Genomic DNA, 129,682 nt, shown 5'->3' with positions numbered 1-129,682 from the left:
ATGACAGGTTTCAGAGTAGCAGCCGTGTTAGTCTGTATCCGCAAAAAGAACAGGAGTACTTGTGGCACCTTAGAGACTAACAAATTTATTAGAGCATAAGCTTTCGTGGACTACAGCCCACTTCTTCGGATGCATCCGAAGAAGTGGGCTGTAGTCCACGAAAGCTTATGCTCTAATAAATTTGTTAGTCTCTAAGGTGCCACAAGTACTCCTGTTCTTTTTGCGGATACAGACTAACACGGCTGCTACTCTGAAACCTGTCATATTTGCTAGGCATCTTCTAAGTGATGATTCCCAGCTTTTCAGAAAACTATGCCACTTTTTCACCAGAAAAAGCCCACAGCTGAACTGGTCTGCTGTCTCCTTATCCTTCCCCATCCCTGCATCTAGAGACTTCCTCACACCCTTCCCCAGTAGCTAGTAACCAATTTGTCTCCCTTCTGTTTACCATTGACTCCTGCTGTCCCTTTTCATGTCGCTTCCCACCCCCCCTTGATGAATTTGAAGTCCAGCTGCTTCTCTGGGCCCCAGAGATACATCTACCTGCCTTCTCATACAAAGCCTTTGCAGTTCTCCATGTGCACACACATAATGTAGCGTGACTTGCTCCCCACCAGGAGTCATCAAATGGCAGACTGTTCAGAGGAAGTAGCGCTGCCAATGGAAAGGGTGGGGCTCAGAGCAGCAGTGAGGAGACGCAAAACTATTTACGTGAAGGTGTTTGACTTCACACTACTGTGAGTTCTCTTCTGTGTGGACATTCAGGACCTTTGAGGCTGGATGGCCTTTCCCCGTCCACTCTGTTACCAGCAAATACCAGCTTTGAGGCCAAGGGCTGAAAAACTCCATGAGGCAGGAATAACAAACAAATCGCTTACTGGAAAGTCAATAGCTAAGTTGAAAGAAGCAAATCTACTTCTGTATATTAAAAGGTGCAGAATATGGGTTGACTAAAGCTAGGCAGGAAACTGTTTTCCCAGCCTGTGAGCATCTTTGAGATTTCAAAAATATTTCCCATCCCAAATCAGGACAAAAAGGCAAAAATCTCAAAAATGTGTATGAACCGAAAAAGATCTGAAAAAATTAAGATTGGGTCAATCAAGACTTTGATTTTTGAGACTTTCAAAATGTTTTGTATTGATTTTGATCTTTTATTTTTATTTACTTTTTTATACATTAACTTAAAGTTCTAAACAAAAAATCATTTGAACCAAAAAAAATGGAAGTTTTATTTAGAAAATGTTGAAGTGGGACATTTACACACTTCCAACCCACTTTCAAAAATATTGGAAATGTGAAAATCATTGAAATGCCCCTTTCCCACAAACAGTTTAAATTTTAACAAATCAGCATTTTCCAAGAAAAAAGTGTCACAGAAAAATTCTCAGCTAGCACTAGTGTTACCAAAGTTCTGTTATTAATGGGTCAGGTCCTTCCCCTACATTTTCATAACCACCGAGGGGGCAGGGACTGTCCTGATGGTGCCATTCACTCTATAAGGTTTTTCTTGCACAGTTTGTTCTGTAACCTTCCATTAAAGGAGAAGGTTTGGCTTCCCATAGAAGAAAGCAAGGGTCTGACCCACACATCTTTGACATGCTCATAGTTACTGCAAACTGCATGGAACATAAGGCCATGTACAAGAACAGTTGCAAGTTGGTGATGTCCATTAGCTTCAATTAACTGCTGAGATTCCCTTAAAACAAAGGTGCTTCACTGCATCAATTGCAATTCTTTGTTCTTTTCAGTAAGACTTAAAATATCATTTCAGGAGGTGCATGACTGTGGAATCACTGTGGATTCTTACTATGAAAAACTAACAGGATTATGAGACTGAAATTTCATGCGACCGGATGTCACGCTTCATCGAGAAGGTAATCTCTAATTCTAAACCTGCAGAGCCCAACAGGCAGGAAAAGCTCTAGGAAAAGTAATATGTGCTACTGAGTTTAACTTTGGCGAAAGTATTTTAAAAAAATAATGCCCTATTGTTTCATTTTATAATGGGAAATTCATACAAAGCTACGGAGAGACAATTTATTATGTGGGCTTATGCAAGAACGGCAACATTACCTTTTAGAGAACAGGACTGATTTGGGGCATGCTTTCAGAAAGACATGAACTTTAATAAGGCCCCAGCTCAATGAGGTCATATGCACTCCCTAACTTTAGTATGTGTGACTAGTCACGTTGAAGCCAATGAGTTTAAAGTTAGGCATGTGCTGAATTGGAGCCTAAGGAAGGAGCAAGGCCCTTTGCTATTCTATTGTTCACGTGAACATTCTCCAAGTATTGTATATTTTATTTTCCAGTTCTTTTTAATGTCACTCAGTGACATTCTGTTTGTTCTAAGTATAGTAATGCTTGAAATGAAAGTCTATATTTAGGATGTGAATAACACTGTGTGTGAACACTAAAGGCTGGTAGGTGCCCATGCTACAACAATGCATTAATAATGAACAGTATGTGGAAACTGGAGTTTCTGTGGAACATGATGCAAAGCAGAATCTTTATAGGAAACAGGAAATGCCACTGAAAGGAGATAATACTTTATCATTGTACTAGTTGACCTAGAATTTCATAGCCATTTGGGGTGGGAATAATAAAAGACTCATCATGGGGCTACCTCCCTTAGTTTTAACTTTACCAGGCTATAACACTGTTTGATGCAGGTGTAAACATCACACTAGAACTTAGGAAAGTGACCTGTTGCTCAGGAATTTGGCCTGATACTATTAACAACATGTTACACCTCTGTAGTCCGTTCCACCCTTCTCAAATCACTTTGCAAACAGTCAGTTAAATCTCACAACAGACACTTTTTGCAAAAATATTCAGTTAGTCAAAACCCCAATTTTCTGTTAGAAAAACTTGATGGAATATTTTGCACCACCCCTGATGTCCAACCGATTGCTATAATTGATTTTAATGAATTAGATAAAGTAGCAAATACCAACCTCACGTGGTCTGTGGGTAGGATTTCTTTTCTAGACACAACAAATAGAGCTTTAACAGTTATGAAAGCTGAGATTTTTGGTAGAGAGGAGTGCACTGCACTATTTTCTGCTTTTCTGTCTGCTTGAACAATATGGGGCACGTTATGTGGTTTATAGCAGCATCCATTTTAAGCAGCTACAAGGATTCAACAACAGACGACACTCACCCTCACAAGTGCAAGGATATTTTTAAAGGCAAACCCCTAGAAATACATGATTTAGAGATAAAATTGCCCACTCAGAATGGGAAATTCAACCCAGTCCAGAGGACCTGAACAAAACCCAGAGGGCCAACTTCTCTGCTGATGTAAATCAGTATAGCTCCAAGTGTGCATGCTAAAAACTTTGCAGCCCTAGCTGAGACTGAACAGAAGCTTTTGGATGATGTTGTAATACACAGATCTCTCTTTAAAATTCATAGTTTTAATCTAACTCATTCACCAGTGAATTCTGTACTACCACTTAGGGGTTTAAGAAACGATTAATACAATATGGGAAAGGACTCAGTCAAGACATTGATGGTGGAATTATTGTATCTCACTGTTCCATTTAATGATTTTTGTAATGCTAATAGGACCAGTGAATTGTGGGATGACAGGCTTCCCTCTGTTGTGCTGTATGAAGAAATGTGTTACAAACTAAGTTAGTCCCCTGTGCTGGGTGTAAGGGGGAGAGGGAAATGTCTGGTGGTAGGATGCTATAAGCCTCAAATCCCCCAGAAGCAGCAGGCTCACAACACATACAAGGTGTGCTACACCCTATGCATGGATCAGAAACAAGGTGAGAGGTGTCATCCACGAAGAACTGTGATGTTGCAGAACACAGGAAAGGGGCATCTAAAGTTATGGCAGCCATAGCTTGTCATGCAATGTGACTCGACTACTGAGCATTCTCTAGAGAGAGGAAAGAAACATCAGGGAACCACACACAGAACAGACATGGCAAAGGTGCAGAGGGGGACATGCAATGATGGTCCACAGCTATAACTCTTTGCATGCACATGAAATTGTGACGTCCACGCATGTACTTTCAGGGGCTGCACTAAAGGTAGGCATTGGTTTGTGGAATATTCACTGGTTCTTCTAGTTTACGTGTCTTCTTGTAACCCGACTTTCTGCACAGCTGTGGACGTGTCGCAACGTGATTGTCCTTTGTACATTTTGGCATCTCTAGCCACCTACCGCACTGTTTTGTGTGGGAGGGCACCAAGCAGCTCTGAATACAAAAAAATCACACAAGAAAAATGACTTGGCTCAACATTGTTATGAGTTGTCCAAATCATAGTCCCCTGGGGTAAGTTTTTGTTTTTAATACTCTGTTATTTGCATATAGCCACAAAATAATTTCTACTAAGTTTTCACAGTTTGAACTTTAGCTCTATTTAAATAGAGCTTTATTTACATTCTGCACTATCCATCTTATAATGCAAATCGCTTTATCCTAATTAAAATCGGATTCATTTCTACTTTCTGTGAGTTAGGCAAAGTTTGCAAAAGAGCAGAGTTAAATAAACCAGCTTATTCAAGCTACCTTCACCAGTTTTATTTAGAATGACTGTTGTATTTCTGTGGGGTGGGGGGGTTAAGACTTGGGGCATGGTAAATTTGATGTACCCCTAGAGATCTACACCAGCTGGAGGAGTGCTGTTGTCCTACCAGTATTCAAAAAGGTTGATTGAGGGAACTATAGGCTGATTAGCCTGACATCAGTCCCAACAAAATAACGGAAAAACTGATATGGGATTAAGTTACTAAATAATTAAAGGCTAGTGATATAACTAATACCAGTCAACGTGATTTTGCGGACAACAGATCTTGTCAAACCAACTGGATTTCATTCTTTGATGAAATTACAAGTTTGGTTGCTAAGGATACCGTGTAGATATAATATACTTAGCCCTGGTCTACCCTACGGGGTTAGGATGAATTTAGGCGCGTTAGGTCGATTTAAAAATGACCGTGTCCACACAACCAACCCCGTTCTGTCGGCCTAAAGGGCTCTTAAAATTGACTTCTGTACTCCTCCCCAGCGAGGGGAGTAGCGTTAAAATCGACCTTGCTGGGTCGAATTTGGGGTAGTGCGGACGCAAATCTACGGTATTGGCCTCCAGGAACTATCCCAGAGTGCTCCATTGTGACTGCTGTGGACAGCACTTTGAACTCAGATGCACTAGCCAGGTATACAGGAAAAGCCCCAGGAACTTTTGAATTTCATTTCATGTTTGGGCAACGTGGCGAGCTCAGCAGCACGGGTGACCATGCAGTCCCAGAATCGCAAACGAGCTCCAGCATGGAGTGAAAGGGAGACACTGGATCTGATTGCTGTATGGTGAGAAGAATCTGTGCAGGCAGAACTCCGATCCAAAAGAAGAAATGCAAATATATTTGCCAAAATCTCACAGGGCATGTTGGACAGAGGCTACACCAGGGATACACAGCAGTGCCACGTGAAAGTTAAGGAGCTCAGGCAAGCCTACCAAAAGACAGGAGGCAAACGGTCGCTCCGGGTCATTGCCCCACACATGCCGCTTCTATGAACAGCTGCATGGCATTCTAGGTGGGGACCCTACCACTATCCCAGGACACTTGCAAGGGAGGAGTCTCATGGAGGAGGATTTTGCGGATGAGGAAGAGGAGGAGGAGGAGAATGTGCAGCAGCCAAGAGGTGAATCCGTTCTCCCAAGCAGCCAGGAACTTTTCATCAACCTGGAGCCAATACCCTCCCAAGGCGGGATTTCCCGACCCTGAAGCTGGAGAAGGCACCTCTGGTGAGATCACATTTATAACTATAGTACAGGGTTTAAAAGCAATAGTGTTCATGATCACCTGGTTGAAATAGGGGAATTTTTATAAGGGAACAGTAAAAGGACCCCGTTCATGCTGGGCTGTTTGCGCTTGGCTAAAAGGGATCATCCCAGAGAATAGCCACTCGGTGGGGTGGGGGTAGCTGTGTGCTGCAAATCTACCTGAATACTGCGGTCCCTCCTTTTAAATGTGAAACCCAACCCATTGCTTGTTCTGGGAAAGGGCGGGGGGCTGCAGTTTGAAAACATTCCCACATATTATGAAGGCGTAAGAAGCCAACCCAATTTTACTCTCTCTTTTTATCTCCCCCCAGGTGCAAATGTTTCTACACTCTCCTATTATCCCCGGTTCTGCAGTTATCGCAGATTAGAAGGCAAAAAAACCACACTCACGATGACATGTTTTCCGAGCTGATGCAGTCCAGGATAGGGCACAGCTCAATGCATGGAGGCATTCAGTGCCAGAGATCAGGAAAGAATTGAGTGAGCATGAAGAGCGGAGGCAGGACACGATGCTGAGGCTAATGGGGGAGCAAACGGACATGATGAAGCGCGTGTTGGAGCTGCAGGAAAGCTAACAAGAGCACAGACCCCTGCTACATCCACTGTATAACCACCGACCCTCCTCCCCATGTTACATAGCCTCCTCACCCAGACACCCAAGAACGCAGGTGGGGCGACTCCGAGCGCCCAGCCACTCCACTCCAGAGGATGGCCCAAACAATAGAAGGCTGTCATTCAAGCAGTTTGATTTGTAGTGTGGCTACAATAAACAATGTGGGCTTGTCCTTCCCTCCTCCCCCACCCCACCCGGGCTACCTTGTCTGTTATCTAATTTTTTTTTTAATTATTAAAGAAAGAATGCATGGTTTCAAAACAATAGCTACTTTATTTTGAAGGGGGGAGAGTGGTTGGCTTACAGGGAATTAAAATCAACAAAGGGGGCAGGTTTGCATCAAGGAGAAACACACACAACTGTCACACCGAAGCCTGGCCAGTCGTGAAACTGGTTTTCAAAGCCTCTCTGATGCGCAGTGCTCCTAGCTGTGCTCTTTTAATCGCCCTGGTGTCTGGCTGCTCATAATCGGATGCCAGGCAATTTGCCTCAAACTCCCCGCCATAAACGTCTCCCCCTTACTCTCACAGATATTATGGAGCACACAGCAAGCAGCAATAACAATGGGAATGTTGGTTGCACTGAGGTCTGACCTAGTCAGCAAACAGTACCAGCGAGCTTTTAAACGTCCAAAGGGGAATTCCACCATCATTCTGTACTTGCTCAGTCTATAGTTGAACTGCTCCTTACTACTGTCCAGGCTGCCTGTGTAAGGCTTCATGAGCCATGGGCGCAAGGGGTAGGCTGGGTCCCCAAGGATAACTATTGGCATTTCAACATCCCCAATGGTAATTTTCTGGTCTGGGAAGTAAGTCACTTCTTGCAGCTGCTCAAACAGCCCGGAGTTCCTAAAGATGCGAGCATCGTGCACCTTTCCCGGCCATCTCACGTTGATGTCGGTGAAATGTCCCTTGTGATCCACCAGTGCTTGCAGCACCATTGAGAAGTACCCTTGCGGTTTATGTACTGGTTGGCAAGGTGGTCCATTGCCAAGATGGGGATATGTGTTCCGTCTATCGCCCCACCACAGTTAGGGAACCCTATTGCAGCAAAGCCATCCACTATGACCTGCACATTTCCCAGAGTCTCTACCCTTGATAACAGAACGTCAATGATTGTATTGGCTACTTGGATCACATCAGCCCCCACAGTAGACTTGCCCACTCCAAATTGATTCCTGACTAACCGGTAGCAGTCAGGCATTGCAAGCTTCCACAGGGCTATCGCCACTCGCTTCTCAACTGTCAGGGCAGCTCTCATCTTGGTATTCCTGCACGTCAGGGTAGGGGAAAGCAACTCACAGAGTTCCAGGAAAGTAGCCTTACACATGTGAAAGTTTCACAGCCACTGTGAATTATCCCATACCTGCAACACTATGCGGTCCCACCAGTCTGTGCTTGTTTGCCCAGAATCGGCATTCCACTGTATCAACCAGCCCCAGTGCTGCCATGATGTCCCAATTGCCACAACCCATGCTTTCAGGAACGTCTGTGTCCATGTCCTCATCAAAATCCTGCTCATGCTGGCGTCTCTTAGTCTGGTTCTGCATATATTCAAGGATAAGGCGTGAGGTGTTTACAATGCTCACAACAGCAGCGGTGACGGTGAGCTGAGCAGGCTCCATGCTTGCTGTGGTATTGCGTCTGCAGGAGAGCAGAGTTGCAGCGGAAGCGGTGGATGACGATGGTTAGCACCACGCAGATTTCTGACAACTTGGAAAAAGTTGCTATTGAGACTGAACACATTTACAAGAGCAGGAGAGCAGAGTTGCAGCGGAAGCAGTGGATGATGATGGTTAGCCAGTCCTACTGCACTCTCTGCTGACAGCAGCATCCAGGACACAACAGCAGCGGTGACAGTGAGCTGAGCTGAGCAGGCTCCATGCTTGCCGTAGTATGGTGTCTGCATGGGAAAAAGGCACGAAACGACTGTTTGACGTTGCTTTCACAGAGGGAGGGGCGACTGATGATATGTACCCAAAACCACCCGCAACAATGTTTTTGCCCCATCAGGCATTGGGAGCTTAATCCAGAATTCCAATGGGCGGCGGAGACTGCGGGAACTGTGGAATAGCTACCTACAGTGCACCGCTCCATAAGTCGATGGTAGCCACAGTAGTGAGGACGCACTCTGCCGACTTAATGCGCTTAGTGTGGACATACGCAATTGACTGTATAAAATCGATTTCTAAAAATTGATTTCTATAATATTGACCTAATTTCGTAGTGTAGACATACCCTGTAAGGCATTTTACTTAATACTCCAAGATATTCTGATTAAAACATTAGCACTATACAATACCAATAAAGCACATGTTAAATGGATTTAGACCTGATCTCAAATGGATTAAGAACTGATCTCAAAAAGTAGTTGTCAATGGAGAATTGTCATTGAATAGGTGTGTTCCTAGTCGGGCTCTGCAGCGATTGGTACAAGGCCAGATGCTATTTAACATTTTCATCAGGAATCTGGAAGTAAATGTAAAATCACTGCTGATATAATTTGTGGCTGATACAAAGATGGCAGGCAGAGTGGTAAATGATGATGACAGGGAAGGCATACAAAACAATCTGACTTGCTTGGTATACTGGGCCCAGGCAAACAAAGTTTGTTTTAATACAGTCAGATGCATACATATATGTGCATCCAGGAAAAAAGGAATGCAGGCCATACCCACAGAATGGGGGGTTGTATCCTGGAAAGCAATGCCTGAAAAGGATTTAGGGAGTCATAGGGGACAAGCAACTGAACATGACCTCCCAGTGCAAGATGTAGCAAAAAAGGGCTAATGTTTTCCTTGCATGTATAAACAGGGGAGTAAAAAGTAGTAAAAGAGAGGTGAGTTTACCTCTGTCTACTGCACCAGTGAGATTGATACTGGAATTCTGCATACGATTGTGGTTTCCACATTTTTAAAGGGAGGTGGAAAACTTGGAGAGGGTCCAAAGAAGAGCCACAAAAATGATTTGAGAGCTGAAGAAAATGATTTACAGTGAGAGACTTAGAGCTCAAGATGTTTATCTTATCAAAAGGAAGATTGAGTGGTGATTTAATTACAGTGTACAAGTGCAGGGTTCTATAATCTAGCGGCAAAAGGAATAACTACCACCAATGGCTGGAAGCTGAATCTAGACAATTCAAATTAAAAATAAATGAGTAACCATTGGAACAAGCTGCCAAGGGAAGTGGTGTCTTCAAATCAAAGTTGGATGCCTACATGGAAGATAAGCTTTAACCAAACACAAGTTATTTGGCTCAATACGGGATAACTGTTTGAAATTGAATGGTCTGTGGTATATAGGAGGTCAGACTAAATGATATAATGATCCCTTTTGGCCTTAAATTCTATGACTCTATGGGTACATCCAGACTACCTGCCCTATCGGTGGGTAGTGATCGATTTATCAGGGATCGATATATCGCGTCTTGTTAAGACGCGATATATCAATCCCCGAACGTGCTCCCCGTCGACTACGGAACTCTGAGGCACAACACTGAACTCACAGTCCAGGGGAGAGGGAATCTATGATGGCTTTCCACCATCTTTGGACTTGGCCATCCTGGGCTATTTTGGGGGCTGGAGAAGACCTTGGGTCCTGTCTAGTTTATAGCAGACTCTGTGGGCTCCCCTATGGGGGCCTAAAATTTCTGGGAATCACCTCAGCTTGGTATTACCATCAACGCACACTTCCAGCCCATCCCCACCCCAACCAAGGATTGCAAAGAGGCCTCTGGAGGTAGCCTTACCGCTTCCCTATATAGTGCCTATACATCAAGGGCATCCACCAGGACTGTTCAGGCTCCTTTATGTCATGCCAACCATTTAGGCCAGGCCTGTTCATTTTCTTTCCAAATGTTTCATAAAAAATACTTTCCATTATTTTTTTCAAACAGCACTAGTAAAAACTAGTCACATGAGCAAGCATTCCTGGCACAACCCCTCTGAAATGAGGAAATCAAGGATGTTGCTCTTTGGGACATGAAATGCTTCTTTTCTACTCCTACCGCCTTTTCAGGGTTTCCCATAGCAGCTGTTGTTGAGCTAGCATTAAAAACCATAATAAAATAAATTTCCCAAGAAAATACATTTCCTCACTCTTAGAAGTCCACTTCTGATTACATTTATGAAACCCAACTGACTTGCTGAGAAATAGCGTTCCTTGCGTCAGTGTAAATACTGTAATTATTGGGATTACACTATACCCCAAGTCTTTAGGATGCCAATAGCATGCTCAGTGTCACTTGTCTTGGAAACATTGTAGCTGCTTCAGCAGTGAGGTCTTGTAGGTGCTAGCCCTTGTGGGGCCAATAACGACTCAGACACATGGCTAAGGGAAAGGATTTTGCTAGGGCTGGTAGGAAAGGGGAAAGGTTTCAAATACCCTAAGTAGCAAGGTTTAAACAATTACGGTTCAAAGCGCACAATAGCAGTTCTTGTTGTGGGGCCTTGGTGCAGCACAATCACGAGTCAGGGCTCGTCAGGCCAGTGGCCTGGGGTGCTCTCGCCAGTCTAGTCTCTATTCAAGCAAATAAACATTTATGAGTTTCCAGGTCAGGCTCAGTTAGTGTCATTCATTGAGGCCCACTTGGACTAGTTTCCTGCCCAGCCACTGCTGCTCCCATAAGTCTCACACAGACCTGCACCTATCTGTGATATCTGTCAGTCAGAGCCTGTTCCACCTGCAGCTTTGGCCACAGACTAAGGGCTGGGCGACACTGAACTTTACATGAACATAGCTACGTTTCTCAGCGATGTGTAAAGTTATGTGGCTATGCCAACCTACCGCCTGGGATAGCTAGTGCGATGGACAAATTCTTTCATCCACCTTGCTACTGCATAGCAATTAACTACAGCAACAAGACATATCCACCCACACACCGCGTTGCTGTAGTAAGTGTCTAACACACACAAACTGCTGCAACTGTAGCATTTTAAGTGTAGCTAGACCCTCAGGTCCTGGGGCTTCTCTTCAGCTCCCTGCTGCTATGAGGTTCCCACTCCCGCACAAACAGAGCCAGCTACTTCCTGGTTCAGGACCTCTCGCTCGTCTCTCCTCTTATCTGGCCAGAGGAAGGGGAGTGCAGTGGGGAGGGGACTGATGGCAAACACAGTCACTGCCTAACCATCAGGAAGGGAAGGTACAGTCAGGAGGGAGCTGATGGGCATTACAGTCCCTATTGTGCAGATCCATCACACTACGGAGTAAGATCAAAAGCAGGCCTTATGTATTTAGGTTCACTGATTCTGAGCTTTAATTTAAGGTTGGTTTGTTTCTTCCTGTAGTTGTTAACCGAGCTCATATTGCCCCACAGCCTCATTTCCAGCCGACTTGGGCTTGGCACAAAGCCTGAGGGTGGGGAGGGTCAAAAGTGGTTTAAAAAGCTGGTGCACTAAAAATAGCAGTGTGAACATAACATAGGGTGGCCACTCATGCCTTCCTGGAATACCAGACATTCTAGCACATCCAGGAATGGCGTGGGCCTGCCCCTGCTAGTATGATCCCCACCCATGCTGGTCTGACCGCAGATGCATGCAGTGGACAGGGATGCTCAGGGGCCGCCCCAAGCATGGCAGTCAGGCGGCTTACGGCGGCATGCCTGTGGGAGGTCCACCGGTCCCGCAGCTTCGGCGTACCTGCCGCCGAATTGCTGCTGAAGCCGCGGGACCGGTGGACTTCCCACAGGCATGCTGCCGAAGGCTCCCTGACTGCCGCCCCTATAGCGACCGGCAGGCCGCCCCCCGCGGCTTGCCACCCCAGGCACGCGCTTGGTGCCCTGGTGCCTGCAGCCGCCCCTGGGGATGCTGGGGGTGCGGAGAGTCACTGAACCAAACTGTAAACCATGTATATAGTGGAAACCACTTCAAGCCAGGGGGTGTGGTAGCACCTCCAGCACTTCTAGTTCCAGCCCCTATGACAGTGGGCACCATCTTTAAGACAGCACTGAGCCTCCCCCTCACTCCCCTCCCTGGCATGATTTTTGTGTGTGCGGTCACACTGGTAGGGGATGGGGCATCCGCCTGGTGCACTCTTCAAAAGGGCTCTCCCATGCAATACCGTACAAAACCACATCTGGTTTTGTCTGAGTACTAGACAGGGGAGAAACCCTAAAATGGGCAGCAGCTGGGACTCCCCAAGTCCAAGCCTGCCCAACCCTCTCCCCCAGCTCACCTTTTAAGAAGCAAGCTCAGGCAGCTAGCCTGAGCCACCCATCTACACTGCTACTTTTAGTGCACTACCTTGAGCAGAGCTAGCTTGAGGGGGACTCTTACCTTGCAGCTGCACGGACATATCTCTAGTGAGCCTTTACACAGGCAGGGATCAATGGAGCATCTGGCCCCAAAGTTAGCTGTAGCTTATGAAGTCTTTGCCCAGCGTTACACCATTAGAACATGCGACAGGAAAGCAATCCACTGTGTCACATGTTTAAATGCAATAGATCATATAGTCAGCTTGTACAAAATAGAAGTTCTTCAACTTTCTTTGCTGGTGATCTCACCTGTCAAGGCCAAATAGCCTGAATCAAACCAAGCCCTCCTCATCCCAAGAAATTTCCAATGAAAATTACCATTGACTCCATTTACTGATCAGAATTCTCTCCCCCGGCCCGCCAACAGCAAGCATGCAGGGAAACGTGTAGGGCAATAACAAAAACATGCTGAGGCAAAAGTTTGCAGCTGTTTGGTCTCGTCTATCGCTGCACCTGAATTTCTGGCACCCGCAGACTACGCCCCCACCAATGTTTCAGATGAGTATAACATAATTCCCACGTCGACATCCACGTGAGAGATTTGTAGGCAACACATTATTGTCCGGTAGGTGGGATTCATGACACTGCTAGGAGCTTTCACTATTTTCCCCCCTCTCTCCCTGGAGCAGAGACTTTGCAGCCAGTTGATTAGAGTTCTGTGAATTTTCTTATTTGGGACAAGGAGTTTTCTAAGGTTAGAAGATAAAACCGAGGCCCAGAAAAATCTGAAAAAGGTTGCAAAAGGACTCAGACCCAGAGCCACAAAGGGACTTAGGCACTTTGAAAATCATAGGAACAGCATTGCAATTTACAAAACCTGAGTTAGGCTCCCTGGACGATGAATGGGGAGAGATAGGTGCCTAAGCATGTGATCCACATCCTACTATGCTAGGCGGGGAGCTACTGAGACAATCCATTGTGGATTTGGTAGTCCTGGTACTGTAGTTAATAGGGTGCATGGTGTTAGGCGAGCCCTCATTTAAATAAGGTCTCATGGGCCACTTGATATCCTTAAAAAAGAAACCCTTGGCCTTTAGATTAAGGTCAAAGGTGGTGGTGGTGATTTTAAAGACAAAAAACATGAGCTAGATCATAAATTATATAGCTTGACTGGTCTGGCTGTCAGTGAATTTAAACATCTTGCAGATTCAGAAGTAAAACATTTGTGAATGTTAACATGTGCTCACAGACACTCTCCTGTAGTAGAGTATCGCTGCTTTAGGAGGTGGGCTAAAATAAATTCTGTAAGCCTGGGATGGGCTGTAATTAATCTGTCCTTGAGTGTTGGCTGGATGCACCTGTTGAACTATGAATGAGTCTTTGACCATGAGGCATGATTATAAACAGGAATGCGTACAGAAGCTCTGAGGGTTCAGAGCAGCACATATTTTATGATTAAGGTGGGAGTGAGGAAATGCAGGTTAATGTGCTAGAAGGCAGGGACTGATATACAGAATAGGAATGTGTGGGATGCTTGGGGCAATAATTGGAGAGAGACTGGTGGGGGTTAGCTTCAGGGGCTGGAATGTGTTTTCCCTTGTGTTGGGACAGTGCCTAGCACATTATAGACACGACTAGCATACAAATACATAATAATTAAAGAGCTGAGCATTGGTATAAATTGCATCATCTCTGCTGATCTTCTAACTTGTACATTTTGAAACTCTGCAGGGGATAAGCCCGTATGTAACTGCTCAACACCGTATTCCTTGTAGGTAAATATTTCACTGTTGATAGTGAATCTTATTCTTTCTTGCTATGCCCCATGACTTTGCAAACAGCCAAAGAACTGTTTTGTGTCTTCATTGTAAATTGCTGCTAAATCCTTGACCAATGCCATTATTCTTTCTCCCAAGCAAACAGCAACCTAATGAATGGTTCTGTAAAATTGCTTTATAAATTGTTAATGAACTCCAAAGTCAAGCTATTATCACATTTCTACTCCACAGAGAGACTACTATCAATGCGAACACTCTTCCTGATGCTTTAAGCGTTTAGCATTAATTACACTTTACAATGAGATCTATTTTCATTTTTGCTCTCTGAGCATTTGTTATATCCTTCCTCTGTAAAGTTTGTTTAGTCTTTTTTTCTTTTGCCCCAGCATCACCTTCTGCTGCCAGAAGACCCTCAGATCAGCCTTTCCCACTGCTAAAGTGGTCAGTGATCTGTAATGACCTTTATTATAACTTTCTACAACAGACTTATGCAAGCTTCTTTCCCATTTCTGACAAGTTCACTAACTGCCCTTCAGTCCAGTAGGGATAATGAATGCATGGAGAAGCACAGAGACACACATAGCATTTGGAAACCATGCCAACAGCAACCTTGAACTGCTAGAGTCCTATTATTGTTGTAAAATATACCAGAAAAGAAGGGGAACCTCCTCCTACCCCCCATTAAAACCCATTTATAGGAAACATATACAAAAAGCTTGGTATTTTTCATAAGATCACTCTCTGGAGGGGATTTCTGGAAACTCTCCATTATATAACAGTGATTCCCTGTTGACTCTCACCACTCTCTTTCTTCAGGGATTTCACGTTTAAGCAGACTCACTGTATTGCAAACAGGACGTTTATTTGTTTGGGGTTGATAGTGAGCTTTGGGTAGTCTTAGCATTTCTCTCTCCAGGCCCTAAATAGTTATTACAGACTGGAGACAACATGTTTAAATGGGTAAAAGAGACCTATAAAAAACTGTTTCATTAACAATCTTTATTTTTTTTTCTATCTTGGATTGCTTTCAGCTATATAAACTAGGTAGTTTATTAAGAAGCCTATACATCTCCATGGGACATCTAAGGAATACCATTGCTGATAAGAACCCTCATAAATGTCTGGGGGGGGTTGTTTATATTTCATGTCCATATGAGAGTCGTCCTTTCTCAAAGCAATTTCAGGATGCTATCAAGATAGTATTCAGAGTTACTGGCTCCCTGGTCACAGCACAGCCTTAACAAAAGTCTATTGAAAAATCTTGTATTTCCAGTTTACAACAAAATGTTTCTTTTATGGTACAAAAATGAATCTAGGAAAACCAGCTAAAATTACTTCTGTAAATTGAAACCTTTCTGAGAAAGCACAGAACATACGTCTTCTGAGCAAAGAGATGTAAACTGTGTGCATCAGCTTCACATGAAGTTTAAGTCTGAATTAGTTCTTTAGTTGTCTGAAGTTTTTGCAATTGCATCAGAGCTCATAATGATATAAATCGGGAGTAACTACATGAAAGCAACAGAAAGGTATACTGTGGTTAAACTGGTGAGAGAGAAGAATTAGGCCCTTTGTTAAGAAAATTACAATTTATCAAGAAAGCAGGAAATAGCTACACAACAATTACAAATTAGACTAATTTTAGGCTTGGCAGAATTCAATTTTCTTTATAATTTCAATGGATAAGATCAATGTTTATTTTAAAGCATTTTTCCCCATTTTTACAAATTTAAATTTTCACGGTTGTGGGAAATTGAAGCAGGTTCAGGTATTGAAGGATCTGACAACAATTATTTGATGACAGTAGATGTTGAGATTCAAAAAGTTAAAACTTTATAAACACTAAAACACAACTTGTCACCGTTGCATGTCAAAATATACCAAGTAAATATCCTTAAAAAAACCTCTAAGTTCTCAAGCAGCATTTTTCTTACTGTGCTATCTGTAAATTTCTGTTATCGATGGAACAATTTTTTTCATTGGTTTGTGTGTGTGCAGAGAAATTGATGTTTACTGACATTTACTATTAAAAATCTAATCCTTCCAAGCCTATTTTAAACGATCTCATATTCACTTTTTATTATATGCTGAATTTTAATGAACATCAACAGCAGTAAGAACACAAGCTACTCACTGCTTAATATGGGATTGTTGGAAACCTGGCATGATTGCAGTTCCTCCTAAATCTACAAGTAACAAAATCAGTTACTTGCAGTCTACATCCTTCTACTATTTTCATGAGAAGGAAGATTACTGAATTTAATGGAATATAAGCATATCCTGGAACACTTACGTCCCAATCCTGCTGGTACTCTGTGCATGGAACTACCATGGACTTCTCTTGGCGAGTGCCAGAGGATAAATATATAGGATCCAATCCAGAGCTCCCACTGAAATCAATGAAAAGATTCACATTAGGTTTAGTGGGAAATGGATCAGACCCATGGGCACTTCTTTCTGTAGGAGCAATGAATTTAGTTCTTGTCTTCAAAGGTTCTTCTTTTGCTAATGTGACCTAAAAGAAGCTAACGAAGGACAAAAGAAAGTTTGCAATTATTTTCTAAGAGGAGGAGGAGGGGTAGAAAATCTAGTGGAAGAGCTGGAATTATCAAAACAATTTAAAATACATACTGATTATCAGACAAATAGGTCAACTTTTATATTTAAAACCTCATTTATTTACACAATGTACAATATTTACAACATTTAAAAATCAGATATTTAAAAAGAAGATATATTGTTCAGAACCTAAAAATAAATATGTAGCATCTCAACATTTATATGCTATTAAAATATCATACTACATCCACAGACTGGCTGGTGCACTAAGAGTTTGGGGCAAAGAGGAGAATTATGCACAGATTCTCCGTAAACATTGTTTTCAGAGAATTTATTTAAAAAAAAAACTATTATAAATACAGCTATTTCCCACACTGTACATTCCCAGTAACTTTAACTTATTTGTTGACCAAACCCCATGTATCTGTATATAACAGAACTGGTAGCAACTTCGTTCCAACTTCTCCTTTTACGGACAAGACTGGGTTCTTGCACACCTGCAATGCACTGATGGGGATGAGGTTAGAGGAGATGGAGCTGCAAAGTAGAAGAAGCCTGAATCATTCTATCTATGCAATGATGAAACCATCAGAATAGCTTGGGTTGCTGCTGGAGAACATGATTAGCAGTGGCTGTACCTGTTGCTTTGGAAAGATGAGTATGTGCCTTGACACAGCTTTGTACTTGCTATGGCTGGAGAGCATTACTGAGTTCACAAGCCATGTCTCAGTCTAGCACTCCCTTGATATGAGGTCTGCATAGTGGCTCCCAGGGCTTTCTTGCCTGCGAGTGCATCTGCACAGACACACCCAGAATTTAGCCATATGTCATTTAACTGTACAAACGGTAGGTACAAAACCTTTTTTTCAATGCTATTACTATTAATAAAATATAATCCCTCCCTAGTAAAAAGGATAGCCACAGCATAGTCAAGATGGTTCGACTCATCTAGCTCATCAAAATGTTACGTTTGGTGAGGCTTCAGCAGTAACTTAAAAATATCACCCAGTTAACCAAGAATCAAAAATGTAAATTCTACAGGAAAAGTATTAAATACACCTCTACCCCGATATAACGCAACTTGATATAACACGAATTCAGATATAACGTAGTAAAGCAGCGCTACAGGGGGGCGGGGCTGCGCACTCCAGCAGATCAAAGCAAGTTCAATATAGCGCGGTTTCACCTATAACGCAGTAAGATTTTTTGGCTCCCGAGGACATCGGGGTAGAGGTGTATAGAGATACGGCTTACATATAGAGAGACTACTCTTGCAATCTCAGTGGCTGACCTATGCAGCTCTAATGCCAATGGGAGTTGAGGGTGCAGAGCAGCTCACAGGATTGGGCTTTAATAACCTAAGAAAGTCACCTCAAGAGGGGACCAAACTTTGTGCAATTGAGGGCCACACCATTAACTCGCCAGGAGCCCAAAGGGCAGGCCTCCCTTGCATAAAACTAGCAGATTGAAACCACCCTTGTAATTAATAACAGGGATGGTTGAGCTGGTCACTCAAATTAGAGATCCACATATTTTACTGCAATGCCATAAACATGATGCAACTGGATGAAAACACCGAAATTCAATGGCTTTTGACCAAGAACATGACCATTTGTGAATGAAAATGGGCCAACTTTCACTCAGTTTTATTTGGAAGTAAAATTCAACTTTTTAAAAAAAAAAGGGTAAAGCTCAATTTTCACACTGAAATGTGTAAAAATACCTGAATTTTCACACAAGCGAAAATTCTCCAATCCCTCAAAAATGTGTGGGGCATGGGTGGGAGGGTTCAGATGAATTGTGTGGTTTTGCAATTTTCCCATAAGAAAATCTTTCACACAATCCTAAATAGTACAGCTGTGTAGCCCAAAAGAAGCCATTGACCATTACAACTAAGACAAGAGCATTGCTTACCGGCATCAACAGTGTCTAGAGATTATTGATATTTTGAAGAAACTCTACAGGATTAGTGTTTGTGGATAATTTTTATGCCATTCAGAAGGCAATTTCTTATCGAAGATTTTTTACAGAGCACTTGGATTCCAGCAATATTTCCTCCCTCTTTATAATACATTTCATCACATAAGCCTCAGAGCATAAACCTGTATTGTAATTTGATAAAGTGCAAGTTATCAGTTGATTCTTGCTAACCAAAAATAGCTCAAAAACACTTAAATGTATAGTTACACATTGTATAGTCTATCAAAGTTCCACCTACTTTTTTGTTTAGTTTTAAGTTAAACCAGTGAGGGAAACTTTAATTTACTACTGGCCTTGTAAAGCAAGTTAATCTTTTTTCAACACTGGTGCAAAATATTATAAATTATCATAGTATATATTACAGTTTTACCCAATCTTAAACCAACTATCCTATTAGGGTAAATTGTTCTTAAGAATGTTTTTTTAAAAAAACAACAACAATACATTAGATTCTAATCATACCATACAAAAATAAATATTGTATAAATGATTTACAAGTGACATACACAACAGTTGGTGCCAAAAATACAGCCAAGACTAGTAAAAGTTTCACCCTATATGCCGGGAGTGAACATTAGAAATAAATGATGTTTTTCTTAGTCTTTCTTTGTCAGAGTATAATCATGCACTACAGTGTGTTTCTTGCCATGTGGCTATTCAAATAGCAGTTTTATACATTTTGAGATATACTTTTAAATGCAAAACCTCAGGCATAGTCCTGCGGTTGTTTGGTATGTATAATTCTCACTGAAGTGAACAGGAATTTGGAGAGTGGGAACATTGCTGGATCAGTTCTTAATTTAATAGTAATTTAGTTCCAAGTTATAAAAGAAAAAACGGTCTACAATGGTAGTTAAAAATATTGTCATAAAAGTTGATTTTAGTCAAGCTATATCTTACTCTCACTCTTAAAGTCCATACCCCAGTGACATCACTGGGACTTGCATGCATGGACTCAAGCCAGAATATGTCTATGTGGTTGTTCCAAAACACAGTGAGTTCAATGGGACTTCTTATGTGCTTAAAGGTAAGCATGCGCTTAAGTGCTTTGTTAAATTAGAGCTAGTGTTAAGCACCTTGAAGGACTGGGCACCTAGCTGTAAAAAGAAATAAAATTGTGAAGCACTATTTGCTGTGCTGCCTTGTCATGCACCATCATATTCCACAGGAGGCTTTTAAATAGCTTTTAATATACATTTTCCTCTCTTAGACTAAAACTGGTTGGTTGTATTTTAGCCCATGCTTCAATCAATAGAGCTTAAAAAACTAAGGTCTTTAAAATATCTCAGGCTTGACTTACAAAATGGAGGTGTGATGTCATTCTTTACAGAATGGATGAGTATTTACAGCAGGTAACAACACCATGCTCAGCACCACATCCAAGCATTTTAAAAGTCAGATGTGAAAGTTTCTTTTTCCTCTCTGGGTTCTCATGAAGAAAAAAAAAACATCTTCACTGTTGATGGATTACTTTAGAGAAGGCATCTGTGAACAGCTGAAGCTTGTTCACAATCTCCCATTGGACCCAGTTCTCCTCTAATGTTACTTTTATACTGGTGTAACTCCATTGACCTCAATGGAGTTACTCCTGATTTACATCACTGAGAGAGAAGCAGCAGATCCATTGAACTTTGTGGTGTGCAAAAAAAATGACAAGGCAGGCGTATAGAGTTGAGGTTAGCTACTGTGGGGTTTCCAAACAAATCAGGAAGGTGCCAAAGATTGATATGATAATCAAATTATTCTGTTGGAATCAGTAAATAAATACTCCTTCATGAGAGAGCTTCAAATAATCAAATTATATGATTCTATAGCTGCATAATATATTTTTAACAAATATTACCACTTCACAGAGAGAAGACAAATTTCAAGAATATTCTATGTACCCGTGTATATGGGTGACCCACTAGCATTGAAAATATTTCAAATGTGTTTCTACTCAAAATATTAAGTGAAAACAATTGGATTATTCTCCCCTTCAGGAGAATACACTTCAGGAACATTTAGGTGCAATACTAACCAAAATTAACAAACAAACAAAAATCAAGAAGAAATCAAAAATTTTGGGAATGTTGTTGAAATACTAAGATTGTGAACATATATTAAGATAAGGTCATACATTGATACTAAGGTTTTCATCCAGTTAAGCTTTTCCAACTATACAAATGGCACCTTATGACATCGCTATGAAGTAAATACCAACAGGAGACATGACGTTATTATTGATATATGTTGGGAAAGTCTTTTTGTCTGATTTATAGGGGATGTCGTTGCAAATATTGCATCAGTTGCGTTTCTGGGTAATGGCAAGTTGCAGATATTTCCTTCACAGCAGGAAGTGCAGATCTGAAAGAAATAAAACTGTTCAGTAACCAGAGTTATTCCACTTCTGAAGATACCTCAGTACCTCAGACTAATGAGTGGATTTATCATGATGTTTGCAAACTATCACATTGGTCATTCTGCTTATATGTTATATCCCTGCCCCCAACTCTTTGTCTGTCTGTCTATTTCCATTGTAAGCTCTTAGGTGTGGGGACTGTCTCTTATTCTATAATTGTACACTGTCTGGCACAATGGTGTCCCAATCGCTGTGGGGTTTCCTAGGGACTACTACAATACAAATAACAACAGTATGGTTACAGTCACCCCTCCTTATTCTAGAGAGGCCTGGAGACACTGAATTTGTCTTGGATAGTATTAAGGTTTTCAGAATAGCAATTTGGGGCTTTGGCACAGGGTCAGGTGGTCATGAGAATTGTCTAGGACAGATGCGTGGCCTGGACAAGTGAGGTCTGCCATAGGGAGGGCTGTAGCATTCAGTTTAAAACAAATATATTTTTTTTCAGAGCAAGCCATTTAAAAAATAATACCCCTGTTCTGGCTGTATGTCTACAGCAGAGTCCAGGCAATATGTAGCATAACTTTCAGAAATTAATCACGTATTTATCTAGGCTTTTCTAGGTGCCCATCACCTGATATCTAGGCTAATATAATACTGGAGAATTAAATACACCAAGATACATGTTCTATGTATACAGTCTATTGTGAATAAATACTATTCAAAGGCCTGAATTCTCAGTTACATTGAGACCCCTTTACACCATTCTGGCAGCGTAAAGAAGACTTATAAGGTGTGTAAAGTAAATTCAGCTTCAATGGGACTGCTCCCAATCCCATTTATAAAGTTTATCTTGCGCTTTTGTCTTGCAGGATCAGAGCCATAGTCTGTCTTGGAGTTTAATTACCCGGGCAATTTACTTCAGTTATTAAGAGTTCAATGGCCGAGAGAATTAAGTTCAGTTCCACAACAGTTAGTGATAAAAGATTTTAAATGTTACCAACCGGTCACATTTAAGAACAACATTCAGAAATATTTACGAAGCACGTTGGACACCACGCATCTTAACTGGCCTGAATGCTGGAAGCGTAGATGGGAAAGGATACATTTTAAGGCATATCACTCAGTCATGTCCTAGAATTACTGAATGCTAGCATAGGATAAAAGATAGAAATGAGTATATGGGATTTTTAACTATCCTGCAAGACCCACATGATGAGTGTGTCCTAGTGGAAACACCACAACATTTCAAGGGGTGTTGATTCCTGTCCAGTATCCCTTGTTAAAAAAATGGAGCATAAAGTTGGTGCCAGTGACTGACACATAGCCAAATATAGCAGACAACACTGCAAATGAACATTTCAGGCAAGATTGTGCTGTGGTCCCATATGACTATGCAGGGACATGTAGGATTTGTCAGGAACTTGGGTCTTGGCTCAGGGGACAGAGGAGTTGCATGCCACCAAGAGCAAGTGAGTCGGGTTTGGGGGAGGCGGACGGAGTGGCTTCACCTCACTTTCAGGCATCAACCACTGACCTGGGCAGGCACCAGGTAAAAGTAAGTTGCACCCTTTTCAAGGCTACAGTAAGTTACTTCTCCTCGCAGAGGGAGCAGAGAATTCCTTCCTGGGGCTACTGCATGATGTATCGATATTTAATGTCATTTGGGAAAACTTATCCAGTCAACATTAACATTCTCATTTCCCCCCCTCTTTGGGGGCTGGAGGGGTGGTTTCTTGGTCACCAGCTCATGTCAGCATGGTTCCTGCAGAAATTGTAGTGACATGGGCTAAAAGAGAGGTGGGAGGCCAGGAACAGGTCAGGAAGAACATGGCCTCCACACAGATGACACAGGCCCCTGCGAATAGTGGGGGAGCCACTGGTTTGCCCCTGCTTCTTTTGTCCCTCACCCTCAAGTGATAATGTGTAGGAGAACTTCACAGAGTTTCATGTGGCCAGGAAGGAGGGAATGCTATGGCCCGAAATTGCTAGAATACCACAGGGAACAGAGCCTGGTTACTCATAGGAATATCCTACTGGACCCTACTTTTGAAATGTGTCCGTAGTTTGAAATCTTGACTTATTTTTCAGTAAAACAGCTTTTTTAAAACAACCCATTCCTGATAAAATTAGAAGATCCAGCGCAGGTATGGAATGTCTACTCCGAGTATTTTATCCAGCGTAGGATAAATAAGTCACCGCATGACTACTGACTGGTGGGTGCCCTTATTTACTATGCCCTACATTGGTGGGGCTACAAAAACACTTCGCAGGACAATGTCCCCACTCATTAAAAAGAACTGGGCTGAGAAAAGCAGGAAGTATAATAGTATAAGCAAAATTGTATTCAATTTCATTAAAATGGTTCTCTTTCCTACGGTACCAGTGGATCTTTAACATACCATCAAAAATGTCTAGCCATGTCCCTGTCTTTCGTCTTGTAGACCCATTATTTTAATTCCTCAAGGAGGGTGGATGTTGTGACTCTTTCCTGTGTTTATGTTTTTGCACCTTTCAATCTGTGTATATACATACTGGCCCAAATCCTTCCTTAGTTATTACCAATTTTTATTCAGGCAAAGTTTCCTTTGCCTGAGAAAAGGAAGTTTTGTCACTGGGAAAAACTTGAGTAAGGACTTCAGGATTTGCTCCTGTATTTGTAAGGGCAATGTTTATAGATTTTACTTAGATCTGCAGAGTTCATGCAAATTATATGCTCCCATTATTTAACACGGACCAAATTCACTTAAATCACTAACACCAGTGGGAGCAGGAGTTAGCCCATAATCTTCTTTACCTCATGCTTAAAAGGCTCACTTCCCTTTTTTTTATGAAACAAAGCAACATGAATGTAGCAAAGGACTGATCAAAAATAGAGACATTACAATTTTGGTGATATTGTTCCACCTGTTGTATGTGTCAGACTTCTGGCTAAGAGCAGAAGATTTCTGCAGTTTGTACCAAAGCAGATAGTTTTTGCCCCTAACCTTGTGGCCTTCGTGTTTTGAATCTATGCATCCAGTAGACAAACAGTCCTCCAGTGTCACACAGCGCTTAGTGACAGATATACTTTCTCCACTGGCTTCCAATGTGTGTTGAGTGTAACAGTATCTTGTCCCTAAGAAGAGAAAGAAAAGCATTTTTGGTTCTGGACAAATTCTATTTATAATTCATACTTCACAGAGCTGCTGTGCTCACATTTTGGAAATATGGATGCAATCACTAAGTGAAGAAAGTCATGGCAAACACAAAAAATGGAAGAAATATACCGAATTCCTATCCTAGATCAAACTGTAAATATGTCCACACTAGTGTTGTAAACTCTTATACAGTGCCTCAGATCTCAAACATCTCTGAAGATTAGCTTTGGAAGAGACCTCAGGAGGTCACCTAGTCATTCTAGATATGGATCCAAATATCATGGGTGAACTAAAGAGACCTCCAAACTCTGAACATCCCAATATGGATCCAGGTCTAAAAATCAATACCTCAGGACCATCCCTAGTTTATAGCACTGCTAGCTTAAAAACAACTGTTAAATTCACACCAGTTGCAGGAATTCGCCATACACGTTTTGTCCCTAAATCTGACCTTTCATGCCCCTTAACATCAATTTATGTGGGTTTGAAGATTCTCTTCCACTAACTTCATGTACATGCTTTCCTTCCTCATGATTGAGATCACTGCAAATGTGAGCCATCCTTCCCATAGTCTAGACAGTGGACTGAATAGGTGGTCAGGAATACCAGTCTTCTAATCCTGGCTCTGCCACTGGCTAGCTGTGTACTCCAGGGCAAGTCACTTAGCATCTTTATACTTCAGTTTCTGCAGCTATAAAATGGTGATTAATGCACTTCCCTACCATGCAGGGCACTTATGAGGATTAACTAGCTCTATGTTTCCCAAACTGTAATGAAGCCAATGACACCCTCCACTATTCCCACCGGGAATGCGCTGAAAATGTAAACCATTGTGTGAGTGATTAAAACAAAAATCAAAATTGTCTTCATCTACAAAGGGAACAGAAAGGCATTGGACTCTGATTTCCTATTTCTGTAAGATGATATAAACATAGGAAACATTTTTTCTCATTTTTATGTCCTGCTTGGTAGGTAGTGATGAACATCCTGCCTGCTTTCATGGGAAAAAAATGTGTAATTAAATTAAAGTGGATGTTCTTGTGCAGCTGTTATCTTTAACTGGAAGAGAGTCTCACAAATTCTTCACTTTTTAGGCATTCATCAACTACAAAGAGAAGGATTATTGAACTAATGTGTTATTAGTTAGCATGGGCAATAAAAATACCAGATGTTTATCATAAGTTTGGCCAGCTCTGAACTTCAGTGGTGATACCCATGACAAACAGACTGGAGCATTTCAGATCTCTGAGGATGATCTAACAGGCTGCCTTTGCTTAAATCTACAGTCACTACAAACACAAGACTTTTAATATATTTTAATATATATTCTACTCAGAGGTCAGAGCCTAATTTTATCAGATGCTGAGTGCTCTCTACTCCCACTGATGGGAGTGATGGGACTTGAAAATACTCAGGCCCAGATCCTCAAAGATATTTAGGCACCTAAATCTTATTGAAATCAATGGGAGTTAGGTGCCATTTAATACCTTTAAGGATCTGGGACTCAGCACCTCACAGGATTGGGCCTCTAGAGTAAAATCCATTCCCAGTAAAGCAACAGAACAAGGCCTATGCATGTACCACTTAAGTCTCACATAAACCTTATCTGTGGCATAGAGCCTGTGCTGCCTCTCTGCACAGGGGTGAAGTTTAGCCTTTATACATATCAGCTGAAACCCATTTACAATTCCATGTTTCTAGAAGACACCACAGTATAATGCACCCAATGGCTCTCTTTAATGGGGGTTTTGTTGTGATTAACAGACTTACTTTGGGCTGAAAAAGTTCAAGAACGGACAATATTTTAAATCTTTTGTTGGAAAATATTCTAGGCAATAACCAGTGAGATATGTGCATTTTTGTGTCATGTGAGACCTACTCTTCCTCTCTTTCATAAGTACTTCTTAGGTCATGAGCACCTCCTGCAAGGTGAGGATCACCCTGAAATCCTGTTGAAGTCCATTGGAATTCAGGGGCTCTGCAGCCTACAGAATCGACTCCTTAGGGAGCAACAAACTGTGTTTAAGTATTACTGAGGGCCAAATCCTCTGAGGTATATAGGCACCTAACACCTACTAAAATCAAAGGCAATTAGGTACTACATTCCTTTGAGGATCTGGACCAGAGTGCCTGGGTGACAACTGAGAACACTTGGCACTTCACAAGACATGCTCAGTACCTTGCAAGATTGAGCTCTTACAGAGAACCATTGCAATGCTTGCATTTACCAGCTTCCATCTACATGCATCAGTGAAGATGCTCTTAACATCCCAAATAAAAGTCTTTTTTCCCTGGATTCAAGATACATGCATATAAAACCCTCTCAAGGGACTGAAGTAAAGTAATGTTCTTTGTGCATTCTAGCCTTTTGTTATATATTGCCTGTTTTCCCAGTGCAGGGTAAGTGCAGTGATCACAGCTGATAAGATGAAGGCATATCTTGGGTTTATATAGAGGACAAGAGGCAGCCCAGAGCAAAGATGAGTGTAAAAGTGAAATAGATAAATCTACATTACAGTTAATACCTTGGGGAGGTGAGAGCTTTGGTATGCTGACGCTGATGGGGTCACAGGTAAGCAAATGGGCTGATGGGCCTGCCCACTACATAAAGTTAAGCCAAAGAATTGAAGAATACATAATGGAATCAATGTCCTTTATCTGTGCATCATCTCTTGGGCACTAAGGTGTCCAAGGCCATGCAGGAACTGTGACACAATCAAGAACAGAACACAGTTCTCCTGTTTCCCAGATACTTGTCTTAATTATAAGATCATCTCGTATCAGGTTAAATGTAACCCAAATTTTAAGTTGTGCAAAAAAATGAATTAATAAAAAAAATGATATATGATTTATCATTTGAAAATGTCTCTTTAAATGCAGCTTCAGTTATTAAAGGTGGAGCTCGTAGTGCTACTTATAGTTAAGGTTGCCCAACACTTTCCATTATAAGACCCCGTTTTCAGTTACTTATAATTTTGGCTACTTAAACAGTTCAGGCTAAAATTTCCCAGGCTGGATGTCTGCCTCAGAAAGAATTTTTTTTTTTTTTTTTTTTTTTTAAGTGTCAACAAAAATGGTTCAGCCATTTCAGATCATTAAGAATAGGGAAAAATCTGTTGTTTTGTTCATGTTAAGAGAAATTCTTTCAACCATTCTGTCGACAAGCTCTGGCACCTCCATGCTGTGCCGTTTGCCATCACCATGAAAATTCACCTAAATTTGATCAAGTTATAGCCTCTGCAAAATCTCAGTTTGCTCATGCTCAGTAGACACTTGTTAGAATTTGGTAGCAAGTTCTCCAAAGACTCCATCTCCACTGCGCATGCTCAAACCCCTCACAGCTCCTAGGAGCAACTGGACTGCACATGTCTATCCCCACAGAGTGACTGAGCATCCTGGAGCCTCAAGTGCTGAACAAGCATTTCCTTCCAATTGCTCCTCCCAGCTGCTGAGAGCAGCTGTGGTATTGGACACAGGGAAGCTGGCTTGGGAGAGAGGGACCGGACCTAAGTGGAGATGGGCTAGGAGATGAGGGGGCAGAGGCTGGAATGTGGTGGGGGAGGGGGACAAGAGCCAGAGTGCATGAGAGTTGAACAAGCATAGAAGTGAAGGGGGCAGGAGGTGGGGCACTGGAGGGATGGTGTTGGATGGGAGCAGAAGAGGGAGCAGGAGCTGGGGCTTGGGTCTGTTAGATAGTAGCAGAAGGGAAGGGAAGCAGGAGCCTTAGGAGTTTGGATAGGAGCAGAGAGGGCTTGACTTTCAATTTTACCATGCCTTTAACATAGGCTTTTTAGATGTAATATGTATACAGGATCTGACAGTCATAACTTTGATGCTGCTTTAGGTGGCACCTATCCACTTAACAGTTTGCCTCAGTTGTCAGACTCTGCTCAGTAGCCATTCAGGAACTGAATATCAGGAATACTCCAAGTGCAGGGTCATAACAGAACTGGATAACACACTGTGCTTGAGATGGACCTACCCAGAAGAGAGGGCAGGTTAATGTACAATGGCAAGAAATGAGCCTGCACCCTTCTGCATTCTAGCAAATGCTGTCAGTCATTCATGTTCAATCCAGGGTTCATTCATGTTTTAATAATACACTGCACTAAATTTTAGTTATGCAGAAGTGTGCTTTCCATGTAACTCTTGCATTTATGCTCCTGTGAAAGTGACTTAATTTTTTAAGTATCAGAGGGGTAGCCATGTTAGTCTGTATCCACAAAAACAACAAGGAGTCCGGTGGCACCTTAAAGACTAAGGAATTTATTTGGGCATCTGAAGAAGTGGCATTTTTACCCACCGGACTCCTTGTTGTTTTAATTTTTTAAAATATCTATTTAACTAAAACAAATGCTCTGCTATTTAAAAAAAAATGCAATACCGAGAATTTTCTTATCTTTCAATATCACTTAACACAAGCAGTCCAGAAAAGGTTCAGATAACTGCAGAGCAGGAGGTGATACAACTTTACTCCTCTAGCTGCCCCCCGAGATAAAATCACCAACCTATGGAATGAGTAAATAACGTCAGGTCTTCACAATTACCCTGGGGGTCAATTTTCAGTTATAAGGTAAATTTTGAGGCCTGTTTACTAGAACTGTGACATGAAATTATTTTTTCTTCTTTCAGTTTGTTTAAAAAAAACTGATAAGTTAGTTTATTTTGAAATGTATTTGCTTGGAAAGTTGGAGATAAAAAACAAGCGAACACAGACACTGATTTTGCATCCAGAAGAAACAAATACAGATCACATCTGACTTTCCTTACAATATGAACTGAAAGTTTTCAGCCTGATTCTGACTCATGTAAGCCAATAGCGCTGATTCCTTCAGTTACACCAGTGTAACTCGACTGACTCCAGTGGAATCATTCCTGAATTACAATAGTGTGAGAAGAGAATCAGGACCAACAGATTTACACCAGTTTAAAATCAGTAGTAAGTGATAGCAGAATTAATGCTTCTCTCTCTCAAAAAGAAACAGAAAACAAAACAAGACAAGCTACACTTGTTTTTTATTTGTCAGCTGTGAATTGTTCTGCTTTGTTCCATCTCTTAGACTTTCCTTTGCGTCTGTTCCAAAATCCATGGTCATAGATAAAAAGTGCCAGTGCAAGTTATACTTGTCATTTCTGCAAGCAGCAGCTCATGAATACTACTCTTTCCTTCTTCCAAAGAAAGAGCAACTCTGGTCCTGGCCCTTTAAAATTCTACTTGTTCTGCAGAAAAGGAGAGCTGTTTCTTACAAGAATGCGTGGAAATCACCTGCAGGACAGGAACATTTTAAAGAGCCAGAGCTGTAAGACGGAGTGTGTTGCATGCATTGCTGCCCAACACTAAAGTAACACAGTGCTGTCTAGGTTATTATTTTCCATTCATTCTAAAGAATGCCACTATAGGGAGGTGGCACACAAGGACTTTGTCTCAGCCTCTGAAGATAAATAAAGTAGGGCATACAGTGAATCTGAGCTTGGTTCAGGCTAAAGTCCAGCTACAGAGTACACTGTTCCCAATGTACCTTGATAGTTTTAGGACTAAATGCTCCATGCTATGTGAGCAAAATGCTATCTGATAACTGCATTCTAAGGAGATTTGGGGTTCTTTGTTCTAAAGATAAAAAAGATGGATTCGAATTTCCACCTGGTCGATTCCGGGCTCCAAAAGCCCATATTTTGTAAATATGTCATGATCCTGCTGTGGTGAAATGTAAGAGAAACCAAGCATTTTTACAAGCAGATAAAACAAACAAGCTTTAATACAAGATAGAGTGGCAATAGTAGTTCACAGACATACCATCAAGAGCTGGTCTGCATAAGCCTGATTAACGAAATAAAGAGAGTCACTGGAAACATGATTTCCAAAAAGACAAAAAGAAAGCAATTGGCATTGCCTAGCTATTGGCTTCCCTTTAATGTCTAAATCAGTGATTCTTTGAAGCTGGGAAACATTTTTATTAAAAGCAAGCCTTGCAGTCATTCTTTTGTGTGTGATAGACTAGTCTGCAGACTGTTTTCAGTCACTATCATCATTGTCAATTATTTAAAATAATGTGTATTCTTGCCAAAACGGGGGGGAACTGCTACTATTGCCATGATTTGACACAAGCTGTTCTGATCTTTCATTGTTATTGAAGTTACATTAATTTAAACTCTTAAGAAAACAAATTAAATTCAAGAGGATTTCTTGCAGCTCTTTAGTTTAGTCTAGAGACACAGGATGGCTGGTCTTTGCTATTGGGACTATTGTCTTTTGGTTTTGAGATGCATGAAAAGCACTGACTACGGAAGGCATTTGCAATGGGCCAATCACCACCAAATCTAGGTATACAATTCAGAGAGATCCTGGATGAGAATGCTAAAGGACATTATTCAATATATATTAAGTTCCTATTGAAAAGAACTGGCTAGATGAAGGCTGCTTTCCCAAAACGTCAGCTGCTTACATCTTGAATTCTGTAGATTCAGTTGCAAAGGGTCAGTCAGCAATATTTCTCGACCATTGTAAACTTCTCTTTGCTGCTCCTTTATTTTGAACAAGTTCATGAGTAACTCTGATAGGGCCAAATTTGGATCCCCTATGAATGGCTCAAGAAAATGGACTTAGTCAAGGGGACTTGTACAGATTTTAGACAAAGGCGTACACCCGTGTGTGTATCCAGCAAAAAAGTGGAGGATACTCACACACCTGTTCTGCAGTGGCTGGACTATGATAGTTTATACCCTTGGGCTTCCCCTATCTATGGAAAGGATATGCTTGGCCAGTGGATCTATGTAGTGTTGATCAACTGGCCATGCCTGTCCGCCTCTCAATAGCACTGGGGAGAGAGACACCATGAATAAGGCTCCGTGTTTGTCACGGAGGTCACAGATTCCGTGACTTTCCATGACCTCAGTGACTTCTGCAGAGGCCTGTGCAGCTGGCCTGCGAGCCACCTGAGCAGCTCGGGCTGCCCCTGGGCCAGTCGCACCGGTTGCTGCTTGGGCAGTCTTGGGCCCGCCCCCAGCAGCAGGAGTTGCGGTGGGGGGGGACACTCAGGGCTGGGGATTGGGCTGCAGGGCGGTGCTTACTTGCAGGGGGCTCTCCAGAAGGGCTACAGGAATTCCCCTTCCTCCGCTTCTAGCTCCACATGCTGCCTCCGCCTGCAGGCACTGCCCCCGCAATTCCTGTTGGCCACTGGAGCTGCAGAACCGGGTCTTGGGGCGGAGCGGAACGGAGGCAGCACGTGGAGCTAGGAGCTGGAGGTTGCCGCTTCCCAGGAGCTGGGCAGGGAACCTGCCTCAGCCCAGCCACCCGAGCACCTACCGCACCTCCCGGGCTGCGGAGCCCCTCCTCCCCCAGCACCTGCGGCGCCCCCAGGGCTGCCCCTCCAAGCCACCCCTCCTGTCCCCAAGTTTTAGTCAGGGGTATATAGTACAAGTCATGGACAGATCACAGGCCGTGAATTTTTGTTTACTGCCTGTGCCCTGTCCATGACTTTTACTAAAAATACCTGTGACTAAAACATAGCCTTAACCATGAAGCACTGCTTGTAGTACACAGGTAGTACACAGTCCTTTGTATCTCTTCACAGCCCACTCTCTGCTCCCCATTCTAGGCAGGCTAACTATGGGACTACATGGCCCCACCAAGGTTGGAGGATTTCTCCCAACACAAAGAAACACAAGACAAAATGAAGAAGAGCAACAATGAGAGACAAATGGAGCGTGAAGGCGACACTATATAAAGGATGTCAGTGTGGGCAAGAAATGAAAGATGAAAGCAGGAAGCAATTAATTGAGAGAATTAGGAGAGACATTCAGAGCATGGAAAAGAAAATGAATGAAGAGAAGGTAAAAAGCAGAGAAGGGCATCCACAGAATTTGGATCCCTGTCAGGATTTCAACCACTTCAAAATTTCAGAGGTATTCAGATCTGGGATTCTGCGCTGTGCTCAATGCTAGGCCAACGGGAACAATTAGAAATGAGGCAAGATTTTAAAAAAATAAATAAATAGTTTTCCAAAAGGTGGAATATACCTTTGATTCCCACCACTTGTTGGGCGTGGTTTAATTATGCCGGCAGGAGAAAACACTTCTGCCAGCATAGACTGGCTACAGGAGACCTTACAGCGGCGCAGCTGCCGCGGTACAGCTGTGCCGCTGTAAGGTCCGTAGCGTAGACATAGCCTTGGTTTCCTCCTCCCCTCCCCCCAAGCCCGGAGAGTGACTGACAACTTCCACACTGCAGCCCCTTTCTGCTAGGAACTTCCTGGTTTTATACCTTAGCCAGCTTCTCTCCCAACTGGGCTTTATTAGCCATTAGTCATTTCCAGTCATGCCAGACTCTCCACCAGGTGTGGCCTATAAGGTTAATTGGCTCCAACTGCACCACCATAATCCCTTCAGGGCTGGTGTGGGGTGAACATCTCATCACAGTTCCATTTCTAAAAGTGACTTACATACTTGGGAGACTAAGTCCCACTGAACTTAATTTCTGTTTCAGCTATGGGAGAATGTGGGGATAGATTAAAGCTCTAAACGTATCTACTGCAAAGGGAAGTGTGAGGGTTGGATGGATCATTTGTATCATCCACCAATCTTACTCACAGTAATTGAGGCGTACAGGTGTGAATAACCATCATCTGAATTCAAATACTCTTAGAGAACAATGAAAATCATAGGATCATTGAAATGTAGGGCTGGAAGGGACCTCAAGAGGTCAGCTAGTCCATCACCCTGTGCTGAGGCAGGATTAAGTATACCTAGATCATCCCTGACAGGTGTTTGTCCAACCTGTTCTTAAAAACCTCCAGTAATGGCGCATATTGGATACCTGTGCATGTTATCACTTAAATGGGAATACTGAGGCATTTCCTTAACATAGATTTAATCTAAACAGATAGCATGGAGCTAATTTACCTTTTGGACAATAGATATCTGGAGCCCATCGGTTGCATTCATAATTGTCTGCTGCCTTTTCACAGGTGAAACATTTAAATCCACCAGGATATGGTGTGGCTGAAAAATGTAAACAAAATTCATGTAAACTGATTATCATGTAGCCAGTCTGTACCATGCTTTTTAAAGGCACCATGGTAATATTCTTTTTAAAAAATGTATTTGCTGCTTGATATGTGCACCCGAACCCCATCATAAATTGTCCTGAATTTTAAAATTCTCTAATCCAGGAAGAGCATTTATATATAAGTAAAAGGGCCCAGTAAAACAGTCATTACTCAGGAAAACTGCCCATAGCTGACCTCAAGGGGAGTTTCATCTGAATAAGAGGTATGGGATTGAGTCCCATAACCGCACTTGCTCATTCTCTGTAGCACATATTATTATTTCACAGCAGTATTCAATACTGTTACTCCATCCCCGTTGTTAACAAAATGTCAGCTGGACTAAATACTTCTGAAATCTGCCTCACAGAGGAAATACACTCACACTTTTGAATGCTGATTGATCTTCCAAATGAAAAAAATATATCAATTTGCTGAACCTCCAGCTATCAATAATCTGCTTGAGTACAAGTTATTTAGCCAAATGTGAAACAAAGATTTAAAGTGCTCTCTTGGCAAGATTTCTGCAATACATCCTAAATTAATCCAAGTAAATGGATTTTTCCAGATGTTGCCATCTCTCAGTACAATGCCCAGAAACAAACCAGCGAACAAGAGATGAAATTTACATACAAAGCCAAGGCATTGTACGGGGCAATAAAATGTGGATAGCAGAAATTAATTTCACTCCATCTCATTTCAAGCAACCAATGCAAGATTCAGTACAACACCTCTACAGCCACTGTTCCAGTCCAAAGACTAGAGTAGTAACCATTGCACACCCTATATAGAGATGTTTGGGGCCCTTGAATCAACAACCTGTGGCCAGTCCCTGGATCTCAAATGTCCTTTGAATACCAGCCTATATGGAGTTGGTGTGCATCTCTGAATGGTTGGTCTGTCCCAAAGCCCAAAGAGCTTATATGGTTTAGAGAGCCTTGCACTAGACCCTTTGCAACATGGGTGAATTTCACCAGTTATGCCAACCTTGCAAAATTCGACTTGCCTGCTCCAGAGGGCAAGTAGCTCTTTTTAGTGGGTGAATAAAACATTATTCACTTCTTCCTTAACTCCATAATCATACGAAGAGCAGCTGAATAGATTTTGTGCATGGACTGAAAAATGTTCATGATAGTTCTGTAAGGCTGAGCTATGCATATGTTGAAAGTAGAGTGTTTAAGAAGCAGGTTTAAGACAATCTGTATCTCACTGATTTGCAAAGGTCTAGGTAAGTGCTGTGTTAAACTTTGTTTTTGTTGGACACAAAGCATTACATTGCACCTGACCAGACGTAATCTTCTGAAATTAAAAGATAAGCCAATTTGTATTAGCAGAGACTGTCACAAAATATAGATTTTCTCCTCTATAGGGAAAATACAAATCTGCCTATCAAATGATTATTAATTCAATTTTGGCAAACAACCCAAATGAGAGCACAAAAATACTCCAAACTCTTCTTTATGGCTGTCTTCAGGCCAGCATCCCAAAACATATTCATCTCATAACAAGTGTCCAGGGATTGGAGGTTTTATTTTAAACAGTAAAAAGGAAATGGCTCCTCTGGATATCAAAAGGCAGGAAGGGGTCTCTGGAAATAGCTTCTAGACAACAGAGGCATGTATGGCTAGACGCATGTGTGTGAACATTGCTTCTTGTAGTAGACCATTAACTAATACTATATCTGATAAAACAGAACAAAAAGGTGAACAAAAAGGAGAGGCTGTGGAAGTTCCTGAGATGCATGGTATTTTCTTTATCTTCAAAGCGCTACTGGAGTAAAATAAAGTTTCAAACAGTTGTTGCCACAGCTGTGAGTGAATCTCATTTGGCTCTTGATCACAGAAGTGAATAAGCTCAGTAGACTGTGTTTCGGGACATAAGGCCTCAGTCCCTCAGGAAAGGGTGATTCTAAAGAAAAAACCAACCTCACAGTGCCCCGTAACTGCCTGTAACATTATCCATCCATTAACTCCCTTGGTCAGCAATGGTTCACTTTGTACCAGCTTTCTTTGGAAGACTACTGCGGAGATTTAGTCTTTGTTCAGCATACACTAAAAAAAAAAAACAAAGGCTACATTTCTCCAACAATGATGTTGGTTTTAGGGGTGTGCAAACACATTTTTGCCTAATTTCAAACCCACTAGAACATATGTGGGTTCAAAAGTTTGACTCACAAAGTTGAACATCATCAGATTCCATTTAGCAGAGGGAGGGATGGGGGGAAGGTGCAGAGAAGAAGAAAGTCGGGTGAAAAAGGAACACAGAGCAGGCAGAATGAAAAAAAATACAATGAGACTGAGAAACTAATGAAAAAAATACATGCAGCATCTTATATTGGTATCTAAATGAAATGCCTTAAGGACTTGGTTGGGCAGCCTTTGCTCATGTCAGTTAGTACTTAAATGAATAATCACAATGATTAAATAATTGCTTACCACAATAAGTAAGATCTGCACAACTGAGTCTTAAATTGGGCAGCCTCTACTGCCAGTCTAGCTCCCTTCTCCCCCTAAACAGAGCTGGTTGAAATTTTTATTTAAATTGTCAATAATAGTTTTTGTTCAAAATTCAACTTTTGATCAAAAGAAACCTGAAAATGTTTGGGATTTTCAGTCACCTCTAGCTCCTAATACATAGGCTTCCCTTTAGCTAGACAGATATTGGAACAGACCTTTAGCTGGTGTAAATTGGCATAGCTCCACTGACTTCACTGCGTCTATGCCCACTGACACCACCCGAGGATCTGGCTTATTATTTTGAATGACTCATCCTTAGGGAAAATGGATTTAAGTGATGTGGGCAGAAGGACTGCAGTCCAGACTAGTGCCAGAACCCAGGAAAGAAGTTCACAAAATCTCAAGCTCTATGAGCTTCACCCCATTTCATCAATCAAAAAAAAAAAACCAGAGGCTCAGAAATTTAACAACTTAGTGGCTGAGGAGAGTGCAGAGATAACAGCCTTTCAGCTCTAGCTGAGTGCTTCCAGTGGGGCTTGGGCACTGGTAACAGTCATTGCCACCTGACAGCTGTTCCCTGGCCTCTGTGAAATAAATTAGTGATCTAAAACCATTTCCTAGTGGACATGTGTCCATGCCACCAAAAATGAATAAAATCCATCACAGCCAGCACTATTGTTGGCAGAGAGCTCTTAGTAGAGAACTCAAAGACTGGGGGCCTAATCCAAAGCCACTGACTCTTTCCATTGACATAATAGGTTTTAACCCAGGCCTTGATGAAGGACGGAGCCTTCACAAGGTTGAGGTCTATAGGAAGGGCAACATTAACAGGCATCTACTGCTGCTGCCTGGGTTGTACCTGTTCTGTGATCAACAGTCAACTTCAATCCCCAGGGCTGTCAATGTGGCACCTTTCCTGAGCACTGTAAGTTGTGTTTTTATTTCCGCGAGTCTATCACAAAGGACAAAAGTTGCCTATAAAAATGAATTGCGCTTACCTCAGCTGTCTGCCGTTTACACACATTAGTAAAAGGAAATAATTGTCCTAACAATCTGTAGAATTGAAACATAGGTGCAATGCTAGAGTGGGGAATGAGATACTCGGTAAGCATTGAGGACCGCTTCACATGATAAGCAAGTTTCCCCTTTGCCAAACCCTGGGTACTTATGGCCCAGACCTTGCAGCCTGTTGAGCACTGCTGAAATAAATCTAGAGAACCAAGAACTAGCACCTGGCACTCACATTTATTCCACACCTAGGTAGGGAGGCTTCCACATAGTACTCATTATAATACAGAGAGATGTTCAGCAATGTAAGCAAACCTCCACTGCCATACTGAATGGAGACATGGGTGTGTCAGGGCCAGCGAGAGTGGGAACACAACATGAGCAGTGAATGCCAATGATGTGTGTAGCAGCGGTTTTTACTACCAAGAGTAGTGAGTTATTTGAGTGTGCGAAAGAGCTGCACTTAGAGAAACTGAGAGCAGAGACAGCCAGGATGATCAGATGCTGCTAGAAAAATGTGTCCTAAGTTTACTGGAGAACAGTATCTCAAGGCCAACTGCTCAGTGCTTCATGACTTGTACTAGCCAAAGTGTTTTTGCCATCCCATTAGTCTGTAATGCCAATGCTGGTAGTTTACTTCACTTTATTAGACTGTCAGTAACAAAATACCAGGTTCATCCATCCTGCCGGTTGTTCAGTGCTGCTGTCGCAGAGCTTTCATCTGAACCCCAGATGGATCAAGCCCTAAAAATACATTGAGCTAGGTGACCTAGAAGATCCCTGAAGATCCCTGTCTGATCAGCTTTATTACATCATTTCAATAGCACAGGTAGTTTGGCTTTTAATTGTTTGTCGTCATGTAAACTGACCAAGAAATATCCTTCTGACACAAAGTATATTGTGTGTACGCACATATAAAACATACTTCCTTTCTATTTTAATAACTTACTTTCTGTAGTGCAGAGGCTAACTTTAGAAAAAGCTACATATCCCTTAGACTACCCAGTGTTTCTGCTGTCTGAATTCAGGGTTTTTTCTCTAAGCCTTGGCACAGTGACATCCTATTTTAAGCATGTGAAATGAATCTTACTTGAAGGATGAAGGTAGATAATATCTTTCACTGTAAAGTCTCGAGGTTGAACTGCTTTCAGACAGTCAGCGATCAGGCTAAGTAGCAGAACCCAGGCCAGGGTAGGCCAGGATTCCATTGCAGAGTGAGGCCTCACTCATACGGGTTTCTTGGGAGCAAGTCCTCTTTATAATTGGAAGAAAAATGCACCTATAAAACAAAGAAGAAAAAGAAAGAAAAGTGAGACTATTACAGCTACTGTCCATCCAAGGGCCAATCCTCATCTAAGCACACAGCCCAAGTAACCAAGCTTGGCACTTGGGAGTTGTGCAGGGGCCAGGAAAGAATTCTACTTACACCCCAAGGCTAGAGCTGCAGTAGCCCTCTCCTCCCCTCTAGTTGTGGATCTACGACCTCTGCCCTGTCCTTCCATCCATCCCAGCCCTCTAAGCCCTTCTCTCAGCTGAGGCACAGGGACCTCCTCAGAGCTGTGCTCTGCTAGAAGCAGCTGTGGAGTTGAGTCCTGACTGCAGTGGACTGCACAACGTTTTTGCACTGCACAAAGTTTTGAACCAGGATCTGAGAATTTCAACTGCATAGATTCTAGTGGGGTCAGCAAGCGCCAAAGCAGAGATGGAGAGAGTTTTGCCCCTGAGTGAGCAGCAGGACAGCTATCAAAGTCTCTGGCTTCTGTAACACAACAACAAGGTGAGTTTAGATTGCTTAGTAAAATTCCATGTGACCTTTATTTTTTTAAAGAGGGGCACTATCATCCCATTAGAAACAGTCCCCTGAAAAATCCCAGTGTGATTTATCACATCTGAGTTATAATGAGATCTAACTAGTTCTATCTTACAGACCACTGGAAAAGTGCCAGACTCAGACAATAAGAAATCCAGTGAGGAAATTCAATACAAGATTCTTGTTAGCAGTGTGTGGTCTAAGGCACATTGGAGCAGCTTCTCTTCATACACCTGTTCTTGGGAACCAGAAAGGCTTTAGGGCTCAGTGTAAAGAGACTGACATTAAGTTGCTGTAGTCACCAGTAATACACCATCATGTACAACACAGCTCTTCCCCAAATCCTACCCTCTCACTAAAAACACAGACACAAGTCCTTGCTTCTTCTCTCCCTATGGAGTCCTGTTAAGAACTAAGCATCTTTGTCACAAAAGTGGCTTCTCAGTGATTCAGAGAATTCTGCAAGACAGAATACACCATTTCTGAGGAATGCTCCCCTCAAGCGAGGGATGTTTGAGGCCTCAGGGAGGTGCAGAAGGCCTGGCCTGGAAATCTCACAGATATACTGGCGCTGTAGCAAATGCAGGGCTTAAACCCATGGATCTTACGGCATCTGCTAGGAGAGTAGGATGTTCCACATTGCTCTCTGGATCTCTCTGGCAATACAGCTATGTTAAAATCTAGGATACCATTAGATCCCTCTCCCAGGCCTGCACTTTCCTCAGCCATGCCCCTAGAGTGGGAAGAAGTTATGGAGGAACTGTTGATCTAAATATGCTGGGTAGACTGGCTGCTCCCCAGCTGTACCCCACCCCCCGCCCCGCTCCTACATGCTTCACCACAGATCCCAGCTGAGCAGTGCCCATGTGGAAGTATTCTGTGAGCTTCTAAGGGGGAGCAGATGGTGGGGTCACCATTCAGTACCCTTCCACTCTTTAGTTCTCATCTGGGCAGACCTTTTGCTCCCCTCCACGATGCAGAAGGAAGGGGAGTATGGAACCCATAGGAGTAACTACATAACAGTATAACACAAAGCCTGTATCTAACATAAACTACAGCAATGCTAATCAGAGAGGCTGAGGGCAGCATTCAAAATAGAATCTGGATTGAGTTTGGGCTAAGGTTCAGGCTTTGGATTTGAAGCCAAATGCAAGACAGGGTTTGGATTTACTGTCACAAAGCAAGTCAGTCGTAAAGGCAATACTAGAGCTCAGAGTCTCTGGCTTTTGGTCACTCAATTATAGCATACTGGCACAACACAGAGGGAATTTAGGTGGACAGAATATTAACCAACTGAGGGTTTTTTGTTTTAGGACATCAGATTTTAACACTACCACCCTAGTGAAAAGAGCCATGGATCGTCTATTCACATGCATCCACAAGTGTCAGGATTTTGGTTTTAGGTCTAAGTTATACACACCACGTTTAGAGTGAATTGTCATGGCATTCTACTAAACACAACTCAAATACCTTTAATTTCATTTGAATGACAAAACAGTTTTAGTTGAATAGTGTCTTTGACCATTATGCCATGTGATAAGCAGTATCTCTGATAGAACACTGTACAAACAAGGCCTGGTTCTCGTCACACCCCCGTTTTACTCCAGCTTTATGCTAGGGTGAGTGAGAGGTTCACCAGGTTTATTTTCATGTCAAAAATTCTGCATAAAATGGACAGTGGAAGAGATTTGTCTCACCTTTTAACTCGACTGAGTTTTCCATTGCCCTATCTCCCCTAGCTACCTTTTTATGGAGGAAACAGGATGGGTGAAGCTGTGTGTTTATTCAGACTGCTGTGCACTTCACAGCATAATGAAATAATTTGGTATTTTGATCTAATGGCATATTATCAGTAAATGCAGTGCATGTGTTAAGAGCTAGGTGATAAGGATCAATGGCTGGTCTAAACTAAGGTCCCTAAAGACTCTTTTCAGTACTGAGATTCCTTCTCCACTGCCTCATTTTTCCTGTAGTGCACATACCAGAGAATGCATGGAGCAGACTGAACTGAAGCAATATTAGATTCAAGTTTCTTCCAACTCCTAAACTTGGTTACCATGGGTTTACTGATGCTCAGATACTATAAAGTTGATTTAATATTCTTCTCTGGGGCATTCTAAGGCCTTACTTCTGTTCTATAGTAATAAGTATATCTGTATTGCACATTACATTTAAAAGCACACAATACAGATTAGCTCCCCTTTTTGGGGGGCCCTAAAGGAAGGAAAGTAATTTCTGCAGCCCCATGAGCACTTGTTTCTGCTGTTTAGAAGGTTGTCCAAATGCAGTAGTACTCTACATTTGAAGCATGGATTTAAATATGTTAAACATCTTGCTGTAAGTTGTTTCCTTGCTCAGTACCCAACACTCCAGAAAAAATTCAAGATCTCTAGCTATACAGTGTTTATTACCATTCATTATAAACCTAATGCTAGTGAAGAGGGAAAACTTGTACTTTAACATTCAAAGGGACAAAGGAACCCTCTGTTTTAGTTTCACTTTGCTTGATATGTTTCCCTTACATAGAGTCTCAAAATAAAATGTGAAGGAGGAAGAGGAGACTCTCTTAAATAAAGTCATGAGCTTACGGTTAGTTTCACAATTCTCTGCAATCTGATTGGCTTGAAGAGGAAGGGTGGGAATCTGGGTTGTACAGTAACTGTGTGGTAATTTCTCTTAGTGAAAGAAAGAGAACCTTCCTCAAAAAGCAAAGCAGAGGAGGGGAAATATTAAGAAGATAGGACTGGTTGGGTGAGGAGGGGGCAGAAACTGAGGCAGCCATGTTTGCTGTGGGCATACAGATGGACCAGTCCAAGGCATAGAATGGCAAATCAGAGATTAGGGTGAGAGGGCCAAGAGCAGCACATTGCAATATAACCACTTTTAACTTATCAATAACCATATTCTGTGCTAACAAGTCCTCAGCCATCGGTCCCCAAGTTTATGAGCAACCCAGATACTGTAATAAACTAATTAACAGGAAGCACCCCCAATTTACCATTTAAATAAACTGTTCAGATGGTTCACACAGACTGCTTTCTCTAAAAGGAGAAAGAAAAATTGATCCAAATTCCTATATGAAAACCCTTTAAAATATGTATTGCTCAAAAAGGTACACTTATACACTCTACACTGAATACAGTTATTTCCCCCAAGCAATTTACACATTTTGATAAAGATTATGATTTTATATTAATCAAACATCCTTGTTTGCAGTTAGAATGTTCCAGAGATGACTGTGTAAGCTAACTTTCATTTCTAGCTCTGTTTCTCTCAAACTCACTGTGATAGTCACCGGGGGTGTGCACAGGATCGGCATTTAGATGAATATCAGAGGGTCTGACGTTCTGATTTGCTCAGATTTGGAAACAGCCTTTTTATTAAAATGGCATGAAATCCATAACAACAGTGAGGAAAGCAGATAACAGGCCTATGTGGTACATTAAGCTTTGTTGATGTAACTCTGAGAAGAAGGAAATGCCAATTTCCATTTATTTTAGTCCACAAATGTGTATAATCCAGAAAAAAAGTCACAATTCGAAGCAGAAAGGAAATAAAATGAGCTCCTCACAATTAGAGAGAGAGACCTCTCTCATAGAACTGGAAGGGACCCTGAAAGGTCATTGAGTCCAGTCCCCTGCCTTCACTAACAGGACCAACTACTGATTTTGCCCCAAATTGCTAAGTGGCCCCCCTCAAGTATTGAGCTCACAACCATGGGTTTAGCAGGCCAATGCTCAAACCACTGAGCTATCCCTCCCCCTGAAAGAGATTATATGAAAGATAAGAGAAACAGTTACACGTGGTGTGGTCTGAAATAGCACAGCTCCTAGCCCTGCAAACTAAAGCCCTGATTCAGTAAGGTACTTAAGTACATGCATAACTTTGGGACTATCCACATGCTTAAAGTTATTCTCATGCTTATGTAGCATGCTGAATCAGGGCCTAACTGACTACCTGCTGGCTTTGGTGTATTGATCTGAGACAAAGGAAATCAAAGAAAAGAGAACTTGTAATTGCATAAAAATACAAGCTGAGTGAGAAAAGACAAATAGCCTGACCATGCAAGGTATGGCAGGTGAGAGGAAAGGAAACAGAGTGAAAGTATCCTAAGGCAGAGCAGTGCTAGTGTACTCCCCGACACAGCCCAAAGCCAACGCCCAGGCAGGCAAGCCATACAAATACTAAGTACAAACAAAATTATAATGGAAACTCAGTTGCAACCGGAGTGATTGCCATCATTCCAGAATAGCTATATTACATAGGGGGAATATTTGTGTTTTGTTTGTTTTTTTTACAAGTGCACTTACATACACACCCCAGTACAGCAGCTAGCCATTTATTTAGGCTCCTTGAACTCACTCCACCATCCCCTACATATCTCCAATTATTTTCATGGAAAATTGGGTTTTTGACTAAACGATTTTTGAGGGTAAAAAAGTATTTGCTGCTTTCCAGGGAAAACTGACTTTTCACTGCTCTCCCCCTTCCCCCCCCTCCCCCCCCCCCCCCCCACACACAAAGTTTCAGGCAAAATTTTCAGTTTTTAGGCCAAAAACTTTTCAGGTTTACAGTTTGTCAACAACAATCATAATTTCGTGCAAAAGAGAAACATTTTCCAAATGCCTCCTATTGTTAACATAGAAGCCACTATTGGTTAGACTATTAATAACAAAACAGTCTTACTCTTTGGAAATACAGTACTATAGTTTTACTTTTAAATTAACTCCCTTTCTTGACAAGTTTCAGTAGGCTCTTGCGGGTAATCAAATTTGTGCATCTAAACTGATGTAACAGAAAATGGCACTGACCAGCCTGATTTTGATATCTGATTGTAGTTAGAGGAGAGACAAGGGGGTGAGGTAATATCTTTTATTGGACCAACTTCCGTTGTTGAGCAAGACAAGCTTTCGAGCTTACACCAAGCTCTTCTTCAGGTTAGTAGTTAGGGGAAACAGTTCTATGGTATTTAGATCATATGGCCTGTTCTGTTTATAAAATGGCTTAGGACACTGACACAGAAATCCCAACTAACTCATAATCCTTCCAGCCTTACACAGCACCTTCCATACAGAAACACATCTTCACTAGAGTTACACAGCAGGATTATTCCCCCCACCCCCTCCCCTTTTGCCCTGACACAGAGCTATTGAAATTCACCAAGCAGCAATCCAACTGCTCTGTCAGATCTGATTAAGATGGTGACATGTTGTCCTCACTGTCACCAGCTCTGGAGACAATAGAATGTAGATGTACTTAAAAGAAATAGTGTTATAGACATTTTCATGTACAGCCAGTGCCAATAATTAAACATGTAATTTTCAGAAACTGCATGCCTCTTGGGGAAGGGGATTATTGCAGTGGTTCTCCCCATTCAGTCTGTCCTGTCCCTGACTCTAATTCTCAGTCATACATACACTAGCCGGCCTTTGCTGGAAATGATTAAACTGTTCAAATAGCGGTACATATTATGAATGAATTACTGCTGGTAGAAAATGGATTATGTCACAGTTTTAATTGTTTTTCCAATAGCTTCAACAAACTAGAATTAAACAGGTGTGTGTTTTCCTACGCCATATATTCTTTCAATTTCCTCCAGCCTCTCTTCTAATCCAAACAGAAATTCTCAGTAGGAATTTCCCATTGCTAAAACTACCAAAATGCTCACAGATTTTTATCCTTCCAGTGTCTAAAAAAAAATAAATCTAAATTTCTTATTAGCACTACCTCAAGACAATAAAATGAAGATTTTCCATCCAGCGTAACAGTCTGACAACAGAGAGAAACTATTAATCAACATTAGTGAATCTAGAGAAGATATATGCAAACACTAGTAACAATGACCTTGGGGAGTGCTGTATTAATTTAGATGGAATAAATGGGCCCGAAGTGTCAAAGGTATTAACAAGACCCTGTTACTGTCCAACAACAAACAGTGTTAAACAAAGTTCGAGTTTGGTATACAGAGATCTCAGCCTGCTTAATACCATGGCAAACATCATTAAAAATCTTCTTAACCTTTTATTAAAGGCACAGAAAAAAAGGAAAACAGTTAAAGCCCTTGAAATGTAAAGTATTAAGTAAGGGTTTATTTTAACAACATCCTTTGTTTCCTTCCCCTCAGGATGCAGGGAGATTTTAGAAAGAAACGCCCAGTATGATAGTCTCTTAGACAGTAATAACTATTTTCTTTGGCAGGAGGCAGGGCTGGCGCTTCCATTTAGGCGACCTAGGAGGTCGCCTAGGGCACCAGGATTTGGGGGGGCAGCATTTTGCCACCCTCAGCAGCAATTCGGCGGCAGGAGGTCCTTCTGCGCTCCAGGTCTTCGGCGGCAATTCTGCGGCGGGTCCTTCACTCGCTCCGGGACCTGTCGCCGAAGTGCCCCAAAGACCTGGAATGCGGAAGGACCCCCCCCCCACCGCAGAATTGATGACGACAACCAGGAGCACGGAAGGACCCCACGCCTAGGGCACCAAAAACCCTGGCGCCGCTCCTGGCAGGAGGGACAGTTAGTTGACATTGGCTGGAGCTGTTGTAAGTGCTGTTGTTGTTGTTCCCACTTCCCAGAAGACAAATCAAGCCAAACACACAAGGGGTTGAGAAAAGAACAACAAAGACAGAAAATGCAGCTTTTGTCTCAGATGTTGAATTTTGCTTGCAAACTTACTGCTGAAAACCCAGGCCAAGCACATAGTCTTATTAGCCACTTTGAAATCTGGCAAACTTGTACCAGCATTAGCAGTTCAGAGCACTGGATTTAGAAGTTTTTCCAGTCACAGGCTTATAGCAGTGTTGCAAAACATACAGTCTTGGCCATCTGAGCCTGACTCTTACTAGACAGAAGGCAAAAGGAGAGGGATAGGAAAGAAAAGAAATAAGGTGGGGAAGGAAAAGGCTACACTTGGGGAGAGGTGTGACATCCCAGGTGGTGTTTGGGATTTAGCTGCAGCTGGTGGCGGTGGTGATGTCATCTGGGTCCCTCTCTCTGGTCCAGTCTGGTGTCAGGACCTCTCTCAGGATCAGGACAAAGAAGGTCCAGGTGCCCAGGAGACAGTTGGTGTGACAGCCATAATGGTGAAGCTTGCTCCTTCCTCTTCTTTCAATCAGCCAGCATATCAGTAACCTCCTTCCGTATTTGCCCCCTAACCCTAACATTTCTTTTTTTTTTTAAGAACCCCAAAAGAGAGTGAGGGTGGCTTGGCCCATTCCCCTGTTATTTTGTCCACCAATTAGGCCTAATTTTCAACATACCAATGTTGATTCATTGATTTTCAGTCTCACACCAGGCACAACGTTAACACAGTCCTTGAGTTATATTAGCAGGTCTTTTTGTTTGGACTAATTTAGTTGGGCCTGGCCTGGGACTCAGGTAACCTGGATTCTATCTGTTCTCTCTCACTGACCTGCTGTGTGACCTTCCTCTCTCTCTGCTTCTCTTTTTCTTCCCACCCTTTGTCTGTCTTGACTAGTTAGATTTAAAACTCTTTGGGGCAGGGGACTGGCTCTGTATTTGTACAGCACCTAGCGCAGTGGTGCCCTGATCTTGGATGAAGCTTCTAGAGGCTGCTGTAATACAAATTACTAATAGTGCAGTCAGATCATGTCTGTTCACTACAATCTACGTCACTGAGGTAATGTTGAGGATTCCTCCCTGCCCCTGACAATACTTCACCTATTTCCACCCTTCAGAGACCATTCCTCATTACAAACTGTACTATAATCCACTTGATGTGAGAACTCATTAAAGCCTCATAACAGCTGTCACAAGGGGCTGACTCACAGGGCTGGGTTTTTCTTGTCACTGTTGTATTTGGAAAGGGTTTTTTAAAATTATGAATGGAGTAAAAAGATGCACAGTACAAACAGGCATGTTGTGTCTCCAGACAGCATAGAGGTGCATACTATATTGACATACCTTACAACCTCACACAGTGTTGTGCAACTTCATGGTACTCCACCAGAATTGTGTGCAGCTGGCTGATAAATTGCTGTGGCCATATGTTAAAAAAAAAACTGGGGCACATCTCTATTACTCTCATCCTCCCGCCCTTTCGTTTTTATCTCTTCGTGTTTCTGCTACGATGGTCTCTCATCCCCCACCTGCTAGCAGATATCTTTTCTATCCTGTTACTTTGTAGGATTCTCTCCTTTGAACCATTTGAAAGTCCTACATTTTCGTTCCTTTCCTTCTGCCTCTGTCCTCCTGGATTTTCTTTACTTCTTTCTTTGTTTTTGTCATCTTTTCTGCTGATCCTCCGTTTTTTTCTCTCTCCCTCCAACCTAGCACTGGCCAGTAAAGGCTTTAATAGTCGCCTGTATTTTTTCTCTTTCTCTTCCCCTCCTTTCTCCTTGTAGATTTCTTCTCCTCTCTTAGCTTTGGGAATAGTTAAAAATATTCTAGCCTCTTGAGAATTGTGTGAAGCTTTATGACACTATCACACTTAGTCATCAACAGGCCCTATAGCAACTATTGTAAAGGGGTCACCATCCGGCCTCAATTACAGTAAGCAAGTGTAATTAAACAGTCAAACACAATTAGCGTACAAATTACTCTCCTAAATGTGGACCATCTAGTCTCCTTGCTGCTAATTACAAAGCCGTTCATTGAGCTAAAAGCCTACATCTTTGAAAAAATGTACAATAAACTCTTCTCTCACACTATGTAATCATTATTTTAATAGGATGCATTATAAGGGCTATTTTTAACCCAAGCCCTAAAACATGAGCTTCTTATATCTTCGGAATGATTTCAACAATCTCTAATTTTATTTTATTTTTTTATGATTTGTATAAAAGCATCTATCCTAGGCCCTAGGTGTTTTGTCAACATTTAAAAAAAAAAATCAAACTTTGATTCCTTGAATGCTAGTATTGTTTAAGAAAAACATGGAAGAAGAAAGCTTAAATACACATACTTTTGTCACTGGACTATGCATCACTGTATTATTTTTATATTCTAGCTGTTAGTTATATTAGGATTGAAATGGAGTACAGAAAAAATGTCTCAAGTTAATGTGAATTTACTTAGGTGCTTATTGACATCGTACACTGAGAATACACCTCAACAGAGTGAATAAGCTCAGCGTTCAACCTAAACCTGGAAGTTCATGAGTTTGGGGGAACTGGAGCCAGATTCCTTAATCTACATTGTTATTTGTAGCAGTGGTTATACCAGTCCAGTCTCCCACTCCGCCTTTGGCCCCTCCCCAAATGCCATTGCAGTTGACATGACCTCAATCTACACCCTGCTCTCAGACAGTCAGGCTCCACATGATACAGAGGACAGGAAAACCCTGCATGGGTGCTGGAAATCCTGTGATTTTTACTACTGGGAGGAAGCAAAAATCACATCAGCTCCATTGCATTTAGGGCCCTCTACAGTTGCAGAGGTGGGGGCAGGGTTCTCCCCTATATACATGCATATGTCTGTTTGGGGCCATTATAACTGCTCCTCTTTCACATGTAGAACGCTCCTTGGTGGGAAGGGGGATTCTTTATGTGGATCATGGGTTGTGTAGGGCCCTTGGAGTCTTTTTAAAACTAAGTGTTAGATAAATGATCAAAGCAGATTAAAATCTACAGGTAAGTCTTCTTAGGTACAAACTTTGAAAAGATGGTCTATGAATAGGCAAACTAGAGTTGCTCAATGTCAGTGAACATTTAATAGTATCCTTGCTACTACAGTCATAACACTTTTTACTATGGTTCTGTTTTCTATCACAAACCAACAGACCACAATTTTGTAATCTGATCAATGTGGGCAGATCCTTAAACCCACACAGAGACTCATTAAAGTCATTGGAGCGCCCCATGAGTGCAGGGGTCTGCTCTCACAAATCAGAGTAAAAAATCAGACCTACAAAGAGTCAGACTGATTATTCAGCTCTTAGATAGAGACCTACAGGAAACACTTGGTTCTATAAAAAGTGTTTCTTGTATAGCTCAAGCAATATCTACTTGAGCTGAAAAGAAGACTAAAATGTTGCATGACACTAATCCATAAAACAAGCAAGTTATTTTTTGTGTTACAGGAGTACAAAAGAAATCTCAAAAAAAATCTGACAAACAGTAATGAAACTGACTTGTGAAAAACATTGTGTGACCTCAATAGGACCACGGTTTCAACTGGAGTTATCTGTTACATACAAGATAGCCTAGGGTGTCTGCCCAGGAGTGTAACAAAGCTATTTAATAAAAAGTGTTCTGGCTATCCTGACCATACATCACTCTGTCTTCATACTGTCTATATAGTATGTTTGTGCCTTTAGATTAGAAGCCCTTCAGGTTCGGCTCTGTGACCCCTGTGCACCAGGGCGCAATGCCACTCACTCAGTTTTGGTCCCCATGTCTTGTCATGATGGAAGACTGGCAGGACTAGACAGGACTAGACCTGAGTAGGCAGTGGGGTAGGCAGAAGTGGTCCTCCTTAAAACTGCCAGTGGTACACATTGTGCGTAAAATGCATATGGCTGCAGGTGCCACTGGTACAGCACCATGTACACCTGAAATGCTAGATAAAGAGTAATTAAAGTACCTTTCAGGATACATTTCAGCCCAAAGTAACTTTTTGAAAAAGCTAAGATATAATCCCCTGAAAATATGGGCTTGTGATTCCAGTTGGTGCTGGTTACATAAATTCAGTTATGTATATATAAGCCGCCCCAGGCAAAAAAGCCTCCCGCCGCCCCCCCTCCCCCCCCAGCGCGGCAGGGGAGGGCACCGAGCCCGGCCACAGGCCGCTCTCCCTAACCGGCCAGAGTGCCGGGGGGAGGGCAGCAAGCCTGCCGCGGAGCCTCCGCTGGTGGCTGGAGCCCCGGGAGGAGGGCGGAGAGCCTGGCCGGGGCTCCGCTCTCCCCGGCGGCCAGAGCGCCGGGGGGAGGGCGGAGAGCCCGCCGCGGCTCTGCTCTCCCTGGCAGCCAGAGTGCCGGAGGGAGGGCGGGCTCGCTCTCCCCGGCAGCCAGAGCACCGGGGGGAGGGCAGCGAGCCCGCCATGGCTCCACTCTCCCTGGCGGTCAGAGCGCCGGGGGGAGGGCGGAGTGGTGGCCAGAGCGCCTGGGGGAGAGCGGAGTGCTGGCCGGGGCTCCACTCTCCCTGGTGGCCAGAGTGCCGGGGGGAGGCCGGAGAGCCCAGCCGGGGCTCCGCTCTCCCCGGCGGCCGGAGCCGGAGCACCACGCCGCCCCCCTCCAGGTGCCGCCCCAAGCACAACCTTGGTGGGCTGGTGCCTGGAGCCGGCCCTGGTTTAGGCTTGATCCTACTCCAACTGAAAGCAATCTGTGTTTTGCCATTGACTTTTAATGGCCTAATTCTATTACCACAATACTTGTTTGTGCCAGTAAAGATACCAATGAATTCACATGCTTTTCCAATACATGCAACACTGTCATGTGTTTTTCCACGACAGTTTAACACAGGGGTAGGCAACCTATGGCACGCGTGCCAAAGGCGGCACGCAAGCTGATTTTCAGTGGCACTCACACTGCCTGGGTCCTGGCCACCAGTCTGGGAAGCTCTGCATTTTAATTTAATTTTAAATGAAGCTTCTTAAACATTTTAATAACCTTATTTACTTTACATACAACAACAGTTTAGTTATATATTATAGACTTATAGAAAGAGCTCTTCTAAAAACATTAAAATGTATTACTGGCATGTGAAACCTTAAATTAGAGTGAATAAATGAGACTCGGCACACCACTTTTTAAAGGTTGCTGACCCCTGGATTAACATATGTATGTAGTAGTTAATGAAACACCAGGTGTTGTTGTCCTGACTCTTGAGCAACATACAAATCAGTCTATGGAAATTCTCAGTTTCACTTTAGTTCATTCCAAGTTCATGTGAATTTATATTTTTCAACTCATGAATAAATTTCCTGTTATGCACCACTTCACAAATACAGTCAAGACGCTAAATGAAGGGACATTCGGTATTAGGGACAGAACATGAAACGTACTTGCATGTGGTGGTTTCCAAAAAGACACCGAAATACTGGCGTAATTCAGGTTGACACACGTTGATGCAGGCAGCTATGTATTCATACAAGTGCAAATATAATTTATTAACTTCAGTTAAAAATGTAAGCACTTCCATAAATATTTACAAACAACATATTGAGCCTCACAACAGCCTGGTGGAGTAGGTAACTTATCCCCATTCTGCAGATAGGAACACTTCAGAAAAGAGAGATCACGTGACTTGTCCACGTCCACATAAGGAGTCAGGCCCAAATCCACAAATGGACTTAGGTGTTGCAAGACTCACAACTGCAACGCATAACTTTTAGGCACTTAGTCCACCTGTTGAGTCCCCAACTCTGAGTTAGGCGTGTAGGGCGAGAGTGTCACCAAAGAATGGGACTCTCAAAAGCCTGCATGCTAGGCAAGGAGTAGCCTAAGCTAGCTTATAGAAGATGCCAAAGACATGGGTGTGTCCTAAGCCCCACCCCTCTTGTGAAGTTTAGAGCCCAAGCAGAGTTAAGTGCCTAAACCAGGAACCCTCTCCTAGAATCAGGCAACTAAGTCATTTCTTTCAAGAATGGCACCAGCAAACATTTAACTCCATACAAAATGGACGGGGGGGGGTGAGGGGAGGGGAAATTCCATTATAACCTTTAGCCCAGTGGTTAAGGCATTCACGCAGGATGTGGAAGATGCTGGTCCAGGTCCCCCCTGCCTGATGCAGAGAAGGAATTTGAACATAGGGCACTCACCTGCTCACCTGGACTATAGCATCATTCTCACTTTTCTTTGGCCCAATGCACATTTACTTATTCATCCACACTGGAACAGCTTCAATAGGAGAGACTGAGAAAAACCCACATCTGAACAGCCAGGAGCCCTGTGATTAGGGTACTCACCTATCAGCCTCAGAGCTGGGATAAGAACTCCATTCTTTACAGCTAAAAGTAAATTTAGGCCTTTCCCTTAAAATGCTTAATCATTAGCACTCTTTTCTTTGCATTTCAAAGCATTAACAGACCCTGGGAAGAAACCTGTTTTTAATATTTTCCATAATTAATCATATTATCTTCCAAAGGATGGAGGCTTCATCTAATTTAATATAGTATATTGTTATATGCCCTTGAAAGTTCAAATCAAATACATTTCTAATAGAGTTTTGTACAGAATGAATTGTCCTAATGCTGTCTCACCATCAGATTTTAAAGTCTTTTATTAAATTAAAATATCAAAACATTAAAAGAGCTATATTCTTAATAATATTTAAATTATCTAAGACAGCCCAAATGATAACTGACTAGTCAGTAGTGTTTCAGGTGTCCAGTTAATGAAACAAGTAAACTTCAACAGTTAGCATACTTACAATTTCAACAACTTTTCTGGAAAATAAAAATACTGTCTTATCCAGAATTTCAATTTTTGCTGAACAGTTTCCTCACGAAGCTCAATTTCCTATCTGATGACTTGGCACCTTCCTTTCCTGAAAGAGCAAGTCAAGGATATGTCTATACTGCATGGGGGAGTCAGCCTCCCAGCCCAGGTCCACAGACTTGTGCTAGCACACTAAGAACACATGTGTGGATGTTGCAGCTCAGGCTGTAAAGCCTGGGATGGGGGGAGTGGCCTTGTGAACTCAAGCTCCACCCTGAGCCACAACATCTCCATAGCTATTTTTACAGCACTAGCATGAGCCCTGCCAGCACAAACCTGTAGGATGCTCGCTCCCAGATGCAGTATAAACATGCCCCAAGAATAATTCATTTTCACTAATAGAGCCCTGGGGAAAAAATTATAATCATTGTAATGGAAAACTATGAAACAACCTCCTCACAACTAGCCATCTTTAACAAGATTTGACTGAGTTGTTCTTCATTCTGGAGTGTTTATGCTGGAAGCATAAGAGAATGTGCTTCAGCTGACATTCCTTTAAGCTAGATCACTGCTGTGAGTATTTTACATGGCACCTATCTGAGCACATGCTATCTAGTAAAGCGGAACAGCTACACGTGCATATCTTCCTACTAAAACCAGACTACCCTCAGTGCACAAAACCTCTCTGCAATAGTCATCACCCGATCATTTTGCTGTGATGTTCATAGCTGATATAGTCATTACTAATATATACTGCAGAATAAGCTCTTGGAAATGGAAAGCTTCCTTTGAGAAGGTAAAAATACACACTTTACAGACTGGGTCCAGCTATGAGCTTGCATACTGCAAAGACCAGTATGCCCCAAAGAAATCTCTCTTTGACTGCTTGGAGACCGAGGCAGACCGAGGCAGAACCCAGAAGCAGAGGATGTAGTGCCCCAGGTACCTCTTCTCATGTCACTTGGTGTCTTATGCTTCTGTATACTGGCCAGAATCCATGATGACAAATTGAATGAGAAATCCTCAGGACCTGTCTCCAGCCACCAACAGGAGTTTTGATGCTCAACTGTATTTTAATCAATGCACTCCACAGTCCAAACTGCTGAATATGCTGTTGCCAGACATTGGAAAGTGATTTGGGGAATTATACCATTTATAATGTATGGGCAATGAATAAGCATTAAGTTCATTATGTACAGGCTGCTTATTGTCTAGTATACCAAGCATAATAAAAACACTGCGTCAAATACATCCTTGCTATAACTCCTCCCGCGCCAGAATCTTTTGACTGTTCTGAATTCAGATTGCATGGAGGATAGTTGAGTTACAGTAGAGTGAATTAAGGGGAGAAAAAAAACATTAAACTGACTCGCTTCAAACTTCAGGACTGATTTGGATTCAGATCAATTCTTCACTCCCCAGATGGCAATGAGATCCAGGATCTCAGTACGGCTCTAACTGGCTGCTCGAGGCATGCTGTAGGGCTTCTGGAGCAATATCGCGGCAACGTCAATATATTTGAATCCAGGAGCAGTTTTTAAATGGGGGAGGGAACATCAGGTCAACCTGACCCCAGAGCAGTGTAAGGTTCTCAGGTAAACAAACAGGTCAGTAACAGACAACCACAAAGTAGTGTAGGATAGCATTTGGAGGACCGCCAAAGTAATGTGTGGCAGCACACGAACAATACTCTGCACTAGTTCAATTAGCATCAAACATAATACACTTTGCAAGGGACTCCAGGGTTCATAGTAAATGTGGAGTTACTGCGCTCTAATTAATTGTGTTGTGCGTACCCAGGCATTTTCACACCAAACTAACTTGAGTTACTATGGATCAAACACCTGGTGCAGACAAGCCCTCAGTGTAACTCATTTTATTTATACAGTCCTTGAACTCAATGAAGGACAATAACCCACTCATTATGCAGATGTACCACTTGAAAGCTATATGGCTATATAGTGACAGGTACCACTCAGGGTTGGATCATTTCTTTGTTCTACCATGAGGTCCCCCAGGTCTAGGTTGGCAGGTAGTGGCAAGCCCCGATCAAGTTCGGGCACCAAGTCCATTTCTGAGGATGGTCCTTCTCCTGAGTTTTCATACTGCTTTGAGCCCCTTTCTTCCCTGGACTCCCCCTCAGCCACTATGGCCATCCCACGCTTTCCTGGGTCTTCCAGCTCTGGCTCCACTTTTTCTATGGAGGCATCCCCCCGAACCCTTGACCACTTCTTCAAAGAACTTCCAGTCACACATAAGTATAAGTGGGTAGGCCAGGTCTTTTGCCACTCCCGGCCACACGATTTCAATGTGTTCTTACATAGTCATTAGTACTTCTGTTGTGGGATAGGGTCACACATCCCTGTGTATACACTGAAGGTAGGTTATGTCACCAGCTTCACCTCTGGTCCCCACTAGCCTCTCCCAGACCAGGGTCTGGCTACAGCCTGAGTCTATCAGCCCATGTATTGCTAATCCATCCACTTGTATTGGGTTCAACATCTTCCCAGGGTCCCTCTTCCAAGCCCTATTATCGGCTGTCCAGTCTGCCCGTAACTACAGTCCATGAATGGGCAGCTCTTTCTGAAATGTCCTTGTTGACCACATGCAAAACAGCTCCCAGTGGGAGGAATGGTTTCTTGGTTGGTTCTCCCAAAGGGGGAAATCCCTTTGGATAAGGTCATTTGGCCAGGCCCGGTGGAGTCCTCTTGGACAGTGGTGGGTGGACTTCCAGGCTCTTCTTTTGGCCTTTGTGCCCCCCTCCACTACATTTGGGAGTGCAAGCTCCCCTAGTTAGCCTTGGCAGGGTTCAGACATCATTGCTCCATAGAGACCAGAAGCTCACAGGACTGACTTTTGGTGTTTCAGCCTCCAGCCCAAGGGACATCAGGTAGTTCGCTGCCAAAGACACTGCTTCTGCCAAAGTTTCCAGTTGATGTCTCGCTACCCACTTAAACTCTGCCCTTCCCCGGGAAGGATTTGGGTGATTTGTTCTATGATGACCTTTTCTGTCACCTGAACCCTGATACTTCTCTAGCTGGAGCCACCACCAGCAATGCTCCTTCAGGCTCTGGGTGACTACCTGTGGCCGCACGCCCAAGGGAAATTTCTCAAGGTAGGACAGTTGTCGGTAGATTTCTGGTGAGATATTGAAGGCGTCTATGATGGCCGCTTTGACATGCACATAGTCTTTGTGAGTTGTTGTGTCGAGCACCCAATACATCACCCGGGCCAGTCGGATCAAGTAGGGGCCAATAGGGTGGCCCAGCTCTCCTTGAGCCATCAGGCCATGACAGCCACCCTCTCAGATGTGACAAGGAACACCAGGGTCGTCAACAGGCCCCATTTTGCTCAACTTTACCAGGACAGGTGGCTTTGAATTGGTGCTCCCCTTTCCCATGGTTAGGCTCAAGGTCAATACGGGTGGTTTTAGGAGCATCATCATCTGCTGGACGAGTCACTCCTGTTGTTCTTGCTGCTAGGCTGTCATCTCCTTAATCAGCTGCTGCTGCCGCCGTCTGCTGCTGCTGTTGGGAAGTGATCTGCTAGAGTAGTTGGCTCTGCTGTTGCTGCTACTGGGCGGCCTGCTGCTGTTGATTCTCAAGAACCCATTTTAGCAATTTCTCAATGTCCATCCCTATTTTTTTTTCTTTTTTCCTTGGTCTACTATCAGGCCTGGGAAACTGTATGTGCCAACATCCTCCAGCAAATGTAATGATGTCCTTGGTGGGTTACGTTGCCTAGTGGTTAGCACACTTAGTGCCCCCGCCCTCCCATGGGTCAGTCTTTCAAGTTCTGATCCTCTTTTACTCAGGAGGTGTGGTGAGGAGTAGAGGCAGTTCCAGCCCTTCCTGTGGTAGGGGCAGTGGTAGGGGAGCCTGGCCCTGCCCACTCCATTAGGCTTCAATCCAGGGCCCTAGGAAGATCAACAGTATCAGGCCCCTGAAGGTGCCCTCCAAGTTACACTCCCTGTGTCACTTCCTACCTCTGCTTTTCTCTCCTTCTCGCCTTCAGTCCAGGATAAGGTAAAAAGAAAAAGGAAAGGTAACCAAACTGTCAGCCCCAGCCGCATATAGTCCCACTTCCCTCAGGGAGGCTTCTCCGGTGCCCTTGTCAGGAGCCTTCAGGGTAGGTCTGTCCTCCTCCCCCATCTTCTCCCTTATGAGCTGTGCTGCTCCCTTTTCAACCCCTTCTCCAGTTGGAGCATGCTGTGCAGGGTTGGAGGGGCCTGGCTACCTGGGCCCAGTATTGGCCTTTAAATCCTTCTGATCCAGTGTTGGGTTTGTTTGCCTCATCGCAGAATCCCTGACCTAAAAGAAAGATTATTTATCAGCCTAGAAGAAAATATTCTAAACTTATTAAAATTTAGTACAATTTCTACACTGCCTATTGAACTAAAAGAAATCAGAAATCCTAACAACCTCAGAAAGATGCTTCAGACCATATTTTAATAAGAGAAATTTTGAAAGGATTCCCAAAATACTGTTCTGGATCTCAGTCTAGCTAATGAAAAAGAAAAATAATTTAATTTAATTTAAGATGTCCTTACGCACAATTACATCATATCCAAGAAGATGGGGACAGTTAAAACAGGCTAAGGGCTACTGCGAGCTTAATAAGAATGAATGTGTCTCCAAGAATATAATAAAGACATGATTATTGAACTGAAAAAAAAATTATTTTAACATTAACAAAAATACAGTATTTCAAAACCTTTTGTTTGGGGAGTTGAATAGAAGTCAGACTAGCCTTTAGCAAGCCTACACATTCCTATTTATAAAGATTAATTTAATTTCACAAACCTGAAATTCTACCACCATTTATTTACTACAAAACAGGCTACACATTTAATTATTACTTCATCTTTGGTACTAACTGAACTAAAATGCTGGAAGGAATGTTTGATCCCTCTTTCATTAGCACAAAGGAAAACACTATAATCTCTCATATCTCAAACATACAGGACATTATGGAGCAAACCAAAAATAGATAACAAAAATAATTATTTGGTAACACTGGATACTAGAAAGTATAACAAATAGATCATTTATATCAAGATGTGAATGCCATACTCAGGGAAACATTTCAAGGAATTTACAATATAATGTAGGGGCCTATTTCTGCAAACTCCCCAGACAGAGATCTTCCACTGAAGTCAACGTAATAAAAGAAGTCAACTCTTGGTGTATTCAGAATTCAGGAATACCATTCAAACAACCAATTGGAAGAATGGCCCAGAACTGTCACAAGTAACGTTCTGTTCAGAAATTCTGAGCCAAAGAAAATGCAATGTTACATTAATAGCTGAATAAACTAGTTTCAGAGGATGAACCATATTGTGCTACCAGGTTTTAGTTATCTCAATGAGGAATTCTGCTTAGAAACTTACAGCACAATATGGCGCTATGGAAAATGAGAAATATTTGGAACAAAGAGCTGACACTAAACTATTAACACTAAAACTTATTAGATTTAGGTGCAAAGTGACAGCATGAGCATGATGTCTGCATTCTTTTTCTACCTTTCCCTGGTTCCCTCCATGCATTATCTTCACCCATTGTTCTCACTTTAACAAGGGCCAGGTTCTGCAATCTTCACTACTCTAGATAAGGGCCTTAGATTGGAAGCTCTTCTGGGCACGAAATCCATCTTCATTCATTCAGCAAAGCACATCATGCCATCTATGCGCCTTATTGATAAAAAGAATTTTTAAAGCTCCACTTCCTTTTCTTTCTACTTGTCCTATCTCTCCTTCTTTCCCCTGCTAAATACACAAGCATAGACACACACCAGTTGCCAACAGAGTCATTTGTTATTCGATTATGTAAAAGCTGAAGGGATCAGGGGAAGTACTTGACTCCCACTCACGAGCACTGAAAGCTGAGGAAGGAGAAGGATGGGGAACTTCAAATATATGCATACTTCAATCTTTTTTTTTTTTTAAAGTTACTCATTGTTTGCAGAAGGTCTTGGAGTTTGGAAGTTGTAAGGGCAGGAGTCAATCAGAGCAGAGTGATTTGTAGTTAGATAAGTAATCATAATGCCATTATGCAAATCAGGCACCTTCATTCAATCAGAGTTCAGGGATTTCCATAACTGAGAAATAACCATACAGCTTTGAGTCAGCAACTGTACAGCAACCCTGTGGACTGGCAGAGATAATTCAACCTTGATATAATGCACTTTATTGTGTAGAATTAAGTAAGCCAATAAAATGAAATGACATTTCCTGTGCAGGTAGTTTAGGATCTCTGCCAAATGTTTATCAAGAGTTCAGGGTGCTCTGCTGAGGCCCAACTGAAGAATTTGGGTCTGATTTATCTGTTACACTCCAGTTTTACACAGGCTCTGCGTTCTGATCCTGACATGCATATAACTATTAGCTAGGCTAGAGACCCAGTACACAGCACAGCTAATTGTTATGCAGAGAGAGGTGCAGTCTGGGCACTGACTAAGAGCCAGGAACTCCTGAATTCTAGTCCTAATTCATAAGTGCCTTTGCGCAAGTCATTAGCTCCCCATCTGCAAAATGAGGATCATAATGATTCCCTATTTAATGCCTACAAAGTGCTTTGAAGAAGAAAAGAATTAAGTATTGTGTCACGGTCTGAGTACACCCCAACCCCATCCTGGGGCGAGACAAGGGCATCACAACCCTATGGCTAAGTCCACCTGCCCGCCCTTGGCCTCAGGGCAGTCTGGCCTAGTGGTCTGAGCCAATATGGCTGCCATCCCTCACAGGGCTATGTGGCCTAGTGGCCAGAATCAGTATGGTTGCCCTTTCTTGCAGGCTGCACGGCTTAACATAGATGTCCTCTCTTGCAGGGCCATGCGGCCTACTGGCCAGAGTCAAAATAGGTGCAGTTTAATGGCTGTAGGGGCGATAGGCCACCACCCAGGTGGGGATGGTGGCTGGGGTAGGAGGACCCAAACCCTCCCTACTCCATCAGGTCCCAGCCGAGGGCCTTGTCAGCAGCGAGTGTATGCGTCACTGAGTCAGCGGAGATCCTACTGAAACATGCTGACATATCACTTGGTTCTACAACCGGATCAATGCATAATCCCCCTGGGCTACTCCTACTCTGTCTCCCGATGAGAAGGCCCAGCCATCTCTGTGGTCTCCTGGTTCCTCGGCCTGTGCTGTTCTCTGCAGCTCCCCTCTCCCTCGGGCATCCTCAGGTAGCCAGATATAAGCCTTCATCTTGGTGGGTCTGGCTTCTGCAATTGGGGGCTTCAGCAGCTCCCAGGCAGGAGCCAAGAACACGTGTCCTCCCTCCTCGGCAGTCAGCCATGACTGAGCTGAGCTGCTCCCTTTTATACTGGTGCTCTGGTTGGAGCGTGCCCAGAAGGGGCAAGGGGGCGTGGCTTCCTCAGCCCACAATGTGGGATTAACCCTTCCTTGTCCAGTGTGGGGTGTGTACATCCTGTCACATACTAGTAGAAGCAGCAAAGACCACAAGACTTTTTCAAATCACTAAGTCTCACCCTCAAAAATGGGCAGCAACCTTGCATTAAATCTATTTGTTGCCAACAGTCCAATGAGCTCTGTGCTTGATCCTTGAGAAATCATGTGCATACTTCTTGTCTAACCATTGGATCCAAAGTAGGCATCATTTCCCACATGCATTGAAAAGAGCATTCAAATATAAAACACTGCTGAACATTTAATTCTATGTTATAATTGGGGAAATAAGAAGCGGATGCACTTGCAACTACCATTAGTCAGTCAGAATCCTGAGAGCTCAGTATCTCCTAGGATCTGACCAGTAATATTTTATACATTTATATATCATTTATATAACTGGTGTGAGGAAAGGGGGAGTCCAAGAGAAACCTTAAGAATAACCCTTAGCCGGGAGGGCAAAACAGTCCCACCATAAAACAGATGAAAGCAGCAGCAAATGGTAGAGAGGAATGGAAGAGACTAGTTAGGGACAATATTGGCATGGGAAACGTAACGCAATAAATAAATGTTATATCATTAACAGAAAGACACAATATTCTGAAATAGGCTGAAAGTGACTCCACCCTATGTGGCTCAGTGCCACATCCCAGACTGTTGAGTACTGAAGCCATTCCCAGCCGTGCAGTGTAAAAGAATTATGTCCTGTATTTGAATCCCAGTGCTGTGTTTGTTTAGTGATGTTCACGCTCTGCAGTGCAGACATCAGCACTGATCCCAAGTACAAACCTTGGTTAAAGTACAGTGCAAGTTTTGTTATTGTCATTTTTTTCAGTTGGCTTGAACATGTATTGCTCTCCTAAGAGCATTCCAACAGGCTTTTCAAATAGATTTTCTTGTATAACTTAACTGAGAATATTGTCGGGGTCCTTTAATTACCATGGGAATAGAATCTGGCCCTTGCTTATGCTGCTTTAATTCCAACTCCATTGTCTTCTCTGGAGTTACTCCAAATTTAAATTAGTGTGAGGGCAGAAACTCTCCCTTTATTATCTAGGTTTTCCACATGATCTGTGAGGTTTTTCTTTTTAATGTTATATTATCTTATTTAATATTGTAATTTTTCTTTTATTTTTTTTATTTAGGGATCCTACCTCATCAATGTGAACTTCAGTAACCGGAAAGATAATGGAGAAAATAATTAAGCAATCAATTTGCAAACACCCAGAAGATAATAAGGTGATAAGTAACAGTCAGCATGGATTTGTCATGAACAAATCATGTCAAACCAACATAATAGCTTTCTTTGACAGGGTAACAAGCCTTGTGGATAGGGGGGAAGTGGTAGATGTGGTATATCTTGACTTTAGCAAGGCTTCTGATATTGTCTCGCATGACCTTGTCATAAACAAACTAGGGAAATACAACTTAGATGGAGCTACTATAAGGTGGGTGCATAAATGGGTGGAAAAACATTCACAGACAGTAGTTATCAATGGTTCACAGGCAAGCGGGAAGGGCATATCGAGTGGGGTCCCACAGTGATCAGTTCTGGGTCTGATTATGTTCAATATCTTCATCAATGATTTAGATAACGGCATAGAGAGTATACTTATAAAGTTTGTGGGCAATACCAAGCATGGAGGGGTTGCAAGTACTTTGGAGGATAGGTTTAAAATTCAAAATAATCTGGACAAACTGGATAAATGGTTTGAAGTAAACAGGATGAAATTCAATAGGGACAAATGCAAAGTACTCCACTTAGGAAGGAACAATCAGTTGCACTGCACACATACAAAATGGGAAAGGACTGCTTAGGAAGGAGTACTACGGAAAGGGATCTGGGTATCAGTGGATCACTGGCTAAACATGAGTCAACAGTGTAACACGGTTGCAAAAAAAGCAAACATCATTCTGGGATGAATTAGTAGAAGTGTTGTAAGCAAGACACAAGAAATAATTCTTCTGCTCTACTCCACACTGATTAGACCTCAACTATAGTATTGCATCTAGGTCTGGGCGCCACATTTCAGGAAAGATGTGGACAAATTGGAGAAAGTCCAGAGAAGAACAACAAAAATGATTAAAGGTCTAGAAAACATGATCTATCGAGGGAAGATTGAAAAAATTAGGTTTGTTCAGTCTGGAAAAAAGAAGATGGAGAGGGGACATGATAACAGTATTCAAATACATAAAAGGTTGTTACAAGGAGAAGGGAGAAAAACTGTTTTCCTTAACCACTGAGGATAGGACAAGAAGCATTAGACTTAAATTGCAGCAAGGCCGTTTAGGTTGGACATTAGAAAAAACTTCCTAATTGTCAGGGTGGTTAAGCACTGGAATAAATTGCAGGTTATGGAATCTCCATCATTGGAGATTTTTCAGAGCAGGTTAGATAAACACCTGTCAGGGAGGGTCTAAATAATACTTAGTCCTGCCATGAGTGCAGGGGACTGGACTAGATGACCTCTCGAGATCCCTTCCAGTCCTACAATTCTGATTCTTTTCATTCCCACCTTTCTCCATTGGTTGGTTCAATTTACAATACTGAATCACAAATAAAGCTAGCATCAGTGCTGCTTATTACCCAGGGCCAACAAGATGTACTTAAAAGGTGTAGGCGTACACCTACCTTTGTACATGCTCCCATTCTCCTAGTCTTTACATCAAGATTGGCTGTCTTTCTAAAAGATATGCTTTTGCCCAGTCAGAAGTTATGGGTTTGATGCAGGAGTCTCTGGTGCTATGCAGAGAGGTCAGACTACCTGAACATATGGTCTCTTCTAGCTTTACAAATCTATGAGTCCATGAACCACTTTGCAAAAAAATACATTGTCACGTGACTAGAGAACCCTTGAATATGGATAGTAACTGACATACTGCCTTCTTGAATATGCATTTGATACACAGCGTTAACAAAATTAAGTATGCCATCTAAAGAAAATACAGCAGCCATGAAACATTAATCAATGCTCATTAATAGGAACAGGAAAAATATTTGCAGATGATTTCAAAAAGGCAGTCTTTGCAGGGTTTGGTCCCATATCTTGTTTATAATATCTTGTTTATCTCTAAAAGCACAAAAAAACTTCCCAAATGACCCATGAGAAGATGCTGCTTGAAGATTCCACTCCTCCTGGTCTACCTTACATTCTGGTGCTTTACAGGCTACATATAAAGTACATGAAAGGCCCTAATTGTGTTCCTCCATTACAGAGCATGCAGCTTTTCTTCCTACAGAGATTGAGTAATGAAGTGCACCGCAATGTGATTCTCCTTACAAGGGATGATGGAGTTTCAGAATACCTAGTGTCCAACAGATTTGCACACCGAATTCTTACTCCAATATTTATGTAAATTCATATTTATGGAGCTTAGCTTGTCTTTAGACTCCTCTAAATTTACATACAATTCCTGAATTGATTCTTATGACCCTATCTTGCCCTTAGTTACTTCAAAATTTCAGCTTATTATCCTCCGGTCAAAAATGCTCTCGTTTCAAGCCTTTATACTAGATAATGACCTACGGTGAAATTCTGCACCCACTGAAGTCTATGAGAGTTTTTCCAATGACTTTTCAATAGAACCAGGATTTCACCTTTAAACCTGCTCCCACTGAAGAGCAAAACCCGCATTGGGCTTCCATAGGAAGTTAAAATGTCCTTCAGTCATCAAGATAATTACATGTTCTAGAGCCCAAGCTTGACTCATGCTGGTGAGCTGTACTCACACAAGTAGTCCCACTGTTACTAGTGAACTATTTGTGCGTAAGTCATATGAATACGCTTTGTAGGTTTGGGTCCCATGTTTGCTAGTTACGCAATCAATTAAAATACAACAACGATTGAAAAAAAACAGCCTTATATTGAGAAGAAAAGATAAACAGAGCATAAAAGTACCATAAAAGACCTCTAGGGTCTGGCACTGTTTTTCACTTAAGTCCATGAGAGATTTGCTATTGAATTCAATGGGAGCATGACCAGCCCACAAAAATCAGAGTTCCACTGTCACATTTATAAAGTTAGTTTTAGGATTCTGCTCTGTTGACGATGCATTAGCCTGAACAGAATTAACTCATTCTGTCAAGTTGTGTTGGCTGTGCAGTGCTAACAGGAAGGGGGATGGAAATCACTAAAAATCAGTATAATCAATCAAAAATCAAACTATCCATAGGGAGAAGATGTATTGAGTAAAAAGGTGGCCTTTTTACACAGTCACTTTTCAGAGAAGAACCACACTTTAAGGGCAGCTTAAGAAGTGCCTAGGGCCTTGTTCAGTCCCTCTACACAGGAGTAATTTCATCCACAGAGTGCACACAACGTGTCTGTATCTGGAGTTCCCTTCAATTTAACCTAAAGAAAAACATAGCTGCAAAGATGTGGTAGGTTAAACTATGTAGTTACAATGCTTGAAAGTGAGAGGAATCTTATCTCTTTGAACTCCTCACGAAGTTAAGCAACAGTGTTAAAAATATCAGGAATTAATTAGAGGGCAAGTTTCAGTGCAGCTGTTTAAGTGATCGATCACATGCCTGCTTTTCCTCCTATTGCGCCGTTTACAAGAAAAAGGATGGAAAAAACATGCACCTAAACTGGTTCATCTAGAATAGGCATTTACCAGACATTCTCTTTAATGTCTTTTGCTTCAAAGAAGTGAAAACAAGTAAAAGAGAATAAGAATTACAAATGGTTGCTCAGGATAAAAACAGATGTGTGAGAAATTAGGCAGAATATTAAAAGGGCAGGAAAGGTCCCAGTGTGCAGAATCTAGCCCAAGGTTTGGATGCATCATCTTAAACGGAGGAAGATGTAACACCCCTATGCACCACTGGTATACCAATCTGAGCTTTCCTTTATTTTCTTCAGGTAATAAAAGGCATGAATCAAAGAAGCGATACAAGTCTGACCTCCTCTGAACTGCAGGTTTCTGTCTAGATTAACCTGCTATAAAAATCAAAACTTTACGTTCCCATTCCCATTCAAGAAAAGGCTTCATTTGAGAAATCTCTATCAGGGGTCTCTAACCCCACTTCTTTATGTTCTTGGAACAAAAAGGAGCAACTTCATAAGAGAAGAGCTGCAGCTGTAACTCAGGCTAAGTCTGTTCGTTTTCTGACCTACCAGTGGAACATTTTCCTGCCTCTCACCCTGCCATTTATTTTAAAACCCCCAAAACAAACAAACACAAACACTCTCCAGGGAAATGTCTAAGCTTCAGATTTAGATATTGTAATAAGTCTCATGATCCATGACAGAGCATTGCCCTCTGGTTAAACTGGCAAAGCTTTTAAATGTAGACAAAGCCTTAGGCTCCTAAGTCACTTAGACACATTTGAAAATTTTACCCTTGATCTACAGATGGAAAAGACCAAAGGAAAAATGTGACCTATTAACCATTTTGTATTAAGACTCATGATCCAATACTAATAATTTTAAATAAATGTTAATATTCCCTACAATTAAACAGATACTTATATTTAATTTTAAATGAATTATTTGGAAGGTTTGGTTTCTATAAAGCCTCAAGTCATGTTGCTATGCCAGACAGATGATGTCATATCAACTGAAGTTAAAATTCTGATACTCTGCCAGTTTGAGCTGTAATATTAAATGAAGGCATAATGAGCTTCCTGCTCTAAACTGGAAACAAAAGAGCAGTTTATTTAAAAGCAGGCCCTCAAGGTCAATAGAAATTTACAAGTGTCTAATTCAAGACAAAATTACTATCTTATCATATTAGTAACTTTCAGACTGTACTTGCACAGCACACAAATCTAATGCAGGACACTGCATATCATTACAATATTATACTGGATAAAGACAGACACAGAAAGACCTCGGAATAATGAGATTCCACCCACTGGAATTTGTTTTACAGGTTTTTTTGCCTAATGGATCATTTTCCAAATTCAGTGCACATTATGTAGTCTTTGAAGACATATTATAAACTGCAACCCCAATGAAAACAAAAGCTAGCAGAATGTAAGTGTTACCCTTTTTAAATGAGGAGAAATCATTTAGGTTATTGTCTAACCCCACTACCAGTATGCCCTGACGTTCTCAGAGCTCCAGGGCTCAACCCTGTGATATGCAAAGTACTCTCAAATTCCCTTGTCAAATGACAATATACAGATAGCAATGCTGAACTCGCTACAGGCCACACACACACAAAAAACCAACAACTGTAATTCACGGGTGGGAATAAGTCTCAGATTTCCTGGCTCCCAGCTCTGGGCCTTACCCAAGAGACCAACCTTCTTCCTGACAAAGGAGTGACACAATAATTCCCTGATCCAACAAACATTTAAGCATATGCTTAACCACAGTGGGACAATGTACAAGTGTTAAAGTTAAGCATATGATTAAGTTCTTAGCTGGACTGAGACCTATCTAAATAGTATGCTTGATCTTAGCAGAAACAAATCATATTGTAGTTGGGAGACAGTGTGACCTGGTGGATAGCTTGGACTTGGGACTCACGAGATCCGGCTCCTATTCCAGTTTCTACCACTGGCCCTGGTAACCTTGGGCAAGTCATTTCACCGCTGTGCCTCAGTTTCCCCATCTGTAAAACAAGGGTGATGATACTGACCTTCTTTGTAAAGATATTTGAGCTCTACTGATGAAAAGCGCCATCTCTGAGCTCGGTATTATTTATCCTTATTTTTCTGAAATACCCTCAATAGATTTTTGTGTGTCAAAAGAAGCAAGAAGGTTTCTGTAATCAGAATTGCTGTAACGGTATTCTTACTCCTTACCCTGCCCCTCCCCAGGCAAAATGTCATTATATTACAATAATAATAAGATGCAGCTTCATTTTGTATAGCATCTTTCAGACAAGCTGTGTCCCAAAATGTTTTATAATGCTAAAGACAGTTACAAAGAGACAATCAAAAGAAAGGAGAGAAATTAAAAGGATGACAAGATATGGTTTCAATAATTACCTGAAAATTTAATGGGATGTCAATAAGGTATAGAGCTACAGACAGACTGGTCCAGATGGAAGGAGCCATAGAGATGAATGCTCTTACCAAATGTGGCAAAACTGTGTGGAAGCTAGTGATAGATGAGCAGAGGGAGCAGGGAAGGGAGGAGAGCTTGAGTAAAAGAAGGATCCATGTGGTAGGTTGGAGACAGTCCATGGAGGGTACTAAAAACAAGAACCACCAAATGGAATGAATATGGAGCTAATGGAGTTCTTTCAGAATGTGGGAAACCAGGGGAAGTTAATAAGTAGAGCCCTGCAAATCTGTGGATATCTGCTTATATCTGCAGACCATTTTTGCAGATTACAGATCAGATGCAGATATAACTTTTGAATCTAAGCAGGGCTCTATTAATAAGAATTTTTGAGCATCAACTTTTTTAAAATGCTCATGTTATTTTGATCACTTTACAAATAATTTTGGAGTAAAATGTATCTTTTTCTTGGAGGGTAAAAGTGTCTTTGAAAAGCATTAAGATTTTGTGATTTGACAAGATTCGCTGGGACACACAGAGTGATGCTATTTCTGACCACTTGTGTGGTACTATTATTCTAAATATCTACCCTACATTACATACATGTACAAATATGTTTGTACAATCTGCCACGCCTACCCTAGATAGATGCTTATTTTTCATTAAAGATAAAAGGACAGGTAAGTCTAAAATGCTTTCACATGAATACAGAACTTCTTCTAATAACTTAGCAGATCAAAACATATCATAGATGAAAACTTGCTAAATACAAGCCAAGCTATATTCAGCACCAGAATTAGGATTTTCACAATGGTAGAAGCACATTATTAATAGAAAAATTATAGTACTGATCCAGCTGTCATTTAAATCAATTGTAAAATTCCCATTCATTGAAGTTGGTGACTGGATTGGGTCCTGCCCTTGGACTCTTGATAATTAAGGTTTCTTTTGACTGCCAGGTACAGCTCTTAAAGCCTTATATTCATATGCTTCAAAGTGTCTGAATAAAAGACTATAGCAAATACGACTATATCCCCTGTAATTAAAGCAATTTGGTGCATAAAGTACCAAGTACCAAAAACTGTAGTAATCATCTTGAGCTTATTAATTTACAAAGCTCTGGGCATTTGCCAGTCACTGCAGTTCTGATCAAGCCCTGTTCCTGCTTAGTCGACACAATTCCAATTAATCCAGTAAAAGACATTTTCAAAACTAGCTAGAAAATATATTCACACACATATTGCATTATTAGAAATGGTAAAAAAAATTAATCATAGAAAATTAGGATTGGAAGAGACCTCAGGAGGCCGTCTAGTCCAACCCCTTGCTCAAAGTAGGACCAATGCCAACTAAATCATCCCAGCCAGGGCTTTGTCAAGCCAGGCCTTAAAAACCTCTAAGGATGGAGATTCCACCACCTCTCTAGGTAACCCATTCCAGTGCTTCACCACCCTCCTAGTGAAATAGTTTTTGCTAATATCCAACCTAGACCTCCCCCCACTGCAACCTGAGACCATTGCTCTTGTTCTGTCATCTGCCACCACTGAGAACAGCCTAGATCCATCCTCTTTGGAAGCCCCCTTCAGGTAGTTGACGGCTGCTATCAAATCCCCCCTCACTCTTCTCTTTTGCAAACTAAATAAGCCCAGTTCCCTCAGCCTCTCCTGGTAAGTCATGTGCCCAGCCCCCTAATAATTTTTGTTGCCCTCCAATACCAAATTCCTCAGGGTGCAGGAAAGAACTTGTGTTGCTTACCTCTTCTTTCATTTAAACTTCTAAACACCAAGGGTGAGGCTTCCCAGTCACATATCCTGTCTTGCACCACAAGTGGTATCACTAAAGGGTTAACCTCTTAAACTTCCCCTTCTCTTGTTGTAATAAGAAAGTACTCACTTCAGTAAAAAAGCATATCAGTTCCAGCACTGTAAGATCACTCCATTTCTGTTCTCCCTCCCCACCACCACCATTACTCTGCCACATGGATCTCAATCACAGAGGTCAAATGATACAAGCCCAGCACCATCCTCTGCTCAATTACCTAACCAATACTATCCAAAGGTCCTTGTGAGTTTTACTGTAAGCTCTTCCTAATTCTGAACCACTAATGAAATTATCTGTTTGTTCTTAAAATAACACTAGTATTAATGTTATTTATACTACTATAGCCTAGGAGTCCCAGTCGTGGACCAGGACCCCATTGTGCTAAGTGCAGAACAAATACAGAACAAAAAGATAGTTCCCGCTCAAAAGAGTTTACAGTATAAATGTAAGACAAGAGACAACAGACAGATACAGACAGACCAACAGGGGAATACAGTACAAGAAAACAATGGGACAATATTGGGCTGCATGATAGGCTGTGGTCCCAGCCACCAGCAGCCTCGCCATTAAAAATGTGGAGTCTAAAGAGGGTTCTTGACCCTGTCACAAATGGTTTACAATAAACACAGCTTCTGAAGTGCAGGACAACTACATATTGCTGTACTAGAGAAGTGCTGTAAATCAGAAGCCATAAATAAAATGATGCCTGGATTACCGTATCACCCAGTGGCACACCATGGTAATGAAGAATGGCAGGTATACCATTACAGACTTGCTTTTAATGGCCACAGATGTAAACATGCCAGAGAGGAAGCCTGATGGAATCTCACAGTTTTATTAATCTATTCTGTTAATCTTAGTTCTTTTAATCACTCTTTTTAAATTGCACATGGCCATATAGTTATCCTTTTTACCATATTAAAGTGTACAGACAGGTCGCACTTAAAGCAGCTTTTTTTCTTTTCTTTTTTTTTTTTTTTTTTTACCAGTCCCAGAAATTCCCCATTCCATGAACAGGTAGTATCTCTCCAACTGGCAAAACCTTTCAAAGCAGTAGAAACTTTTGAACTGTGACTTTTGTACATACCACATGGTCCCTGGTTTAAATACTAACACATTGGAAGGTTTTATTTTTGCTAAACCAATCACACTTTCACCCTCCATAACCATATTTATGGCAGCATAAATCAACAAGTGTTCAAAGAAACAGCTCCAAGGAAATATGATCACCACAGCAAGCAGCAGTGAAAAGAATGTGTGTGGTGATTTTATTGTCACTTAGAAACAGGAGGTCTGCGATAAACCTTAGAAAATTATGTCTTGGAACTACAAAAGCCAAAACTCTCCACCATTCTAAGCAGGCAAGAATTAAGTGCTCAAATATCAATTATGTCAGTTATGAATACAAATGGATCAAGATTTGATACAGGCACTGAAAGTTTAAAATGCTGAACTTTATATTAAAATCATTATTCAGCACTCACATTGCAAACTAGGGCCTGAATCTACAGTTTTTTCTCAAAAATCTGCCATGGGAGTCAATAAATATCTTGGTTAAATGAAGAACGCAGGATCTGACCTCTTTGTATGTTTATAAAATATGGTTAAACTTTATAGACTGAAATATTCAACATGAATATATTATTAATATAATAATAACTACTACTGTACTTCATAATAATTAGTAATTAAATAGAATTGGTCAAAACATTTTGACCAAAAAGAAAAAATAAAAACCCTTTCCCATAAAAAAAATATAGTTTCATTTAAATCAATTTTTTCTGTGGGAAAATGTTGATTTCAACAAAAATGTTCAGTTTTCCAATTGGAAAATTTGAAATAAAGATTTCATTTTGAATTGATATTTCAAAATAAGATGGACATTTTTCATTTTTGTTTCATTTCAACTTAAACTGTCTTTTTTTTTTTTTTCAGTTTTTGGTCCAAAAAAATCATTTTCCATTCTTTCCATTTTGTCCTCCCTTTTTTCCCCCCCCAGTGGAAAAGAAGTGTCTGAAAGGGCAGAAGAACACTTTTCACACTTATTTACTGTTTTACAACCAGGAAACGTAAAGTATATTTTCCAACTGTTCACCCTTTTTTCAGTGGGGGGGAAAAAAAAAAAAAGTTTTTCAGGTCAAAAATTTTTGAAAGGACTTTTTCCTCACAAAATTTTGCATTTTCCAGCCAGCTCGATAAAATAAAAATAGTGATGAATAATTCCCCTGAAGTAAATGGGAGTAAGATGCTACTCATAGTAAGTAAAAGTATCAGAATCTGAACCTAAGTTATTACTGAGCCATATTGGCTTCTTGGTCATTGAATAAAATTCCCATTGGAACAAGGACAGACTGTGGCCTGTAACATATAGCTGTATGGGATAAAAATAGAAAATATATTGGGTCTCTTGTTGTTCCTCAGGAAGTTCAAGATTTGTAATGTCATATTTAGACTCACGTCAGTCTCAGACTAATGAAAAACTATCTAAATGGACACATTGTGTTTAACTGTTGCCTGGTTTTTCAGCATAAAAGCTGTAAAGCAATGCACAGAGCTATACAAACTGCAGAGTCCCCGGGCACAAATTGAATGCACATACAGCGTGAGTCTTATGGACACCCACGTCCAAAGAGTTTCAGATGGTCTACTAGAAGGGTAGTCAACAGGCAGACGGCGGGTCAACACCAGACCATGAAATCTTTTTATTTACTTATTATTATCATTATTGCTATTGTGGTTTGAAAAATGTTTCTCTGCAGTCTGGACCTTGACAAAAAATAATTGACTTCCCCCATCTACTAAATAGGATATTTCTATATCTATGACCAATTCGGGGTTGTCTCTGGTGACATCGGAAATATGGTCACTTAATAGTTAAATTAGTTTGGTAAAATGCTGCAGTATACTTCGGGTGGTCTCAAGGCAGGTGGTCTTTGAAATAGGCTTCACTGTATTTTTCTATATAAGGTACATGCTAACAAAGGGCTCCATGATAAATAATAAACTTCACCAAATAAAGCCTCACAACAAAGAGCAAGTAAACAAAAATATCCACATTGAAAAGACCAGCAGTACTGCAAGCCACACGCATTCAGAACCCATAAGTCAGGCCCCACAAAATCACGAGGTCTTAAACAGTACAAAATTTTGGATACTTTTTATTTTCCTTCAGGATTTTGTCCTTTATGATGGACTTTTCAAGCTTTTCTTCAAAACTTTTCTTCACAACAATCGTATATAAAAACTGAGATTCCTGTGCAATCACGTCTGCACTACTGCTTAAGTCGATGTAACTAAAGTCGCTTGGAGTGTGAAAAAGCCACCCCTCTGAACAACGCAAGTTACATCAACTTAAAGCAGTGTTCACACCGCGCTATGTCGATGAGAGACGCTCTCCCATCAGCATAGCGCGTCTTCACCAGACGTGCTACAGTGGTGCAGCTGTGCCAATGTAGCACCATAGTGTAGACCAGCCCCGAGAAGAAGTTCAACATCTATAATTACTGATGGCCATTATACAATAGACATTAGCAGGCTAAGGATTACATTTCAGACCTCTTATTTTTAGGGAAAGACCCAGTCAGGAGTAAGAAAATCTAAACTTGGCATCTTAAAAACAGTATAAACAAATATGCACTACAGTATATTTGACAGGATTAAGAAGTTTGGCATAGGCAGGCTAAACATTTAATTTAAAAGAATTTAACGGCAAGGTAAGCTGCCATAATTACATTGCAGCTTTTCTAATGTTGACAAAGCTACTTTTAAAAGCGGTAAAGGCCAATTGAAAAAAGAATGGAAGAAAAAAAACCCAAAATCTTACTTATCATTGAACAGAGCCCAATATAATTAAAATGAAGCTGACACGAAAACATAGCCTTCCTCGAAAACACACTGTAGTTTTCTCTTTTTCAAAACATCCACCCCCTTCCCATTGAAATCTCTTGTATACTTTTCCTGTGAAGCATTGCAATGATTATCCACCAAATAATGTTATTTAGTTTATATATAAAGCAATTCAAAAGTAACCAGCATGAAATATGGGATTTAAATAACATTTACAATCTAGCCTGCACTGGAAAACTAAGCTCTCCATAGCACTCTGCTGTCCCGCTCTGCTTCTCCTCACCCAACATTGTCCAATGTCAATTCTGTTGTGCCCTTGATTTAACTTTTAGACCAGTAGTCCTGCAAACACATAATATCTTGTTTACAACCATGAATATTCCCACTGATAACTGTAAACTCCTTGGGATGATGAGCATAGCCAAATTCACCAGTGGTGTAAGCTTATTATGCCACTCTAAATTCAATAGACTGGCACCAGCTTACCCCAGCACTGAATTTGGCCCAAGTCTTTTAGTTGTCTGGAAAACACTATGAACACTTGTTGTGCTAAATAAATAATACAAACAAATAGCGATATTTCTATTAAATGAGTCATACGAACTGACGATAAATAAAGACTTTAAACAGGTCAGCTACTTTTTATATTAATTCTTTGGTTCACCGGCCATTGTTTAATTCTGAAGGCTATGTTAACAAAAAACATCTAAGGAAAATATCTTCTCTTTACTAAATATTTAAGACCACAAACATTTATTAATGCTTTTGAAATTTTCCCCTCATATTATAACTACTTCAGAACTCACCATAAAATTAAGAAATGATCAAAGCAGGTAATATAAAACATATTTTTGCTGCCTTATGGAACCGCCACAGATTATGAAGTCTGTTAAACATCTCTTTTGACAACACATATATTTAAACAGTCACCACGTATCAGTTTTAAATTTTAATATATAACCAAACATAGTGTGGATTTTAGTAATAGCTAGACCTGAAATTCCATTCATTCTTATGTCAAAATTATCTTCCCCTCCTCATTTGTACTGTTCAAGAAAAACAGAAACATACAATTATTTTATTTTTACTTGTTTATTTAGATTTATAGAACTATCAGAAGCTCTAAGCATTTAAGCAAATTTTATAATACCATCTCATACAAGACAGTTATCAATAACAAATCCAGTCTAACTAAATCACTCTCATGTAGTAAAACAAACAAACTGATAGCCCACCACATATTAGCGAATGATATCCTTTTCAAATCAGCAAGTGTGTCAAATAGTTACATTGTTTCATTCATAATTGCCCCATGTGTAAAATATATAATTATGTTGTATCACAAATTGGCCACAAGAGTGTGTATTTGTTTCTGTTTGCTACACTTAGAGACACTCCAAAGCACCACACCACATGTAAAGGTCCAAATTGTTTGGGATTATAGGGTGAAATCCCAGATCCACTGAAGTCAATAGGAGTTTTGGCATTAACTTCAATGGAGCCAGAAGGTCTACCAAAAGTGCTGACATACTGTAAAATTAAAAGTACAAAGATTTCAAAAGTTTTAAAGACCCAAGCTGTCACCTCTGTTCATGTGAGTGCTATTTTAGGATGCAAATTGTACACATTCTTATATTTAAAATTTGCCAAAACAAAGAAAACACAAATATCTGATCTACAATAAAATAGTAGAAGGGTGCAATTCCACTTGTAATATTTCCAATAACTCAGTTTAAATTGAAATTAATTCTTTTAATTCAGGCAGTAAAACTGATATTTAATTGAGAAAAAAAACTTAATTGGATGATTTAGAACTACTCAGTATTCACAAATTTTCAATTCAAACTGTCAAAACTTGGATTTATACAAAAAGTATTTCATGTTTTTCCCCCACACAAGCTCATTTTCAGGTGACTGGAAGCTTTATGGATGCCTTTATCCAAAGTTCCAGAAGCCAAGTTCAAAGATGTACTATTTTCCAAATAAAGGCCCTAACATTGTAATTGGATCTGTATTTACTGACCCCTCCAACTGCCCTGAGCCTCACGGACTTCAACTTATCCTCCACTGTGCAAGATACAAACCACACAGAGTTTGAGCCAAAATTACAGTATGAACTATTTATTATTGGAAAATAAGACATTCAAATCGTGGTGTGTTAGTGCAACAATTTCCAATGAACCGCTTTAAAGCAGTAAATGAGGAATCTGTAATGCTGGAAGAGAACAAGCATTTAAAAGTTATCAATATGGTAGTATCCAAGAAAAAAAACATAAAATATTTTAACATGATCGAGGGGCTTATTTTACAAATTCCAATTCATAGGCTAAACAACAAGACTTGAGCGTGTAAGTTTAGTTTAATTAGAAAAGGGGAAATTTTAAACTGTTTTTACAGTACTGCAAGCACCAATAACCAAACCTAGCAAACAATAAAGTAGGAAAGATCATGGGAATCCAGCCTTGCTCTTCTTTGAATGCAAAAACACCCAGAGTTTACATGACCCTTAAATTTCAAGAATCTTACTTTTCACATCAGTGCAGTAGAGAAGGCTTCCAGATTTGAAACTTTCTGTTTGTTAATCAGTTCTCTTCTTTTGCACAGTGATTAATTACATGTCTTAGTTCAGAAATGCCATTGTCAGAACAAAACCCATGTCATTTTATAAAATGTCTGCTTTGGAAATACTTACCCTTTATGCTGCCAGCATTTTCCCAATCTAATGCATTCAGAATAGGAGGGCGCCATTTAACGTCCATGGCAGCCAATCGGTGAAATGCATGCAGTACAACTGTTCTTTATGACATTTTTCCTTTGTACTACTGTTAGCTAGCATACGAATAATAAAAAAAGAGTAGTAGTAGACAGACTAATTAAATGCCTGTCACCAAATTCTGACAAGACTTGCACTTCATCTAACTCTATTCAAGACGTAGGTTGAGGAGGGTATAGGAGAGGGCAGAATTTGATCCCTGGAATTTAAATATAATGCAGAATAGTTTCTGTGAAGCTTGGATGCATATGAAAGAGGGAAAAAGTGAAAATATGATATTTATTTATAATTGACCTATATCCCTCCCAATTACTTCAGTGCAAGCTCCCATTTAATTTAATGGGAGTTGACTTTTGTTTATTTTGAAATGCTGCTGATGGAGCAGAAAGCTACAAAGTTTATATCCATACGTTAGATCAATTCAAGGCTACTGCTTAATATTCCGAGTGTTACAATTCAGGAGATTGTAAACTCTTCAAGTGAGGAAGCTGACTGAGGCATCTGAGCTGTATTGTAATAGAAATAAATATTAATACCAAAAAATGCTATTTCAGTGAATTCAGATACTCATAGTGAAGCAGGATGTTAATCTTGTATAGCTTCAAAGCATAAATTGCAACACCAGTTATAAGGAACCTTTGCTTACTGCAAAGTTCTTCAATGGGAAATGGTGACTTCAGTACAAGAGAGGGCTATTGTTATTATTAGTTATTATCTGTATAACTGTAGCACCTAGGAGCCCTAGTCATGGACCTGTACCCCATTGTGCTAAGCACTGAACAACCACTGAACAAAAAAACAGTTCACCGTATGTTCCTCCAGCATGTAGACACGGCAAAGTATTTAAAAGACTCGTAGGGCTATGTGGTCCATAATGAAATAACACCATTTACTTATTTGTATATCTGCTGCATACAGATAAAAACTTCAGCACTTCCATGTTAGTAATATGAAAAAATGTATTGATACAACAAAGTAAATACGAATAAAATTAATAAGGTTACTTACCTGGAACATCTAAAAATAACATCTCCTATGAATAAAATAGGGTGTATTTAATGTTAAGAATCAAGTTCTTTCTATCCATTTGAGAAGCACACCAAACATTCCATAGATAGACCATAGTAAATGAGATAGAGAAAATTCTAAGGAAGAGTTCATATGAGCCCTACTACTCCTCTAAAAGGAAAAATCAGTAAGTAGTATTAATATGAAAACGTGAGTTCTCCAACAAGTCATATAGGAAAAGGTCATTCAAACTAAAAGAAAAGTGATGAACGATGGAGACAAAAACACCAACAAAACAAGTATGAAATACTTTGTGTTAATATGCTATAGTGCTGTTACTCTACTTTGATTACAGTATAGGACAATATTGTCTAACATGGAAATCTATCCACAATATAGTGATTTATAAATTACTCATACAGCCTATGCGCTGTCTTCTTGGCTTTGCTCTTTGTAAACATGTTTTCATAATGGGAAGCAATCTGTCACTATTACAGATGGCCGCTGTATAAAATAATAGTCTTGACCGATGTCAACCACCCCTAAGATTCACCAAAGTGTTGGTCAATGAGGAGGTGGATTTCATGTTAATTAAATATATCTTACAGTATCCTAAAAATGCATTATATCTTAATGAGTAATACAGTACCAAAATATAAGGTATGGTAATTCATTCTTTGGATCTTCTCGAAGCAGTTCACTGAGGGCCAGATCCTGCTCTCATATCACTTTACTCATATAAATCATCCCACTGACTATTCATATGAGTAAAACAACCTGATAGTATCATGTTTAAGGAATTTTTGTTACTTATATATGGTGCGTTGCACTAACCAAATACAATGTGTTAGTGGTAACTACGATTCAAAGCCGACGAACAAGAGCCAGGGGTCAGCTCACTGGTGGTTCTGCCCCCGTACAGCCTTTGTAAAATATAATCCCATTCTATTACTGTGAAAGTGTGGTGATTATTTTTCGTGCATTAAACTTATTCTTAATTCACTGTTTGATCAAACCAGTTTTCATGTTGTTGTTGATGATGCTTCTGAACTTGAAGGAAATTAAACAAAGTTAGGCTCAGTACAGATTTTCTTTCTTGCCCATTCCAACTCACTTGTACTATTGCCTGCAAATAAAATGGAAAGATATCTATTTTTATGGCAAAATTCTGCTCTCAGATCGAGGTGGCAGATTTCAGCTCCAACTTTCTACTCTCCCTGACTGCATGGAATGTTTTTTGAGATCAACGTAGAATGCTGCACACATATAAGGAGCAGAATATCAGAGTCAAGAGCCATTATGTGAACATTAGTTAATAATACTGATTGATCAGCTTAATTGATAACTAAAGTTTCACACATTTCATATAAGAACATGTCCTCTACTTTAACAGAGCAAAAGGGGAGAGCTCCCCTCATGCAGTCTGTGTAAATATAGGTTAAAAAAAAAACCAACAGAAATCAAGGGGCCAAATTCTGCCCTGATTTCTGCCTCATAAAACCCCACTTAGGGTTTGATTGGATGACAAGTCTGTGTAGAAATCGTTTCAGGACGTTTGAATACTCCATTTTATCTGAGACATAATAAGATATGCTGTCCCTCTATTTATTAATAAATAAATATTAACCCACAGACATAAGAAACACACTTGTGCAATACTTCTTTCAATCTACAGTAGCAGTGTCAGATTATTAGGTACTTGTTAACAATATATTTCATGGATTTACACATAACTTACAAACACTACTGACAAGAAATAACTTAGATAATTTTTTTTCACATCTTAGCTCATAGAGCTGAGAAGCGATGGACAAGTGATTTCTAATCAGCTCACTCCCCTGTGTTTTTTAAAATGTTAATGAGTGCTGTGTACTGATTGATAGGCAGGAATACTTGCATGAATATTTCAGTTGTTCTATCTTAAACATGCTTTGTAGGTCTTGGACAAGGATAAATAACATTAAATTTCTATACTAGAAATGACGAAAAATCAATGTACCAGTATTTTAGAGGCTTCAAATCAGTGGAGTTACACAGATGTAAAACTGGAGTAACATAGTGGTGAAGCAGGCCTTATTATATATATGTGCCCATCCATATTTATTTCTAATGCAATCCAAGCAGTAGGATCTAGGTGCCAAATGTAATTTCTACAGCAATAAAATTGAAAATTTAAGAATGAAATAGAGTTGTGAAGAAACTGCAGTAATAACTTATGAGACCCTAATACAATAATATATGCAGATATACCTATCCCATAGAACTGGAAGGGACCTTGAAAGGTCATTGAGTCCAGCCCCCTGCCTTCACTAGCAGGACCAAATACTGATTTTGCCCCAGATTCCTAAGTGACCCCCTCAAGGACTGAACTCACAACCCTGGGTTTAACAAGTCAATGCTCAAACCACTGAGCTATCCCTCCCACTCTACCGTCATGATGTTCATATCAAAATCTGCCATTAATTTCAACAGGCGACAGTGATATGGAGTTGTATGATCATGATTTTTCTAAGTATACATATATATATTGGAACCAACCCTGCCCACTGGGCATGTTTGCTCTATAGAGAATAAAAATCAAACTAAGACCTTGATCATGCAAAGAGATCCATGTGTGCATAAAAATTTGCTCACATAATCTCTTTGCAAGACTGGGGCCTAAGATATTGTGACATTAACAAGCATATATGTAGTGATGTTGGCATATAGGTCCTATTCCTGAAAACTGATATTCTTAAAAGTAGTCCCATTGACAGACTATTAGCATGTGTAAGGGTTGCAGAATTGTCAATATACTTTATTAACCATTTGCTATCTAGAAAAAACATGAAAAGAAGTAAAATTAATGTATTAGAGTATTTTGTTAATTAATTATAAAGGCAAGCTGTTTAATTTATTTTGTTCTGTCATTCATTATAATAGCAATATTTACATCATTATAATTGAGACTGTCAATTTTCTGTTCTAAACTATTTTTGCTTCAGAGAAAGTATAATTTAGCAGTAAAAATATAATTTAAACTGTCTGCAGTTTAGAATACAAAATCTCTTCTCAGAAAGGAATTTAATTTTATACACATTCAAGCATTAAAAATCATTTGGATATTTTTAAGTAAAAAAAGCCATCAATCAAAAATATAGATTCAGAATATTTTTTCAGCAGTACTGTTTTGCAGAAAGGCCTCCATTTCAATATGAGAGTTTGAAGGCCATAAATCCATATAGCAGACTAATTCCTTTTGCTATTTTTTAAAATAAAATGTAAAGGACTTGATTTTCATACTTAGACACACAATTATATGCGCAGTTACCTGCTTAATATGCATGCACAATGTAATTGTGTATGTGAATTCAGTAATAAATGGTCAGTTGAATCTGCACACTTAATTGCAGTAAATGCATGAACAAATTAGTCATGCATTTTTTGAGCATAATTGAATATGTTTAATTTTGTACATCAGGTCCCAAATCACTAAGAGCTAATTCTTGCTCTTTTTAAAGGCAGTGGCAAAACTGCCATTAATTTAAATGGAAGCAAAATCAGGTGTATACGATGTCTTGTTTTATAAATAAGTTAATGTTCATTAAATCAAATGGAAAACATTGCGAATATTTTTAGAGATCTTTCACTGCTTCACAAGTATGCACCTGCAAGAATCTGATTCTTAGTTTATCTAATGTATTGGATGAATGAGTTGCTAAATAAGTCTTGGCACAACACACCATTAAAACCAAAAAAACATTGTAATATATGCACTCAACTGTATCCACAATAACTGTACAGATCATAATAGAGCAGAGGGACCATTATTGAATGTGTGAGCTTCAGCCCATAAAGTAAACACTACTAACAAGGCTGCAAGAATTCACCCACATCACCATACTTTGAAGGGATTCCATAACCTAATACAAGTTTCCAAAATCATAGTATTCTTTATTGAATAGGGCCCCATCAGACTAATTACCTTCGAAGACATTTCTAAATAGGTCTTGACACAAATTCTACAAGAATTCATTAATACTATACAATAATTTAAATCTATTTCAAAAGATATATAATTACATATTTCTAGTGTAACAGGGATATGGAGTAAATTATTATTTCAGTGAGAAAACTGTTTCATTACATAATACTAAATAAATATAATGGAGATTTTTAAAAATTGTATTTACATAAACATTCAAACATTCAAATAACTTCTCTAATTAATGCAATGTACAATTAATATATTAGGGAAAGTCAGGAAACAAACAATTAAGGTTCCTTGAGTGTACTCGTTTCCAATTTTTTAACTGTGCAATCATAATGTTGGATTAATAAAGTTTTCTGCATTTAATTTCCATGTGTTTATTTTTTAGAAAGAAGAAAAGATGCCTCTTTGCTACCTTAAGGTAACACAGGCTCTCAAAGGGACAGATATGTAGACTTTGGGGAGCCTAAAGATGCAAATAGGCACACAGAGGGATTTTCAAAAGCACCTTGGCACCTAATTCTCAAGCCTTTAAAGGAGCATAAGTTTATATCTCTATGACATATATTGACAAATGCAGATTTCTGAAAGAACACACACACATTGCCTCTCTTCTGAAGTGTAAACACTCATGAGGGAGAAATCCTGATTCTACTGAAGTCAATGGTAAAACTTCTATAGACATCAACAGAGCCAGGATTTCACCTTCAGACTAAGTGAAACGTTACATTACATATGTGCAATAGTTAGTTTTCAATCATTCAGACTTTATCAATAGCCAACCCATTTTTTTCAAATATGTTGTGGAGATACTCTTCACTGAGGATCAATCACATTCAAAATTTTAAAGTTTAGCTATTTTTGAGTTGGCTGTATGGAAAAAAAGGTGATGGTTATTTTTTTAAGAAGGTGGAGAAATGTGTGGATTTTATATAACCTCAACTTTTTGCCAGTTACTTCATATCTATCTATATATGTGTATGTTTTCATTTCGGGGGGAGGAAGGGGGTTAAGGAATTCAAGGGCTGAAAAGCTTTATTCAAATTTAAATAAATAAACAAACAAACCATCTTTGATCAGAGACTAATATGAACAATTTGAGTCCAAAAGATAGTCAACTCTCTGGAAAGCTTATGTGAAAACAGGTTACAATTGAAACTATTTTCCCATATCGCTTTCTCTACCAAATGTTCACTATAATATCTATTTACAACGCACAAAGTGATAATCAATTCAGATGGTTTCACTTGGTTTTGTTCAATTTGCACACCAACATGAATTAAAGCTAGGAAGGATTTTTACTCTGGTCTTTGTAAATTGGCATTTAAGCGTAGTTTCTGTAGTTGACTAGTACCAACACATTTGGCTGCAGTATGTTTTCTGTTAGTAGCAAAAATACCAACTCCCCCCCGTACCCCGCTTAAAAAAAGCTGATATCGTTGCAGCGAAATCCCTACTCGGCCGGAATTAACTTTTTTTTTTTTTTTGGCTCTGAAGTTCATAAACTAAACTAATTTGTATTTTACCAATTATAAGAATCACTAAAGTTCCCGAGAGGAGAAAAATTGTATATTTCCAAGCCGTTACACTTCCCAACCCCTTGGACTATTAAACGACAATGACACTACTGACGCGTGGTGTGAAAAGCAGACACGAGGAAAAATACAGCTCCTGAGATGAACTTGAAAGTGATAATAAATTACCCAAGCATTTTATTTGTTGCTGCTTTGGAAACTATCTGGGAGGCAGCATGTCCCCAGGGCCCTCAGACTGCATGTGCACCATCCTCTCCACTTGAACTTCCTTTCCTTTGTGCTCGGTTAAATACTGGGAAGAAGCTTTACTCACCAGAGCAATGCACCAACTCCACCCTCCAGCCAGCCGCCCCATCCCACGAATGCACCACGCAGCTACACAGACTGCGCAATGCAACAGTCCGGCTATGGAACGCTCGGCCTGCCAGGGCCCCCGCCTCTCAGCACCTTCAGCCAATCAGAAGGCCGGGGACCAGGCTAGGTTGCAAGTGTGCTTTTTAATTGGCTAGTCAATTAGCGTGGCTGCCTGATCAGCTGTGAAATAGAGTCGCTCGGCCATCCTAGCAGCTTGTCATTTGCCTATGCGGACAGAGGGGCTCGGAGAGAGAGTCTTGCGGGGAATCAGTCGTTTTGGAGGGACCTACCTGTTGCCAAGGCTCTCCAGCTCAGCTCCAGGAGCTGGCTGCGTTCCTGGGGTAGGACCGCTCTTGGAACTGCGATTCCCCTCAAACGGCCCCTAGTCGTTTGGGGAACCCACTTTCCGCGACCCTGGTGGGTCCTGAGTTTTTCCTTCTCATACAGACAAGGAAAATCCAACCAGCAACACCCTGTCCTCCCGCCCCTCTGACAATCATCCCTGAACACTGAGTACCAAAACCCTCCCAGGCCCCGCAACAGGAGGCAACCCTAATTCGCAGCTGAAAAAAACCTTCCCAGAACCTCCCTACCCCAGTGACAAGCGACCCCAGCTGCCCAAGCGCTCTCACATCCCAGGAGAGAGGAGCTCTGAACTTTCCCCTCAAGCTGCCAAAAACCCTCCGACGCCCAACCAGGGCAACAAAAAGTGTCATCAAGCCCCTCGCTCCCAAAAACCTGTCAAGTGCCCTGAACCAGATCCTTCCCACCCCAGCCTGGAACAAGTGCCCGGGGCCCTCAGCCTGCCCCCGCCAAGCAAACTCACCGTGACAAGTTGGCAGACTCCCCCCGTCCTCCCAGCTGTGCCCCGATGCCCCCAGGAACCACATTTCTCTCTGATCCCCTGGGACCACTGCCCCTGTTCCCCACCTGCCCCACACGCCCAGCTGCGCCCCCTTCCACCCGCTGCCCCACCGTGCTTACGGCACCCGAGTTTTTTTCACCCCTTGTCTCCTCTCACACCTCCTGTTTCAGCTTCTGCGCTGTCTTCTCACGCCCGCTCCATTGCCCCTGCCAGCTTCACCCCGCTCCCCCTGGTGTCTTCACCCCAGCTTCGCCCTTACCTGAGAGCAGTGAGGCGAGCCCAGGGCAGCGGTAGCTTGACAGAGCCCGGCTCGCTCCCAGAGCACTCCGGTGTTAACAGCCGGAGCCTTGGAGCGAGGACCCGGGCTACATTCAGAGGGAACCAGCAGCGCCGTGTGCACACGCACTGCACGGTCTGCCCCCTACCGCAATGAGCGGAGAGCGCTGCTGGCCATTCTGCACCTCGGGGGAGGGGGGAGCCTGGGCTACTGGTCTGACAACTGAACCACAATGACCCACACAAAGGTCTCCCGGCTGCGGACCTAGATAACCGGTCATATGCGGAGTACAATGCAAATCACAGTAGAGTAGTAGAGAAAGGGGAAGGGTTTTCCTTGCCAAGGGAAGCTACTGAACATTGCAAGCCGGGGAAAGACTGACCGGGGATTTCTCTGAAATGAAACCTCCGACACCGAGAACATTTGCAGAATTATGGAGCCAAAATGGGGGGAGGGGGAGAAAATCTTGTTCACCCTTTCCCTTTTCTTCTCACTTCCCCCTCTCAATTAAAGCTGGGTTTCCTGTGATCTTGGTATGAACTAAAGAACACATATTTCCCCGTTAACTTTATAGCCCTTCCAGGAAACATTTATTATAGTGGAAGTCTTCTGGGACCCATTTCAATCCTCCTGGTGCTAATCAAATACGTTGGAGTCTGGTGGCTAGAGTCTGACAGTTTTTCAGAAATATTGTGGTTTAAATTCTGTTGGGATGGTACCTCTCTTAAAAGAATTATTACTCACCACCGCCACCACCGATGTTATTCTAAATTATCTTTTACAACTATTCTAACTCCAAAAAAAAAAAAACTAAAGGGAAATTATACCAGATCAAAATAATAATAATAATAATAATAATCACATGTACAAAGGTAAGTTAGAGAAAAGAAAAACAACAGTTGAGCCATATAAAGAAGGGATAACTATGCCATGTCAGGAAAGGGGCAGCTTTTTAATGACGGAGTTAAATAAGACAATTAAGACTAACTTTCTCCCGAGTCCTCATATTTAGAGGTCCCTTATGTGGGTTTGTACCAAGGGGAATCCTAATTCCTTCTTGTTCCAGTGTTTCACTAACACTTTTAACAAAGTAGTTGAAAGAGACTTCACATCCTATGTTTTTTATATAATTTGCCTTTTTTACATATGTGAAATATTTTAGCTGAGATAAAAATTACTCTGTACTCTTTTTTCTGACAAAATACAAGGCACAGTCAGTTATAGGATGCAGCTTTGTAGTCATATCCAACAGTGGATAGGGTTTTGTTTTAATGTATACATTTGTTGCTCAAAATATTACCATGTAAATTTTGAAAAATATAAACAAGAGGTGTTTTGCTTCTCTAAAATTGCTTCATTTTAACTGACCCTTGCCCTTGAAAACAAGGAGTCTTTGAAAGAAAAGCTGCTCTGACCATTTTACTGTAATACACAAAATAATTATTTTATATGCACTCCATATTTTCTGCTTTACTATGCATGATGTCTTAATTATGAAGCATGTCCTTCAAATTTAGGAGATCTGACAAAAATTAGTATAGCTCATGGAATATTATGGCCCTTGAGTCCATCCAGTTCCTCATTTACAAGGGGGTCTCTCCTAACTCTGCGCTCTTTGGGCTCTAATTTGTCAGTCTTAGCATGGAGAAGCTCAAGGTTAAAACAGAGTAAATTCATTTCTCCACTCCAGCAGGGGGTGCTTTCACAAAAGTACATTTTGTTTTCTTTCCAGTAACAAACATCTAATGAAGGCTTTTATACTGTGTGTTCTTTGTAAATCAACACAGGAATTAGAATCTTTCTTAACTGAGCATAGAATTTTATCTAAATGTTTTTCTTTTGTAAAATCAACGAGGAGTCCTTGTGGCACCTTAGAGACTAACAAATTTATTTGGGCATAAGCTTTCGTGGGCTAGAACCCACTTCATCAGATGCATGGAGTGGAAAATACATGAAAAGATATGAATTGCCTTACCAAGTGTAAGGTTAGTCTAACGAGACAATTCAATTGACAACAGGATACCAAGGGAGGAAAAATCACTTTTGAAGTGGTAAGAGAGTGGCCCATTTCAAACAGTTGACAAGAAGGTGAGAGTAACAGTAGGGGCAAATTAGTATTGGGGAAATTAGGTTTAGGTTTTGTAATGACCCAACTACTCCCAGTCGTTATTCAGGCCTAGCCTAATCTGATGGTGTCCAATTTGCAAATTAATTCCAGTTCTGCAGCCTCACATTAGAGTCTGTTTTTGAAGGTTTTTTGTTGAAGAATTGCCACTTTTAGGTCAGTTATTGAGTGACCAGGGAGACTGAAGTGTTCTCCTCCTGGTTTTTTAATGTTATGATTCCTGATGTCAGATTTGTGTCCATTTATTCTTTTGCGCAGAAACTGTCCGGTTTGGCCAATGTACATGGCAGAGGGGCATTGCTGGCATATGATGGCATATATCACATTGGTAGATGTGCAGGTGAATGAGCCCCTGATGGTGTGGCTGATGTGGTTAGGTCCTATGATCCATTGTCTACAGCCAAGCTTTAAGATACAATCGCATTTGCTCTGATCTCTCAGAGACAAACACCTACAGGATCTCTATCAAGCGTTCTTAAAACTACAATACCCACCTGGTGAAGTTAAGAAACAGATTGACAAAGCCAGAAGGGTACCCAGATATCACCTACTACAAGACAAGCCCAACAAAGAAAGTAACAGAACGCCACTAGCCATCACCTACAGCCCCCAACTAAAACCTCTCCAGTGCATCATCAAGGATCTACAACCTATCCTGAAGGATGACTCTTCACTCTCACAGACCTTGGGGGACAGGCCAGTCCTCGCTTACAGACAGCCCCCAACCTGAAGCAAATATTCACCAGCAACTACACATCACACAACAATCACACAGCAACAACACCAATCCAGGAACCAACCCTGCAACAAAGCCCGGTGCCAACTCTGTCCACATATTTATTCAAGGGACTCCATCATAGGACCTAACCACATCAGCCACACCATCAGGGTCTCATTCATTTGCACATCTACCAATGTGATATATGCGGGGTGTATGAGGGGGCTCAGGGCAGGGGGTTGGGGTGCAGGAGGGGTACGAGGTGCAGGCAGGGGGCTTAGGGCAGGAAGTTGGGGGGCCAGGGGGGGTTCGAGCTCTGGCCCGTCACTGCTTACCTAAAGTGGCTCCGGGGTGGCAGCGGTGTGCACCAGGGCCAGGGCAGGCTCCCTGCCTGCCTGCCCTGCCCTGCCCTGGCCCCACGCTGCTCCAGGAAGCACTGTGGCCCCTGGGGGTGGGAGGCAGAGGGCTTTGTGTGTGCTGCCTTTGCTGTGCCTGCAGGTACCTCTCCCGAAACTCCCAGTGGCCACGGTTCCCCATTCCTGGCCAATGGGAGCTGCGGGGGGTAGTGACTGGAGGCAAGGGCAATGCACGCGGAGCCCTCTGCCCCCGCAGGCTGCAGGGACGTGGTGCCAGCCGCTTCTGAGAGCAGCGCGGAGCCCATGGTGCCACGGGGGACAATCCCACATGCCAGATCCAAAGCCCTGAGGGGCCAGATCCAGCCTGTGGGCCATAGTTTGCTCACCCCTGTGCTAGTGTATCCCATAACCAAAAATATCAACATCTGCATTCTCATCCCAGGGCCCATTTTTCCTTGTATCTTGGGGAAAACATGTATGTGATGCAGCACAAATGCAAAACCATGCAGAACTCAGCTCATTATTCAGTCTCAGAGGCAGAGATTATTGGCTGAACTAGAAAAGGTGGGGGAATGGCCTTAATTACAAATATTTCTAGAGGGACCTTGGGGAAATCAGGGCTATAAATAGTGTTCTACCAAATTCGAGGACCATTTCACGCTCATAGGATTTTTAAAATCATTAATTTCAGGGTTTTTCAGATACTTAAATCTGAAATTTCATGGTGTTGTAACCATGGGATTCCTGACGCAAAACAGGGTTGTGATCAGGGGGTTGCAAGGCTATTGCAGGGGGGTCACAGTTTTGCCACCCTTCTGCACTGCTTCCTTCAGAACTGGGCGGCTGGAGGGCAGCTGCTGGCTGAGCGCCCAGATTTGAAGGCAGCACCACAGAAGTAAGGCTCGCATGGTATGGGGGGGGCAGCAGGGCTGGCGTTATGGGTGAGTGATGTGGGTTACCACCCAGGGCCCTGTGACCAGGAGTTCTGTGTGTCACCATTTCCCTTTTCTACCCATGCCAGAATCTCTGTGCCCCCTCATCTACCTTCTGTCCATGCCCACCATCCTCCCTTTTCTCTGCATCAGGGGCTCTGTGTGTTCCCCCTACACTCCATGCCCAATGCTAGGGGTTCTGTTTATCCCCCAGGGCATGCCTCCATACCATTGTCCCCCATTTCCCCTCCCATTCTAGGGACTCTGTGTGCCCCCATTCCACCTTTCCCCCATGCCCTTATTTTTCTCTTCCTCTCATGCTCCCCAGCTCTGGCAGATTGAACCAGGGAGAAGGCTCACAGGGTTTCCAGCCTGAAAGCTCATCCACTTCCCCAAAGCTGGGTCTCCTCGGGCTTTTCCGCAGCTCAGCAGCACTGTCTCCTAATCTCCCTGAACAGCCCAGCTCCTTTCCTGTTTGGCTGCTGGGGCTTTGAATCATAGAATATCAGGGTTGGAAGGGACCTCAGGAGGTCATCTAGTCCAACCCCCTGCTCAAAGCAGGACCAATTCCCAACTAAATCATCCCGGCCAGGGCTTTGTCAAGCCGGGCCTTAAAAACCTCCAAGGAAGGAGATTCCACCCCCTCCCTAGGTAACGCATTCCAGTGCTATAGAATGGGCAGCTCAGGGAGCCTTAGCATCATTTAGAAAAGATCATAACAAAATGATGTTTTGACTTTTTCTAAACTCACTTTAAGAATTTCCATTCTGCCAGAAATTTCAAAATTTCAGGGAGGGGGAGGGAGATGAGTAGTTTTGGAATTTTCTGCAGAATGGGAATTCCAGTTTGTGGCCATCTGTACTAACAACTGCTGAAATTATTTTCTTTGAAACTCATTCATTTTTTAAAAATAAGGATTTTGTTTTCTAAAATTTCCATTATAACTTTAGAAATCATCCCTTTGGGAAATATTCTCCTCTGATCCACACTGCAGATCCATCTTACATATCCTTCTCTTTTTCAGTACATGAAATTTCCATTTTACCCTTAGTGTCATGTACATTAAAAATATTTTAAATGTCCAAGGGGAATCTCAATGAAAAACTAAGTTAGTTCAATAAACAAATTTTGGATTGCAAAATGAATCTTAGCCACAAACCAACTCTTTTTGAGTTTTAACACTTAGCATATTATATTCCTCTACCTGTTTTTGATATTTAATGGTTTTAATTCATGAAGTGTGAAAGTCACAAGCTCAAAGCCTAGGTAAATACCTTGTTTTCTGGGGAACTAAGTAGGGGTGGAGGCCTAAAATACAGCCTTTCAGGCAATTACATTAGTGAATGGGCTACAGCAGGAGCTAATGGGCCTCTGCACATTTATGTTAGAATTTCCAGCCACTGCACTTGAATCAACATGGATACAATGCCACTTCTCCCATTCACCCCCACACTTTACCGTATACACCTCTACCCCAATATAACACTGTCCTCGGGAGCCAAAAAATCTTACCATGTTATAGGTGAAACCGCGTTATATGGAACCTGCTTTGATCCACCGGAGTGCGCAGCCCCAGCCCCCTGGAGCACTGCTTTACCGCGTTATATCCGAATTCGTGTTATATCGGGTCGCGTTATATCGGGGTAGAGGTGTACTATTGTAACTAATTTTGTAGCTGTAATTAGAATAACTAAAATGTATATTGTAAATATCTACTGCTAAGAGTTTGTCTCATCCCCTGGTTTTATCTGATGAAAGCTCTGATGTCACAGCTAAACGGGGTCAATACCCAAATGATTCTCAACTACTTTCTCACCAACAGAGTATCTATCTTGGTATAAACCATGCTATCCTGCCATATTGGAGACATACTGAGACTTTAGTTGGAATTTTGCCTGAGTAAGGAGTTCTGCATGAGACCCTGGGTTTGCACCTCTTGTCGATGTCAAGTAAGTGTTGTTATTGTTGTAGGAATATAGTTATGTCCATCTCACTATAGTTAATCCCACTCCTCAACAGACCTAAACATGACTCCCTAACTACACCTTGGGGAGCGTTTTTATAATATACACACTACACTCCATCAGAGTTAAATGGTTCTGCGCTAGCAGACACCATCCTGGCCTCGCGAATAAAATATTATTCGAGATAAAATATTAAATACTTAAGACTAGAAAACACAGTTTTGTGCTTTGTTCATATCTGTAGAATTTAATGACTCAATTTATTTTATTACGTTATGTAGTCATGCAGAAAGTATTCTCAACAGAATACGAAACAATTCATCAAAAAAGCATTAGTATTAAGTCTGCATTGGCTCATAGTTAAAGTTAATAAGCCCAGGAATTTTCTTTCTGATGTGGGAAGTTATAAAACCTGGCTCTGATTCTGAACTTACACTGGTTTTACATTTGTCAAGGTCCATTGATTTCAATTGAGCTATTGCTGATACTCACCAATGTTAGAGTTATCATAATTGGCCTGTTTCTTTTTTTTGAATGATCGTACAAATATAATTTAGCTTGGCAGAATTCAATTTTTATTTTTTTAAATATTTTGATGGATAATATTAATGTTTATTTTTAAGCTTTTTATTTTTATCTATTTAAATTTCACAGTTGCACAAAATTATGAGTTTTAAGCATTTTTAATTATCAGTTTAAATTTTCACAATTGTGAGAAATTGGGGATGGTCAGACAATGGGCGAGCAAACAATTATTTTAAAACAGTAGATGTTGAGATTCAAAAAGTTAAAGCTTTGTAACTGTTAAAACAGAATTTGTCAGCATCACGTGTCAAAATATTCAAAGTAAATACCCTTAAATCAAATGCTAATAAGTTCTCAAGAGGCATTTTTCTTACAGTGCCTATCTGTAAATTTCAACCAATGGAAATATTTTTTCGTCAGTTTGTGTATGTACAGAGCAATTGACGTTTACCAACATTTACTGATAAAAAGCAAATACTTCCAAGTCTAAATATAATCAGTGGAATACAAGTTACCTTAAATATTTTTATGAGATAGTCAAAGATATTTTAGTTCTCTGACTTAAAAACCTGCCACCCCCATTCATCCAAATAAATCTTATTTACACGGACATAAAAATGGCCATACTGGGTCAAACCAATAGTCCATCTACCTCAGTACCCTGTCTTCTGACAGTGGTCAGTGCAAAATGCTTCAGAGCGAATGAACAGAACAGGGCAATTTTGAGAAATCTATCCCATTGTCCAGTCCGAACATCTAGCAGTTGGAGGTTTATAGACACCTGGAGCATGGGGCTGAGGCCCTGACCATCTTGGCTAATAGTCATTGAACTTAACTGATTCTAGACTTTTGGCCTTCACTTGAATAGTCCCGGTGATGTAACCGCTGAGTTTACTCACATGCGTAGGAATTACTAGGTCAGACCTGAAACCTTTTAAGTTACTTGTTTGTTCCTTATCTGTACAGCGCCTAGCACAGAGGGACCCTGCTTTGATTGGATTCCTAGGTGTTTTGATAATATAAATGAATAAATAATCTAAGTTTCTAGTTCGCAAAAAAAAAAAAATATGTAGTAAGCAATACACAATATTGTTTCTCAGGCTAGGTCTATACTACCTGCCTGAATCGGCCTCAATTTATCGCGTCCCGATGGGACGCGACAATCGATCCCCGAATCGACGCTCTTACTCCACCAGCGGAGGTGGGAGTAAGCGCCGTCGACGGGAAGCCGCAGAGGTCGATTTTGCCGCCGTCCTTACAGCGGGGTAAGTTGGCTGCGATACGTCGAATTCAGCTACGCTATTCGCGTAGCTGAATTTGCGTATCTTAAATCGACCCCCCCCGTAGTGAAGACCTACACTTAGTAAGTGGTGATAATGTACATTTCTAGTGACTATTGTCCTGGTTTTTTAAATTGAACTGAAACCCTTTTACCCATGTCATAATTTGTCCAAAAATATTCATAGCTTCTTACATTTCAATGTATTCTAATTGTTGAAAAATAAAAGGGTTTTGAAATAGCCCCGAATGATTTTTTCCCCATTAGGATACTGTATCCTGCCTTGCAGAGGGAACAGATTTACTGATCAAATGGTTCCTTTCCATCACTAGAGCTATGGGTGAAATCCTGGCCCCATTGAATTTAGTAGTAAAACTCCTATTACTAACCAATAATAATAGATAACTACAACAGATGGTGAAGTCAAATAAGGAAGATAAAGGCACGGACAATATTTAATATTCCTTTTGTCTTAAAAAGTTCCTTGAATCACATATGCTTATTAATTATCATCATCGTTATTATGTTTTAAAGCTCATGTAAGTGAAGGGTTGAGAACACTGGGCTATTCGTATGTGCATAAGAAAACTGAAATTTTGAAAAAGTCTCATTTAAATGTCACTAAAGAAGTGAAAAAAAAGATTAGAAGAGACTCTCATGAGAAGGAAAGGAAATAGCTAACCAAAAGTCCCATGGGGCTAGATTCTGCCCTGTGGGTTCAGGAGCATTGATGGGTGGATGTAGGGAATAAACAGCAGCTGAAGAAGGGAGTGCTAATAATTCTAAAATATCACACAGTAAAAGAACCAAAAGGTTTGAATCTGTGTTTTATGATCCAAAAAATAGTTCCCCACTGAGCTCTATATAAAAATACAAACTGCATCTGAAGTTCTTAATATGACTTCACAGACATTTTCTATTTGGCTCTGTGCAATACATGCTACCATTCAAAGTCCTTTCCAGCACTGCCCATTATTTCAATGCTCAACTTCAAAGCATTTTGTTCATCTCATTTGCTACTGACCCCATCCTTACTTCCTTCTTGCTCATGAATATTCACTTTCTAGTTGTGGGGTATGTAAGGGCATCTGAAAAAGCCATTTCTTTGGCTGGGTATGGTTTATACAGATTGTTAGTTGTGTATGTCTCTTGGCTCTTAACACAGCTGCATCTCATTCTCAGAATCCCCCAAGAACACCAGCTGTCAATGGGATTCTTTTCCTTTATGTTATGTTGAGGTTTGCTGTGTCTACCACACATAGAAATGTTGAATAAAATTTAGTAAAAGCACATTTTAGTCCAAAGGCTAATCTTTCCACTGTACCCAGATCACAGACATAGTAGCTAGAGTATACAATACTTAAAACAAAAAAACAAAAACAAAAACAAAAAACAGTTCTCTACCTTCCAACATCCACTATAATTTGGTTGTCTAATTAAGTGAAACTATCTGCTCCTTCCAAGTTTTCTGCAAATGAAGGTGAAATCCTCACCCCCACCCCCGCCCCATTGAAGTCAATGGCAAAACTACCATTCATTTCTGGAGGGGGGGCAGGATTTCACCTTGAGTTCTTTAGCTGGAAGCTGTAGTAAATTCATCCTCTGTAGATCAGACACGGAGAAGTACATGTAACATACTTTAAATAGTAGGTAACACATTTCTACACTTCCCATTGTTTGAAGGTGTTTTAAAAGTGCAGAGACCAAAAACTTAAAATCCTTGACAAAGGGACAATTCTGAATATGGGGTAAATGTCCTTCAACCATCACATGCTATGTCTCTTACAAATCTGAGCAAATTAAAGTGCCTGAATCCATCCATATGTGCTAAATTAAGAAATCTTTTCTTACCAATCTTTTTTAAAAAATGTGAGTAAGTATAGCAGGAGGGAATTTAAGAATATCAGTTGGAAAGGCTATTAAATTCTCTGATCAATCTTACAGAGAAAAAGGATTGAAACTGTTACAGGTCAACATTTTATGTAGGTTTAGTTGGGATTCAATCTTAAGATTTCAATAAAAGATTCCAGGTAAATTGTTTGGAGATGAATTCTAGGGTATGGTAGTGTTAGTCATACTTTATAGTCATATTAAAACCATAGGTATAGCACAGTATCAGCTCACAGTGTTTTATGAACAGAGTAAGACACATTGAGTCATACTCTTGTCTCTCACCAGGTTTACACGTTAATCCATTGACGTCATACACTTTTCTGAGTTACACGCTGGTGAGAATTCAAAATCAGGCCCCTTCCCTGATCTAAATGGAATCCTGCAAAGGGATCTCCAGCTAGGACCCTTATACTATTCAGCATCCCATCAGCTTCAATGGGTCTCCACACAGGGGTAAGGATACACTTTGGGATTTCTTTTCACAGAGATAGCCTAAGATAGATCAGAAAAACATGCACAAGGCAAGATACAGACCACCTTCTCAGGGAAGATATAGTGAGGAGAAATTACTGGTGAGGATTCTAGGAAGAAGGGGTTTTAAGGCAGGATTTGAAAGAGAACAGATACGGTGCTGCAGGAGAGACTATTCCAAGGATAAAGAGTAGAGTGATAGTTGGAACAAAATAAGGCGTCTGAAAAAAAGATGGAGGCAGCTGTATGGTAAGATGATTGGGAGGGCCCCAGATCTCAAATGGGGTGCATTTCCTCTGCCATGTTTTCCCTCTGGATATTGGAAATAGAGGAAATTGGCAGTACTTGTGAGGGATCTGCTGTACTTTTAGCCTGTTTTTTATTATTACTAGTTTTAAATTTATTACATTTGCTCTGTGTTACGTTAAATATTTTGATGTGACAGTTCCAAAAGCATCCTGTTAGAAACAATAGTGAAAATTCAAAGCAATCCAAAAATGAAATATTATGACTATATAAATCCGTTATTATTTATTACATATTATGGGGAAATAGTGTTCTTGGCACTGCCTGAGACAAAAAAATAAAAAAGTCTCTGCCTTGAGAAGCATACTGGGAGACCAGGGAAAATTTATCTGAACTAAATTACAGCCCAAAAAATAAAATAAAAAAATCACAAAAAGCAAATAAGTCAGTCTGAGAGACTAATTTCTCCCTTGCTTCGAGCTGTGCTGAGATGTTAGAGATAAGGGGTAAAATTTTCAAAAGCACTCTACGTCTTTACAGCCAGATTTACAAAAGTATTTAGGCACCTAAAAATACAACTAGGAGACTTGTAGGATTTTCAAAAGTGCCAAAGCAGGTTAGACAGCAATCGACAGATTTGTAAAGGGTTTTAGGTGCCTAAACAGGTAGATAGGTACCTAAATCCACCATGTAGGCACCACCGACATTTTCAAAGCCACAGCTCAGGTGCCATCTAATTCCCCATACTGCCTAACTCCCTATGATCCCTAAATTTCCACCAGCTGGCATTTTCAAAGAAGGCTAAGTGCTGCTGCCACTCCACAGCTATCAAGAGGCTTTAGCCCTAGCTGAAGCCAACGCCTTGGATGTGGGATCTTTGAACTAGGGGGTAAAACTGGCCAAAACTCAAATTTTTGTTGCAAGGGAAATCCCAAAATTTCAAAAAAAGTTTTCTTTCTAATTCAGAACAAAATGTTGAAATTTCCTGTGGAAAAGGAAATTCCAAAAAAATTCATTTTTGAAAAAGTAAACGGTTTAGGAGAGTAAGCCCTGGTCTACACTACAGAATTACCCTGAGTGATGTAGTTATACTGACGCCCCTACCCCCGGTGTAGACAAAGCTATGTCGGCAGAAGAGCTTCGCCCGCTGACATAGCTACCACCTCTCACAGAGGTGGATTAATATGCCAACGGGAGAGCTCTCTTCCATCAGCATAGAGCATCTTCATGAAAGGGCTACAGCTTTAGTGCAGCGGTGCCGATGCAGCGTTTTAAGGGTGGACCTGCCCTAAGTCACTTAGGGCACTTTTGAAAATTGAAAATTTGAAAATTGAAATTAGGGCTTGTGGGTAGGTGTGTTAAGTGCATGTACATATAGATACACCAGCTGCAGTGGAGGCTATTTTGGCAATGCCAAAGTTCCAGTCTAGACATCTTATTTAAAAGATTTTAAAATTATCACTTGGTTTTTCTTTTGATGAATAGAAAATGGGGAAGTTTTTAAGCCAAAACCTTTCCAACTTAAATTTAACAAGGACCAACATGGACAATGGGGGTAGGAGGAGAACGGGACTACTTCTCTCTTTTCCATTAAAAACACACCTTTTTTTCCCCTTTCTCATCCAAGTTCTCTCAAAAAAAGTGCTCACTCAGAGCCTGGTAAAGCAGGGAACATCAGAGACGTCCTCAGTATCCAGCTGTCACCCTCACCTTTGATTCCAGCTGCCACCTTCTTTTACAACATTCTTCCTCCCTGGGTCTGTATTGGGCTCCTCTTGGTGGATTCTAAGATGCTCATAATATAAATATTATTAATAAAAAAATCTAGTAATGATGTGCACTTATAACAATCATATAATGAGCATTTCAAAAGCGTTTATGAGTTACACCTCATGACACACACTGTTATAGAGGTCAGTATTATCGCAATATTACAAAGAGTGTAAACTGAGGCACACAGACACTAAGTGGCATAGCCAAGGTCACATAATAGAGCCAGGACTACAACACAGGGCTTTAACCACTAGCCTACGTACATTCATAGCTATGCTTCCACTTTCCTTTGTTGAGGTTAGTCATCCCACATCTATTTAAGACATTTGCATATGGCATCTTTTAATAGTATGCTGCTTGTTTTACAGGGTGGAACTTTCTGTACTGACAGGAGTTGATTTAACGTGTCCTCTACACGCACTGAGAGGCGGTATGTTAGCAAACTACTTACAAAGCATTTTACTCAGCTGTCAGGTTTTGCCACTAGACACCTCCATTTCAATAAGAACATGCTGCAGGCATATATCAGCCTTAAAAGAAAAAAGAAAAAAAAAAAAAAAAACAGGCCAGAGAACCTTTCTTAAGGATGAAGTATGCTTCACAGAAACTTCATTTCTGGATCAATGACAGCCATAAAAGCATTCTGACCATGAAGTAAAGGAGTTAAAAGAAGATTTAGTGGGATAAAAAGAAGGTTTTTTAACATTTTTTTCCACACACTGGTTCCTTGCATAGAGCAAAGGGAAAAGTGACAGCCATGAAAGAAACCCTGATTGCCTATTATTAACTGCTAGTAGCACCATTAGTTTGTTTACTAGAGTGAAAACTAATAAGACCACTAATGAGAGGTCTAGTTGGAGGCATTGTGGCATTTCATTACAGTCTGGTGGAAAACTGGAAATGCACCTGATAGTTCTGTACTCTTGTAGCTCTTTTTCTAGAACCTGTGTGCAAATGCAAATACACAGAGCTGTATTAACTTGTAATGATCAGAGAGCTCCTAATGGGGTTGTTTTTTTGTTGTTGTTGTTTTTTGACAGCTTTAAGCCTGGTGATAGAAGCCTTCCTCCCATATTTGCTCTTTAAGTCTAGCATTGTGGTGTTACAACATTAAACTTAGTTTGCAGACAATGTAATAATAATACGTTGCATTTCTGTTGTGCCTTTGATCAGAGACTGTCAAAGCACTTTACAAACTGTAACTAATTAAGCCTCCCAACACCCCGAGTGGTGGGTACAGAATATAGAGGGATCATTTCACCTACCACACACATGCAGCTACCTATGGGACACTTCAGCTGTTTGACAGTGTACAGAAACAGTTCACAACAGCTGAAACTACAGGGGGGTAGATTTAGAAAGCAAAATGTCATTTGTTGGAATTGAGCGAGGACATCAGCATTAATACAACTGCCGTATGATAAGTGTCCTTGGAACAACAACGTTCTGATTGTACAGGTGGAGGGGCACAAAGAACACTACCAATAAAAATTGAAAATTCTTTAGCAAAAATGTTGGAACTATTTTTTTCTGCAAATTATGTGACAAACAAAATGCAGAGTGATGAGATACGGTATAAAAGTTTCTATGGTTTGAGATGACTTGCATAATACACTATAGGCTTTGCCCTTTGTGAATAACAAGGCCGTTCCTTTCGCCTGGAGCTAAAACTTCTATACCAGTCCACTAGGCTCGTACTCTTGCTCATTCTCTCACTCACACTCCACACACACACACACACACACACACACACGTGTGGTCTCTGCCCTGCTTTTGGGTCATACTTATTGTAAAGAGACTTCCATTTATTATACCAAAAACTCAGTCAAATAAATTTGTTAGTCTCTAAGGTGCCACAAGTACTCCTGTTCTTTTTGCGGATACAGACTAACACGGATGCTACTCTGAAACCTGTCAAAAAGTTAGTCACTTTTGTTTTTAACACTGTTAAAAAAAAAAGTTTCTTTTTTCACATTCTCTTTTCTATACTACAGTACCTTATGGGAGAAAAAAAAATCTGAAGACCTGGAATGGTGGCGTGACAAAAATGCTTCTATAGTGGAAATACAGTCATTGTTCATGCTAGTGAATGTAATGCATTGACAATTTTGCTGGGCTCTGATGTGATGTTGCCGTATATTTAGTGTAGGGGATGAAAGGCTTAGAATTTAATAAAATAAGAGGAAAAACAAAGAACAAAACACTTCAAAACACTTTTCACCATCTTTAAAGTTTAGACATTAAACACTCCAAAATAACATCTCTGGTTTTCTTAACTTCTTAAAAATTATTTGCTGATTGTGTAGGTTTTCTTTGAAATCCCATAGAGGATTCATTATTTCCTCTGGAAAAATTGTACTTTGTTCTTCCTACAATATCTCCTCCCATTGATTGTAGCTTGCCAAAAGAAGCTGCATTGGGAACATGCCAAAAAGAATGAGACAATGTAGTATACTCTAAGCAGAGACCATTATGGGCTATGGGAGAAAATCCTTTTGTAATTCTAAAATCTGCATTTGGGGCAAATTAATGAGAAACTTTGGAAAGGCTCAGGAGGTCTCATTACGAGATGTCACTCCAAGATTGCATCTTTGTGTTCTTCATTTCTTCTTTAAATGGGTCTTAAACTAGCTAAAGAGAACTTTTACTCCATAAGAGAGAATGGGATAGACTTCCGGGATTCATATTTTAAAGCTGAATAATCCAGATTTAAGCCAGTTATTATGCTAATATAGTAGGTTGGAACAGAATAGGCCTACTAGTCCATATCGAAGAGATACAGTACGCATAGAGTTATATAAACAAATCTGCATATTTCTTTCACACTGCTGGAATCCTTTTGTGGCATGACTGGTCTGGGGATAGAGCTGGTGAGATTTTGAATACTATTTGTTATGCATGTAGTCCCTTTTTTTCTACTTGTGAATCATCTGCTAACCTCACCTAATTTCTGCAAATCTAGTCATTATTTCAAACTATTCACCAGATACTTGAAAACAACAATTTTCAGTCTGTGGGTTATTCGCAAAATGTTCGTAGTGATTATTTGCAATTCATAGTGCATGATTGGTCAACTATGTCACATGGTATTGCTGTTTCTGATCCCCAGCTGGATGACTGGAAATATTTAAACAGCAGAATAATAAATTACAAATAGTTCTGAGAGAATATTCTTGTTCAAGCATGTTCTCATGTGAATCAGGGTAGTCCTATGAAGAACAGCCATCCCCAAACAATCATACAAACAAAATCCCGTTCACATGAATGTTCATGAACATAGAACAGCAAGGGGACATGCACATAGTCAAAATGAACAGGAGTCAGGAGTGAATAGTGAAAGACAAAACTTGTGGTTATTGTTGAAATCTGCCATATTCACTTTTCTATGTGTAAGTATCCATTTGCAAATACACATGACTTCTTGTGTTTACCAATATGCTTGGGTCAGTGTGGTCCTTCCTTTGACTTCAGTGAGCACTGGATTGTGCCCTAATAATCCATTCCTTCTTAGGAGCATCACACCATTTCATATTCAGAATAATTCTCCATAATAAAATATTCATCGTTATTAATTGTTATTATTTATTGGGTGCTGACATTTTGCTTAGGCAGCCAAACAGGATAGGTCCTATTACCTAGAATCTCTGAGTAGCTAGTTTAGTGGTGGTTTCATATAGATTGAATAAAGTAATATCAAGCCATTGAAATCAATCACAAGTTTTAGCTTTCAAGATGCATAAGAGTATGTGAAGGAAACATATGGAAGAAATCCTTTTCCTCTGATAATCTCAAGTGTGAGTTTTATTGCAACAGGGAAATGTCTGCAGTTCAACAGAAACAAAACTTTACACAGCATAGTGAACATACTCTTCTAAACTCCACACCCCTTTTTAAGTACATAAAATAGAAAGCCACACAGGAAACACGAGCAAGTGTCATCCTGCTTTTAATCATAAAATAGCACAAGTAGCCAGATTTCAGAGTAGCAGCCGTGTTAGTCTGTATCCGCAAAAAGAACAGGAGTACTTGTGGCACCTTAGAGACTAACAAAGTACTCCTGTTCTTTTTGCACAAGTAGCCAGAGAAGCTCCACTGATTTTATAGGAATCAATTTCCTAGTTATAAATATCATAACGGCGGGAACATAATGTGACCTGAGAGGGTATAAAATATATACTGTATATTCATTATTCAGAAACTAATCCAATTGCCTGGTAAATATGTAATGACCCAGGATTTTTAAAATAATTTATATAGTGTACCTGACAAAACAGCAAACCCTAAGACTCGTTCTTGGGTTTATAAGCAGTACTTCAAAATGCGTGTAATGCACCTAAATGACAGAAGAGTATCTTTGGTGCTATTGACATCTATCAAACGTGTCAATAATTAAAAAAGCAGCAACAATACAAATGTTTGTTTTATTTGTAGAACACATAGGACATGATCCTGTAGTCCTTTCACAAACAAAACTCCCTCTTCAATGGGAATTTTGGTTCTGCTAAGACTGCTGGATCTAACATTATGTCCCTGATCTCGGGGTCCCTCCAAGCTGCTCTCGATGCAGCCTAGTGTGGAAAAAGTGGCTTTACACCCTGCACTGTGGGGCCAACTGGGGACTGGTCCAGTTCTCTGTATAAGTCAGAGGAGCCTGACCCAGCTGCCTGTGTCCCATGTGACCATTCTAGAACTGGAGAGTGCAAATGTGTGAAACATACTAGCCACGTCACTTTCTTTCAGGCACGGCCTCTAGGCTGAGAAGTGGCATCAGAGCCACAGTGACAACAACTGTTCACCACCTGGGTGAAACCTCAGCCAACGGCACAAAGTAGCTGTAGGGGAATCTGGTCCATTACACATAGCTGTGCAAAATGTTGGTAATTAACTTGCTAATTATTTTATGTGGAATGCTGTCATCTCCTTGAATGAATGGCATTATTAACTGTGCTCGGTATTAATATGCTTCTGATTGTCAGTGCTTCAGGAAGAAATTACAGGCAACCTAATAATCTCTGGTATAAATCTCATCTCACCTCACGAAATGTTTGAAAAGATTTATTACTTCAGTAAAAGATAAACCAGTACTAGAGCTCATTTCATATTCTTTTCCATACTCTGTGAAACCTTCAGGTAATTTGCCACCACCAAAAATGGCCCTGCTTTCAGTATAATATATTGACAGCTGGCTGTGTTAGATTTTATTTTCAGCATCTTTCTAGTCTAAAACTTGAAATTGCTGATTATTCCCACGCACAATATAATGAAATACAAACTCTATATTTAAGAAACATGAATGCTAAATTCAGAATTAGCTCATGACATTGGGAAAGGAAGACACATTAAACTAGAACACAGATTAACAAGGATGGAGTACCAGCAAGTGTGAAAAATTGGGACGGGGTCGGGGGTAATAGGCTTCTATATAAGAAAAAGCCTCAAATATCAGGACTGTCCCTATAAAATCGGGACATCTGGTCATCCTAGCTCTACTCAGCCACATACCATGCACTATTCATATACACAATGCCACAAAGGTCTCTGTCCTTGTTTCTATGCTCACACTTGAGAAAATGGATCAAGGTCAATGGCACTACTCACATGCTTAAATTTACACATGTGTTTAAGTACTTTTCTGGATTGGGAACCAGATCCCTTAGCTGGCAGCTGAAGCAGACTCATTAATAGGGTATGTGTACCAGCAACTAGAGGGAGATACGACCTCTCATTGTGGAAATGTGAGTTACACAAAGAATGCAGGATTGAGGCCAGAAGTTGTGTACTCACCCTGAAAGGTCAGAAGGTCTGGAATATCAGCAACCACAACAGAGATGACAACAACCACATCTAAGGCCTTGGCTACACTTACCCGCTAGTTCGACAGCTGGAAATCGAACTTCTGGGTTCGACTTATCGCGTCTAGTCTGGACGCGATAAGTCGAACCCGGAAGTGCTCGCCGTCGACTGCGGTACTCCAGCTCGCCGAGAGGAGTACCGCGGAGTCGACGGGGGAGCCTGCCTGCCGCGTGTGGACCAAGGTAAGTTCGAACTAATTCGAACTAAGGTACTTCGAACTTCAGCTACGTTATTCACGTAGCTGAAGTTGCGTACCTTAGTTCGAATTAGGGGTGTAGTGTAGACCTGGCCCTAGAGAACAACAATGTTCATGCCTTCTTTTTCATGCTAACACTTCCTAATGAAAAATTTAAATATAACGCAAAAGCCACAATTGCAAGCAAAAGAGACACAAGTACTATGCTAAATACATGACACTAAACAATATAGTAATGAAAGAAACAAAATATACTGTAATAGCAACACCAGGCTAATGCAGTCCCAGTGGGTAGGGGGGTGGTTAATCAAGAAGGATTGTGGCTTTCAGATACAGTGAGATATAAGGCAACTTGTCTAATATATTTTTGTTTCTAATAAAATAAGAGTTAAATAGACTAGAAAAAAAATTACAAAACGATACCTTGAAAGGTAAAGGATCAGATTCTCAGCTGGTGCAAACTGGCATAGTTCCATTGAGTCTGTGACAATCTGGCCAAAATTTATAACTTATAAATATAGAATGAGGCAGAGTTTTCTAATGGTCAAAGCAGGGACTGAGAGTCAAAACTCTTGTCTCTATTCTTGACTGCCATTGACTTGCTATTAAACATGAACCCAATCCTCAAAGATTTAATCAAGATTCTCAATCTCCCAAAGCTTGGGATGGTTGGAGCTAGGTTTTTGGCTTAGGCCCATCTCTGTTCATCATGTGACCTTGCAAAAATAATTTGAATGCCTATGCTCACCCATCTGTAAAATGGGTATAATTGGGGGTTTGTGAGATTTAATTAATGTGTGTAAAGAGCTTTGAAATCCTCAGATGAAAGGTTCTATATTCTGTAAAGCATCATTTTTTAAATGTTGCTGTGTTACAGTGGATTTGCTCACTCTCCAGTACATCCTGAATTCCATAGACTGCTGCATTTGCAAAATCTGCACCACAGTTTCAAACGGTGCTAGTATGTGCTAAAGAAAACAAAGATGTTTTTCATGTTTGAGATACTGATCTATAAAACAAACAACTGTAATAAGCAGCCTTGCTTCTGTTGGCAGTATTGTGGGAACTGTTACTCTCTAATCCCCCTTATTATCCAAAATCCTGTAAGGCTTTTATATATCAAAACATTGTAACAAAATAAAATGATGCAGCATTAATCTCACAGAGGTTTGTTTTTTCAGGGTCTGGGGGTGTTTTGTGCTGGTGTTTCCTCTTCCCAAAGTCACCTTGTCATTCTGGGAGTGATGATGTTCCCAAACCAATATTTTCCAACTCTCTTCTTCCCTAGTTTCTGCCATTATGGCACTCCCCCTCCACAGTCAGTCTTATTGACTGTGTTTACCAGGCAGCAGAGGGCATGCATATAGGGCTCAAAACCCATTTCTAGGCCCAGAGTGGAGCAATCACCTCTTTTTCTCCAAAGCCAAGTACTGCTACCAAGCTAGCTGGCACATTTAAGGGGAAAGTAGAGAACCCGGGTGCAGGAGGGAGCTTGGTGAAGCCTAGCAGAAGGTTAGCTGGGAAGAGGGAACCAAGAGGGTGTTGGTAGGGAAGGGGCTTGTTCTGATAAAACCTGGAGCTTAGGGAGTTATTGGGGAGAAGCTTGCTGCAGTTAAATAGTTAACACACATTTCAAGGGACCATTCAAGGTGAAGTTAGCACCCCTCCTATTGTGGAGGAGGGGAAGAGAGAAGGGGATTATAACCCACTAACAGCCACACCCCAGCTGCCTTTCCCCCTCACCCCCCATGACCAGGAGGGGTGTTAACAGCCCACTTCACCTTGAATGGTCCCCTGAAATGTGTGTTAACTTTGTATTTAATAGTGACACTCTCAGTATGTTTCTCAGACCTGAAGAATAGCTCTGTGTAAACTTGAAAGCTTCTCTCTCTCTCTCTCACCAACAGAAGTTGGCCCAACAAAAAATATTACCTCACCTACCTTGTCTCTCTATCTGCATCTCTGACCAGCCCACTCATCAGGCAGAGACAATGAAAGTCCATTTACGTATTAGGTAAACAAAGCCATCAAGCTAACAAGTGGAGGAGGAGAGAACTTCCAGACAGAAAGAGAAACTTCATCTGGGCTATAAAAACAGGGGTTCTGAACCCCAAGTGATAAGCATTTGAATCAATTGACTGTATACAATATTATTGTATAATTAAAGTTTATTATCAAGTGAGATGTTTTATGAAAGCCTATGACACACTGGTGATTAATATAATTATAAAATACTATACTATTTAAGGAATTATGGATACTCCTTGATATTAGGCTTTAAAATCTGTGTTCAAACAAAGGGATAAAACAGGTCAGTCTCAGACAGGAGAGAATAACACAGCTATTTACCTGTCTCCTATGTAAATTAAGCATGGTGAAAACAAAGCAATGGAAGCCCCATTTGTAAGCAGGGGGATGGGAAGCCCATAGAAAGGCAAAAACCAGCATGAGGTCATCCTGCCTCTTGAAACAAGGTCATTGAACTTTGGAAGATATTAGCAAAGACAGAAAGCCATTTTGGCATCCCTCGCCAGACAGACCAGGGAACAGAGTTCTTGCAAGCTGAGAAAGACGGGTCCTTCAACCGGAGAGGACCTGGTATTAAAGTCTCTGGAAACTCAATATAATGAGAAACCTGCTTAGACAAAGATCTTTCCCCTAGAAAGACAAGGGAAACCAGACTCTCGTACTTCTGTGGAAGGTCCTGACTGAGGGAAAGTCAGCCATGGCTGGGAAGAAGGAAGATTGGTGAGAGAAACCACCTTGAACTAAGCCTGTACCTTGCTGCTATCTAGCACACAGACACTCAGGGTCTGACCTGCATGCTTGTAGGCTGGCTGTGAGCATCCCAGGCTGGGAGCTATAGCAGCATAGCATTGTAAGGCACCCAGGAGCGCCGCCAGCTTTTCTGCCGCACTAGGCGGCGGAAGGTCCTGCCCTGAAATGCCGCCCCCCACAGGGGCAGCGGAAGGTCCCGCCGCCGAAATACCGCCGCGGTCGCCGCCCCCCAAATTGTAGCACCCTAGGCGACCACCTAGGTCGCCTAATGGGTTGCGCCGGCCCTGAAGGCACCCAGGGTTGCAGGGCAAGCAGTGACACACCCCCTTACTGGTTGGAATTTCACCCACAGAATGCTGTGACACCCTCATCTGCCTCCGGCCTTTCTAGTCTTTCTCCCACTTCAACCTCTCAAGTCTTCGCTGCCGGGCACTGTGGCAGCCACTCCCATCCTCCCACATGCTGCCCGCTACTCTATGCTAGTTAGGAGGTGACAGCAGTGGAGCAGCAAGAGCAGAAGAGGAGAGAGAGCCTGGTTTGCCTGCAGTTAATTGTCTACAGAGGCTCACAGTGGGATGGCAAGGTGCATGGGAAACCCCACTGCCTACCTGTATCCTGGGCTTGATACAGGATATTTTAATGGGACTACAGACAAGTGTTACTGAAGGATGCAGGGGAAATGTGTGAGCATCACACCCAATGCATGTCAGTTGGCAGCCCTGTTATTAGTAATCATTTCTACAGTGCTGTAAATTTGCATAGCTCTTGGCAAACAGAGGAAGGCATGTCTCTTGCCCCAAAGAGCACCACCTATGATAGGCAAGACAAACAAGGGCAAGATGAGACCCAGGACAACAGTTCCAGTAAATAAGGCAGAGTGAGGAAATCACTGATGAGAACAAGGCAGAAAGGATACCTGGAATTGCAGCTCTCCACTGCCAAGGCCCAGACATGGGATACAATGTGACAAAGACCCAAAATGAGGGACACAAAAAGAATTTGTGCAGGAAACTTAAATTCTGTGGGATTTGTCCCTTTAGTGTAAACAACTCTTTCCATAATTTCAGTTTAATGAGTCTTTACTTCGAAGTAAACCGTTTTCAACAATAAAAGTTCATGGACACCAAATTTGCATGGATAAGAAGTGACTGTCTGTTCAAAAGCTTATCAAAGTCAATTGAGAGATCCCCATTGATTTCAGTGAGCTTTAGAGCAGGGCACAGGAGACTTTTCCAATTCCTGAGGTCTAGCCAAGAGGAAGGAGCAAAAAGGACAAAGGAAGGAGGATTCAGAGGCACAAAGGGAGCATGAAGGAGAGAAGAGAAAAGTTAAGAGAGAAAGTCTGCCCATTTGTTACAGAGCTACTTATATACCAGCTTGTGCATCAAGCTGCTCTGAGGACAGATTTACAAAAGGAAAGGCACACACAACTGTCTGGCCTCCGGGCACAGAAGAAAAGGTCACAGCAGCAACCCCATGAACAGACGAGGAAAAGTATCCATCCCAGGAAGATGAGCTCCACGTACATGAGTGAGAACACTTGCTGTATTTTTTTTTTTAAACCACAATGTATCAAAGTTATTTAAAAGAGATAATACTGGATTTTCTCGCTAAAACGGGGTGGGAAATTTTCAATTACAATAGAAGGAATTCCCAACACTGGGAATCAGCAAGGCACCTGTGTGAGACAGTCAATAGTTTAGGTACAAGGAATGGTAAGAGAGGGTTACATGAGATGGTTAGGCTGTTACTCTTTGATGACGCATCTTCCCCCGAGAGGTGACTATAGCCAGACTGATGACTGAGAATATGAAAGAGCGAACAATCTCTGATCAATACAATGCAACATAAAGTTAAAATATGAAATTCTCTCCACCTATTCACCTCTACCACAGTCATGGAGTTTAGGGCCAGAAGGGACCATCAGATCATCTAGTCTGACCTCCTGTATATCACAGGCCACCAACACCACCCAGCACTTGCCCTCTAAACCCAACAACTGAAATTAGACTAAAGTCCAATTAGACCACAGGGGACTAGATTATTGTGTGCCACAGCCAGACAATCGGACAAACTGAGATGCACCAGTGCCCAAGACCCTTTGCAGTGGCAAAGAAATGATTAAGTAACAGATCCTCAGATAATCCTTGCAAGTTACCTGCACTCATGCCCTGCAGAGGAAGGTGAAAAACCCCCAGTCTCCAGCTAATAATCACTTTATTTCTTCCTACAGATTACCTCATCTCCCATTTAGACACCTCTGTGAAATGGCCTGATTTTCAAAAGGGCTCAGCACCCCGGAGGTCCCCTGGGAGCTATTGAGCTCTTTCGAAAATCTGGCCCGAGTCTCTTTGATCTTTACTTGATGTAAACACAATCTCATCTAAGTAAACATTCTTTTCATGAGAGTGTGTAGATGGCACAGCTATTTCTAAATCTATCATCTTTGGTGTCTCACCTGGGCTGAATTTAATCTAAAGCAAAATTCTTCTCTCAGTTCTAAGTGCCAGGTTACAACACTGACATTCTTTTCTCGCTGTGCATATGGATTTTCCATCGGCATCCATGGGGAATTCTGCACATATAAAGAGGATAGAATATTAAAATCACGACCCACTGTGAGAATAATTTGGCCCATATAGTATGGGTTGGGGGAATTTCTAGATTTCTACATTTTAAATTCAAACCCTGGATATTAATATAATTTTCCTATCCTAGGAGTTGCATGTGTTTTTAAAAAAATCAGCCTCCAGCACTGTTACCTGACTCCTTGCTTTCCATTCTTAAAATTCTCTTTGCTTTTTTCATAGAGGTTCCCCCTCCCACCAGCCTTCAGCATATTTAGGTCATTATGAAATCTTAACAACTGGAGAATCTCCAAACATGTTGGTTTCAGATTATAAAATTGCAGTGTAAGGTGGCAGAATGGATCAGCTAGTTCAGCAAAAAAAAGAGCAGTCCTTTAGTCAGTGAGTTTTTCTCATCAGGGCTTCATTCCTGAGCTTCGGAGTGCTGGGTTGCAAGAGAAGCAAATTAAAATGATTTTACATAAGAGCACACAAAAAGTCCAGCCTGGGCTATGCAACGTACCCTGCACCAACTAAGCATGGTTCTGTCCCTCCCAAAGGCCCTCTCCCTATCAAACTAGTGAGTAGCTGTTTTTTTTAAATAGAGTTTTGTAACCCATATGGGTATCCTAACACCACACAATCAGTTTGAATTTATCAAAAAATCAATGTAAGCTAAGCATCTGGTTCAGACTCAGAAGGAGCCAATGCCTGGTAACATCTGCCACTAGAACTTTTCTGCCAAAAGGCTGCCAAGATATTGATGCTTATTTTGAGTTGTTTCCCAGGGACCTGTTGCAGAGACACAAAAGTGGATAAGGACTTATTTTAATCTGCACCCTGTCCTAACACTGCTGCTCCCACATCTGATTCAGATTGCTATCCTATTAACCAGGGTGCAGCTCCCCAACCATAACTGGACAACAGTGGGTAGAAGGATGTTTGACCTGGAAATCTTGTTCTTCACATTTCATACGAAGAACGAACGCAGAATGAATGCTATCTTGCCTGCCAGAAATGTTTCAGTTCTTAGGATAACAGGATACTCATTCACCAGCTGGTTATAACTTTGCCCTAGCAAATAGGTGGCAGGCAGTGTAGGCTCTCACTGGGCTCCATTGCCAGTGGGTACTCTTCTGCAGGAAGTTCTCTCTCCTTGCAAGCACTGAAGCATCAATACCACATGCCTCCCTGTTCTGGGTGTGGGCACAAAATAATCCTGAGGAATGATGTTTTGACTTGCTATAAATGAGAAAAGTGCTGAGGCAAGGACTTTGTTCCTGCATCCCTGACACTCTTTTCACATCAGTTGCCAAACACTGGTTTGAGGATCTTATTAAGCTGGCAGGACACAATCAGTTTAATTCTCCTCTTTGGCTCTATCATTGATTGATAATACCATATCAACCTGCCAATGACACACTACCTCAGCTTTGCTGCTCCACCCCTCAATGCTCTTGTTCTTAGGGATTAAACTGGATATTTTGTGTTCAGTGAGTGAGGTGCTATAGAACAATCGTCTTTGAAACAGGACTATCCCAGTCAAACCTGGACAGGTGGCAGCTTGAAGTGGATGGAAGGAAGATATGTAACATTCATGGGTATTTCAGGCTACCACAACTTAGACTGTGTTGCTGTGGGCACTATAGAAAACCATAAAGGTAACTAGGATGTAAATGTCCTATGGCATTGTGACCCTAAGAGCATCACTGCACCAGAAGGCAAGGGGGTTCCTGGTAACTAGTATTGCATTTCAGCTGGCTGGACCAGCTCCGTGTACCCCAACTCACTATTGTTTTAATCTATACCTAAAAGGTGTCATGTAATAGGTCATTGGAAAACTAATAACTCACTGATCATTAATATTCTTGCATGATGCAAGTATGGTCAACCCATAAAGGATTATATAGATATGCTGGAATTATGGCTGAAACATGTTTAAACCAAGCATGTCAGGGGGAGTTGATAAACAGGGGTTGGTTTTTTTTCCAGACAAAGGAATGCGGTTCTGCTTGCTTGGATGTGTCTCCGATGTAAATTGAGCAAGGTGTGACCAATGACAAAGGAAAGCACATTTGCATGCCAGGCAAACAAAATCATCAGGAGAGCCAGTGGGGGGAAAAGTGATCACTTAACAATGTCAACAAGGGATGGAGACTGCACTCTCTAGGAAGCCTTCCTGCCTCTTGAAGCAGGCTCAATGAACTTTGAGAGAGATACTTTTCAAAGTTTTACTGGACTATAAAGAGAGGGGCAGAGAGCTTCTGGTTTATCCTTTAGCTGAGGAGACAAGGAAACCAGTGCCATGGACTCTGTGGGGATCCTGACTAAGAGCCAGTCAGTTATTGATGGACATGGAAGATTGGTGAGGAAACTACCTTGACCAAAGACTGTAGTTTGTGATGTTAGGTCTTAGCCACTAGAAAGTGTATTTTTACTTCTGTCCCTTTGTAATCCTTTCTTTCTCTATATCTTAGACTTGAACTCACCTAAAACCTCTCTCTTTTTGATCAAATAAATTCAATTTACTTTTCATCTAAACCAACCCACTGATTTGATTGAGTTGAGGTGACTGTTAAGTACAATCAAGATAACTAGCTGCTGTTTCTGTCTATTTAAAGGAGCAGCAATATTTATAACTTCTATACATGTTCCAGGAGAGGGCTGGACACTGCAAGGAGACATTTTGGGGGGAATTCAGGACTGGGGGATGTTGGGATCACTCTGCAAACAGTAACTTGGTGGTGGAAGCCAGGATGTGACTTGCATGCTGTCTGCTTGCTGTTGGTGTCTAGTCTGTGAGCCACAGTAGCATAACATTTAAGGCACCCAGAGTTGCAGGGCAGTTGGACTGAACCCCCAAATCACATTTTGTGAGGCATTTTGTGTGGAGCAAATGAGGGCAGAGAGATCCGCAAAGGAAGGAATCAGAAAAACTAATGGTAAAATAGTGCTCTTGGGCATCGGGCTTTATGGCAATCAAGCTATGAAAAGTCCCTGAGAGGGGTCGGACAATCCAAAGTATAGAATCATACAAATAAAGGTTTGGAAGAGACTTCAAGGGATCACCTAAGTCTATCCTCCTATGCTGAGGCAGGACCAAGTAAACCTAGAACATACCTGGGAGGTTTTGTCCAACCTGTTCAATAATGGGGGCAGCCCACAACCTCTCTGGGAAGCCTGTTCCAGTGCTTAACTATCCCTATAGTTGGAAAGTTTTTCCTAACATTTAACCTAAATCTCCCTTGCTAAACCAATTCCTTCTTGTCATACCTTCAGTGGACATGGAGAACAATTGGTCACTGTCCTCTTTATGTTTGAAAAAAGTGCAAAATCGCTTTCTAACTCACTCAAGAATATTTTATCACGTTAGTCTAAAAAGATGCATACACTTGGACATTAAAAAAAATAATCTCTGCCATTAATCTTAAACAAGTGTACGAAGCAAGTTTCCTGCACCTTGCAAGCATATTTTACCAGCATAATATGATTGATGATAGTGAAGAAATTGTACTGTGAAATTTATTAATCAAAAAGTAGCTTCAAATTTTCACAACTAAAGGGCCTGCTCCTGCTCACATTGGAGTGAATGGGAGCTTGGTCATGAACTTCAATGGAAGCAGAAACAAACTGTTAAGCCTGCAAGACAAGTGTTTGGCTAGAGAGTCTCAGGTAGCCTTTGTCAAATGAGGTCACTGGTGCTGCTAACACTTCACTTTGACCCCAAGCCATCCCTCCATATAAGCTAATTTCCTAGATCATATGCAAATAATGGGCCATATTTACATCTGGTGTAAGTCAGTTTAGCTCCATTTGCACCAGCTGAGGATCTGGCCAAAAAGGACTATATTCTAAACATTTATCTGGTAAAGTTTGTCAAAACTTAAGATAACTCAGGCTGAATAGTTAGAAACAAATCTATTAATAAAGTGGTGTTGGTCTGATCAGCCCCAAGATTGCCTATGCTTCCTTACTGAAACAAGACAGTACAGTTATAAATCCACATCTGCCGATCCAGGCACTTAAATGCCCCACATCGCTGTAGTAACTGAGTGCCATACAAGCAGTACTGTCACCACTACTGGGCAAGCTGCACTCCCTTCCCTCTCTAGAGCCATCCTGAGCCACTCTGTCTTTCTAGCTTGATTCCTTACAGCATACTGGTAAATTAAACCAATCTGTTCATACAGTAAACATCCCAATAACCAGGTCAACATATAGTATTCATACATTATTACAGAGCAGCTCCACTTCTGGCACACTTATCTCTTCTTGTCACTGTGTTGTATAGGTTGGTCAGGGTCTGATAGACACTGGAGAGTATGTGAACAATATAATCCCTTCTACTGCATCTGCTGGGACTGTCCAGCAACACAGGTGCTGGAACGAAGGGTGCTGTAGCACCCCTTGACTTGAAGTGGTTTCCATTTCATACAGGGTTTAGTTTGGTTCAGTGGCCCTCAGTACTCCCACTATACAAATTGTTCCAGCACCTCTGTCCAGCAATTAGGAATTTGGACACTATCAGACATACTTTAGAAATCAGGACACAATCATGACTGAACACTGGACTATTAGCAGATGTCCATGTTTAACTGTGAACCAATCATTCAGCTGCTACTAGTGGCTCAATCCTGCTTCCTACAAAATCAATGCCATGACTCCATTGACTTCAGTCAGGGTGGGACTGGGTCAGTATGAGATGCAGCATGGTCTAGTGCAGTGGTCTCCAAACTTTTTTGATTGTGCACCCGTCAGTAAAAAAAAAAAAAAAAACCCTGCCGCACCACAGGCCGGCTCTACCATTTTTGCCGCCCCAAGCAAAAAAAAAAAAAAAAGGCACTCAGACTCCCGCCTGAACTGCCAAAGCGGTGCTGCTCCAGCGGCGCTCCTCCTGCCTCGCGCCTCCTCTTGCATACCCAATGGGGTGCACACACCCCACTTTGGAGACCACTGGTCTAGTGGATAGGCCACTGGAGTCAAGAGACCCAGGGTTTATTCTCAGCTCTGTCAATGGCCTGCTCTCATACCTCTTATGTCTTGCCTACTTAAATTGTAAGCACTTCAGGGCAAGGCTCTCTCTTACTATGTGCATATACGGTGCTTAGAATGAGGGAGCCTCAAAGCTGTTAGGGATCTTTAGGCTATATAGTAACAAATAAAACAAATTATTAATAATAATGAAATAGCACTAAACAGAATTTCTAGTTTCTGTTCTTAGCTGTCTGCGTGACATTAGGCCAGTCACTGAACAATTCAGTGCCCCATTTGGGATGGGGATAATACATGGCTACCACAGATAATTATTTTAAATATTAAAGTTTGTAACGTTTATTAGGCCCCTCAATTGATTCATAATACTACATTTTATCTATCTCAATATCTAGCTATAAAAGCACGAAGTACTAGAGTTAGCAGAAGCAGAACATTGTCATCAGGGGGTGATAGCTATATTGGCACATTAGTATGGCTGTATTTTAGCAACACAAATGAGATGGAAACTATGAGTCTTACTGGAGAAATATCAAAACTATCACTGGATTGGGTTATTTATTTATTCTGGGCCAGTATATACGGTATTGAAAAAGTAATAGGGCTGTAGCCACACAAAAGGAGATTACAGTATAAGGGCATAATAAGCATATGTAACAAGGTGCTGGACTCACCCCTGTGGCGCCTCCTGCTGGTCATCTCTGGGAATTAGCTCTTTTCCAGCCTGGGTGCCCTCTGCAGGCTGCTGTCCCGCTTATAACTGGCCCTGTGTCCCTCCTGGACCCCGGTGCCCCTTTACCCTGGGGCTGTCCCCTGGCAATACCCCACCAATCTCTATGGGTCTCCCCTGTCTGGGAAACCCCCAACCCTCTAATCCCCACCTTGCCTCAGTCGTGGGCTACTGCCAGTCATCATCTAGCCCCCGCTCCCTGGGGCAGACTGCAGTGTAAAAGCCACTCATCATAGGCAAGGGGGTTCGACCTGCTGCCTTTGCCTACCCCTGGGCTGCCCTCTGCAACCCCCAGTACCCGTTGGCCTTCTGCTAGGCTGCAGCCTGGGGCTTTCCAGGCTGGAGCTCCCCAGCTCCTCTGCCTTTCCCCAGCCCTGCTCCACTCAGGTACTCCACTCAGGTCCCTGCAGCCAGGTCCGTCTCCCTCTACAGCTAGAGAGAGAGAGAGAGAGAGATTCTTCCAGCTCCTGGCTCACTGGCCTTTTATAAGGCCAGTTGTGTCCTGATTGGGACGTGGCCCAACTGCAGCCGCTTCCCTGATCAGCCCAGCTTTTCCGCTGCCACAGCCCTCTCCCAGGGCTGTTTTAAGCCCTTCAGGGTAGGAGCGGGGTAACCACCCCGTTACAGCATAATGCAGGACAATTCCAAACGGAACAATGGCAAAACACTGTGGGGATTCATCCTAGCTAAAAGTGCTTGAAGTGACTTAGGAACTTGGCTTTCAATGGGATTTAGGCTCCAAAGTCACTCAGGTGCATTTGAAAATTTCATCTGAAGTTCAGATCCAAAACCAGATCTCTAATTCCCCAAAGTTGAATAATATTTTAATTCAGGGCCATTGGTCAAGCTATTCTTGAGGCCTTTTGTTGAATTTGTAGTGGGAAGTATCTTGGCTACCTCATCTGCGTATTGTCACATCCACCAGATTTTTCCTCTCTTGAAAATTCAGAGTTCTTGTATTCTGATTAGAGTGATTTGGATTGATCATATTGTCCTTCTCTGTTGATTTTTGGTAAATAGACATACCAAAATTCAAATTTGGGTCTGGATTTCAAAGAGCCCTGAAGTTGGGGATGTTTGAATGTTGTGGTATATTGGAATTTAGGCCCTAATCCTGTGCCATTAAAGTCAATGGCAAATTTTCCATTGACTTCAAGAAGCACAGGATCAAGCCCTTAGATAGGACAGCAATAGGCTACTTATAAATACATTAGATTTGCCTGATAAATCAGTTTGATGGATCAGGAGACAATAATTTGGTTAAACCCATTATTAGATATGTATTATTTGCAAAAATTCAGCTCTGGAACCAGATTTTGAGCACTCCCAACATTCACAGTTTTGGTTCACACCCAGTGGTAGATGTTTTATTTCTGTAGTTGCAAAATAATACTCCAGCCACTTTATTTTTGCAATATCTCTTTCTATATACAGAAGAGAAGAATAGTCCTGATTTTTCCTCTAACAGCAAAGGACAATCTATTTACTCACTCATTTTCAGTCCTTAAAGACCAGTATGAATAAGACCCTTGTTCAAGACTAGGATTTCATTTATTTCTGGTAATAAATTATTGAGGTACTACCACTGCCACCCAAATATAATTTTATTTTTTAAAATATAGTCATATACCAAATAAATATTATTTGCAGTTAAATGTAGCTCTCTTCAGCTTTTATTCATGAATCAAAATTATAGCTTTGGTTTAGCTGTCAAGATGTAAAACAATATCTTTCTTTCAGATAATACAAATGAAAGGCTGGATTTTTTTGTTTCTCTCTCTACATTTATCAAATTTAAAGTAACAATGGGAATATTGAAGAAAACCAAAGAGGAAACACAGAGCTATTGAGCTGCTATAGTGTATCAAGGATTCTATCAATCTTATCATATAATGCTACATTCTTCTTCACTTAAATTTCAAAGGATACATGAAAGAGTCAAGTAAATTTCACGTAATTGCTGTGCACTTAAAAGTTCCAGAGGAAACAGCATTTCAAGTTTAGTTACTTTACAAAACATGAAACAAAAGTGCTGTGAAACCCTGTGCTAATGGTCACCTGGAGTCACCTGACTTAGTGACCAGTAAAATATCAGTCCTCTCACATTCATTGCACAGCATTATTTGGCCTCCTGTTGCAATCGCCAAACAGCAGTCCACTGAGTGATCCTTACTAATTAGTTTCACTGTGCCTTTTGATTATAAGAAGACAGAGCTCTATGTGGTGTATTGTATTATAGCTAAACAGCCAGCATAGTAGAGGGAGGAGTACAGAGCCATAATTAATCTGCATTTTGCTTAGGGACAAACTGTGGAGTTCTTAAGTTGATGTGCATTTGTTCGCGCAAGTTGACCCATTGACATCAATAGGATAACTCCCATGAGTAAGTGCTCACAACAGTGAATGAGTGCTCCACAATGTTACTTGTAATGTTGTATCCCTGTTACTGGGAGCTTCTTAAATTAAAGCACTGGGGTTCAGTAGTGATGTATACAACTGAGTTTATCCACCATGGGTAAAATTTTCACAAGCCTAAGGCCCAGATCCTCAAAGGTATTTAGGAGCCTAACTTGCATGGAGTTCAGTGGGGGTGGGGGCCTTAATACCTTTGAGGATCTGGCCTTGGTATTTCCTAACAATTAGTGCCCAGCTTCTGTACTGCTTTTTGGCCTTGGCAGTGCGGCTTCTGCAGGAGACAAGTTCCCATGCACATGGAGTTGGCACTCTCTGTGGCGCTCTGCAGGGCGGGTGCAAGGATGTTTCACACCCTAGGCGAAACTTTCACCTTGCACTCCCCCCTCGCTGAGCCCTGTGGCAGCTCTCCGCCCCCCCCCTCCACCCTAAGGCACCCCCCCGCGGCAGCTCCACACCCATCCCCCCCGCAGCAGTTCCTCCCCTCCGCCCTGAGGTGCCCCCCTCCTGCGGCAGCTCCCGGCCCGGGGAGCCCTGCAGCAGCTCCTTGCCCCAGGTCACTTCTGCTCCGCCTCTTCCCCAAGTCACCGCTCCACTTCTCCCGCCTCCAGGCTTGTGGCGCCAATCAGCTGTTTGGCGCCACAAGCCTGGGAGGGAGAGAAGCAGAGCAGGGCGGTGTGCTCAGGGGAGGAGGCGGAGCAGAGGTGAGCTGGGGCAGGGAGTTCCCCTGCATGCCCCCCCCCCCTTACTTGCTGCAGGCAGCCCTCCCCACTCCCCCCGTCCCAGCTCCCTCTGCCTAAATGCCGACGACGACCGGGCCGGCCGAAGATCCAGCCGCCGTGGTCGCCGCCGAAGGACCCGAAATGCCGCCCCCCAAATGCTAGCGCCCTAGGCGACCGCCTAGGTTGCCTAATGGGTTGCCCCGGCCCTGGCGCTCTGCTTGGCTGTGGTAACATGGGTCTGTGCTTCCACTGAGCTATAGAAATATAGAAGGAAGAGGCATAGGAGCCACTTTTCCTCACTTGCATGCCTTCTGCCCCATTTATGTTCACTCCTGCTCTTCCCCACCAGTGGAACTCGAGGGAAGCATTGGGCCCTTTTACCTTCCATCTAATTGGCAAATCCCAGAAACAACACTGCATTTAAAGACAACTCTGCTTCTCTAACCTCGGCCCAGCTGCCACGTATGGTGCTTGCATGCTTGACAAAGAGGTTGGGGAACACTCTGAACTGAGTGTGCCCGAAAAGCTGGAAGTGAGTTCCTTCCCCTGTTGGTTGAATGTCAGTCAGCTGGGCATCAATTTTAAAGAGGCCTTGGGCTAAAGATACCTGGATTTCCTCGTCAGACACAGAGTGAAGGAAAGGGAACCACTGGGACAGACTAACCCTATCCTTGAAAATAAAGTTAATGGGAGTTGTGCAGGAAAATTCCCCTAATTATATTTTATTTCTTGTGAATACATGTTGGATGGTTATTTCATTATCAGAAGTTGTGTTGGTTTTTCAAAAAGGAGTAATTAAACCCCACTTTTATGGCTGAGTGTGTCAACCGCAAGTCAAGTGTGTCAGTTTGTCATTAGCAGTGTCCAGCTCCCATCTGAAACCCACGGTACATACACAGGGAGCTAGCCCATCCCGCTTCGCACACCACCACAACTACACTATTTTTAGTGCTCTAGCTCAATCAGAGATAGTGGGGCTAAGGCTCCTAGAACTGGAAATTACCCCTCCAACTCCAGCGCAGACAGACCCTGAGAAGCAAGGAGATTAAGGCTGCGTCAGTGCTACGAGCGAGGGGTATGATTTCAACGCTTGTATACATACTTGTGCTACCCCTCATTGAGCTAGCATGCTAAAAATAGTAGCGTAGCCATGGTAACTAGGCACCCAGAGTATGTCCCCAGGGAGTGCAGGTGGGTTTGTACTTGGGGCATCTAGCCCAAGCTGCTGCGGCACTATTATTTTTAGCATGCTAGCTCAGATGACAGCTAGTGCAAGTACATGTACGAGCACTGGAAATCACACCCCTAGCTCATTGAATAGATGTAGCCAAAGTGCTTGTCCAAGATCACACTGGAAGTCTGTGACAGAGCCAGGAATTGAACAGAGATCTCCTGAGTCCCAGTCCAGTGCCTAATCACAAGCCTATTCTTCTGTATGTTACATAATACATTACATTCTCTTCCAAATGCCCAGGAAAGCATAGGGTTCATTAATCTATAGAAAGCAGTTTAAAACTTTCAAAGCTTTGTTTTGATTCTGTTTTGGTAATCAGTTGCTTTAGCCCAAATGGCTCACAATGCTTTCAGTTCTTACTAATACTAAGACCTGAAAGAGTTAATTATAATTTTATCTGTCAAATATAGGACACTGGTTATTGATACTTACACTTTAAAGCTATCAGATTGCTGCCCCATCTGTATGATTAACTGTTGGTTTTCTCCAGCGGCCTACTCTTTCAACTCATTTTAGACAATCTGTAATTCAGCTGTCTTTGCCCTCTCTAAATGTGTCGACTTTGCTGGATTCATACAAGAAAGATTTATAGCACAGAATGGCAGGAGGGGTTGGAGGTTAGTTCAGGAAGCTCAGAGATTACTTGCGTTAGGACGTTAAAATTCCAAAGCAGCTTCACTAGACCACAGGCATAATGACTGCTTTGCATATACTCATGACAGACAGAGATATACGATTCAGCATTAAATGGTTCAAGTTGTACAGTATGTGGAATTTTCCCAGTTATTCTGTGTTTGCAATACAAATCATTCATAGTTAACATACAAGCATGTTTAACACTTAGAACCATTTATAAGTCATTTATCAGGCGTTTGTAAACCTAAGATGTATAACACCAATGTGCTTGTATGGAAAGCTTAATCATTCCTTATGCATGTCATTCAGTACTGCTATGACACCTGCAGTTTCAGTTCATCTGAGTTAAAAGGCAACTTCAGTTTAATCATCTTTGCAACTTGGATCCATTCACATTTTAACACAAGTTTTATATCCTGCTTCAGCTCAACTGAATTTAAAGTTTCATTTCAAACTGTTCTCTGTAACTGTGATGTGGAACTACTGAGCTCTGCTCCACAGCTGTTGCAGCACCACAAATTGTCTGGTCAACCCACCCAGACCATAAGTATTCTATCCTCCTTCATCCAAGAGCTGCTTCCCATGAGCCATGCTTCCCCATACTATTACTACTATTTGACTTTTCTACCCCACATTTAGGTTTCCCTTTCCTCAACACCGAACCTTCCTGCTTCCAAAATGACCAGGCTATCCAACCCTCCCTGCTGTGATCACTCAGTCAGTAACAACTGAAATTCCTCACTGCCTTCTCATTGTTCTCTGACACACAGCCACATACTCCATTGAAATCTCCAAATTTATTCTGTCTGCCCCCTCCCACCTTAGCCTGTTATCTTTTCCATTCAATCTAAGATTTTCTTATTAAAAAGATGGTCGTACCAATAAAACTCTTCCACCACCATAATCAGGACTTTGTGTCACATTCTCTTAGATATTTGTTGACTACTCTATGATCCTACACACACACTACCTACCTCACCAAACATTTGTTAAAATTCAAGATTCTCCTGCTTGGTTTCCTCATATTGACCCCACCAGTAGGAATCAATAAATACGTGGGGGGGAGATATTAATGTTTATATATTTTTTTACCAGTACACTTCAGTTGACCATATGTCTGTAAATTCATCCCCTATTCAAGATGCAGTAAAAATAATCTTGATCAACCAAAGATTAGAAAACTATTAATAATCATAACTCTAAATCCTCACCCTAAGCATCTAATGGAAGATGTTTGACACAACAAATTATTGTTGCTAGTTTAATTCAGCTTTGGCTTTTAAGATCAAAACTTATGTTCTGGAGTCTTCTCAGCCGCCTCTGCTTGCCATTTGCTTACATCCACCAAAAAATTTTCTAACTAACTTCATTTTCCTCTGAGCTCATGTCTAAATACCCAGGATATAAATGACAGCATTAAATGTGATATGATGATGTGAGAGGGGCATGTAAAGATAACAAGACTATGATAAACAGGAATTTCATCCTCCAGGGTATTAATTGGGAACCATCTAAGACAGGAACATGAGAAAGATAGAAATGATGAATGTATTAAATGACAGCTTCTTAAGCAGAGAAACTATAGCGCCTCTTTCAGTTTCTAAAGAAAAAGTAAGTTAATAGTAATCTCTTTCAACAGAGCAAAATAAGCATAGCAGTGTTATCAGATTTTATCCAAAATCTTAAAGGAAGCCAGTGAAAATATTTGCTTGAAAAGGAACGTGACGCATATTAGAGAATTTTCAAGCAACTGAATATAGATTTTAAAAACAGCCTCTCGGACCACAGAAATTAGTGATTCTTCAGCTTACCAAAACAGAAGCTGCACAATATCACTTCTAGAGCATCTGTCATCTGAAGATCTTGAAGCACTTTACAAATCTTAACTGATTAAGTCTTAGAAGGTAAGTATGGGATAGGTAGGAATCACCAAGGCTGACTACTGAAATACTCCAACCTGAAGATAGAGCAAAACTGTTGTTTTACACAATATTTTAGGACAGGGAGTAAAGAACTATCCATTATCCAATTACAACTGCAAGGGAAATGGAGGTAGGCAGCCTACAATTATCTGAGTTAGAATTTGGCTAGAATACCAGTGTTTACACCTCTACTTTTATGGAGAGTTCTATGGGGTTCTGAGCTTGAGCATTCAGAACCTTGTTTTGTAATTCATCCAAAAGACTTCATCTAGCATCATAGTCCCCTGTCACACCACGCTGGGACATTAGTTCGGTACTGACTTGAGTGAGAAAGTGTTACCTAGTAGAGCTGGGGGGAATTTTTCATGCAATACCCCCTCCAAAAAATGCAGATTTAGATCGAGCAAAGCAATTCATGCATTTGGGACATTTTCTGTTAAAAAAAAAAAAGAAAAAGAAAGAAAATGTCAAAATGCCTCATTTTGGCATTTCTAAAATGAAACATTTTAACTTTTGTTTTGGAAAAAGGTTTCATTTTGGAATTTCTCCTAATTTTTTTAAATGTAACAATTCTTGAAGTCCAAATGAAATTTTTTTGATTTTGTTTTGTTGAAAATTTTGAAACTTTTTGCTTTGGGTCAACCAGAACTTAATATTTTTTCAGACCTGCACCTGATGCAAATATTCAGTTACTCAGACAGCCCTATACTGAGACACTCACCAGCACTATTGCTCCTGGAGGCTTTTTTCAAGTACCATCCTGTCTTAAACCTGCTTAAATTTGATACTGAACTGAATCAGAACACATGGTGGTATTGTTACAGGTAAAGACACTGCTCAAATAATTTCTTAAATATCACAGGTGAAGTTGACAATGATCATGTAGATGAACTCACAGAGTTTTCATAATAATAAATGGCATAGCACTTAATAGCATTTCCCGCCCCAGAAATCTCAGAGTTCTTTACAAAGTGGATAAAATATGAGCCTATTTTCAGATGGGGAAACAGATATAGAGAGCCATTGGAAGAATCAAGAATGGAAACCAGATATCCTGACTTTTAGCAAGATTAGCAAAAATACCTTATTGCCAATATTAGCAAAAATTCCACTTAATGGGGATGCATTTGGCTAATGCCAAGGGGCTTAAGTGGTACATACCAAAGTGCTAAATAGGGATCAAATATTAAGCATTGTTATATTATGCAGAAGTTGCCAACAATTAATTAAGATATATGTGTGGGGAACATGCGAGGGCAGAAAGGGCCAGGACCAGAGCATATAGCTCTCTGGCAAATGCTGGACTGGCTTTATGCTGTTCTATGTTATCCTGAGGGCCAATTCAACTGCTGGCAGCCTCAGGCTGAAGGGAGCTGAAAAGTGATTTAGAGCCTTCTCATTTTTAATAAACTATCCAGATGATATATGATGAAATTTAAAACGTAAAGTGAGACTATGTGTATATCAAGACCAATTCCAGGATTTTTCAGCACATCTTCTGTATGCGAATGAAATACTTTGGAATGGCTGCAATAACAGAGAAATCTAGTTCTAGGAAAAAACCCATAAACAGGAGGAAATAAATAGGAAATCAAATATCATTCAATTAAATCCCACAAAGGTGCAGATTTTTGATGGGTAGGGCAGGAACTGTATTTGATTTTTATTGCATTATTCGTTAAAAGACAAATTTGTCATAAAGCCAGATTAATCAAAGGGTTTTCTAAGTGAACAATGACAGAGGGGAATGTCTGATGGATGGAGAAGCTTAGTGGAAGATAGAGCTCACTTCTAGGGCTATGTAACAAAACAAAATCAAACACCTTAAAGGCTCAGGCTAATACCTGCAGAAATCTGCTACAGACATACATTAGATCAGTGGTTTTCAAACTGCAGGTCGTGACCCAGTCCTAGGTCGCGGATTGTAAGACACTGGGTCACGGCGGCTCTTGTCAGCATCGCCGACTGGGCCATTAAAAGTCCCGTTGGTGGTGCTGCCCGGCTAAGGCAGGCTAGTTCCTACCTGTTCTGACACCACGCTACACCATGGAAGTGCCCAGCAGCAGGTCCGGCTCCTAGGCAGGGGGGCCACGGGACTCTGCATGCTGCCCCTGCCCCGAGCGCTGGCCCCGAGCACCTGGCCAATGGGAGCTGGGGGAAGGGCGGTGCCTGCAGGCGAGAGCTGCTTCCACCTAGGAGCCAGACCTGCTGCTGGCCGCTTCTGGGGCACAGCGCAGTCTGCAGTGCCAGGATAGGCAGGAAGCCTGCCTTAGCACCCCCGCTGTGCCACAAACCGGGAGTCGCTCGAGGTAAGCCTGCGCCCCAATCCCCAGCCCTGAGACCCCCCCCAAACCCGGAGACCTCTTGCACCCCAAACCCCTCATCCCTGGCCCCACCCCAGAGCCTGCACCACCAGCCCAGAGCCCTGACCCCTTACTGCACTCCGAACCCCTATCCCAGCCCTGAGCCCCCCCAAACCTGGAGCCCCTCCTGCACCGCAAAGCCCTCATTCCCAGCCCCAGCCCAGCCCAGCCCCGCTCCCGCACCCCAACCCCCTGCCCCAGCCCAGAGCCCCCTCCCATTCCCTGAGCCACTCATTCCCGGTTCCACCCCACAGCTCTCACCCCCGCACTCCAACCCTCTGCCCCAGCTCTGAGTCCCTCCTAAACCCCAAATCCCTCATTCCCAGCTCCATTGGGTTGCGGGCATCAATAATTTTCTTCAACTGAGTTGCCAGAAAAAAAGTTTGAAAACCACTGCATTAGATCCACACAGCAGCTTTGATTTGCTATTAAAACCACTTTGGTGTTCTCCATGCTGACAACAAAAACAATTGACAGATTCACCTTCAACTTAAAATAATATGAAGAAAGGATCCATTTTTTCAATAAAAAGATGAACAGGAGTACTTGTGGCACCTTAGAGACTAACAAATTTATTAGAGCATAAGCTTTCGTGGACTACAGCCCACTTCTTCGGATGCATATAGAATGGAACATATATTGAGGAGATATATATACACACATACAGAGAGCATAAACAGGTGGGAGTTGTCTTACCAACTCTGAGAGGCCAATTAATTAAGAGAAAAAAAACTTTTGAAGTGATAATCAAGCTAGCCCAGTACAGACAGTTTGATAAGAAGTGTGAGAATACTTACAAGGGGAGATAGATTCAATGTTTGTAATGGCTCAGCCATTCCCAGTCCTTATTCAAACCGGAGTTGATTGTGTCTAGTTTGCATATCAATTCTAGCTCAGCAGTCTCTCTTTGGAGTCTGTTTTTGAAGTTTTTCTGTTGTAATATAGCCACCCGCAGGTCTGTCACTGAATGACCAGACAGGTTAAAGTGTTCTCCCACTGGTTTTTGAGTATTTTGATTCCTGATGTCAGATTTGTGTCCATTAATTCTTTTGCGTAGAGACTGTCCGGTTTGGCCAATGTACATGGCAGAGGGGCATTGCTGGCACATGATGGCATATATCACATTGGTAGATGTGCAGGTGAACGAGCCCCTGATGGTATGGCTGATGTGATTAGGTCCTATGATGATGTCACTTGAATAGATATGTGGACAGAGTTGGCATCGGGGTTTGTTACAAGGATAGGTTCCTGGGTTAGTGGTTTTGTTCAGTGATGTGTGGTTGCTGGTGAGTATTTGCTTTAGGTTGGGGGGTTGTCTGTAAGCGAGGACAGGTCTGTCTCCCAAGATCTGTGAGAGTAAAGGATCATCTTTCAGGATAGGTTGTAGATCTCTGATGATGCGCTGGAGAGGTTTTAGTTGGGGGCTGAAGGTGACAGCTAGTGGTGTTCTGTTATTTTCTTTGTTGGGCCTGTCTTGTAGGAGGTGACTTCTGGGTACTCGTCTGGCTCTGTCAATCTGTTTTTTCACTTCAGCAGGTGGGTATTGTAGTTTTAAGAATGCTTGATAGAGATCTTGTAGGTGCTTGTCTCTATCCGAGGGATTGGAGCAAATGCGGTTATATCTTAGAGCTTGGCTGTAGACAATGGATCGTGTGGTGTGTCCTGGATGGAAGCTGGAGGCATGTAGGTAAGTGTAGCGGTCAGTAGGTTTCCGGTATAGGGTGGTATTGATGTGACCATCGCTTATTAGCACAGTAGTGTCCAGGAAATGGACCGCTTGTGTGGATTGATCTAGGCTGAGGTTGATGGTGGGATGGAAATTATTGAAATCATGGTGAAATTCCTCAAGGGCTTCTTTTCCATGGGTCCAGATGATGAAGATGTCATCAATGTAGCGCAAGTAGAGTAGGGGCGTTAGGGGACGAGAGCTAAGGAAGCGTTGTTCTAAGTCAGCCATAAAAATGTTGGCATATTGTGGGGCCATGCGGGTACCCATAGCAGTGCCGCTGACTTGAAGGTATATATTGTCCCCAAATGTGAAATAGTTGTGGGTGAGGACAAAATCACAAAGTTCAGCCACCAGGTTAGCTGTGACATTATCAGGGATACTGTTCCTGATAGCTTGTAGTCCATCTTTGTGTGGAATATTGGTGTAGAGGGCTTCTACGTCCATAGTGGCCAGGATGGTGTTTTCTGGAAGATCACCGATGGATTGTAGTTTCCTCAGGAAGTCAGTGGTGTCTCGAAGATAGCTGGGAGTGCTGGTAGCGTAGGGTCTGAGGACAGAGTCTACATAACCAGACAAGCCTGATGTTAGGGTGCCAATGCCTGAGATGATGGGGCGTCCAGGATATCCAGGTTTATGGATCTTGGGTAGCAAATAGAATACCCCTGGTCGGGGTTCTAGGCATGTGTCTGTACGGATTTGTTCCTGTGCTTTGTCAGGGAGTTTTTTTAGCAGATGGTGTAGTTTCTTTAGGTAATCCTCAGTGGGATCAGAGGATAATGGCCTGTAGAATGTGGTGTTAGAGAGCTGTCTAGCAGCCTCCTGGTCATATTCCAATTTATTCATGATGACGACAGCACCTCCTTTGTCAGCCTTTTTGATTATGATGTCAGGGTTGTTTCTGAGGCTGTAGATGGCGTTGTGTTCAGCATGGCTGAGGTTATGTGGCAAGTGATGTTGCTTTTCCACAATTTCAGCCTTTGCACGTCGACGGAAGCAATCTATGTAGAAATCCAGTCTGTTGTTTCGACCGTCCGGAGGAGTCCATGCAGAATCCTTTTTTTTGTAGTGCTGGTAGGGAGGATTCTGTGGGTTAGTATGCTGTTCAGAGGTATGTTGGAAATATTCTTTGAGTCGGAGACGTCGAAAGTAGGATTCTAGGTCACCGCAGAACTGTATCATATTCATGGGTCTGGAGGGACAAAAGGAGAGGCCCCGAGATAGGACAGACTCTTCTGCTGGGCTAAGAGTATAGCTGGAAAGATTAACAATATTGCTGGGTGGGTTAAGGGAACTACTGTTGTGGCTGCTTGTGGCATGTAGCAGTTTAGATAGTTTAGTGTCCTTTTTCCTTTGTAGAGAGGCAAAGTTTGTCTTGTAAATGGCTTGTCTAGTTTTTGTAAAGTCTATCCATGAGGAAGTTTGTGTGGAAGGTTGGTTTCTTATGAGAGTATCCAGTTCTGAGAGCTCATTCTTAATCTTTCCCTGTTTGCTGTATAGGATGCTGATCAGGTGGTTTCGCAGTTTCTTTGAGAGTGTGTGACACAGTCTCTCAGCATAGTCTGTGTGATATGTAGATTGTAATGGATTTTTTACCTTTAGTCCTTTTGGTATGATGTCCATCTGCTTGCATTTGGAAAGGAAGATGATGTCTGTCTGTATCTGTACGAGTTTTTTCATGAGGTTGATGGATTTCCATTCCATACGGCTAAATGCAGTGCCTTGCATAATGACAGGTTTCAGAGTAACAGCCGTGTTAGTCTGTATCCGCAAAAAAAAGAACAGGAGTACTTGTGGCACCTTAGAGACTAACAAATTTATTAGAGCATAAGCTTTCGTGGGCTACAGCCCACTTCTTCGGATCCATAGAATGGAACATATATTGAGGAGATATATATACACACACATACAGAGAGCATGAACAGCCTGTATGTGTATATATATCTCCTCAATATATGTTCCATTCTATGCATCCGAAGAAGTGAGCTGTAGCCCATGAAAGCTTATGCTCTAATAAATTTGTTAGTCTCTAAGGTGCCACAAGTACTCCTGTTCTTTTTGCGGATACAGACTACCACGGCTGCTACTCTGAAACCTGTAATCTTGTCAGATAGTGAAGACAGAAAACTGGCTCTTTTTCTGTGAAAGACAAAAACCGATGGCCTTAGTAAGGCCTGGATCCAGATCTCCTACAGACAGGCAGCGCTGAAAGATCTTCTGTCTCTTTTTTACAAGAAGGAAAAAAAGATAGAAGAAAGCTGCATTCTATACATCCTATGAAACCTTAATGGAAAATATCCCACAGATCTTGTAATAATTTAACGACTGCCATGAAATAAGGGAATGCATTTGTGCTCAAAAACCATTTAGGACAGACATTATTTTACAAGGTAGCTCTATTTAACATCACTTGGAATAATTTAAAAGGAACTAATAATAAAATCTTATTTTAATTACTACAAGTAAATTTCATTTGCAATCCATGCAGTTCACATACAAATGCTACCTGAAAGTTTAAAGAGCAATTGTTTTTAAGACCTGTTGTTTAAAATCATTCTTATTATTGATCATTTTGCGGACTGGTGGACTAAAGGTTTTTATGGACTAAAAACACAATGTTGTCAATTTAAATTTGGTCCCAAAATAAAATTTTATAAAAAGAAGCATTTATACAGGGTATCACCAAGAGAAATGTTTCTACATTTTAAAAGATTTCAAATGAAAAATATCTGTTTGTAAATAAACCTCCCCCCCACACTAAAGAGTGTGAAATCCAAACACTTCATCACTAATCAATTAAAGTGAAAATGTTAGTAACATTGTAGAGGAGCATGTGCAGTTCTATTGGACTGTGGAAATAATTTTTAAAGAAATATGGCTTGCATCTTTTACAATAAAGTAAACAGTTATAAGGTATGTTTCATTAAAATTCACAAAAAAATGTGGTTAGTTTTTAACAAGATCAGATATTCCTGATTCATTTAAAATGCTGAGATCTTAAATCCCAGGCAAATATATGAACTCTATTCTAACTTTAAAAAAATTATTCAACTATAATGGATACCCTGTTATCTCCCCGGTTCTAAAATACAGGATGCTGTATATAGAAATCTCTGAAATCTAGATGTCAAGTAGGACTACAATAATGAGAAACTAATTGCTGGTGTAAAGTATCCGATTTTTTAAAATCAAATCAAGAAGCAACGTACTATGTTCTACAAAGTAAAGATGTCAAGAGACAAACTGAGCCCCATTCACTCTGTTTTGTCTTGCAGAATATGGCCAAAGGGTAGCTGAATATCCAGAGGCTTTTCAGCACAAATGTTTATTTCTGCGACGTTTTTACCATTTCTCCCACTCTCTCAGCTCTTTTTTCCTACTTCTTTCTCAGAAGTAAACTAGCTCCAATCCATTGGCAGTGATACAGACTGGCTCATCCTTTTATTAGGTTCAAATAAACCCCGTAAAGTTTGGGAACTTTTCAGTATGAGGCCTTTTATTATCAATTGCACTTCACCTTTCACACCTCCATAAGCCAAAATCTCACGACTACCTCGATAATAATGTGACTGAGAAATTATCAAGATTTTGTATCCTGGGAGAGTAGTCATTTCTGAATGGATGCTGTGCCACTGAGGATCTCCCTGTTTCTTCCCCACAAGTGAGACTTCAGGCAATGGTCACTGTTACGGCTGATCAAAAAGTGCAATTTCCATCCAGCAAGAAATGACAATATTTTTGGGGGGGTGGGAAATGTCCCAAATTAGGATGAAAAATCAAAATTTTGACATTTTCCATGACATGCAAATTCCAAAAAGATTTAGAGTTTGAAGACTTGGTTTTGAAGAATTGGTTCATTTAGATAACATCAAAACATGTAATATAAATGTAAAATGTAATACATAAATTTAACATTAATGCTAAATATAATATAAAAGTCAAAATAAAATTAAATAAAGTAGTAAAGCTGACATGAAACATTTCAACATTATCAAAATACAACAAGAAAGATTAAACAAATTGTTTTTAAGTTTTCCAGTAGAAAAAGTCACAAAAATTGGCATGTTCCTAAATTGACATTTAGATTTTGATGAAACCGCACTTTCCAATGGGAAAATGTTCTGTCAAAAAAATGTTCAACCAGCTCTAGTGGTCTTATCTTTCAGGAAGGACTAGACAGAACTTCCTTTGGGGCCTCTCCTACTGCTCTTTAATTGACTGAAAAGTTCCTTCTTGAATGCTGCAAAGGACTCCCTTTCTAAGGCTCTAAGGGCTAAGAATGTCCAGAGAGAACATGACAAACCAAGACTTGGAGTTCAGACCAGGCCTCCCACTGAAAGCTGCAGTTTTAAAAGCCACAATATTTTCCATCCAGACTTATGTGAAGGAAGTGAACTACATGGCATGCTTTCTTTTTCCCTTGGCACTATGAAAATGGGCTCTGCTGATAGGGAGGGGGACAGATACTCTCAGAGACATTATTTCCTCCCCACCCTGCAAAGACTCAGTGCATAAATTCATAATGACTACATCAGTCACTGAATCCACATTTTATAAAAATTCCTGCCTCTTATAGGGAACAGGTTGATCTATAGTTATTGACCCTGTTGGAGCAATGTTTTGAAGCTAATATATTATTGTGGCAAACATGGTTAAGACATGAACCTCCCCCTAGGAGGAATAAGAAGTCACTGTAGCCCTTCTCATTGCCCTAATGAGATATGTATTAACCCAGATAACCTGATATGTTGGACAGAGTAAACAAAACACAGCATGTTCTAAATACAACAATCTACAGTCAGTTGCATAAATTTTTAAAGCAGAGATATGACAGCTTAAAAACTATCTGTAAATATATGAATTAGATCCACACCACATAAGCTTCTTAATCCTGTCCCTACTCAGACATATAAATCAGCAAATGACATGATGGGTTCTGGAAAGTGAGGTCACTGATTGCCTATTTGCTCCATGCAGATTAATACCTACATCTCCAGTGCCAAGATCTACGGCCACATCCTGCTCACCTTACACCTTACTTATTAGTCAATCGTGTAAGTCTAGCAGGATTTGGCATTGAATCAGATGCCAAAATAAACAAGCCCTTAAAGCTGTGTGGAGGTCTGGAGGGGAAAAATTGCATGTGTGTGTGTTTCTGAGAATTATCTGGGGAGCACAAGCACAGAAAGATCTGATTATATTTCCAAATGCAGCAGCTTCAAGGAAGCTATGGTCAAGCTGATACAAAATTACTATTCTGTGAATGAGGGATATAATTAAATTGACATTGAGCCACTAAAATTCCCCTTTAAAAGCACAACCTACAACATTAAACAATTGTCTGCAAGGGATTAATAAAAAGGAAAAGAAATCAATAGACTTCCCATAGTCTGATTATTGCTGGTGCTTATTAATTCACCAGAATCTTTGGCTAAATAACCTAATGAGAAATTCTGCAGGAGGCAGACGTATAGCAAAAGGAGAAGGTTCCTTAACATCTGTAAATATAGCATACACATTTTTTTTTTAAACAAACAAAAGTCAGTAGTTCTTAGAAGCAACCTCATCACCTAAACTCTGGACCTAACCACTCCTGAAATGAAATCCTGATGTGAATTTGTTGGGTGTCTTGATTCTGCTTATTATGTTAGCACCATGATAGTTAAAGCTGAGCAGAGATTAGCTTGAACTGTGAACTCTGACCTAAAGTAGGAAGACCTGGTGCCCTGGTTCAATGCCATGTTCATCGCATCACTTTTTTCTTTGTGCTAATGCTGTTCTAAGGGATCACTTATTTATACCCAGAAATGATTCCAGAATGCTAAATATTTAGCAAGAATACCTCCAGATATGGGTTATTGTATTGTTAATGGTTGTATCTTCTGAGATGCTTTATTCTTTTAAGATGAAAGGAAAGCCGATCATCAACAGAGAATGACGTCCCAATGGTCGATTCTCATTAGTAAAACAGGTTTTCCATTAAACATATTTTTACACACTTGAGCTACTGCCAATATGGACAGATTAACTAAGCATGACAACTGCCCTCTTGAACCAAATGATGATCTTCAGCAACTGGGTTTTCTGTATTCACATGCACATTGTCCCAACAATCCAGAAACAGTTATTTTACCATTTGTGTCTCAATTTCAGATCACATGAGGTAAAAATCATCCATGCACTGAGAGGTAGCAAAAGGCCTAATGCAGCAAGTAAGAGCCATTTAAACCCTATTTTGAGAATGTGAATTTAGCACTGCATAGACCTCCTGCTGGCCATCATGATGGGGAGAATTCCACCCATGGGGAACATAGTGTGACTTGTCTCCTTCTAGTTTCACATTTAATTTAAAAATATTTTAAAGTAGTTTGTGCATATACATTTGCCTTAGCAAAAGACAGTTTGTATTCATCCCA

General features: G+C 41.3%; 1 protein-coding gene across 4 annotated transcripts; it reads right to left on the bottom strand.

The window, feature by feature from the left end:
* Window positions 1-17,034: 17,034 nt before the first annotated feature.
* Window positions 17,035-82,977, bottom strand: LYPD6 (LY6/PLAUR domain containing 6). Of its 4 annotated transcripts, XM_034785880.1 has the most exons (6): window positions 82,836-82,977; window positions 75,255-75,350; window positions 37,995-38,183; window positions 33,298-33,396; window positions 24,247-24,377; window positions 17,035-21,264 (listed from the first exon to the last, which is right to left on the bottom strand). In XM_034785880.1, the coding sequence occupies exons 3-6, from the start codon at window positions 38,110-38,112 to the stop codon at window positions 21,103-21,105; spliced, it is 510 nt and encodes a 169-aa protein (XP_034641771.1). In that variant the 5' UTR covers window positions 38,113-38,183; window positions 75,255-75,350; window positions 82,836-82,977; the 3' UTR covers window positions 17,035-21,102. The 4 variants fall into 4 exon arrangements, with proteins under 4 accessions (XP_034641771.1, XP_034641770.1, XP_034641769.1 ...); XM_034785879.1 differs by lacking the exon at window positions 75,255-75,350; XM_034785878.1 differs by lacking the exons at window positions 75,255-75,350; window positions 82,836-82,977 and adding an exon at window positions 81,671-81,747.
* Window positions 82,978-129,682: the final 46,705 nt, after the last annotated feature.

This window comes from Trachemys scripta, chromosome 11 (assembly GCF_013100865.1).
Source record: "Trachemys scripta elegans isolate TJP31775 chromosome 11, CAS_Tse_1.0, whole genome shotgun sequence".
Classification (NCBI taxonomy): domain Eukaryota; kingdom Metazoa; phylum Chordata; order Testudines; family Emydidae; genus Trachemys; species Trachemys scripta.
The sequence above is the reverse complement of the archived record's forward strand: the minus strand, read 5'-3'. Positions and strand labels throughout refer to the sequence as shown.

Bases quoted from the DNA above. Each gene is read 5' to 3' on its own strand.
- LYPD6 (XM_034785880.1), bottom strand. From the start codon at position 38,112: ATGGAATCCTGGCCTACCCTGGCCTGGGTTCTGCTACTTAGCCTGATC. The intron at 33,397-37,994 runs GTAAGATTCATT...TACATTTTTCAG, and splicing joins TATCTACCTTCATCCTTCAA to CCACACCATATCCTGGTGGA. The intron at 24,378-33,297 runs GTAAATTAGCTC...TTCTCTTCTTAG, and splicing joins AGATATCTATTGTCCAAAAG to GGACAAGATACTGTTACACT.